General features: G+C 44.5%; 7 protein-coding genes across 13 annotated transcripts; 4 read left to right on the top strand and 3 right to left on the bottom strand.

Moving 5' to 3' along the window:
* Positions 1 to 4,523: 4,523 nt before the first annotated feature.
* LOC132765881 (protein FAM200C-like) lies at positions 4,524 to 26,314 on the top strand. 3 transcript variants are annotated; one of them, XM_060760144.2, is made up of 7 exons: positions 4,524 to 4,591; positions 10,469 to 11,376; positions 12,438 to 12,558; positions 12,891 to 12,973; positions 19,671 to 19,797; positions 20,728 to 20,874; positions 23,332 to 26,314. In XM_060760144.2, exons 2-7 carry the CDS (start codon positions 10,642 to 10,644, stop codon positions 25,149 to 25,151), a joined length of 3,033 nt encoding a protein of 1,010 aa, XP_060616127.2. In that variant the 5' UTR covers positions 4,524 to 4,591; positions 10,469 to 10,641; the 3' UTR covers positions 25,152 to 26,314. The 3 variants fall into 3 exon arrangements, with proteins under 3 accessions (XP_060616127.2, XP_067321239.1, XP_060616128.2); XM_067465138.1 differs by having other exon boundaries at positions 20,728 to 20,853; XM_060760145.2 differs by lacking the exons at positions 19,671 to 19,797; positions 20,728 to 20,874; positions 23,332 to 26,314 and adding an exon at positions 14,590 to 17,521.
* Positions 26,315 to 28,734: 2,420 nt separating this feature from the next.
* Positions 28,735 to 53,417, bottom strand: LOC132765951 (zinc finger and SCAN domain-containing protein 31-like). Of its 5 annotated transcripts, none has more exons than XM_067465247.1 (8): positions 53,167 to 53,415; positions 49,670 to 50,801; positions 48,335 to 48,455; positions 44,728 to 44,810; positions 43,067 to 43,181; positions 41,583 to 41,687; positions 37,959 to 38,084; positions 28,735 to 29,894 (listed from the first exon to the last, which is right to left on the bottom strand). In XM_067465247.1, exons 2-8 carry the CDS (start codon positions 50,429 to 50,431, stop codon positions 29,098 to 29,100), a joined length of 2,109 nt encoding a protein of 702 aa, XP_067321348.1. In that variant the 5' UTR covers positions 50,432 to 50,801; positions 53,167 to 53,415; the 3' UTR covers positions 28,735 to 29,097. The 5 variants fall into 5 exon arrangements, with proteins under 5 accessions (XP_067321348.1, XP_067321350.1, XP_067321349.1 ...); XM_067465246.1 differs by lacking the exon at positions 28,735 to 29,894 and adding an exon at positions 31,860 to 33,146 and having other exon boundaries at positions 49,670 to 50,611; positions 53,167 to 53,414; XM_060760260.2 differs by lacking the exon at positions 28,735 to 29,894 and adding an exon at positions 31,860 to 33,146 and having other exon boundaries at positions 53,167 to 53,414.
* A 5,198-nt stretch (positions 53,418 to 58,615) lies between these two features.
* Positions 58,616 to 70,645, bottom strand: LOC132765893 (zinc finger and SCAN domain-containing protein 22-like). Its single transcript, XM_067465232.1, has 6 exons — positions 70,541 to 70,645; positions 66,377 to 67,136; positions 64,947 to 65,052; positions 62,863 to 62,945; positions 62,265 to 62,391; positions 58,616 to 59,838 (listed from the first exon to the last, which is right to left on the bottom strand). Exons 2-6 carry the CDS (start codon positions 67,106 to 67,108, stop codon positions 58,709 to 58,711), a joined length of 2,178 nt encoding a protein of 725 aa, XP_067321333.1. The 5' UTR covers positions 67,109 to 67,136; positions 70,541 to 70,645; the 3' UTR covers positions 58,616 to 58,708.
* A 1,510-nt stretch (positions 70,646 to 72,155) lies between these two features.
* Positions 72,156 to 77,970, bottom strand: LOC132765738 (leucine-rich repeat-containing protein 52-like). Its single transcript, XM_067465461.1, has 2 exons — positions 77,331 to 77,970; positions 72,156 to 72,406 (listed from the first exon to the last, which is right to left on the bottom strand). Exons 1-2 carry the CDS (start codon positions 77,968 to 77,970, stop codon positions 72,156 to 72,158), a joined length of 891 nt encoding a protein of 296 aa, XP_067321562.1.
* A 3,966-nt stretch (positions 77,971 to 81,936) lies between these two features.
* On the top strand, positions 81,937 to 85,565 carry LOC132765737 (leucine-rich repeat-containing protein 52-like). The gene is made up of 2 exons (XM_060760012.2): positions 81,937 to 82,582; positions 85,224 to 85,565. The coding sequence occupies exons 1-2, from the start codon at positions 81,937 to 81,939 to the stop codon at positions 85,481 to 85,483; spliced, it is 906 nt and encodes a 301-aa protein (XP_060615995.2). The 3' UTR covers positions 85,484 to 85,565.
* A 6,035-nt stretch (positions 85,566 to 91,600) lies between these two features.
* Positions 91,601 to 124,199, top strand: LOC132765736 (uncharacterized). The gene is made up of 12 exons (XM_067464240.1): positions 91,601 to 91,744; positions 95,888 to 96,766; positions 97,983 to 98,133; positions 99,319 to 99,398; positions 100,175 to 100,304; positions 102,685 to 103,467; positions 108,598 to 108,686; positions 111,929 to 112,630; positions 115,154 to 115,274; positions 116,040 to 116,122; positions 118,041 to 118,167; positions 121,221 to 124,199. Exons 2-12 carry the CDS (start codon positions 96,116 to 96,118, stop codon positions 122,507 to 122,509), a joined length of 4,206 nt encoding a protein of 1,401 aa, XP_067320341.1. The 5' UTR covers positions 91,601 to 91,744; positions 95,888 to 96,115; the 3' UTR covers positions 122,510 to 124,199.
* A 1,504-nt stretch (positions 124,200 to 125,703) lies between these two features.
* LOC132765896 (zinc finger protein 397-like) lies at positions 125,704 to 134,287 on the top strand. The gene is made up of 4 exons (XM_067465266.1): positions 125,704 to 125,905; positions 128,182 to 128,937; positions 130,182 to 130,299; positions 132,704 to 134,287. The coding sequence occupies exons 2-4, from the start codon at positions 128,206 to 128,208 to the stop codon at positions 133,900 to 133,902; spliced, it is 2,049 nt and encodes a 682-aa protein (XP_067321367.1). The 5' UTR covers positions 125,704 to 125,905; positions 128,182 to 128,205; the 3' UTR covers positions 133,903 to 134,287.
* Positions 134,288 to 141,594: the final 7,307 nt, after the last annotated feature.

Consider the following 141,594-nt stretch of genomic DNA (forward strand, 5'->3'; position numbering starts at 1 on the left):
AGGCACTGCAGACTACTTCAACCAGAGAAATCAGCCATAGCAGAGCACCTGATGAACCAACCTGGACACAGCATTTTATTTGAGAACACAGAAATGCTGGACCACTCTTACAACCATTTTCAACAAAAAGGAGGAAAACATAAAATGAACAAAATCTGGCTACCAGTATTAAAAAACTCTAAAATTACAACAGCACAACAACAGAGAGAAAACAAGCAAGGACATCTAATCACCTTTCAACAAACGTTTGCTCCAGGAACTGTCAGGCCATGATATGCTAATCAAGGTGGTCAGTTGAAACATTCACACCTAGCTCCAGCAGACAAGAGTCCTTTGTCCCACCCTGGTCATTCCACAGATATATAAAACCTTTTTCCCAGTTCCAACAGACCTCACTACCTCTGAGGATGCTTGCCATAGATGCAGGCGAAACGTCAGGAGAGAATGCCTCTAGAACATGGCCAAATAGCCCAAAAAACCCTACAACAACCCAGTGATTCCAGCCATAAAAGCCTACGACAATATAAAAAAATCAACTTTTTATATACAATAGTGAACAACACACAGAATAGAAGTCGAACCATGTGTTTGTTGTTGTTATGTTTGGTGTTGTGCTACACAAAAATCTATCTGTATATTTTATAATTTTTAAAATATTTTTTCTCTTTCTTTTTTCCTTTCTCTTTGTGTTCCTTCCCTTCCAACACTGCCTCCCAACATCCTTCACTCCTCAACTGTCCCTCCCATAATCACTGTATTTGGAAATTTTCAATAAAAATATATTTTTTTAAGAAATCCCTCCTTTTGAGTCCCAGGTCTTTAATGTGAACTATTTTGTTTTACGGCAGCCTGCGACCTAATCCTAGTAAATCTGGTGTGTTGGCTGTGTTAGGTAATCTTTCTATATCTGTGTCAGTATAGGCAAGGGCACGCTAAAAGAGGGGATGTAGCTCTTAATGAGACATGCCACATTATCACAGGATGTCAATGCCCTACACCACTGGAGAAATTACACTGTTTAGCCAGTATTGCACCACCTGACATCCGCTGGGAAGCAGCAACCAATAGTGAAAGGACCAAGGCAGAAACATCTCCAGCACATCCCTTGTTTGGGCATCAGCCAGCACGTCAACGACTTAAATCAAGAAATAGTTTTGTAAGATCTACAGAGACACTCGCTGGAACATCTCAGCAAGCGAGAGCCCAAAAGTGGCAGGCTCAAACCCAGCCCAGCAATGGACCCTGGCCATATAAAGTTTTAAAAGCATTGCTATTGTGTGTTTTGTTTGCCGGGGGAGTCGTTTTGCCCATGAAGTGTAGCGTCTTTTGGCTTTTTTTTTTTGGCTTTTTAAATCCTTCACACTATGTTTTTCAATGTGATTAACTGTCCTGAATTGTTTCTTGTTGGAGCTCCCCTGTCTTTATTTACTCTTATGATTTTAGAGGGGTTTTTTTTAATACTGGTAGCCAGATTTTGTTCATTTTCATGCTTTCTTCCTTTCTGTTGACACAGCATATGATTTGAGAACACAGAAATAAATGCTGGATCATTCTGACAACAATTTATTTATTTATTTATTTATTTCGCAGTTTTGTATACCGGTCTTCTCACCTCCATCGAGGGACTCAGGCCGGTTTCCAACATCAATATTACAAACAATCATTCAAAACATCGTATTCCAAATTACACTAAGACATTAAAAACAAAATACAGTCATGTAATTGCAATGGTCAGTCGTCATCATAAAATCATTATTCGTCGACATCCACCCATATCACAGGAACTTGGCTCATTCTTCGAATGCCAGTTTCCAGAGCCAAGTTTTCACCTGTTTTCTGAACGTCAAGATAGAAGGGGCTGTTCTGATCTCCAGTGGAAGGGAGTTCCAGAGTCGAGGGGCCACCACCGAGAAGGCCCTGTCCCTCGTCCCCACCACACGCGCTTGTGAGGCCGGTGAGACTGAGAGCAGGGCCCCTCCAGACCATCTTAGCAATCTTGATGGTTTATTTATTTATTATTATTTATTTATTTATGTAAAAGTTTTATATAACAGCCTTCTCGCCTCTCTTGAGGGACTCAGACCGGTTTACAACCATAATAACACAGACAATCAATAAAACATCATAATTCATATTACAGTAAAACATTAAAACAGCAATTACAATCAATAACTGCAATGGTCAGGCGTCACACTAAAATCGTTGTTCATCCTCCTCCTTCCATATCTGGTTCATAGGGGAGAATACGTTCGGACAGGTAAACTGGGCCGGAGTCGTTTAGGGCTGTATAGGTTAACACCAGCACTTTGAATTGTGCTCGGAAGCTGACTGAGGAGTAGTATGCTCTTGTTAGTAGTCTGGCTGCCGCACGTTGGACTAGTTGAAGCTTCTGGGCAGTCTTCAGAGACAATCCCACGTAGAGAGCGTTGCAGTAATCTAAACGGGAACCATCATGTCAGCCTACACAGAGAAGACACTGAAGTGGTTTAGAGTTTGGGATTTTTATCGTTTTTGAAAACTTGTGTGTGCATAGGATTAATAAGAGATATTCATTACCAAAGATGAGGATTAGTAAACATTTTCTTTTATGCCGACTGGACAAAAAGGATAGGTAGGAATTTCCCTCCAATGGTTATAAGGACAGGATCAATATCTATCTGACTTATTGTATCATTCCCTTCTTGCCATGTGTGATGTCATGGGCTTCAATGGGAAGTGTGTTTTTTTCATGTAGGAGATTTCTTGGTCAGCTGGTCAGATGGGGAGAGAATGGAACGCTGGGAGGGTGATTGACAGCCCATCGGAAGGGAAGAGAAGACAGTTGGTGGTTGACCGTTAGTCAAGTGTAGCTGCCATTACAGAGCAAGGACACGGAGGAAGGAGTGAGCAAACGCAGGGTAATGGCAGAGAAGACCACTAGCTGGCCACCTGGAGTGCCTGTGGCATTGCTATAAGAAAGTCTTCTATTGTGCATGGGGCAGGGTTCAGACTGCATAGTAACACGTGGTCTGTGGTTTGCTCTTCTCCACACTCGGATGTCGTGGTCTCCACTTTGTGACCCCATTTCTTAAGGTTGGCTCTGCATCTCGTGGTGCCAGAGCGCAGTCTGTTCAGCACCTTCCAAGTCGCCCAGTCTTCTGTGTGCACAGGGGGGAGTCTCTCATCTGGTATCACCCACGGATTGAGGTTTGAGCCTGCCACTTTTGGACTCTCGCTTGCTGAGGTGTTCCAGCGAGTGTCTCTGTAGATGTTAGAAAACTATTTCTTGATTTAAGTCGTTGACGTGCTGGCTGATATCCAAACAAGGGATGAGCCGGAGATGTCACTGCCTTGGTCCTTTCACTATTGGTTGCTATTTCCCGGCGGATGTCAGGTGGTGCAATACCGGCTAAACCAGTGGTTCTCAACCTTCCTAATGCCATGACCCCTTAATACGCTTCCTCGTGTTATGGTGACCCGCAACCATAAAATTAGTTTAATTGCTACTTCATAACTGTCACTTTGCTGCTGTTATGAATCGTAACGTAAATATCTGATATATAGGATGTATTTGAGTTCACTGGACTAAATTTGACACAAATACTAAATACACCCAAATCTGAATACTGGTGGGATTGGGGGAGGGTATTGATTTTGTCCCATGGGAGTTGTAGTTGCTGGGATTTATAGTTCACCTACAATCAAAGCACATTCTGAACTCCACCAATGATGGAATTGAATCGAACTTGACACGCAGAACCATGACCAACAGAAAATACTGGAAAGGTTTGGTAAGCATTGACCTTGAGTTTGGGAGTTGTAGTTAACCTACATCAAGAGAGCACTATGGACTCAAACAACGATGGATCTGGACCAAACTTGGCAGGGATACTTAATATGCCCAAATGTGAACACTAGTGGAGTTTGGGGGAAATAGACCTTGACATTTGGGAGTTGTAGTTGCTGGGATTTATAGTTCACCTACAATCAAAGAGTATTCTGAACCCTACCAACGATTGAATTGGGCCAAACTTCCCACACAGAACCTCCATGACCAACAGAAAATTCTGTGTTTTCTGGTGGTCTTTGGTGACTCCTCTGACACCCTCTCGCGACCCCTCCAGGGGTCCCGACCCCCAGGTTGAGAAACACTGGGCTAGACAGTGTAATTTCTCCAGTGGTGTAGGGCGCAGACACCCCGTGATAATGCGGCATGTCTCATTAAGAGCCACATCCACAGTTTAGCGTGGTGAGACGTGTTCCACAATGGGCATGCGTACTCAGCAGAGTAGAAAAGCGCAAGGGCAGATGTCTTCACTGTGTCTGGTTGTGATCGCCAAGTTGTGCCAGTCAGCTTTCGTATGATATTGTTTCTGGAGCCCAGAAGCGACCAGATCATAGCAATGATAGCAATCAAAACAACACCCCCTTCTCTCTCTCTCTGGAAGGGAAAGGGCTGCAATGCCTGGGGCGGCCACCGGGGGCAGCAGCGCACTTGCGGCTCCGCCTGGCCAAGCTCCTCTTCCTCCTCCTTCCCGCCTTGTCTTTCCTTCCGGTGGAGTTCCTTCCCTCTTGCTGCTCAGCTGGGCATTGGAAGCTTCCTTCCTCGTGGGTGAGTCGCAGGCAGGCAGGAGGGGGAGAGGCCAGGGCAGGCAGGCAGGCAGGCGAGGCAGGCTGCAGCTGGCCCTCTTCGGCAGGGGAGGCTCAAGGCCTTGTGAAACTAGAACTCCCAAGGTCCCCTCGCCTGGAGCCAGGGCGCTGCACGTGGGGACAAAACAACCTTGGTGGGAGAGGGGGAAAGGCCCTTTTCCTGGCTTCCTCTTGAAAATTGTGCATGCATTTACAGCAGCGTTTCTCAACCTGGGGGTCGGAACCCCTGGGGAGGGGTCGCCAAAGACCATCAGGAAACACAGTATTTTCTGGGTTGTTGTAGGTTTTTCCGGGCTATAGGGCCATGTTCTGGAGGCAATTTTTCTCCTGACATTTCACCTGCATCTATGGCAAGCATCCTCAGAGGTAATGAGGTCTGTTGGAACTGGGAAAAATGGGTTTATATATCTGTGGAATGATCAGGGTGAGACAAAGGACTTTTGTTTGCTGGGGCTAGGTGTGAATGTTTCAACTGATTACCTTGATTAGCATATAATGGCCTGATAGTGCCTGGAGCAAACTTTTGTTGAGAGGTGATTAATGTCCTTGTTTGTTTCCCCTCTGTTGTTTTGCTGTTGTAATTTTAGAGTTTCTTAATACTGGTAGCCAGATTTTGTTCATTTTCATGGTCTCCTCCTTTCTGTTGAAATTGTCCACATGCTTGAAGCCATTGAAATCCACAAGCATGTGGACAATTTCAACAGAAAGGAGGAGACCATGAAAATGAACAAAATCTGGCTACCAGTATTAAAAAACTCTAAAATTACAACAACAAAAGAGCAGAGAGGAAACAACCAGGCACATCTTAATACCTCTCAACAGAACATTTTCCCAGGCTCAGCCAGGCCTTCAAATGCTAATGAAGGTGGTCAGCTGAAACATTCACACCTAGCTTCAGCAGAGAAGGGCTCTTTGCCCCACCCCAGTCATTCCACAGATATATAAACCCATTTTCCTAGTTCCAACAGACCTCACAACCTCTGAGGATGCTTGCCATAGATGCAGGCGAAACGTCAGGAGAAATGCCTCTAGAACATGGCCCTATAGCCCGAAAAAACCTACAAGAACCTGGTGATTCCAGCCATGAAAGCCTTCGACAATACAGTATTTTCTGTTGGTCTTGTGGGTTCTGTGTGGGAACTTTGGCCCAATTATATCGTTAGTGGAGTTCATAATGTTCTTTGATTGTAGGTGAACTATAAATCCCAGCAACTACAACTCCCAAATGTCAAGGTCTATTTTCTCCAAACTCCACTAGTGTTCACATTTGGGCATATTAAGTATTCCTGCCAAGTTTGGTCCAGATCCATCGTTGTTTGAGTCTAAAGTGCACTCTGGATGTAGGTGAACTACAACTCCAAAACTCAAGGTCAATGCCCACCAAAGCCTTCCAGTATTTTCTGGTGATCGTGGGAGTTCTGTATGCCAAGTTTGGTTCGATTCAAGCGTTGGTGGGGCTCAGAATGCTCTTTGGTTGTAGGTGAACTATAAATCCAAGAAACTACAACTCCCAAATCACAAAATTAATCCCCTTTCCCAGCCCCACCAGTATTCAAATTTGGGCGGATCGGGTATTTGTGCCCAATTTGGTCCAGTGAATGAAAATACATCCTGCATATCAGATATTTATATTATGATCCAGAGGAGGATGACTAAAATGATCAAGGGTCTGGAGAACAAGCCCTATGAGGAGCGGCTTAAAGAGCTGGGCATGTTTAGCCTGGAGAAGAGAAGGCTGAGAGGAGACATGATAGCCATGTATAAATATGTGAGAGGAAGTCACAGGGAGGAGGGAGCAAGCTTGTTTTCTGCTTCCCTGGAGACTAGGACGCGGAACAATGGCTTCAAACTACAAGAGAGGAGATTCCATCTGAACATGAGGAAGAACTTCCTGACTGAGAGCCGTTCAGCATTGGAACTCTCTGCCCCGGAGTGTGGTGGAGGCTCCTTCTTTGGAGGCTTTTAAACAGAGGCTGGATGGCCATCTGTCGGGGGTGCTTTGAATGCAATTTTCCTGCTTCTTGGCAGAATGGGGTTGGACTGGATGGTCCATGAGGCCTCTTCCAACTCTATGATTCTACAGTAATAGAAAAAACGAAAATAATTTTATGCTTGTGGGGTCACCACATCATGAGGGACTGTATTAAGGGGTCGCGGCATTAGGAATGTTGAGAAACATTGCTTTACAGGAAGATTGGTATCACCTTTCAATAGATTAGGGCAAAGTGTTTCAATGCTGTGGCCTCTTTCATTATATTTAACAACTAGCTTGGGGACCCGGCGCTGCCCGGATTATTAGAGAAAGTGGATAATGGCGGTTCTGTATGCCTAGTTTGGTCTTTATGGTCATTGGATGATGGTTGCATTGTTTTTAGGAAGTGAATGAAGGTACTTGAAGTCCCATCATCCATGGTCCATCCCTGGCCAAACCACACCAGGGCGTAAAGTGGGTCATGAGAGATCTATGTGCCAAGTTTGGTCCTGATCAGTCATTGGATGAGGTCAACAGCAGTCCCAGAGAGTGAGTGAAAGTACTGCAAGTCCCATCATCCATAGTCTGTTCTTCCCCCAAACTCCGCCAGAATGTTGAGTTGGCCAAGGGGACGATCTGTGCCAAGTTTGGTCTTTTTTGGTATTTGGATAAGTGTTGCTGTCATTTCAGGAAGTGAGTGAAGGTACTGCAAGTCCCATCATCCATGGTCCGTCCTCCTCCAAACTGCATCGGGAGGTAGAGTGGGTCATGGGGGCTCTGTGTGCCGAGTTTGGTCTTTATCGGTAATTGGATGAGGGTTGCAATGGTCTCAGGAATTGAGCAAAGGTACTGCAAGTCCCATAATCCATGGTCCATCCCTGGCCAAACCCCACCAGGACGTAAAGTGGGTCATGAGAGGTCTATGTGCCAAGTTTGGTCTTGATCAGTCATTGGATGAGATTCACAGCGGTCTCAGAAAGTGAGTGATAGGACTGCAAGTCCCATCATCCATGGTCCATACTCCTCCAAAGTGCAGTAGGATGTAGAGTGGGTCATGGGGGCTCTGTGTGCCAAGTTTGGTCTTTATTGGTAATTGGATTAATGTTGCTGTGGTCTCAGGAAGTGAGTGAAGGTACTGCAAATCCCATCATCCATGATCTATCCTCCTGCAAACAGCACCAGGATGTAGAGTGGGTCTTGCGGGCTCTGTGTGCCAAGTTTGGTCCTGATCAGTCATCAGATGAGGTTCACAGAGGTCTCAGAAAGTGTGCGATGGTACTGCTAGTCCCATCATCCATTGTCCATCTTCCTCCAAACGGCAGTAGGATGTAGAGTGGGTCATGGGGGCTCTGTGTGCCAAGTTTTTCTTGGTATTTGGCTAAGTGTCGCTGCGATTTCAGGAAGTGAGTGAAGGTACTGCAAGTCCCATCATCCATCTCCGTCCTCCTCCAAACAGCATTGGGATGTAGAGTGGGTCATGGGGGCTCTGTGTGCCAAATTTAGTCTTGATCGGACATTAGATGAGGCTTGCAGCAGTCTTGGGAAGGGAGGTAGTTGAAGTCCCATCATCCATGGTCTGTCCTCCTCGAAAGTACACCAGGATGTAGAGTGGGTCATGGGGACTCTGTGTGCCAAGTTTGGTCTTGATCAGTCATTGGAGAAGGTCTCAGTGGTCTCAGGAAGTGAGTGATGGGACTGCAAGTCCCATCATCCATCTCCAAATTCTTCCAATCAGCACCAGGATGTAGAGTGGGTCACAGGCCCGTAGCCAGGATTTCATTTCGGGGGGGGGGGGGGGGGGGGATAAAAAAATTTCAGGGGAGGGGTTCGGGGGGGGGCTGAGTCTGAGTGAAAAAGGGTCTAGCCTAGCAAACCTTTTGTATCATTACCGCAATACCCCCATGCATATGGGATATGTTGATTATGGTGATCAGATCATGATATGAATAAACATAACAGTTTAAATAATGCACCGGTAAGGCCTTTTCGCGAACCACCATGAGAATTTCGGGGAGGGGGGGGGCTGAAGCCCCTCAAGCCCCCCCCCCCCCCCGGCTACATGCCTGGTGGGTCATGCGGGTTCTTTGTGTGAATTGTGGTCCTAGAATCATAGAATCCTAGAGTTGGAAGAGACCTCATGGGCCATCCAGTCCAACCCCCTGCCAAGAAGCAGGAATATTGCATTCAAATCACCCCTGACAGATGGCCATCCAGCCCCTGTTTTAAAGCTTCCAAAGAAGGAGCCTCCACCACACTCCGGGGCAGAGAGTTCCACTGCTGAACGGCTCTCACAGTCAGGAAGTTCTTCCTCATGTTCAGATGGAATCTCCTCTCTTGTAGTTTGAAGCCATTGTTCTGCGTCCTAGTCTCCAAGGAAGCAGGAAACAAGCTTGCTCCCTCCTCCTCCCTGTGGCTTCCTCTCACATATTTATACATGGCTATCATATCTCCAAGCAATGCATGGAAGTGGAAGAAGACAACAGAATAGGAAGGACAAGAGACCTCTTCCAGAAAATTAGAAACATTGGAGGTAAATTTCAGGCAAAAATTGGTATGATAAGAAACAAAGATTGCAGGGACCTAACAGAAGCTGAAGAGATCAAGAGAAGGTGGCGAGACTATACAGAAGATCTGTATAGGAAGGATAATAATATCGAGGATAGCTTTGATGGTGTGGTGAATGAATTAGAACCAAACATCCTGAGGAGTGAGGTGGAATGGGCCGTAAGAAGCATTGCTAACAACAAGGCAGCAGGAGACGACGGGATCCCAGCTGAACTGTTTAAAATCTTAAAAGATGATGCTGTCAAGGTGATGCATGCCATATGCCAGCAAATATGGAAAACACAAGAATGGCCATCAGACTGGAAAAAATCAACTTATATCCCCATACCAAAAAAGGGAAATGCGAAAGACTGCTCAAACGTCATATTGCAATAAAACATTAAAAACATTAAAACAGCAAAACAGCAATTAGTAATGTAAATATCTGATATCCAGGATATATTTTCATTCACTGGACCAAATTTGGCACAAATACCAGATACGCTCAAACTTAAATACTGGTGGGTTTTGGGGAAAATAGACCTTGACATTTGGGAGTTGTAGTTGCTGGGATTTATAGTTCACCTGCAATCAAAGAGGAAAACTCAAAAAATGATGGATCTGGACCAAACTTGGCACGAATACTCAATATGCCCAAATGTGAACACTGGTGGAGTTTGGGGAAAATAGACCTTGACAATCAAAGAGCATTCTGAACCCCACCAACAATAGAATTGTAGTTCACCCTCATCCAAGGAGCACTGAACTTCCTGACTGTGAGAGCTGTTCAGCAGTGGAACTCTCAGTCCCGGAGTGTGGTGGAGGCTCCTTCTTTGGAAGCTTTAAAACAGAGGCTGGATGGCCATCTGTCAGGGGTGATTTGAATGCAATATTCCTGCTTCTTGGAAGGGGGTTGGACTGGATGGCCCATGAGGTCTCTTCCAACTCTTTGATTCTATGATTCTATGAAATTCCACCTAAACATTAGGAAGAACTTCCTGAAGTTAAGAGTTGTTTGACAATGGAACATGCTGCTGCCTTGGAGTGTGATGGAATCTCCACCTCTGGAGGTTTTTTTAAACAAAGGTTGGGTGACCATCTGTTCGGAGAGCTTGAATTGTGTCTTCCTGCTTGGTAAAATGGGACTGGCTGTCCTTTGGGGTTCTCTTGCAACTCAAGGATTCTGTGAGAGACAGACTTATTCCACTCTTACCGCCCTTTGAGAAGCCAAAGGAATAGATTTTTGGAGAGATTCCATCCAAAGTGAATTTTTATTCTATTTCCCCCTCTACATTTCATTATTTTGAATTCTGTTCCATTCAGGAATATGTCTCTTCACTGCCAGAATTGCCTGTATTGAGTCGTTTCATTGGATAAGGAAAGAACGGCAGCCCTTTGCTCCTGCACATTCAGAGCAAGGTCATCCGACTCTTACGTTGAAGGAGCACTAGTGACTTTTTGTTCTAGAACTGGATTGGTTTGAAGAGAGGAAGGGGATGGAGGAGCTGAATCCCGCAAGTCTGCAGCTGGAGCAAGGAATGCGAAGAGAAGGAGGGAAAGCTGGAAGCAGGATTCAGTCCAAATATGTGCCCAACGGACCAATGTGGAAAGCGGTGGAAGAACGTAACGAGCTTCCAGGTCAAAGGATGCAGCTCTGGGAAGCCCAATGGCAGGAGTTCCTGAAGACCCTCCAGTCGCCTTCCTCCACATGGGGAAAGCTTCCGCCAGCTGAGCAAACGCCGTGGGACGAGGCCAAGGCCTTCCTGGCCTCCTTCGAGCAAGTGGCCAAAGCCTGTCGGTGGCCAAAGGAAGAGTGGGCGGCCCGGCTGTTACCCGCATTAAGCGGAGAAGTAGAGCAGGCCTTTTGGAGCCTGGAAGCTGGAGACAGGAATGATTATGAGAAAGTGAAGGCAGCCATCTTGAGAGTGGAGGCCCTGAGAGCGGAGCTGCAACGCCAGCATTTTCGGCAGTTCTGCTGCCAAGAAGTAGAGGATCCGCGAAGGGTTTACAGCCAAGTCCAGGAGCTTTGCAGTCAGTGGCTGAAGCCGGAGAGACGCAGCAAGGAGCAGATCCTGGAGCTGCTGGTTCTAGAGCAATTCCTGGCCAGTCTTCCCCAAGACCTGCAAGGATGGGTCCGAGGCGCAGGGCCGGAGACCTGTTCCCAGGCTGTGGCCCTGGCAGAGGACTTCCTCCTCAAGAGACAGCAAGAGACCAATTCAACCCAGTGGCAGGTGAGGCTCTAAGTGCTAATGAAGCTGAGGCTGCATGGCCATCTGTTGGGAGTGCTTTAATTGTATTTTTTGCATGACAGAATGGGACTTGGATTAGACAGAGCTTAAAATTTTGCATGAGCAACCCCTTTCCACCTGACAAATTTCTGTATCACCTGGGTATATATGTATGTATACTATATCTTGGGTTTATAAAATATTTACTGATAAAAAATCAAGGAGCACCCGGTGGCGCAGTGGGTTAAACCTCTGTCCCAGCAGGACTGAAGACCGACAGGTCGCAGGTTCGAATCTGGGAAGAAGCGGATGAGCTCCCTCTATCAACTCCAGCTCCTCATGCGGGGACATGAGAGAAGCATCCCACAAGGATGATAAAAACATCAAAACATCCGGGCGTCCCCTGGGCAACGTCCTTGCAGATGGCCAATTCTCTCACACCAGAAGCGACTTGCAGTTTCTCAAGTCGCTCCTGACACGACAAAAAAAAAGCATTTGCAAGGCTTGCTAAACAGGCTTTCTTTCCTTTTTATGAAGTACATCTTCTGCAGAGTTCACGGTAAGCACTGCAAACAGATTTGGGTTCAAAACAGTCACTAGGTGGCATTCAGAAAACTTCCAGTGTCAAATTTTCTATGATCCCAACATTGAGCGAAAGGGATGCCATTTGGTGAGGCTCCAGGGGCTATTGAAGCAGAGGCTGGGTGGTCATCTGTTGGGAGTGCTTTGACTTTCTTTTTATGAAGTACAGGTGAACCATTTTTTTGCAGAGTCCACTGTAAACACTGCAAACAGATTCGGCTAAATGTCTAAAACACCCAGTAGGTGGCGGTCAGGAAACATCTATTGCCAAATTTTCCGTGACCCCGACACTGAGCTAAAGGGACCCCATTTGGGGGTCAGGACCCACAATTTACGAAACGGTGGACTAGATGAGCCTCTTCCAAGTCTACAGGGTTTTTTAAATCTATGTCAAACAAAACCAAATCTAAAACAAGAACACTAAACTGAGACAATTCCTTTTCCTTCTCTTCATTTCCAAAATCTCTCTTCCTGTTTCTCAGGGACCATCACTGGATGTGCGTGTTGGGTCCCTGGAGGCGGAAGGGAAGTCGCTACGTGCTGCTCAGGGACAGATCTATGAAGAAGCCAAGCCGGTGAAGGAGGCCGAGATCCCTTTGCTAGGTAAGGCTTCATGGATCTGTGAGAATGAATGTGCCACACATAGGCTACACGTATGCTGTAGAACTCATGTAGTCTTTAACGAATATGGCTCTATGATTCAGTACTATGGGATCATGGGGGCGGTAACTTAGGGAGGCATCAGCTCTCTTTGGCAGAGAAGGATAAATACCTTGTAGAACTACAAACATGACTCATGGGGTGAAAAGGTGTTTGAGTGATTTCTTTTTGAATAAATTGAGAGGAGGGTAGGTTACACTTGCCCAGCATCTGCCTTTTACTCTGTCCAACCCGTTTGCGTTCTAAGAGGAAGAATTCCCATTTATTCTTTGCAGGTGGTGGAATCAAAGGCCCAAGTCCTTCCATTTCAGTGTTTCCTCCTGAAGTACAAATTAAGACAGAAGATGGGCTGGATGAGGTATGTAATCTCATTTAGTTATGTCCAAATCTAAAGTATTAGCCTGCAATAACAATAATCACGGCTAATAATAACAATAAGGGATCATCTAGGTTTCTTATAGACCGCAAGCTGAACATGAACCAATTGTCTGATGTGGCAGCTAAAATGGCCAATGCAATTCTAGGTTGCACCTATAGGAGTTGAGTGTCTTGATCGAGGGAAGTCATAGTCTCACTCTAATCTACTTTGGTGAGACCCCACAAAAGTATGTCCTTGATATCTGCTAGTATTTGATTCCTTAACCCTCCATGGATACCACGGATAGCTTCACGGCTAACAGTTTATTTAATTGTTCTTCTGGATTCTGAATGCTACTTTCAAGAACCCAAATACAGACTGCGGAAAGTTCACTCTGTCAGCTCATTGCTGTAGATCAGGCTATAGAACTTGGGCCTTCCAGGTGTTTTGTGCTTCAACTCCCACAACTTCAACTCCTGGAGAACCATGCCTGTTTGCCCATGCCTGTGGCAAGTGTGGTATTTGCAAAAGACCCTCCTCATAAATGCACAGCAGAGTAACTTATTAGCAGCAACGTGACCCAGCACCAGTACCCCAAAGTGATAAAAAGAGCAAAAAACACACTGTTATCGCTTCCTTAGGAGGCTGTTCTTTGTAGCAAAATAATATGGTTGCACTTCAGTAGAGTCTCGGTTATTTAACCTTTGCTGATCTGACACTTCATATTATCCAACAATCCTACTCCCCCCCCCCCCCCCAAAAAAAAAAAATGGCATGCACAAACCGTCCCCGCTGCTCCAGGCAGCGAGGCACTGTGGCGCAAATATAGTACACACTGCGTCCACCGGGTGGGAACGACCAGCTTGCACCAGCCGTGTCCCACCCCTCCGGATGGATGCCACCACTGCCTTTGCCACCAGGACCTGGCCCGGTGAGTGAGGGAGAGCGGGTGAGTGAGCAAGTGAGGGAGGGAGGGCTTCAAAGGCAGCAGCAGTGGCAGAACTAGGAACCTGGCCTTCCCTTCTTGCTTCCTCTGGGCTCCCGCTCCCTACCTCACTCGTCCCGGCAGCAAAGGCGGCGGCTGGTGCTGTCATCTTTGCTGCTGGGATGAGCGTGGTAGGGAGTGGGGGCCCGAAGGAGACAGGAAGGGGAGGCCAAGCTCCTGGTTCACGCACCGCTGTCGCCCCCACCTTTGCTGCCGGTACCCATCCTAGTGTGTGAGTGAGTGAGGGAGAGAGTGAGGTAAGGAGCTGGGGCCTGGAGGAGGCAGGAAGGAGAGGTTAGGCTCCTAGTTTTGCCGCCACCTTTACCGCTGGGATGAGCGGGGTAGGGAGCTGTAGCCCGAAGGAAGCAGAAAGGGGAAGCCTCAGAAGAAATGGGGGCCCTGCTCCTTCCCTCCCAAACAGCAACATGCAGCAAACCCCCTCGCACACCAAGCGCCTGCTGAGAGGGACAGGACGTGATTGGTGCGGGCCAGATGCACGCACACTGGTGGATCTGTTGGGCTTGATCCCCACACCGTGGCACCTCACCGCCCCTCCCGATGGGCGCCCAGCACATGGAAGGGCCTGCTGAGTGCTACTCCTTTTCTGAACAGCGTGTTTTTTTTCAAACAGCAAGACGCAGCAAACCCCCCCGTGCATCAAGCGCCCGCCACAGTGCCACACCACCGGGAGCAACAAGAACAGGTGTGGCCACACTCCCAAAGAAGCAGCGGACCCCTCTCACCACAGGTGCACACATGGTCCTTTTCTTCCGCGAGTGTGGCAACGAAAAGAAAGAAGGTTGTTGTCTCAATGGAACAGAAACTTGAGGCAATCAAGAGACTGGACAAAGGAGAGATGATGCAGAAGGTAGCCAATGAGTATGGCGTGGCACGGGTCACTGTAGGAGAATGGAAAAAAAACAGATTGGAGATAGAAAAATGGTGTTCCTCCAGAGTTACTGATGGTGCACTAAAAGAGAGGAAAACAATGAAAAAGTGTCGCTATGAAAAAGTCAGTGAAGCTTTGTATGTTTGGTTCATACAATTCAGAGACATAGGCGTGCCTATTTCAGGACCTATTTTGCAGCAAAAGGCGTTGCATTTTCGAAAGGAATTTAATGAAGGGGACCTAGATTTTACAGCAAGCAGTGGTTGGCTCGACAGGTGGAAGAAACGTTATGGAATCCGTCAATTCAGTGTTTGTTGTGAGAAGCTGTCATCAAATGATCAAGAACTGGAGGCATTCAAGAAAAAATTTCAAGACTTTGTTGAAACTGAAAGCCTAACAAGTGATCAGATTTTTAATTGTGATGAGACCGGCCTCAGTTACAAAATGTTGCCCAGTTGGAGCCTTGCAGCCAGAACGGAAGCAGCATCCCCTGGCTATAAGCATAGTAAAGAAAGGCTGACCATTTTAGCATGCAGCAATGCTACAGCAAACCACAAAATGGACCTTGTAATGATTGGGAAGTCCAAATACCCAAGTGCCTTTGAAACAATTGTAAATAATGCGCTTCCTGTAAAATACTACAGCCAAAGAAGTGCGTCAATGACCAGTGAAATTTTCAAAGACTGGTTTTTAAAGGAATTTGTTCCTTCCACGGAGAAATTTTTGAAAGAAAAGGACCTCCCCAGAAAAGCAGTTTTGTTGCTAGACAACGCCCCGACGCACCCTGATGCAGAGGAGCTTCAAGATGGGGACATTAAGGCTATTTTTCTGCCACCAAATGTAACCGCCATATGCCAGCCGATGAAGCAGGGCATTTTGGTAACGCTCAAAAGGAACTATCGCAGGAATCTACTGTCAACAATGATAGACGAAATTAAAGGAGGGCAAGACATTATTGAAAAATTGAAACGCATCAGTGTAAAGGAAGTTGCTTATTGGGTTGCAAGGGCCTGGACGGACGTTAGGGCTCCAACAATTGCCAGAGCATGGAAGACATTATTAGGCGGAGATCAAGATGACATTATAAAAAGGGAAAGCACAGATGAATCCGAAGAAAGCATTCTACCCTTAGTACAGCGTATCCCCGGGTGTGAGAATGCGTCTTTGCAAGAAGTGGAAAGTTGGATGAACGATGACGATCAGTATGAAATAACTGATGAAGACATTGTCGCTCTTGTCAATAGTGATGGCGATGGTGACGAAATTGGTGACCAAGCTTGAACTGTCGAGCCGCTCAGAATCTAACACAAGGATGAGGTTAGGGCTCTAGAAACCGCAATGACATACATCGGGCAACAAGAAGCTACGGGGATCAACATAATGATGCTGCAAAGATGGCGAGACTTGGCAGCAAAGAAATAGCTATTGTTGGGAAAGCAGGCAAGGATCACAGATTTTTTTTAAGTTGCACTAGTCAGTCGTAAGGCCGAACAGGGGATAGGGTTACAGCCTGTGCTGGATGGGGTTACACTCCCCCTTAAGGTGCAGGGTTGCAGTTTGGGAGTGATCCTGGATAGATCGCTGAGCCTGGAACCACAAGTCTCAGCGGTGGCCAGGGGAACTTGTGCCCCAACTGCGCCCATACTTTGGGAGGTCGGACTTGGCCACTGCAGTCCACGCTCTGGTTACATCCCAAATAGATTACTGCAATGAACTCCACATAGGGTTGCCTCTGAAGACTGTTCGGAAGCTTCAGCTAGTCCAACGCTCAGCAGCCAGGTTGCTCACAGGAGCAGGATATCGAGAGGGCACAACACCTTTGCTACGTCATCTCCACTGGCTGCTTATTAGCTTCCAAGCACAATTCATAGCCCTTAGTGGTTCTGGCCTAGTTTACCTGTCCATCGCAATTACGGCTGGTGGGGCAAGAGACAGGGCCTTCTCTGTGGTGGCCCCTTGGTTATGGAATTCCCTCCCAAGTGAAATCAGATCCGCTCCTTCCCTTCCAGAAAAAGGTTAAATCCTGGCTGTGGGATCAGACGTTTGCGGACTAGATCGATGTGATGGTAGACCTGTGGTTTAATGCACTCTGATGGGCTTGAATGGACTGTGTGTAGGATGATGATTTAGTTCTGGCGATTGCTCGGTTTTACTGTTTTTATAATGTTTTATACTATTTTTACCTAAGATGTATATTTATACTTTTGTTGTCAACCACCCTGAGTCGTACTGTGGAGGTCGAGATAGGACGGGATATAAATATCCGAAATAAATAAATAGATAATTTTTTACGGAGTTAACTTCTGACAATTTTGTTACTGTAAATTCAATTTATACTGTTCTATCTTTTTTGTAGTCAATTTTTAACATTAACTTCAATGCATTTTCAATACATTGTGACATTTTGGTGCTAAATTTGTAGATACAGTAATTACTACATAACGTTACCGTGTATTGAACTGCTTTTTCTGTTGATTTATTGTAAAAAATGATGTCTTGGTGCTTAATTTGTAAAATCATAACATAATTTGACATTTAATAGGCTTTTTTTGATCCCTCCCTATTATCCAACATTTTCACTTATCCAATGTTCTGCTGGTCCATTTATGTCAGATAACCGAGACTGCTGTATTTACAAGGTTTCCATAACACAAATAAAGTTCTTTATACTTCCTTCTTTGCTTCCGCACTGGGCTTCTTTCTCATGCAGATAAAAAGCTTTGCTCTCACAAAGCTCTCACACTGAACTTACACAGGAGTTTCTCATTGTACCTTTTCACACACAGCAGATTTCACACTGTAGCTTCACACACAAGATCTTCAACCAGGGCTTCTCTCACCGAAGTTTTTCACCCCAGGCCTTCTAATTATCAGGCCTTTCACATACTGAGGCCTACTAACTCTGAGGCCTACCTGTTGCATACCAGAGCAGGAACATCTCTGTCCTTAAAATGCCACACCAGTAAAGTAAAATGAGCAAGCAGTTTATTGAAGGATATATAAAGGCAAAGCAATAAAAATGATAAAAAAATAGTATAGTCCAAAACAGTATTTTCCAAAGGGTACAGATAGTTCATGAATTTCAGAATACAAAGGTAAAAACACAAGATCCAAAGATCCAAAACCCAAAAGAATAAGATAGCATAGAGATCCAATGCCCAAAACAAACCTGGCAAAACTTGAAACATGAAATTAAAAATCCACTTGGAGACAAGACCATCATGAAACTCCAGTATTAACGAGACTGAGCTAAAATCCTATGCTCATATCATATAAAGCTTTTCCTGCCCCATGAACCGAAAGGAAAGCATTTTGTTTGCCCTTTCAGCCACATAAGGATTTCTTGTCTCTCTTTTCCAGCAGACGGATGGACTAAGATGATCTTGAGAACTTTGTCTTAGTTTACAAAAGTCTTGTTTTCTATATTCAAACTCATTAAATTCTGCACCTGATAAATCATCCTCAGAAGACAGTTTCTCAGCAAAAAAAAAAACTGCTGTGGGTCTCTCCCAGGAATTTGACCTTGGGAATCTCTAGGAAAAGTGCTCAGTTCATGAGAGACCTTGGACCTCTCAGCAAGGCCTGGGCTTGACTCAGGCTCAGAAAAATCCTCATCCCCATTGACATCAGACACAGGCCCAAGAAAACCATCATCCCCATTGACATCAGACACAATCACAAGCTGAACTACAATACTACCTCACACTGAGGCTACTAACACTGAGGTCTCTCTCAGACTGGGGCACCTCTCATAAAAGAACAAAAAACACACACACCAATGTTATCTCTTCCTTAAGAGGCTTTTCTTTATAGCAAAATAATACGATTGCACGCAATCTCTTAGACTGAGGGCAACTAACATACTATGCTACAGGCACACCAGCTTATATTGAACTGCACCTTTCAGCGCTTGACTCACATTTTTGTAATTAAAAATACCTAGTTAATTTTTAATATTTCTGACAAATGCAAGAGGAACGTCAGCACATTTAAGGATGCATCTACACCAGTGGTTCTCAACCTGGGGGTTGGGACCCCTGGAGGGGTTGCGAGAGGTTTTTAGAGGGGTTGCCAAAGACCATCAGAAAACACAACATTTTCTGTTGGTCATGGGGGTTCTGTGTGGGAAGTTTCGCCCAATTCTATCATTGGTGCGGTTCATAATTATCTGATTGTAGGTGAACTATAAATCCCAGCAACTACAACTCCTGAATGGCAAAGTCTATTTTCACCAAACTCCACCAGTGTTCATATTTGGGCATATTGAGTATTCATGCCAAGTTTGGTCCAGATCTATCATTGTTTGAGTCCACAGTGCACTCTGGATGTAGGTGAACTACAACGCCAAAGCTCAAGGTCAATGTCCACCAAACCCTTCCAGTATTTTCTGTTGGCCATGGGAGTTCTGTGTGCCAAGTTTGCTTCAATTCCATCGTTGGTGGAGTAAAGCGTGCTCTTTGATTGTAGGTGAACTATAAATCCCAGCAACTAGAACTCCCAAATGACAAAATTAATTCCCCCAACCCCACCAGTATTCAAATTTGGTCCAGTTATGAAAATACATCCTGCATATCAGATATTTACATAATAACAGTAGCAAAGTTGCAGATATGAAGTAGCAACAACAATATTTTTTTGCTTGGGGGTCACCACAACATGAGGAACTGTATTAAAGGGTCGTGACATTAAGAAGGTTGAGAACCACTGATCTACACTGTAGAGTTAATGCAGCGGAAGCACAAGCAGATCAGTTTCTATGTCAGTGCTGTTGCGCATGAGGAGGGCCTGACTGTTGTGTTGATGGACATGTCTTGCATTTCCAGGGTCTCCTGGACTGCAGGAACTCAGGCGTCTCTTTGCAGAGGGTTGAGCAGACACTGTCCCACCCGGACCAACAGACCATCAACTCGCAAGTCCTGCAGGAGAACGGCGGAAATGCCCAGCCGTTTGGTAAGGGCAGCTCAGATCCATGACCTGTCACTTTATGAAATTGAGGCCCCTTTTCCACACATCTGTATAAAGTTCACATTAAACTGGGTTATAAGGCAGTGTGGACTCAGATAACCCAGTTCAAAACAGATTATCTGCCTCGATATTCTGGGTCATATGGCTATGTGGAAAGGTACTGAGAGGAAAGGAAGCTGCAGAGATGGGTTCACGTACCATATATATATATATAGAGAGAGAGAGAGAGAGAGAGAGAGGTCCTCCACACTTACAGACTGTATAATGTATGGATTTAATTTAAATGTTCTCTTTAGGAATCTTTAGATCCCCAATACACCGGGACTGTGGCGCAGCTGGCTGAGTGTCAGCTGCATTAAGATCACTCTGACCAAAGGTCATGAGTGCGAAGCCAGCCCGGGTTGGAGTGGGTTTCCAACCAATTGTGTAGCCCGTTGTCGACCTTTGCAACCCGAAAGACAGTTGCATCTGTCAAGTAGGAAAATAAGCTACCACCTTAAAGTGTGGGGAGGCTAAATTAACTAATTTATGAGGCCATAAAAAAAGACTTCAGCAAAAGCATGCGGGGAATGCGGAAGTACTACATCAGTGTCGCAGATGGACGATGAAAGTGACAGCTCCCTTGGCGGCCAGAAAAAGTTAAATAACCTCTGTCTATGTCTGTATACATTGTATGTCAAAATTGGCATTGAATGTTTGCCATATATGTGTACACTGTAATCCGACCTGAGTCCCCTGCGGGGCGAGAAGGGCGGAATATAAAAGCTGTAAATAAATAAATACGATTCTGTGACCAGCTTCCAGCAGACCTTGACCATATAGTTGTGCTGCAGGACCTAGGCATTCTTAAGAAGGAGGCAGTTTGGAGCAAAGGTCTCCTGAGCATGGACAGAATTTCTCCCTCTTTGTCTACAGGTGAGGGGAAGGCAACTTCGCTTAGAGTGCAGGCGTCTCAACATGGAGGGGATGAGCCGGAGCAGAGGCCTGAGACAGTGCCACTCGTAAACCAAGAAGACGAACTGTTGACGTGTGAAGAAAGAAGTGAGACGTGTGAAGAAAGATGTGAGTCTAAGGGGGGAGAGGAAAGGGCTTCTGTGACCTCCAAAGGAGTCAAGAAGTCTAGGCATTTCTTGTGGCAGGAATAGGCTAAACAAAACCATGAGACATTAATTTGGGGAAGGTTTTAGTTCCCCAAATGTGGTTAAAGGGATTGTCACAGAGTCTCCTGGGGAAGATTGTCTCAAAAGCTTATTAATTTATCGTGTCAGGAGCAAAACAAACAGTTGTATTGTATTTAAAAACAAAAAAGAAAAACCACAAAGTTTGCAAACTTGGCATTCTATTAAATGTCCTTTGACCGGTAACTGGCCACATGGAGTGCCTCTGGTGTTGCTGTGAGAAGGTCCTCCGTTGTGCATGTGGCAGGGCTCAGGTTGCATTGTAGTAAGTGGGCTGTGTTTTGCTCTTCTCCGCACTCGCATGTCATCGACACCATTTTGTGACCCCATTTCTTAAGGTTGGCTCTGCATCTTGTGCCAGAGTGCAGTCTGTTCAGCGCCTTCCAAGTCGCCCATTTTTCTGTGTGCCCAGGAGGGAGTCTCATTTGGTATCAGACATAGATTGAGGTTCTGAGTTTTAGCCTGCCACTTTTGGATTCTCGCTTGCTGAGGTGTTCCAGCGAGTGTCTCTAGATCTTGGACCCTCATCGACATCATCAAAGGATGCATAAAAGAAATAAATGGTAGATACATGCAAGGAAAGCTGTATTCATGAAATAAATGCAGGAAAAGTGAAAAGATCATTCATAGACAATGGAGAATTCATATTGAAGGGAAACCTGGGTGTCCTAAATGTTGAGAAAACCTCTTTCTGAGATCAAATTTGTTAAACTATCAGAGACATTGTATTGAAGATAAATCTCATGAATACCCAGAACATGTGAGAGAAGCATCTTTTTTTTAAAGTGAATTATACCCACATCAGGAAGGAAAAGAACATCTGATTGTCCTGATTATAGAATAATTATGTCCAGCAAAACCCACTGAATAGCCCCTGGTGAAGGAAGCCAAGTTTGCCTTCTTTATCTTTAATTACTTTCCTTTTAGAGGCTGAAACAGAAATGGAAAAACACATTTTCTCAAAGCAAAAGTGAAAAGTACAGGGGTTGCCTAAGACCATCGTAAAACACATATTTCCAATGGTGTTAGGAAACAACACACCGCTCTCTATCCGTCTCCAGGCAGGTCTGCCCCACGTGCAGATATACCCACATAAGAGTACCCAACATGACTATAAATAAATAAATTTATAGTCATGTTGGGTAAATAAATAAATAAATAATCGAGCCAACCCCATCACATACACACCATGCAAATAAAGGTGTATGTGACATAGTTGGCACCATAATGTACTTATGCAGACCAATCACATGTGTATTTGTATTGTCGAAGGCTTTCATGGCCGGAATCATTGGGTTGTTGTAGATTTTTCAGGCTGTATGGCCATATTCTAGAAGCATTTTCTTCTGACGTTTCACCTGCATCTGTGGCAAGCATCCAACAGATAAGGTCTGTTGGAAACTAGAAATATTGTGTTTATATATCTGTGGAAAGTCCAGGGTCAGCTAACAATCTCTCGAAGGATCCCCCCAGGCAGGAAGCAGCCAGGCTTTGAAGCTGCAAGGCCATTCAATGGTAATCAAGCTGGCCAATTGCAACTTGCACACCTGCCTCAAGCAGACAAGAGTTCTTTCTCCCACCTTGGACATTTCACAGATATATAAACCCCACTTGCCTAGTTTCCAACAGACTTCACAACCTCCGAGGATGCTTGCCACTGATGCAGGGGAAACGTCAGGAGAAAATGCTTCTAGAACATGGCCATACAGCCCAAAAAACCTACTACAGCCTAGTTTTAGTTTTTCATGTCAGGAGCAACTTGAGAAACTGCAAGTCACTTCGGTGTTGAGAGCAGCAACATTGGAGGTAAAACGACAGTTCATGAATGATAATTACTGGGTAAAAGTAAAATCATGTACTGTGATATCAAATACTGCAAAAAGAATTCTGTACCATGGGAACTTAATCTGGGTGCTAATCGGTCTTTTTAAGTTCAGCTGTGGTTGATGTCAGTACTGCCCCCCCTGTGATAGTAACAGATGTAAAAAAAAAATAACACAGAGAATTTCATGTCAGAAGCGACTTGAGAAACTACAAATCGCTTCTGGTGTGAGAGAATTGGCCGTCTGCAAGGACGTTGCCCAGGGGACGCTTGGATGTTTTACCATCCTTGTGAGAGGCATCTCTCATGTCCCCACATGGGAAGCTGGAGCTGACAAATGGGAGCTCACCCCACTTCCAGGAATCAATCTGCCGACCTTTTGGTCAGCAGTACTGCCAGCACAAGGGCTACACAGAGAATAGTAAATCATAGGAAACTTTAGTGAACTGTACTGACTGAACTATGGCATGTATCATGTTTTGTACTAATAAAGCTATTGTTATATATTATTTTCTTTAGCAAACCATCCCATGACACTGGATCGTGTAGAGAAGAACGTTAAGAAAAGAAAATATCGTGAGGATTATTTACAGTATGGTTTCACCTCAGTAATTATAGCAGGAGTCGAGAAACCGCAATGTGTTATTTGTTGTGAAATTCTAGCAGCGGAATCGATGAAGCCGAACAAACTAAAACGCCATTTTGATTGCAAGCACCTCAGCTTTGCTGGCAAGGATGCCAGCTATTTCAGAAGCAAAGCTGATGGACTCAAGAAAGCCAGAGTTGACACTGGTGGCGAGCGCCGCAAACAAAACGTATCAGCCCTTGAAGCTTCATATTTGGTGGCGCTCAGAATCGCCAGATCTATGAAACCTGACACCATTGGCGAGGATTTGCTGTGGCCAGTGGCGAAAGACATTGTTCAAGTGATGATCGGAGAAGAATTTGTTACGAAACTGAGTGCAGTTTCCTTATCCAATGACACTGTCCGCAGAAGAATACATGACATGTCTGCTGATATTCTTGATCAGGTAGTCCAGGAAATTAAATCTGCCCCACTTCCAATATTTAGTATCCAGCTTGACGAATCTACAGATGTTGCAAACTGTTCACAGTTAATGGTTTATGTGAGATATATTCATGATGGCGACTTTAAAGACGAGTTTCTTTTTTGCAAAGCTCTCGAAACGACAACAACTGCGCGTGAGGTATTTGACACAGTTGATTCGTTTCTGACAGAGCAAAACATCTCTTGGGAAAAAGTTTGTGGTGTTTGCACAGATGGTGCTCCAGCTATGCTAGGATGTCGATCCGGATTTCAACGTTTGGTATGGAACAAATCACCAAAAGTCATCGGAACTCACTGTATGATTCACCGGCAAATATTAACAACGAAGACACTGCCGCAAGAGTTGCAAGAAGTAATGAAAAGCATCATAGGTTCTGTCAATTTCGTGAAGGCGAGCACGTTAAACAGTCAGTTGTTTTCGCAACTGTGCAGTGACTTGGATGCACCAAACAATGCTCTGCTATTTCACACTGAAGTGAGATGGATGTCAACAGGGAAAGTTTTAAAACGTATTTTTGAGCTTCACGACGAGCTCAAGATGTTTTTTCACCAGAAAGCAAAACCGCAGTACGAAGCAATTTTCAGCGATAAGAGCGAACTGCAGAAAATAGCTTACTTGGTTGACATCTTTGCCATCTTGAACGAGTTCAATTTATCGCTGCAAGGAGCAAATGTAACGTGCCTCAATTTGTCCGAAAAGGTCCAATCGTTCCAAAAGAAACTTCAGCTTTGGCAAAAAAAATTGGACGAAAACAAAATCTACATGTTCCCTACTTTATCTTCTTTCTTGGAGGAACACGACATTGAACCGGACAAAAGGATTGCAATGATAAATTCGGTGAAAGAACACTTGCGCATGCTTGCAGATGAAATTTCGTCATACTTTCCGAATTTATTTGATGCCCCATTTGCACTGGCCAGAAACCCATTCACAGTCAAAGTTGAAGATGTTCCTGAGGCAGCACAAAAGGAGTTCGTTGAACTTATTAACAGCACTGCAGCGAGAACTGATTTCTCTACGATGCCAGTTACAAAATTCTGGATCAACTGTTTGCAGTCATATCCTGTTTTGTCTGAGACTGTATTGCGCCTTCTTCTTCCATTTCCAACAACCTATCTTTGTGAAACTGGGTTTTCCAGCTTGTTGGTTATCAGGTCTAAGTTCAGAGGTAGACTTGTTGTGGAAGATTATCTTCGTTGCGCTCTTGCAAAGACTGCCCCGAGAATTTCTGATCTGGTGAAAAAGAAGCAGTCTCAACCTTCACACTGACATTGGCTTTTTACGCATACTGTTGCAAACCTTAGTAATGTAGATTACTGTTGTTATAATAAGACTATTATTACCCATGCTACACTATGCTTTAAAACAGTGTATTTTCAACCTGGGGGTCAGGACCCCTGGGAAGTCACAAGGAGGTGTCAGAGGGGTTGACAAAGACCATCAGAAAGCATAGTATTTTCTGTTGCTTATAGGGTTTGACCCAATTCTATTGCTGGTGGAGTTCAGAATGCTCTTTGATTGTAGGTGAACTATAAATCCCAGCAACTACAACTCCTAAATGTCAAGATCTAATTTCCACAAACTCCACCAGTGTGTACATTTGGGCATATTGAGTATCCACGCCAAGTTTGGTCCAAATCCATTATTGTTTAAGTCCACAGTGCTCTCTGGATGTAGGTGAACTACAACTCAAGGTCAATGCCCACCAAACCCCTTCCAGTATTTTCTGTTAGTCATGGGAGTTCTGTGTTCTATGTTTGGTTCAATTCCATCATTGGTGGAGTTCAGAATGCTTTTTGATTGTAGGTGAACTATAAATCCCAGCAACTACAACTCTCAAATGTCAAGGTCTTATTTACCCCAAACTCCATCTGTGTTCATATTTGGGCATATGGAATATTCATGCCAAGTTTGGTCCAGATCCATCATTATTTGAGTCCACAGTGCTCTCTGGATGTAGGTGAACTACAACTCCAAAACTCAAGGCCAATGCCCACCAAACCCTTCCAGTATTTTCTGTTGGTCATGGGAGTTTGTGTTCCATGTTTGGTTCAATTCCATTGTCGGTGGAGTTCAGAATGCTCTTTGATTTTGGGTTGACTATAAATCCCAACAACTATAACTCCCAAATGACAAAATCAACCCCCTCCACCAACAACACTAGTATTCAAATTTGGGCGTATTGGGTATTTGTGCCAAATTTGGTCCAGTGAATGAAAATACATCCTGCTTATCAGATATTTACACGACAGTTCATAACAGTAGCAAAATTACAGTTATAAAGTAGCGACGAAAATAATGTTATGGTTGGGAGTTACCACCACATGAGAACTGTATTAAGGGGTTGAGGCATTGGGAAGGTTGGGAATCACTGCTTTAAAACAAAAATTTCATTTATTTGTAATTAGAAATAAATATTTCACAACCTATAATTACATATTGTTTTTGTGATTTATCACTATGCTTTAATTATGTTCAATGAAAATACATTGAACTCCAGGCAGCAAACAACAAGTGCCAGTTAACTCTTCCCAAACTGAGCATGCCTTCAGGCAACAGAGGCCAGGATACCTCTATGCAGATACACTCACTGATTGACTTTGCAGCTTTATGGCTACTCAACGCTATTCAATCTTGCTAATTGCAACATTCACAGTTGCTTCAAACAGACAAGGGTTCTTCCTCCTACCCTGGACATTATTCCATAGATAGATAGATAGATAGATAGATAGAAAGATAGATAGATAGATAGATAGATAGATAGATAGATAGATAGATAGATAGATACACACACCCCACTTGCCTCACTGCCAACACAACTTCTGAAGATGCCAGCTACAGATGCAGGAGAAATGTCAGGAGAGAATGCTACTGGAACATGGCCATATAGCTAGAAAAACTCAGAGCAACCCAGTCTTGTTCAATAAAGTCCAAGATCTGACAATGACACAGCTTCTTGTCTTTGCTCCTGTTCCGTGGTTTCTTTGGCAGGGCTTGGATTAGATCAGTGGTTCCCAACCCTTTTTTGACCAGGGAACACTTTGATTTTTTTTGTTAGCAGGGACCATAAGGTTCAATAATAACAAAATATGTTAATCTAAAAATAAACTTTAATCAAAACATTTAACATATTGTTTAAACAATAGTAACATGAATTAAGAGTAGGCAAAGGTAAAGCTTTCCCCCTGACATGAAGTCCAGTCATGTCCGACTCTGGAGGTTGGTGCTCATCTCCATTTCTAAGTCAAAGAGCCGGCGTTGTCCGTAGACACCTCCAAGGTCATGGGGCTGGCATGACTGCATGGCTGTCAGGGGTGATTTGAATGCAATATTCCTGCTTCTTGGCAGGGGGTTGGACTGGATGGCCCATGAGGTCTCTTCCAACTCTTTGATTCTATGATTCTATGGAGCACCATTACCTTCCTGCCAAAGCGGTACCAATTGATCTACTCGCATTTTCATGTTTGTGGAAGACCATCTGTCGGGGATGCTTGGAAGGTGATTTTCCTGCTTCTTGGCAGAATGGGGTTGGACTGGATGGCCCACGAGGTCTCTTCCAACTCTTATGATTCTATGAACATTACATATTCAAAGGAAGGTCCTTTGTATACTTCACCTTACTTGCATCATCTCTTCTGATGTTTTTGTACCAACAAAAACTATGTAATGCCTTAAGAATGATTTGAGTGTAAGCCAAGAGTTTTGTGTGAATGGGTCACGGGTTCGCTGGGAATATGTGTTGGAGTGATCCACCTGGAGGCCCGGCCAATCAAAATAAACCTGCATTCTTCTTTTCCCATTTCCAAGTAAGGATTGGTACGTTTTCTAAGAACCTACTATCATACTACCAGATGTAGTTACGGAGCCCATTTAGAACTTTGCATTCAAATTGTCAAGTGCTAACATACACACAAAGCTTTAGATCTATGTATATGAAGGTGCTGCTGGTATGTTGAAGGGTATAAAGTACCAGTCAAATATCCCTTATCCAAAATGTTTGAGCCCAGAAATGTTCTAGATTTCAGATTTCGGAATATTTGCATATACATAAGAAACATTAAAGATGGGACCAAATTTAAACACGAAATTCTTCTGTTCCATATGTACCTTCTACATATTGCCTGATGATAATTTTATTCACAACTAGCCGTCCCCTGCCACACGTTGCTGTGAACCAGTCTGTGTATATGTGTTTTGTGTGTGTATATATGTGTTTATATTTGTGTATATAGGTGTTTGCATATATATGTGGGTGTATATATAAGCATATGTGTATATTTGTGTGTTTACATGTGTATATGGATATTGTGTATATGTGTGTGCTTTTCTATATGAATATTTGTGTGTATGTATGTGTATATGGATGTGTATGCATGTGTATATGTATATATGTGTATATATGTATATTTGTGTGTACATGTGAATATGTATATGTATATTTGTGTGTGCGTGTGTATATATGTACACAGTGTTCCCTCACTTATCGCTGGTGTTATGTTCTAGGACCACCCACGAAAAGTGAAAATCCACAAAGTAAGGACACTATATTTATTTTATTATTTATACACTACTTTAAGTCTTTATACCCTCCTTGAACATGTTGTTCATGTAATCCTCGGCTCCAGCTTTATCCACAGAGGCAACCTCTCCATACAGACAAACAAAACAGCGAGTCCGCAAAAAGTGAAGCATGAAGTAACGAGGGATCACTGTATATGTGTATATGTATATGTGTGTGTGTGTATTTATGTGTGCTTGTGCATATATGTGTGTGTGCGTGTATGAATGTGTGCATGTACATATGTATATGAGTGTGTGTGTATGTATATATGGTGTATTTGGGGGGGGGGGGGTTCAAGTCTGTTCTGCTGGGTTGTTGTTGTTTTTTGGTGTGTTTTTAGGGATGATGGACACTCGTTGGACTGTTAGGTGTATTGTGTCGAAATTTTGTCACAATTCGACCAGTGGTTTCTAAGTTATTTTTCTCCCACAAACAAACACTACATTTTTATATAAAGAGATATTTACACGTATAAAACAAAGTTTGAGAACAATGAAAGCAAAAGTGTTCCCATCACATCCACCCAGGCAAACATTTTTGGATTGTGGAGTATTTCAGAGTTTGGATTTCCAGGTAAGGGATGTTCAAGCTGGATATGATTTCTCAGTGTTCTTCGTCAACAGTTTGATGTTCAAGCAGTCTTGCTTTAAGATTCTAGCTCTTCCCACCACCTGGATGTGCCACAGGCCTTTGTCTCCTATGGACACTTTGGTGTCCGATCAGCTTATCTCTCCGAGAGAAATCCTTCCCACATTTGGGGCATTTAAAGGGCTTCTCTCCCGTGTGGACTCTCAGGTGACACATCAGATGGACCTTCTGCCGAAACCACTTGCCGCACTGGGAACACTGGTATGGCTTCTCTCCTGTGTGGATGCGCTGATGCATCAATAACGATTCCTTAGAAGCAAAGCCTTTTCCACAGGTGGAGCATTTGTACTGTTTCTCTCCCGTGTGAATTTTCTGGTGCTTAGTCAACGTTGTCCGGTGTCCGAAGGACTTCCCACACTGACTGCACTGGTATGGCTTAGCTTTTGTCCGAATGCTTTCATCTTGACTTAATGCCTGTATGTCAAGACGGCTTTTTCTGCTCGTGGACGGTTCACAAGTAGTAGACGGAAAGGCGTTTCCTTTGTTGTGCATCACAATAAGCCTCGCATTGTAGTGGTATCTTCTGTTGTGTTTGGAGGACAAGAACTTTCCGCCTTCTGTTTGCATGGCACAGCTTTTGTTGACCTCAGGAAGGCGTCCTTCTGCGAACTCGCTGCATTTATTTTCTCCTTCCAATGCCAGTTTCTTCTTTTGTTCCTTGGAGTCCCATCTCGGCTTGTGGATTTCATTTGTCACCTGGAGACTCCATGGAGACATGTCTTCCAATCCCTTAGGTGTTTCCATAGGCAAAGGTTCCCCCGGTGGAGGATCTTCCATCTTGACCCAACTTCTCTTTCCATCACCTAAAGAGACAAGAAAGAGGAATTTGGTCTAAGTTCTGGTCACTTCTTGTTCAGAGTCCTGTCATTTTCTTCTTCCAGGTCTTCCTAAGTCATGATTTCACTATTTTTCACTTTTGACTCTAGAATAAGGGCCGGGAAGCTTTGTTAGCGTAAGGGCTGAATTAAATTTTGAAGAAGTTCTGAGACAGAAAAGATGTTGCAGTGGTGGTCAGTATACCAAAGGGAGACAACTGGATCAGTGTATTTCCTCTTAAGGCTAAAGGCAGCAATGTATTAAATCATTTGGATAGACAAAAATCATGTGAAAAAGTGGGGAACTACTAAAGAGTGTCACACAAACAGAGATATGGTACCAAAGAAAATTTCAGAGGATTGGATTTTGAACTAGAGTCTGAAGTTCACACATCAGGATAACAATAATAATAATAATCATCATCATCATCAGACATCACGATTGTGGAAAAGAAAAAAATCTGGATAATTGATGTCGCCATACCTGGTGACAGTCGTTTTGAGGAAAAACAACAGGAAAAACTCAGACGCTATCAAGATCTCACAATTGAACTGCAAAGGCTCTGGCATAAACCAGTACAGGTGGTCCCAGTGGTCATCGGCGCACTGGGTGCCATGCCAAAAGATCTCAGCTGACATGTGGAAACAATAAACATCGACAAAATCACAATCTGTCAACTGCAAAAGGCCACCTTACTTGGATCTGCGCGCATCTTTCGAAAATACATCACACAGTCCTAGACGCTTGGGAAGTGTTCGACTTGTGATTTTTTTATACGAAATCCAGCATCTAGATCTCGTTTGCTGTGACATACTGTGTTTTTGTGTCAGTAAAATAATAATAATAATAATAATTTTATTTTTGTACCCTGCCTCCATCTCCCCAAAGGGACTCTGGGCGGCTCACATGGGGACAAGCCCAATCAATACTGTTCTACATTATTACATGTCAAATAATCATTTATTTATTTATTTATTTATTTGCTGTATTTGTATACCGCCTTTCTCAGCCCGTAGTGACTCAAGGCAGTTAACAGGGTAAAAGTCAATGCTCACAATACAATTAAAATCATAACATATAATAGATATTAAACATATCAATAAAATATAAATTCATAGTGTCGCCTTGTTAAAAACGTCACCCGATCTCATTGTCATCCTTCCATTTTCCTATGTCAGTTATTATAGAATCCTAGAGTTGGAAGAGACCTCATGGGCCATCCAGTCCAACCCCCTGCCAAGAAGCAGAAAAACCGCATTCAAAGCACTCCCGACAGATGGCCATCCAGCCTCTTTTCAAAAGCATCCAAAGAAGGAGCCTCCACCATGCTTCAGGGCGGAGAGTTCCACTGCTGAACAGCTCTCACAGTTATGAAGATCTTCCTAATGTTCAGGTGGAATCTCATTTCCTGTAGTTTGAAGCCATTGTTCCATTGCGTCCTAGTCTCCAGGGCAGCAGAAAACAAGCTTTCTCCCTCTTCCCTATGACTTCCCATCATCTTGATCCATGGCCCTCGTCATGCTTCCTCTCAGCCTTCTCTTCTTCAGGCTAAACATGCCCAGCAATTTAAGTTGCTCTTTGTAGGGCTTGTTCTCCAGACCCTTGATTATTTTAGTCACCCTCCTCTGGACACATTCCATCTTAGAGTCAACATCTCCCTTCAATTGTGGTGGACACAGTATTCCAGGTGTGGTCTGACCAAGGCAGAGAGGGGTAGCACGACTTCCCTGGATCTAGACACTAGACTCCTATTTAAATAATTCCTTACTCAGCTTCTTACATATATTAATCACTAAATATAAATTAATTTATTTTGAAAAATGATTTTAATCTGGATTGTTGTCGGTTTTTCGGGCTATGTGGCCATGTTCTATAAACATTCTCTCCTGACGTTTCGCCTGCATCTATGGCAAGTATCCTCAGAGGATACTTGCCATAGATGCTGGCGAAACGTCAGGAGAGAATGCTTCTAGAACATGGCCACATAGCCCGAAAAACCTGTAACAACCCAGTGATTTCAGTCATGAAAGTCTTTGATGATTTTAATCTGCTTCATAACCACCAAGAGGGCAGAAGGCCACATTTGCCATCTTCCATCCGACCAATTGCACATCTTGGAGACAAAACATAACAGAAACAGTAGTTTGGAACTATTTATAACCCTACCCTACACATATTCATTCATAGGACTCATCTTTCTCTCTCTGTTTACTTGTTTAATATCCAACATGGATTCATCTGTGTCCCTTTGGAACCAAAGTTTTCCACATACTTAAAATGTTTCAGGTAGTGATCAATTCTCCAAGCTCAGGGTGAATGACATTTTCAATGGTGTTTCTTCCTTACGCAGAAGTTTAATAAATCTCTCCTATTTCGATTCTTAGATGTTCATCCCAGGCTCATCTTTTCTGACACTTGGGGACTGAGTTAGGTTTTCTGACCACAGTGAATTCTCTGATGCCCCATCAGTTTATCTTTCCTAGAGAAGTGTCTCCCACAATCCGTACATTCAAAAGGTTTCTCGCCCGTGTGGATCCTCAGGTGCCTCTTCAGATGCGTGCTCTGCATGAAGCTTTTCCCGCATTCGGTGCATTTGTAAGGTTTCACTCCAGCATGAATCTTCTGATGTCGCATTAGACTAATCTTTTGGATGAAGCAGTTCCCGCACTCGAGGCATCTGTAAGGTTTTTCTCCTGCATGGATCTGCAGGTGGGCCATCAAATGCAACCGCTGAGAGAAGCTTATCCCACATTCAAAGCAACTGAAAGAATTCTCTCCTATTGGACTACTCTGGTGTCTTCCAAGTGGACGTTCTCTCTGATCAAGGGCAGGAAAGGTTTCTGTGTGTTTATACATTTTTTCTCCAGGATTTTCCTGGAAGATTTCCATCTCTGTTGGATATCCAAGCTGGTCCTCTTCAACATGTTTTATAATGATTCCTGAATTGGGATGGGATCTTCCACCCGGCTCGGCGGACAAAGGCAGTTCATCCTTCACGTACATAATGTGTCTCTCATTGCATTCAGGACCAAAACCTTCTGAGAACATGCTGTATTCGTTGTCAGATTTCATCAGGTCTCTACTTTGTCTTCTATTGGACGCCCATCTTTTCTTGTCCATTTTGGTTGCTGCAGGGATATTTCCTTCCTCTGTACATGGCACCGTTGTGGGTGTTTTGTCCATCGCATTTCCTCCATAATGAAAAGTCTCCACCATGATCCAACTTCTCTTCTTGTCACCTGAAGAGACAAGAGAGAGGAATTTGGTCCAGGTTCTGGTCAGAGTCAGGAAAGCTTCCCTTTCAGATGGCCAATCCTTGGATCCTCCAGTTAGGAAGGACACTTGTCCTATTAACTGAAAGTTTTTTAGACATCGTAGCCCACAAAAGAAATAAAACTTTTCCAAGCTCTGATTCTGATCCCCTCTTGCTTAAAGCTCATCTGACTTCTCATTAGTCTTCCTTCCTAATACAGTGTTCCCTCACTTTTCGCGGGTGTTACGTTCCAGGACCACCCGCGAAAAGTGAAAATCCGCGAAGTAGGGATGCTATATATGTATATCACATTCCGAGGGTGAGACAGAAGCGAGGAGAGATTGAAAGGCACCACACACTTTTTTTTTCTTTTTCTTTTTGCTATCTATCTCTTCTTTGCTTTGCAATCTCTCTTGATTGGCTGCCTCTCTCCTGAGGGGGAAAGTAAAAACCCCTTCCACACCTCATTGTTGCCAGGAGGCAATATTGAAATGCCACTCTGGGCAACGGCAACCATTCATAAACTGGGAGGCAAAAATCCGCGAAACTGCGACTCTGCGAAAAGCGAACCGCGCAGTAGCGAGGGAACACTGTATGTGCTGTTGTTACTGAAGTCATCTTTTTACTCCTTTTGTCTCCAGAATCACCCCTTCCTTTAAAAAAAACACACACACTCAACCCTCCTGCAAAAGTGAAAAATTACAACTCATAAAATTGGTATTTTTTTAATTTGATAGAACTACTATCCAAGAATATCTAGCTTCTCCAGGATGGCTTTATGGTCAACTTCCACTGGGTCAAACCAGAGGATCTAGAAATTTCAAGAGAAATATTATCTCTAGGAAACTTGCAGTCTCTAGCATGAATTTATGATCAGAGACTGGCATAAGTTGACCACAGAGTTGCATTTGAGAACCAATGTAGCTAGAGTCTGTGTGTCTATGTTCTTTCTCTGTGACATGCCTAATATACTCTGTGTCATTGAAAACAGAATAAAATAACATTTTGAAGGTTCAAAAAGTATTCATGACATGCAGGAGGAGGGAATTGGAGAAAAAGCACACACTGATAAGATCTGGCGCCTGAAGGGCCAGCAAAGGAAACAAAGGAAGAGATAGGTATGAGGCATGATGTGAAGAAAATGGTCTGTGCACATGCTCAAAGTATGCTCAAAGCTAAGCTATATCCCATTTTTTGGTGTGGCCCTTTTTCCCCTTGTTCACCCGGCAGGATGATTTGGCCAAATAAACCTGTTGAATGATCGCTTTGCTTCTAATGTCTGATTGAATAGAGACCTTGGAGGTTTTGGGCCATAAAGAAGGACACAACAGCGCACCCCAACATAACACCATCGAGAAAAGACAGTAACTCTTAAGACGAATGAAAGAGTAGTTCTGCCACCTTCTGTTCTAGAAGCTACACATCACAACATCATTTCATTATCACAGAAAAAGATGCAACTCAGCATTAAAATACTGTCCTTTGGGAGCCAACCACATTGCTTTAGACATGCAAGTTATTTCAACATCGTCACAAAAATGTGTATGTGTGTGTGTGTGTGGGGGGGGGTTGTTTGCAGATTATGAGAACGACGACAATCGCCACCACTGGACTCCATATTTACTTGGCATCTCTATCAGCATTATTCTGCAAACATCGGATACAGGCTACATGAATTTTGATGGAATACCAAAACAGTCAATAATAACAATAGGTCCCTGAGTCAGTTCTGTCCCTGTGAGGAATAGCCCCCCAATATTGGCATCTCATCAAGGGGAGAAGGTCACGTTCAGAGTAGCTTTCTGAGAAAAAACTGTTCCACCATCTTCTTTCCTTGGGGTCTTCTGGACTTACATGTTTGTCTGTGGACTTTTTTTTAAAACATAATTTTTATTGATAAAATATAAGAAATAGGAAGGGGTACAGGAATAAATATAGAGTACAAAGTTTTTAAAATACGCCTTTTTCCATTGGTTTTCTGTGGACTTTTATGGCTCTCACAAACACATTCCATGTTTTTCAAAAGAAAATCTGGGTTGCTGTGAGTTTTTCAGGCTGTATGGCCATGTTCCAGAAGCATTCTCTCCTGACGTTTCACCCACATCTATGGCAGGCATCCTCAAAGGTTGTGAGGCTTGTTGGAAACTAGGCAAGTGAGGTTTATATATCTGTGGTGAGAGAAAAGAACTCTTGTCTGCCTGAGGCAAGTGTGAATGTTGAAACTGGCCAACTTGATTAGCATTGAATGGCATTGCAGCTTCAAAGACTGGCTGCTTCCTGCCTGGGGAAATCCTTTGTTGGTAGGTGTTAGTTGGCCCTGATTGATTCTTGTCTGGAATTCCCCTGTTTTCAGAGTGTTGCTCTTTTTTAATATTGGTAGTCAGTTTTTGTTCATTTTCATGGTTTCCTCCTTTCTGTTGAAGTTGTCCACATGCTTCTGGATTTCAGTGGCTTCCCTGTGTAGTCTGATATAGTGGTTGTTAGAGTGGTCCAGCATTTCTGTGTTCTCAAATAATCTGCTGTGTCCAAATAATATGCTGTGAACCATATTATGTGGGTGAGAGGTCAGGAGAGAATGTTTCTGGAACATGGCCCATACAGCTTGGAAAACTCACAGCAACCCAGTGATTCTGGCCATGAAAGCCTTCGAAAACAAGCTGTGGGAATCCTTTGGAGGTTAAGAGTCAATCCACTCACATACAAAAACAAATAGAAGGAACCGATAACCAACTAAGACCTTGCAGAGCCGCTGTCTATCAGAACAATAACAGTCTTGAAAAACCACCTCTGTACAAAGCCATATCTTGAGGTCCCAATCGTCTCTTTGGGAAGAAATGAGACCTGCAATGAAATACTCCAGCAGTGATTGTCTTGTTCCCTGCTCAAGATAGTCAACCATGCCCTTTTCCATAGCACTCCTTTCCATTCCCTCTATCCATTTTTCCTCTACTCCACCTCCTTCCCCAACACTTGAGTATTAGTTACTGAACATACTGCAGTTCTCACTCAGATGTTCCCTGCATGGGGAGCTGGAGCTGACACATGGAGCTCATCCGTGCTCTCCCTGGACTCGAACCTTTGACCTGTTGGTCTTCAGTCCTGCTGGCACATGCAGGGACATGAGAGAAGCCTCCCACAAGGATGGTAAAACATCAAAACATCCGGACATCCCCTGGGCAACGTCCTTGCAGACGACAACTCTCTCACACCAGAAGCGACTTGCAGTTTCTCAAGTTGCTCCTGACACGAAGTTGGGAACCGCTGACCTGCACATAGTGAAGCAGGATCTATCTACGCTTTGGAATTAGTTGAGTTTCATACCACTTGAGCTGCCATGGCTCAGTGTTATGGAATCCTGGGATCTGAAGTTTGGTCAGACACTAGGGCCCTGTCTGCACTGCCGTATAATCCAGTTTTCTGAATGCAGATTATCTGCTTTAAACTAGATTATATGTGGAGCCCCCAGTGGTGCAGTGGGTTAAACTCTTGTGCTGGCAGGACTGCTGACCAAAAGCTCATCAGTTCAAATCTGGGGTGCGGGCTGAGCTCCCATCTGTCAGCTCCAGCTTCTTGTGCTGGGACATGAGAGAAGCCTCCCACAGGATGATAAAACATCCAGGTGTCCCCTGGGCAAAGTCCTAGCAGACCGCCAATTCTCTCACACCGGAAGCGACTTGCAGTTTCTCAAGGTGGGGTGAGCTCCCGACCGTCAGCTCCAGCTTCTTGTGCTGGGATATGAGAGAAGCCTCCCACAGGATGGTAAAACATCCAGGTGTCCCCTGGGCAAAGTCCTTGCAGACCGTCAATTTTCTCACACCGGAAGCGACTTGCAGTTTCTCAAGGTGGGGTGAGCTCCTGACCGTCAGCACCAGCTTCTTGTGCTGGAATATGAGAGAAGCCTCCCACAGGATGGTAAAACATCCAGGCATCCCCTGGGCAAAGTCCTTGCAGACCACCAATTCTCTCACACCGGAAGCGACTTGCAGTTTCTCAAGTTGCTCCTGACATGAAAAAAAAATTAAAAATCAGATGTTTGGGGGATCCTTCTCTTCTTATGTTTGTTTTGTACCCTGCAAGTATCACGGTGTGGACAGTACTGTTTGGATTACAGATGCAATGGCACTCACACATGGATATGGGAATTCGTTGGTGTAAGTCCATCACCCACTCTCTGATAACCCTTTGCACGCTTCTCATCCAGACACAGGCCATCCTCAGCTCCTCTGCCCTTTGTGAGTTTTCTGATGCCGGCTAAGCTGATCCTTGCGAGAGAAGCTGCGTCCGCACTGGGGGCACTTGTGCGGCTTCTCCCCCGTGTGAACCAGGATGTGCCTGATCAAATTGATCCTCTGGACGAAGCAGCTCCCGCACACGAGGCACTTGTGCGGCTTCTCTCCCGTGTGGATCTGCACGTGGGTCTTCAAATGCGACAGGCTAGAAAAGTGCCTCTGACACTCGGGGCAGCCGTAAGACTTTTCCGTACTTCTGTTCTTGTGTCCAAGCAGATTTCCTCTTGAGCTTTTCCTGCCCTCGGGATTTTTGTGCAATCTCTCTTCTGCGTGTTTTCTCCGATAGTTGGGATTGCGCTGCCTGTTTCTCCCCAGAGTGGGGTTTATGTATTGGTTCTCTCCAGTAAGCTTCACAAGTCCTGATTTGTGGCAGGTTGGGAAGAAAGGCTGCCCCCCATTGTTATGCCCTGTGTATTTGTCACTACAAGCAGCTCCAAGGCCTCCCAGGAGGTTGCTGGGTTCATGCTGAGCCTTCAGAGGCTCCTTCCCTTTCCCCTGGTTGGACTCACATCTTTCCTTGAGCATCTCGTCGGTCACTGGCACGTTCCCCTGGCTCGTCTCTGGCTGTGTCCTGGGCATTTCCTCCAGCTCGTACGGAGAACCCTCTGTCTTGAACTTGTTTCCTTTTTTGTCACCTGTAGACAGAGAACAGGTCTGTAGCGGCATTTGTCAGCAGTGAGAATGAGAATCATAGAATTGCAAGATACTAACCGACTCAAAAAAAGGGGAGGGCTATCCTTACCGGACCTACAAATTTACTTTGAAGCATGTGCACTGACATGGGTGAAGGACTAGGCCACGCTAACCAAAAGGAAAATTTTAAGTTTGGAAGGGTTTGATTTACGTCGAGAGTGGCACACGTCCCTTTGGTACCAAAAGGCAAAGGTGGAAAAGAATTTTACCAACCATTTTGTCAAGGCAGCCCTATTAAAGGTACAGTGTTTCCTCGTCGCCTAGCGGTTCGCCTTACGCGGACTTGCTGTTTTGCGGTTTTTTTAAAAAATGTATTTTTTTTATAAATATGAATTTATTGGCGCTGGTGGGTCACTGCCTTTGATGACCTCTCTATAGCCACCTTCTCTTCTCCCATCTGTGCCAGGGCCAGCTTCCCCACCTTGCCCGGCAGTCTTTGCAGGGCTGCCCTGGGCCTCTGTAGTCTCCGCAGGGCACCGGAAGCCGGCCCTGGCCAATCTTGTCCAACTCCCTTCATCAAGGCAAGAAAACATAATCTAAGTCCTCCTGACAAAGAGCCATCCAGTCATAGATATAGATAGATATGATTCACACACAATATATATTTGTATAACCCCTCCCTCCTGACCTTCCGAAAACAAGTTAAAATCTGGCTCTTTGAGCAAGCGTTTGGAGCTGCAGCGTGACCAATTAACACAAACTTGTAATACGAACATGGAATAGCTAAGGCTATGTAAATGGATGAGGAATTTGGATTGGTAGACATTATTTTTGTATTGATTTTTATAGTTTTATAGTTTTTTATGGATTTTATATGTATTTATAATGTGTTTTTATTTATATATGTATTTCTATATGGCATCTAATTGTTGCCAATCTGTACGCCACCCTGAGTCGCCTTCGGGCTGAAATGGGCAGGATAAAAATGTTGTATGTAAATAAATAAATAAATAAATAAATATGACAGATGTATTATTATAGATTTGAAAGAGATCCCTAAAGAAGGACGATTCTATGTTGCATGTTCCAGAGTAGGCAAACCAGACAATCTCCACATCAACACTGACAAAGAAACAACAAGAAATATGTTTACCCACAAGCAGAAAGAAATTACAAATATTAGAAACCAACACTTTCTCATTAGTATATTTTTAAGATCACCAGACTGGGCAGGGGATGGCTAGTTAATTTTGTACGAACAAAGTAGTATTGGTAAGAGGTTTGACAATAAAAAGCAAGAGAAAAATTAAGTAGAGAAAACAGAATAGGTGAAAGCTGGAAGAAGGAGAAGGAGAGGGAAAAGAAGGAGAAGGAAAAGAAGAAAAAGAAAGGAAAGGAAAGGAAAGGAAAGGAAAGGAAAGGAAAGGAAAGGAAAGGAAAGGAAAGGAAAGGAAAGGGGGGAAACAAAACAAACTCCCTGTGGAATGGACCAGAAGACAAACCCCCAACCCCTCAATCCTTAATCATATTTTTCTCCCTTTTCTCTTTTCACTCTTCCCTATCCCTACCACAACCAATCCTAAACCTTTTTAACGTATAATCATTTAAAAATCTTGCAATAAAGATGATTATTTTTTAAAAAGAATTGCAAGAGACCCCAAAGGACCATCCAGTCCCAACCCCATTCTGCAAGGCAGGAAGTCACCAATGAAGTTCTCCTGACAGACAGCCATCCAGCCTGTCCTTCATCGTTTCTCAACCTGGGGATCGGGACCGCTGGGAGGGGTTGCGAGGGGGTTTCAGAAGGGTCTAGTTTCCAACAGACCTCACAACCTCTAAGGATGCCTGCCACAGATGTAGGCAAAATGTCAGAAGAGAATGCTTCTGGAACACGGCCATACAGCTCGGAAAACTCACAGCTATCCAGTAATTCCGGCCACGAAAGCCTTCGACAACAAATTTCTTTCATTGCTTGCATATGGTTTGGACTGGCTTCGCTCACCTATAACTACAACTCCCTATTGCGGTCTTCCTCTCTTGGCACTTGTAACCCTGATTTCAATGAAGGAAGCTCAATGCCATCTTCTAAAAGTCTTCAACACTTTTTAATGAAAATACAGAATTTATATTATCTTCTTGTGCTAATGATATCAAAAAATGGGTGCTTCTTGTAGAGAAAAGGGAGAGGTGTATTTGTCGAATTTGACATCAGAAGAATATCTCTAGTCCATGGTTCCTAACCTATGCTCCCCCGGGTCTTTGGGCCTTCAAAGACCCTGACAGATCGGTCAAGTATCAGGACTTTTGGGAGCTAAGGTACAAAATACCTAGAGGACCAAAATTTGGGAGCCATGGCATTCTACTGTGGCCAAGTCTGACTTGGTCACGGTAGTCCATACTCTGGTTACATCCCGTATAGACTACTGCAAGGTGCTCTAAGTGGGGTTGCCTTTGAAGACTGTTTGGAAGCTTCAAATGGTCCAGCTCCACTGGCTGCCAGTTTGCTACTGGGCACAATTCAAAGTGCTAGCTTTAGCCTATAAAGCCAAAACAGTTCCAGCCCAGCTTACTTGTCCAAATGTATCTCTCCTTATGAACCATCTAGGAATTTAAGATTGTCTGGGGAGGCCCTGCTCTCGATCCCGCCTTCTTCGCAGGCACGCCTGGCTAGGATGAGAGAACAGGGCCTTCTCAGTGGTGGCCCCTCAGCTGTGGAACTCCTTCCCCAGGGATATTAGATCTGCCCCTCCCTCCTGACTTTCCAGAAAAAAGTAAAAACCTGGTTCTTCAAACAAGCTTTTGGAACTGCAGCGTAATAAATCAACATGGTACTATGAAAGAGTGAACATGGAACAACTTAGATGATGCTACTGGAAAATGAGTTTAATAGGAAGACATAGTTTTAATGGTTTTCTATAAGGATCTTTCTTATGTTATGCTAAAAGTTTTAATGGTATTTACAACTGTTGTGGCATCAAATTGCTGCCAATTTGTAAGCCGCCTTGAGTTGCCTTTGGGCTGAAAAGGCAGGATAGAAATAGTGAAAATAATAATAATAATAATAATAATAATAATAATAATGTATTGTCGAAAGCTTTCATGGCCGGAATCACTGGGTTGTTGTAGGCTTTTTCGGGCTATATGGCCATGGTCTAGAGGCATTCTCTCCTGACGTTTCGCCTGCATCTATGGCAAGTATCCTCACAACCTCTGAGGATGCTTGCCATAGATGCAGGCAAAATGTCAGGAGAGAATGCCTCTAGACCATGGCCATATAGCCCGAAAAAACCTACAACAACCCAATAATAATAATCCCAAACTGGCCAACAAAACACTTCTAGGAAATCCACAAGTAGGACAGAAATACAATCACATGTTCTGGTTCATGTTCCTTAACAAGTGGCATTCAGAAGCATCCTGTCTGATCACAAAATAATCCATAGATATATATTTTTTTCCTCCATTAAGAAATTGTCAAGATAAATGCTCAGTCTTATCACCTGAATTGCGTCCTGGGTGCCTCTCACATCCCACTGGGAACTGGTGGAACGTCTCTTCTTTTGGAGGGTGGGGAGATCGATCAGGTTTGGGTGCCAAAATTCCCTCTTGATTCCGGAAGCAAGGAAACAGAAGAGAGAGGGAATATTTATAATTCAGTTAACATGGCAAAGTAGTTTGAGTGATGGACTATGACTCTGAAGATAAACAATCAGGTTCTCGGATCCCCTTTTCCTTTCTCCACCTCCCATTGTTCACAGACTCCATTTCTCCAGGATGTTCATGCAATTTGTTTCATGAACATAATTATTAAAATACTGTATAAAATGTTATGAAACATAAACAAATTTCATGTTTAGACTAGGTCTCATCTCCAGGATACAGTGTTCCCTCACTTATCGTAGGTGTTCCGTTTCAGGACCACCCGCGAAAAGTGAAAATCCGCGAAGTAGGGACGCTATATATGTATATCGAGTTCCAAGGGTGAGGCAGAAGCGAGGAGAGATTTAAAGGCACTGCACACCTTTTTTTTTTGCTAGCTATCTCTGCTTTGTTTTGCAGTTTCTCTTGACTGGCTGCCTCTCTCCCGAGCGGGAGGGTGAAACCCCCTTCCACTCTCCATTGTAGCCAGGAGGCGATGCTCTGGGCAATGGCAACCATTCATAAAATGGGAGGCAAAAGAGCATGGGGAGCATGGCTTATCTGGATCTAGGCACCATATTCCTATTTATGGAGGCCAAAATACCATTAGCTTTTTTTAGTCGCCGCATCACATTGTTGGCTCATGTTTAACTTGTTGTCCACGAGGACTCCCAAGATGTTTTTCACACGTCCTGCTCGAGCCACGCATCCCCCATTCTGTATCTTTGCATTTCATTTTTTTCTGCCTAACTGGAGTATCTTGCATTTGTCCCTGTTGAACTTCATTTTGCTAGTTTTGGCCATTCATCTCTCTAATCTGTTAATTCTGCTCCTATTTTCTGGGATATTAGCTCTTCCTCCCAATTTGGTGTCATCTGCAAACTTGATGATCAGGCCTTTTAACCCTTCATCTAAGTCGTTAATAAAGATGTTGAACAGAACTGGGCCCAGGACAGAAACCTGCTTATGGCACTCCATAGACTCATAAGAGTTGGAAGATACCTCATGGGCCATCTAGTCCAACCCCCTGCCAAGAAGCAGGATTATTGCATTCAAAGCACCCCTGACAGATGGCCATCCAGCCTCTGTTTAAAAGCTTCCAAAGAAGGAGCCTCCACCACACTCCGGGACAGAGAGTTCCACTGCTGAACAGCTCTCACAGTCAGGAAGTTCTTCCTAATGTTCAGATGGAATCTCCTTTCTTGTAGTTTGAAGCCATTGTTCGTGTCCTCCACTCGTCACTTCTTTCCAGGATGTCTTGCTTGTACGCTCACAAGATCCCAAGGATGGCAGCTCAACTCCAGAGCAGTCTACTAATTATATTATGGGCTGGAGCAGAACTTACCCAAGGAGTTTGCATTTCCACCTTCCTCCTGCAGGACTTGCCAAAACATGGTCCGTTGGACAGGTTGCATCGGAGACGGCTCAACCACGGCGGCCTTGTTGAGGCTCACCAATCCCTGAAACAGAAAGACATCCCTGCAATTTCCTACTCAAATCTAGGTAAAGGTGAACAAAGAATATCTATTCTCATCAATCCTTTTACAAATGCATAAGGAACAATGGGAGAAATGGGTCTTCTTTTAGCCTTAATGAAGGGGATAGGAGGACCTGTTGGACTGTAACTCTTAGCTTCCTAAGATGGCTAGGGATGCCGGGAGTTATAATCGAATGCTGTCTAATTTGCATCCATGATTTGCAAGGAAACTCTACATACGTTTACGGAAAAGTATGTGCCATTCATTTCAGAGGGATTTCACCTTGAGTAATACGATAACAACCTTAATGCTGCAGTCTCATGGAAAGCGGAATCCCATTACCGCAATAACTGTAATGTATGCAGTATCCTGACAAATGGGGAGCAAGTCTGGTTTAATTCACAGAATTGTAGAGTTGGAAAATATCCCAAAGGCTGTCCAGTCCGGACCCATTCTGTCACGCAGGAACACACAATCAAAGCACCCCCAACAGATGGCTTTATTGTGTTACCTATAAAAATAGAATGCTTTTAATATTCACCAGTCATGACAATAACCATGATATAGGACTGGGCTGTGGCGCAGCTAGTTAGTAGCCAGCCACATTAAATCACTACTGACCAAGAGGTCATGAGCTTGAAGCCAGCCTGGGTTGGAGTAGGCTCCCGACTATTAAAAGTCTAGCTTGCTGTTGACCTATTCAGCTCGAAAGACAGTTGCATCTGTCAAGTAGGAAATGTAGGTATTACTTTATGTGGGGAGGCTAATTTAACTAATTTAGAATGCCATAAAACCTTCCAGCAGCATGCAGAAGAATGAGGAAGTACTCCATCAATTTTATTTTATTTATTTTTTGTCATGTCAGGAGCGACTTGAGAAACTGCAAGTCGCTTCTGGTATGAGAGAATTGGCCGTCTGCAAGGATGTTGCCCAGGGGACGCTCAGATGATTTTTGATGTTTTTGTCATCCTAGTGGGAGGCTTCTCTTATGTCCCCACATGAGGAGCTGGAGCTGATAGAGGGAGCTCATCCACCTCTCCCCGGATTTGAGCCTGCGACCTGTCAGTCTTCAGTCCTGCCGGCACAGGGGTTTAACCCACTGTGCCACCGGAGGCTTCATCAAATAACCTGGCAGCATGGCCGGCAGCTCCCCTTGTGGCCGGAACCGAGCGTATCCTCATGGAGTCAGAAAAAGCTGGAATGTTAAATTGCCTCTGTGTCTGTCTATATATGTTGAATGTCTAAAAATGGCATTGAATGTTTGCCATGTATATGTGCATTGCAATCCGCCCTGAGTCCCCTGTGGAGTGAGAAGGGTGGAATATAAACACTGTAAATAATAAATAAATAGTTTGCTTGCCTTAATAAGCTCAAGTAAGCTTGTTTCCTAAACTAAATCCGCCTGCATTTGACAGGCTTTGTGCTACAATTTCTTCTTCTCATTTGAACAAAGGGGGTCGTCATATTCCCTTTTCTCTCCAGATCGTATAAAGAGCAGTTTTGGCCTTAACAAATTGATGCCACCTACCTCACTTGGACCAGCTTCAGCCATTCCCTGACCTTCTGCAGGAAGCAAAGAACTCGGGTGACTTGGACCTTTGATCCCACTGCCTACAAGGTCGAAAGAAAAAGGAAGGAAGATACAAAAGGAAGAAATTCAATGTATTTCTGGAGTGGACAGAAGGAAAGCTGTTTTCCTTTCCCTTCAAAACCTGTACACAAGAGGAGCATGTGGTCAGACAAAGCTACATCACATGGGATAGACTGAAAAGGGTCTAGGCAGTGGTTCTGAACCTATGGGTCCCCAGATGTTTTGGCCTTCAACTCCCAGAAATCCTAACAGTAGGTAAACTGGCTGGGATTTCTGGGAGTTGTAGGCCAAAACACTTGGGAACCCACAGGTTGAGAACCACTACTCTAGAGGAAGAGGCCAGGACAATGAAAGGTCTGGAAACTAATGAGGAACTCTGTGCTTCTAAGAAGATGAAGACTTGCAAAGACCACAACATTATGGTGCGATTGGCTTTGCTTGGCCAGTAGGGTTGGATAGGTTCCTTCGGAAAAGCCTGAAAGTTGGAAGGAAACATATGAATTTGGACTTCCGATGCAGTTTTGAACCATGCAGGAAAGGTTGGGGGGAGGGGGAATCCGAATTTGAACCACTTACTTTTTCCCCGGAAATATTATGTAATGTTCGGATGTCTCCCAAGGTTATTTTAATTTTTACAACCATTAAGCAACTTTGGTAAAGCCTAAAAACTTTTAACATCTCATTCTTTCCGCTGGCAATGCAACGAGGGATGAGGTGGGCATAGCCAATCACAGCCATCTTTAACTGTAGTTTGTGAAGGCCAGGCCCCCAATGGTAGAGATTGCAAAAGGCCCTGATGTTAAAGTACATTTCCCACACTGCCCCACTGCTCATTAGCGAAAATGGCTGAAGGACCCAAAAATAGCTGTCTGTAGCGGTCTTCGGAACTATAAAATAAACCGATTGAATCTACAAAGGTGTCTAAAGAAGGCAATAAAGCAATAAGCAACTTTGGCAAAGCCAAAAGAACATAAACTGCTTTAAAAAACAAATCACTTTGGCCTGATTACCATGAACAATAATAAAATAAGAAAACTCTATCTCCCCGAGGGGAACTCAGGGCAGTTTCTAAGTAACATCACTAAAACATACAGAGTAAACAGCATGACATAAAACAACATAAGCATAAAATTATCACAATAACACACATATATTAAAAATAATCCTGCCTGGGGTAGCCAGCCACAGTTAGCCAGCCCTTTACATCAGTAAGTAATGATAAAATAAAATCATTGATTGCATCTTCAAAAAAGAATAAACGGATGTGTTTTGAGTGTCCCCTCAGTAGAGGAAGCAAACTGATTTCAGGAGACTTTGGATGGTGCTTTTCTGCCTAAAAAAAGGGGGGGGGGTCAGTCTAGATGTCCCTTGATGGGGTCTGTACTGTGATTTCTGTTCTCCACCAATTTAACATAGTTTGTGCCACACAAACAAAGTTTCTGGAGTAGAACAACTACTTTCAAAGTAAAGACCACCCAATGAAAAAGGAAATAACACTTACAAACCAGGAACAGATTTTCTTTATTATTAAAAAAAAATTCTATAAAAACTTTGAAAATTTGCTAAAAATCCATGGATAAAAATTTGCTAAAATTCCATGTTATGAAATTTGGTGAGCTAACAGTGGTCCATCTGTTCTACCACTGTAGCAAGTTTTGTCAGGATTGGTCTAAAAATGAGGGAGGGGAATTCCCTGAAGTTTCCCCAGTGTCAGTGCTATTTTTTTCTTACGGCGCATGCGTGTCCGCATTAACATATTGATTCGGAAGTTTCTGATAGTTTTGAATTTTTTTAAAAAAAAATTCGGAAGTGACTTTAGAATCAAAGCACCAGCATCCGCTACATTCAAGTATTTATTTATTTATTTATTTATTTATTTTGAATCAACCAAGCCTGTTGAGAAACTGCAAGTCGCTTCTGGTGTGAGAGAATTGGCCGTCTGCAAGGACGTTGCTCAGGGGACGCCCAGATGTTTTTTGATGTTTTATCATCTTTGTGGGAGGCTTCTCTCATGTCCCCACATGGAGAGCTGGAGCTGACAGAGAGAGCTCATCCATGCTCTCCCCGGATTCGAACCTGCAACCTGTCGGTCTTCAGTCCTGCCAGCATAGGGGTTTAACCCACTGCACCACTGGGGGTTCCTGTCATGCTAGTAAGTCCAGGGAAAGAAAACTCGGATTGCAGCCACCAATAAAATTATTAGAAGACTAGAACCTGGTGGAGGATCATGGACTTCAAGCCGCAAAGGGAAGGAATGTTCTCCTGCCAGGAGAGGACATCTCACTGCACTATCACAGCTTTTTCATACTTTAAAATAAACAATCTATCACTCTATATTTGCAGTTTTGACTTTTGCGGATTTAGTATCCATGGATTTAATTAAAAATGCTCTCTCTAGAAATCTCTAGGTCCTCCAATGTGATTCCATGTTCAGCATCCAGCAGAGCTTGGCCACAGTTGTGCTGGGATACGTAGACATTTCTAGAGAGATGTTCTCTTAAGTTTTAAGAAAAGGCACCAATATTTTATTTGTATTTTCCCATTTTCACAGCAATCCGTGCCCCTAACCTCGGGTGTAGTACATCTCTTTATTTTACTACTGGCAATAAACAATACCTGGTGCAAAAAGTAAGAAGTGGGAAATGGTACTCTGCATTTTCAGTACTTTTTTTTCATGTCAGGAGCAACTTGAGAAACTGCAAGTCGCTTCTGGTGTGAGAGGATTGGCCGTCTGCAAGGATGTTGCCCAGGGGACACCTGGATGTTGTGACGTTTTATCGTCCTCGTGGGGTAGCTGGAGCTGACAGAGGGAGCTCATCCACACTCTCCCCAGATTCGAACATCCGATCTGTCGGTCTTCAGTCCTGCCAGCACAAGGGTTTAACTCATTGCGCCACTGATGCAATGCAGTGCCGATGCTGGTGTTTAAAGACAAAAATTGAACTGGGACAGTGCCTCCAATTCCCTGGGTGTCAATACTGTTTTTATGTGGCGCAGCCAGTTAGTAGCCAGCTGCATTAAATCACTACTGACTGAGACGTCATGAGTTCGAAGCCAGCCCGGGTCGGAGTAAGTCTAGCTTGCTGCTGACCTATTCAGCCTGAAAGACAGTTGTATCTGTCAAGTAGGAAATTTGATAGATGCAAATTTGACATTTATGCAGGGAGGCTGATTTAACAAATTTACGACACCATAAAACTTTCCAGCAGCGTGCGTAAGAATGAGGGAGTACTCCATCAAGGACTCGGTGTCACAAGTGGACGGTGAAGCGGTAGCTCCCCCTGTGGCTGGAATCAAGCATGCCCTCATGAAGCCGGAAAGCTGGAATGTTAAATTGCCTCTGTATCTGTCTATATATGTTGTATGTATAAATGGCATTGAATGTTTGACATGTATATGTACATTGTAATCCGCCCTGAGTCTCCTGAGCGGTGAGAAGGATGGAATATAAATACTGCAAATAAATAAATAAATAAATAAATGTCACATTTCCCACTTCCACTTTGTATTTTTAGGAGTTCCACCTCAATTAAGGACTTCTTACCCAGCAAATTGATCTCTCCAACACTGTTGTGCTTGGTTTCTTTGTAGACCTGATCCTGCAGGTCCCTTAAAGGATCCTCTTCTCCTTCCTGGGAGTTTAGGCGCACCTCTTGCAATGGACCCTGAAAGGAAATGACAAAGGTCCCGACACAGAGAAGAGGTAAAAGACCAGTACTGTTCATTATGAATCCACACCCTTCTTGCCTAGTCTTCTTTGCTTCCCAAGTATCATTTCTTTAAAAAACCTTTTTGAAAGTTCCATGCCAATGTATCAAGATCTTATCAAAATTCAATGTACCTCTGTTTTAAAAAACAAAATTTGAATCTGTTTATTTCCAAACCAACTGCATTATACAAAACACCCAGATAATAATAATAATAATAATAATAATAATTATTATTATTATTATTATTATTATTATTATTATTATTGAACATGTCAATCTACTCTGGGACTTCCAAATTCAGACAGAGGTTTGGAGCACAATACTCCTGACCTCACGATCGTCTTAAAAAGCACAGTATGAATTGTCGATGTTGCAACCCCAGGTGACGGCAGGATTGAAGAGAAACAACTGGAAAAGCTGACACTATATGAGGATTTAAGGATCACACTGCAAAGACTCTGGCACAAGCCAGTCAAGGAAGTCCCAGTGGTGATTGGCACACTGGGTGCAGTGCCTAAAGACCTTGGCCTGCACTTAAACACTATCGGCGCTGACAAAATTACCATCTGCCAGCTGCAAAAGGCCACCTTACTGGGATCTGCACGCATTATTTGCCGATACATCACACAGTCCCAGACACTTGGGAAGTGTCCGACGTGTGATCTAAAACAACAGCCAGCAGAGTGCTGTGGACTCATCTTATTGTTTTTCAAATAATAATAATAATTCTTATTTATTTACATCCCGCCGCCACCTCCCATGGAGCCCCAGTGGCACAGTGGGTGAAATCACTGAGCTGCTGAACTTGTTGACCGAAAGGTCACAGGTTCAAATCTGGAGAGCGGTGTGAGCTCCCGCTGTTAGCCCCAGCTTCTGCCAACCTAGCAGTTCGAAAACAAGCAAATGTGAGTAGATCAATACGTACCGCTCCAGTGGGAAGGTAACAGCGCTCCATGCAGTCATGCCGGCCACATGACCTTGGAGGTGTCTATGGACAATGCCGCCTCTTCAGCCTAGAAATGGAGCACCACCCCCCAGAGTCGGACACAACTAAATGTCAGGGGAAACATTTACTTTTTCCTATCCATGCAAAATCCTTGGGGGATACCAGGGTTGTACTGTACATTCATTGGCAGCTGAGACGGGCACGCAAAGAGAGGAAAACCCACCTGCCATTTGCCTACTTCGGCCTCTCGTTGGCTTGTTAGGAAGTCTTCCACCAGGACTACCGCTTGTGCGCAGGTCTCCGGCCCTCCTTCCCGGATCCAGTTCTGGATCTCAAGTGGCAAAACGGCCAGGAATTGCTCCAGGATCAGCAGCTCCAAGATCTGCTCCTTGCTGCGCCTCTCCGGCTTCAGCCACCGACAGCAAAGCTCCTGAAGCTGGCTGTAGACTCTCCGCGGATCCTCAAACTCCGAGCAGAAGAATTGCCGAAAGTGCTGCCGCTGTGCCTCCATCCTCAGGCCATCCCTGCGCAAGAGGGCCGCCTTCACTTTCCCGTAATCCTCCCGGTCTCCAGCTTCCAGGATACCGTAGGCTTGTTCCGCTTCTCCGCTCAGAGCCGGCTGGAGACGGGTCACCCATTCTTCCTTTGGCCACCGACAGGCTTTGGCCACTTGCTCAAAGGAGGCCAGGAAGGCCTTGGCATCATCCCACGGGGAGGATTCCAGCACCATCGGGTCTTCCTCGCTCGTGTGAATGGGCTGCAGGGTCTTCAGGAACTCCTGCCATTGGGCTTCCCAGCGTTGTTGCATCCCCTCTTTACCTTCCTGTGATGTTCCCCATCCCGTGTGTTTGGGTGGAACAACGATGGAGGATTTGTGTGCTCTGTTCGGTCCTTTTCCTCGTTCTGTTCCCACCATTTTTTGCTCGCTGGGAGCAGACGGATCAAAACCTTCTTCTGGATGGTGGGTTCCGGACCAATTTCTCATCTAGTTTTCAATCTCCTCAACACACAGAGAACAAAAGGGTGGATTCTCTTCTTTCAGGCTGGGCCTCTAGTGCTTCAGGCTCAACGTAGTTTCCAGCCGGCTTTCAATCCCCTCGGATCCTCCTAAGAGCACCAAAAGATGGTTTTTCTGTGTTCTAGGTTACTCTTCTAGCACTCCAGGCTGATAAAACACCAAAATGTGGCAATTATTAGTGGTCCTGCAGCCTCCTGAGCCTATTCCCCCAAAATATGTGAAACTGGAGTGTCTTTCTTCCTAGAGCTGTGGTCCTCAACCCATGGGTCCCCAGGTTTACCAGATGTTTACCAGCTGTTAGGATTTCTGGGAGTTGAAGGCCATGGGTTGGGAATCACTGCAGAGAAAGAAGGGATAGAAAATAATAATAATAATAATAATAATAATAATACTTTATCTATACCCTGCCACCATCTCCCCAAGGCTTACATGAGGCCAAGCCCAACAACACACCAAAAACAACAAGCAATAAACAAGATAAACAATACAATTAATACAACTCACAAGTAGACAATAACACACAAGAATTTAAAAAAGGACAGAATGATCCAAAATTAAAGGGTGGGGAGCCGAGGCAAAAAGTAGGAAATCAATCAGTCTTAGCCCCCCTCTACACTGCCATATAAAATCCAGATTATCTGCTTTGAACTGGATTATATGGCAGTGTAGACTCATATAATCCAGTTCAAATCATATAATGTGGATTTTCGGCTTTGATAATATGGATTATATGACAGTGTAGGAAGAGCCTTAAATTCAAATCCTTTTTCAGCCATGAAAATCCTTGGGCAAGTCACACACTCTCGGCCTCAGGACCCCCCCCCCCCTTGGTGATTGGTTTCCTGTAGGGTCGCAGCAACATATATAGCCATACTGCAGTTAAATTATTATTATTATTATTATTATTATTATTATTATTATTATGCGTTGTCAAAGGCTTTCATGGCTCAAATAACTGCTGCCAGGCTTTGAAGCTGCAAGGCCATTCAATGCTAATCAAGGTGGAATTCTTTGTTGGGAGGTGTTAGCTGGCCTGCATTGATTCTCCTCTAGAATTCCCCTGTTGTTTGACATGAAAAAATTAGGGCTAGCTAACACCTCCCAACAAAGGATTCCCTCAGGCAGAAAGCAGCCAGGTTTTGAAGCTGGAAGGCCATTCAATGCTAATCAAGGTGGAATTCTTTGTTGGGAGGTGTTAGCTAGCCTGGATTGATTCTTCTCTGGAATTCCCCTGTTGTTTGACATAAAACAATTCGGGCTAGCTCACACCTCCCAACAAAGGATTCCCCCAAGCAGAAAGCAGCCAGGCTTTGAAGCTACAAGGCCATTCAAAGATAATCAAGGTGGAATTATTTGTTGGGTGGTTTTAGCTGGCCCTGATTGATTCTTTTCTGGAATTCCCCTGTTGTTTGACATGAAACAATCAGGGTCGGCTAACACCTCCAAACAAATAATTTCACCTTGATTACCATTGAATGGCCTTGCAGCTTCAAAGCCTGGCTGCTTTCTGCCTGAGGGAATCCGTTGTTGGGAGGTGTTAGTTGGCTCTGAGCGTTTCATGTCAAACAACAGGGGAAAGAAAGCAGCCAGGCTTTGAAACTACGAGGCCATTCAATGGTAATCAAGATGGAATTATTTGTTGGGAGGTTTTAGCTGGCCTTGATTGATTCTTTTCTGGAATTCCCCTGTTGTTTGACATGGGGAAACAACAGGGGAAAGAAAGCAGCCAGACTTTGAAGCTGCAAGGCTATTCAATGCTAATCAAGCCGGCCAATTGCAACATTCACACTTGCCTCAAGTAGTCTTTCTCCCACCATGGGCATTATTCCAGAGATATACAAACCTCACTTTCCTAGTTTCCAACAGACCTCACAACCTCTCAGGATGCCTGCCATAGATGTGGGTGAGACGTCAGGAGAGAATGCTTCTGGAACATGGCCAGATAGCCTGGAAATCTCACTGCAACCTAATATTATTATTACTATTATGAATAAAGGTTTTCAATGAAGATGTCCCTTTTTTCGAAGGCTACGGCCCAATGGAAAATGTAGTTTCACAAGGTTTTCAGCCCTCTCTGCCAACTGAGCTCTGGTGCCTCACCAAACTATAACTCCCATGATTGCCTAGCCTTGAGCCATGGCAGTCAATGTGAATTAGTTGTAGGAACTAGAGGTATGGCTGCTTCCCTGGCTGTAGAGCAGGCATAGGCAAACTTTGGACCCTCCAGGTGTTTTGGACTTCAACTCCCACAATTCCTGACAGCCTACCGGCTGTCAGGAATTGTGGGAGTTGAAGTCCAAAACACCTGGAGGGTCCAAAGTTTGCCCATGCCTACTGTAGAGCATTATGTCAACACTTGCTGAAATTCCCTGTTGTTGTTGTTGTTGTTGTTGTTGTGTGCCTTCAAGGAGTTTCCGGCTCAAGGCATTTCCTTGGCCTGATTTGCTTGCCTTTGCCCTCCTCTGAGTTGTAGTTTCCCAAGGTCTTTAATCTTTTCTGCCCAAAGGAGTGCTGGGACCTCACCAAACTACAACTCCCAGGATTCCATCGCATGGAGCCAGGGCAGCTAAAGCGGTGTCGAGCTGCATTCGCTCCATAGTGTGGATGATACACACACACACCCCACGCCCCAAATCCGAAGACTTAAGCAAGTCTGTCCTGCCCTCTTCCTACACCAAAAGCAACCCAAAAAGCCTGCCTACCAGGAACCGGGAGGAAGTAGGAGTGAAACTCCTTCCAGATTGAATGCTTCCTGGGTGGGAACGGGGGGCAGAAGGGGCCAGGAAGAGACTGCAAGTCCCAGCCTTTCCTCTCCCCCTCCAACCGCAGCATTCACACGTCCGCCCACTCGACACGCAACTTCCGAGGAAGGAGAAGGCGAGGAGGAGGAGCAGGAAGAGGGAAATCGGCTGCCCAGCTGCCTTCGCTCCATGTCCCTTCCTTCCTTTCTCCTTCCCTTCTTTCCTTCCCTACCTTCCTTTGCTCCTTTCCTTCTTTCTGCTTCCTTCCTTCCTTTTCTCCCTTCACTCCTCCCACCTTCCCTTCCTTTTCTCCTTACTTCCTTCTCTTCCTTCCCTCCTTTACTTCCCTTCCTTCTTTTTTTCTCCTTTCTTCCCTTCCCTTCCTTCTTTCCCTCCTTTTTTCCTCCCTTCCTTCTTTCCCTCCTCCCCTCCTTTGCTTTCCTTCCCTCCTCCCTCCTTTCCTTCTCTTTCCCTTCTTTCTCCTTCCTTTTCTTCCTTCACTCCTCCCTCCTTCCCTTCCTTCTTTCTCCTTACTTCCTTCTCCTCCTTTACTTCCTTTTCTTCTTTCTTTCTCCTTCCTTCCCTTCCCATCCTTATTTCCCTCCTTTCTTTCCTCCCTCCCTTCTTTCCCTCCTTTGCTTTCCTTTCCTCTTTTCCTTCTTTCCCTTCTTTTTCCTTCCTTCCTACACTCCTCCTTCCTTCTTTCTCCTTCCTTCTCCTCCTTCCCTCCTTTACTTCCCTTTTTTCTTTCTTTCTCCTTCCTTCCCTTCCCATCCTTCTTTCCCTTTCTTTCTTTCCTCCCTTCCTTCTTTCCCTCCTTTGCTTTCCTTCCCTCCTCCCTCCTTTCCTTCTCTTTCCCTTCTTTTTCCTTCCTTCCTTTTCTTCCTTTTCTCCTTTACTTCCCTTTCTTCTTTCCTTCCTCCCTTCCTTCCCTTCCTTCCTCTTTCCCTTCTCTCCTTCCTTCCTTTTCTTCCTTCACTCCTCCCTCCTTCCCTTACTTCTTTCTCCTTACTTCCTTCTCCTCCTTCACTTTCCTTCCTTTTTTCTCCTTCCCTTTTCTTTTCCTTCCTTCTTTCCTCCCTCCCCTCCCTCCTTTGCTTTCCTTCCCTCCTCCCTCCCTCCTTTTCCCCTTCTTTCTCCTTCCTTTTCTTCCTTCACTCCTCCCTCCTTCCCTTCTTTTTTTCTCCTTACTTCCTTCTCTTCCTTCCCTCATTTACTTCCCTTCCTTCATTCTTTCTTTCTCCTTCCTTCCCTTTTCTTTTCCTTCCCTTCCTTCTTTCCCTCCTTTCCTTCCTTTCCAAGTGGGGTTTATATAACTGTGGAATAATGTCCAGGGTGAGAGAAATAACTCTTGTCAGCTTGAGGGAAGTGTGAATGTTGACATTGACCAGCTTGATTAGCATTGAATGGCCTTGCAGCTTCAAAGCCTGGTTGTTTCCTGCCTGGGGAAATCCTTTGTTGGGAGGTATTAGCTGGCCCTGATTGATTGTTTTCTGGAATTAACCTGCTCCTCTTTATTTACTGTCCTGATTTAAAGATTTTAAAATACTGGTAGCCAAATTCCCCCAGGCAGGAATCAGACAGTCTTTGAAGCTGCAAGGCCAGTCAATGCTAATCAAGGTGGTCAATTGCAACATTCGCACTTGCTTCATCCACACTAGAGTTCTTTCTCCCACCCTGGACACTATTCCATAGATATATAAACCCCATTTTCCTAGTTTCCAACAGACCTCACAACCTCTGAGGATGCCTGCCATAGATGTGGGCGAAACATCAGGAGAGAATGCTTCTGGAACATGGCCGTACAGCCCCGAAAACTCACAGCAACTCAGTGATTCCATCCATGAACGCCTTCGACAAGACATCACAAGCAATATTTACTGAAAAACTATATGAAATTGGGAGAAGTGCTTGAATTAGCATAAAATGCTCTAGTATGGATTGGAGTCTGATGGAGTCTCCCTCTCTGGAGGTGTTTCAGCAGAGACTGGATGGCTATCTGTTGGGAATGCTTTTCATAGAATCATAGAATCAAAGAGTTGGAAGAGACCCCATGGGCCATCCAGTCCAACCCCCTGCCAAGAAGCAGGAATATTGCATTCAAATTACCCCTGACAGATGGCCATCCAGACTCTGTTTAAAAGCTTCCAAAGAAGGAGCCTCCACCACACTCCGGGGCAGAGAGTTCCACTGCTGAATGGCTCTCACAGTCAGGAAGTTCTTCCTAATGTTCAGATGGAATCTCTTGTAATTTGAAGCCATTGTTCCATGTCCTAATCTCCATGGAAGCAGTAAACAAGCTTGCTCCCTCCCCCCTGTGGCTTCCTCTCACATATACATGGCTATCATATCTCCTCTCATCCTTCTCTTTTTCAGGCTAAACATGCCCAGCTCCTTAAGCCGCTCCTCATAGGGCTTGTTCTCTAGACCCTTTTATTGTGTCTTCCTGAATGGGACTAGTTCCTGTGATGTTTTGACTAAACAAATCAGGGATAAAGTTAGGGTTCTGAAGTTTTAAAGAAAGGGGAATTAAAAAGCAAACAAACCATTGTATAAGCCAAGCAAACAGAAAATAGACGTGTGTGTGTGTCAAATTATATGTGTATATATGTTTGCCTGTCTGTTTGTACCACAAAATACGTTGCTAATGGATGTGGCCCTCTGTGCCACTGGATCGGTTGTTGATAGGGCCATTTGTGTTGTTACTGGGACAGCAAGGTGACATATGTATGAGGGAAAGGGAGGAAGAAAGGGAAGGAAGGAGAAAAATAAGGGAAAGAAAGGAAAGGGGGGAAAAGTAAAAAGAAGGGAAAGGAAAGGAGAAGAAAGCAAAAGGAGGAAGAGAGGAAAGTGGGAGGAGGAAGGATGTAAGAAAGGAAAAGGAGGGAAAAGAAGGAAAGGGGAAGGGAGGGATGTTGTTGTTCATTCGTTCAGTCGTCTCCGACTCTTCGTGACCTCATGGACCAGCCCACGCCAGAGCTCCCTGTCGGCCGTCACTACCCCCAGCTCCTTCAAGGTCAGTCCAGTCACTTCAAGGATGCCATCCATCCATCTTGCCCTTGGTCGGCCCCTCTTCCTTTTGCCTTCCACCTTCCCCAGCATAATTGTCTTCTCTAGGCTTTGCTGTCTCCTCATGATGTGGCCAAAGTACTTCAACTTTGTCTCTAGTATCCTTCCCTCCAATGAGCAGCCGGGCTTTATTTCCTGGAGGATGGACTGGTTGGATCTTCTCGCAGTCCAAGGCACTCTTAGCACTTTCCTCCAACACCACAGCTCAAAAGCATCGATCTTCTTTCGCTCAGCCTTCCCTAAGGTCCAGCTCTCACATCCGTAGGTGACTACAGGGAATACCATGGCTTTGACTAGGCGGATCTTTGTTGCCAGTCTGATGTCTCTACTCTTTACTATTTTATCGAGACTGGACATTGCTCTCCTCCCAAGAAGGAAGCGTCTTCTGATTTCCTGGCCACAGTCTGCATCTGCAGTAATCTTTGCGCCTAGAAATACAAAGTCTGTCACGGCCTCCACATTTTCTCCCTCTATTTTCCAGTTGTCAATCATTCTTGTTGCCATAATCTTGGAGGGATAGAGGGGAATGAAAGCAAAAGGAGGGAAAGAAAGTGAAAGGAGGGAGGGCTGGCTTTAGCACAGCGGATTAATCACTAGCTGCAGCTGCGCTAAATCTTGCCAACCGAAAGGTTGACAGTTCGAAGCCAGGACAGGGTGAGTTCCTGACCTTCAACCCAGCTCCCCCGCCCACCTAGCAGATTGAAAACAGCAATATGAGTAGATGAATAGGAACCACATTAAGCAGGGAGGTATCTTAGGCACAGCATTGAGGAGGAAAGTTTATGAACAATTTGGTAAGGAGATGGAACAGCACCTCCCTGTGGCTGGAACCGAGCACAGCCTCCAAAAATGCTGAATGATGAGAAAATGTCTATATATATCTCTATCTGTTGTCTATCTTGTCATTGTACAATTGGCATTGTATGTTTGCCATATATGTGTTCTGTGATCCGCCCTGAGTTCCCTTTGAGGCGAGAAGGGCGGAAAAAGTACTGTAGATAAATGATAAATAAATAGGATGTAAGAAAGCAAAAGGACGTAAAGAAAGGCAAGGAGCAGGAAGAAGAAATCAAAAGACGGGAAAGGCAAGAAAGGAGAAGGGAGGTAGGAAGAAAAAAGGAGGAAAGGAAAGGGAGGAATGAAGGGGGGGGGGAAGAAATCAAATAGAGGGAAAGAAAGGGAAAGAGAAGGGAGGGATGGGGGGAGGGAGAAAGTTAAAGGACGAAAAGAAAGGAAAAGGGAAGGATAGAGGGGGAAGAAAGCCAAAGAAGGGAAAGAAAGGAGAAGGGAGGGATGGAAGGGGAAGAAAGCAAAAGGAGAAAAAGAAAGGAAAGGAGAATGGAGAGATGGAGGGGGAAGAAAGCAAAAGGAGAGAATGGTAAGGAGAAGGGAGAGATGGAGGGGTGAAGGAAATAAAAGAAGGGAAACAAGAAAAGAGAAGAGAAGGAAGGTGAGAAGAAAGCAAAATGTGGGAAAGAAAGGAAATGAGAAGGGAGAGATCAAGAGGTGAAGAAAGCAAAAGAAGGGAAACAGGAAAGGAGAAGAGAGGTAGGGAGGGGAGAAGAAAAAGGGAAGGAAAAGAAATGAGAAGGGAGAGATAGAGGGGAGAAGAAAGTAAAAGTAAACAAAGGAAAGGAGAAGAAGGGAAGGAAGGGGAGAAGAAAGCAAAAGGAGGGAAAGAAAGGAGAAGGGAGGGATGGAAGAAAGCAAAAGGAGGAAAAGAAAGGAAAGGAGAAGAGATGAACTGAGGGGGAGAGAAAGAAAGGTGGAAAAGAAAGGAAAAAAGAAAGGAGAGGTTGAAGGGTGAAGAAAATAAAAGGAAACAAAGAAAAGGAGAAGAGAGGAAGGATGGGGAGAAGAAAGCAAAAGGAGGGAAAGAAAGGAAAGGAGAAGGGAGGGACGGAGGGGAAGAAAGCCAAAGGAGGAAAACAAAGGAAAGGCGAAGGGAGAGATGGAGGGGTGAAGAAAGTAAAAGTAAAGGAAAGGAGATGAGGGGAAGGAAGGGGAGAAGAAAGCAAAAGAAGGGGAAGAAAGGAAAGGAGAAGAGATGAACTGAGGGGGAAGAAAGCAAAAGGTGGAAAAGAAAGGAAAGGAGAAGGGAGAGATGGAGGGGTGAAGAAAAGTAAAAGTAAATACAGGAAAGGAGAAGAGAGGAAGGAAGAAGAAAGCAAAAGCAGAGAAAAAGGAAAGGAGAAGGGAGGGATAGAGGGGAAGAAAGCAAAAGGAGGAAAAGAAAGGAAAAGAGAAGAGATGAACTGAGGGAGGAAGAAAGCAAAAGGAGGGAAAGGGAGTGGTCCCAATGACACCCAGGCAAGCTGGGTGGGTATATAAGATATTATACTGTAAATGTATAAGGATACTTTATTATGAAGGCAGGAAACTCTGAGTCCTTTACAGCTCGTATGACACTCAACATAAATTCTGGACTGGAACCTTAATCCACACTCAGGGCATCGGTATGGTTCCTCTCCAGGTGTGTTCTCTGATGCCTCTTCACCTGCTGGCTCCGGCTGAAGCTTTTGCCACAGTCCAAACATTTGTACGGCTTCTCTCCCGTGTGAATCCTCCGGTGGTTCCTCAGGTCGCTTCCCTGAATGAAACATTTCCCACACTCGGGACACTTGTACGGCTTTTCCCCCGTGTGGATGCGCTGGTGTTTCTTCAATATGCCTTCCTCGTTGAAGCACTTCCCACACTCGGAGCACTTGAACGGCTTCTCTCCGGTGTGGATCCTGTGGTGCCTCTTCAGATTCCTGGCCCCCGTGAAGCTCTTCCCGCACTCGGGGCATTTGTACGGTTTCTCCCCGGCGTGCATCAGTTCGTGACTCTTCAGGTATTTTCTCTGGCTGAAGCACTTGCCACACTGAGAACATTCGTACGGTTTGATTTCCGCGTGCATCTCCTGGTGCCTCAACAACGCCGGTCTCGAAGTGAAGACTTTGCCACACTCCGGACAGTCATGGACTCTCTCTCCGGGATACGAATGGGTCAATAAGTGTTCTCTTTCACTACGGCACTGACCACAAGGAGAAGATTCATGTAGCCTTCCTTCGCTAAAAAGTCCTGGATGTCTCTTTAGTGGCTTTGTGTAATTGAGAGTCCTTCCCCAGTCAGGGGGATATTTTGGTTCAACGTGATTGAGCTTGTCTTTTGTGTGGTGACTTGGATGTCTGTTCAAATAAACTCCCCTCTCGGATAATTTAGATTTGCACTCCCCTGATATCATTCTCTGGGGGATATCGCAATATGAATTCTGCTGGAAGTCCTCATTGATATGCATCATGTCAAGCTCTAGCTGATCCAAGGATGTTCTGTCACCCTTGGCCATTAATGGCAGGCCACCTCTTCCGGGAACTTTCAAAGTCTGGCAAACCAGAGATGTAAACGGTGTTGTGAGATCGTTGCATCGACTTCTCTGTTCCTCTTTGAATTTATACTCCTCTTGCATACCACCTTCCTGCCCTCTGCCTTGAATTATATGTGGGGTCATCTCAAATGTGTCTTCCGACTCATTTCTTCCATCCTCACAGTTCTCTGTCTTGACCATACTCCTTTCTCTGCCATCTGTAGAGACAGAGCATGGAATTTGGCTCATTCTAGGTTGACTGTTTTTCAAAATGTCTGCAAACTTGGTTATTCATTTCGTAAACTAGTGTATATACCTGGCTTCATGCTTTCTCCCTTCTCCTGCTCTGTAAAGGCCTACCTCACAATGTCTCTGCTATGCACTCTGACAACGATGGCCAGGCTGCCTGTGTGGCTATTTCTATCCTCGCCCCATTTCCCTCATACACCATCCTCCCTCTTCTTTCTTTCGTTCTTTCCTTTCTCTTCCTGAACTTTCTTTGTCCCTTCCCTTTCCTCATACCTTTTCCCTTTCCTTTCTCTTCCTTTCCCCCTTATTTTTCTTTCTTCCCCTTTTCTACCTGTCAGAAATATTAAAAATTAACTGGGCATTTTTGATTACAAAAGTGTGAGTCAAGCACTGAAAGAGTTGGTAGGTAGAAGCCTGCTAGAGTCAGTGGGCCAAAGCTACTGTTGTCCTGAGGAGAGTTAGTAGGTCGAAGCCTGTAAAAGTTAGTGGGCCACAGCACATGTCATCCTGAGGAGAATGAGTAGGCCAAAGCCTGTTAAGAGTTAGTGGCCCAAGCTAGTGTCGTCCTGAGGAGAGTGAGTAGGCCGAAGCCTGTTAAGAGTCAGTGGACGAAAGCTAGTGTCATCCTGAGGAGAGTGAGTAGGCCGAAGCCTGTATGAGTCAGTGGGCCACAGTGAGTGTCGTCCTGAGGAGAGTGAGTAGGCCAAAGCCTGTTAAGAGTCAGTGGGCCAAAGCTAGTATCATCCTGAGGAGTGTGAGGTAAACCTCTGTCTGAGAGAATGCCTCAGTGGGAGAATAGGCCTCACTGTTAACAGGCCTCGTAGTGTGAGGCACACCTCGTTATGAGAAGGCTTTGTGTTTCCCCTTGATATTAATTCTAGTTGTGTTTGAGTCTAGGTGGTGGTGCTCATCTCCATTTCTAAGCTGAAGAGCCAGCATTGTCTGTAGACACCTCCAAGGTCATGTGGCCAGTATGACTGCATGGAGCGCCATTACCTTCCTGCCGGAGCAGTACCTACTGATCTACTCACATTTGCATGTTTTTGAACTAGGTTGGCAGAAGTTGGGGCTAACAGGAGAAGCTCACCCTGCTCTCCAGATTCAAACTGATGATCTTTCAGTCAGCAAGTTCAGTAGCTCAGTAGTTTAACCAGCTGCGCCGTCGGCTCCATACACACTGTGTGTGTGTATATGTGTGTGTGTGTGTGTGTGTGTGTGTGTGTGTATACACACACACATACATATTGCTCTGCGAGTGCAGCATTTTTCCAAATGAAGCAGAGAGTGTTTGAGGACCGGGGCATCCGTAGGGATACCAAGGTGCTTGTTTATAAATTTATTGTCCTCCCAACCCTGCTATACGCCTGCCAGAAGTGGACTGTCTACAGACATCACATGCAACTCCTGGAACGATTCCATCAGCACTGTCTCCGAAAAATCCTGCAAATCTCTTGGGAAGACAAGCGGACAAACGTCAGCGTGCTGGAAGAAGCAAAGACCACCAGCATTGAAGCGATGGTCCTCCGCCATCAACTCCGCTGGACCGGCCACGTTGTCCGGATGCCCGACCACCGTCTCCCAAAGCAGTTGCTCTACTCTGAACTCAAGAATGGAAAACGGAATGTTGGTGGGCAGGAAAAGAGATTTAAAGATGGGCTCAAAGCCAACCGTAAAAACTCTGGCATAGACACTGAGAACTGGGAAGCCCTGGCCCTTGACCGCTCCAGCTGGAGGTCAGCTGTGACCAGCCGTGATGTAGAATTTGAAGAGGTACGAATGGAGGGTGAAAGAAAGAAACGTGCCAAGAGGAAGGCGCGTCAAGCCAACCCCGACCGAGACCGTCTTCCACCTGGAAACCAATGCCCTCACTGTGGGAGAAGATGCAGATCAAGAATAGGGCTCCACAGTCATCTACGGACCCACCGCCAGAACACTGAACTTGGAGGACCATCATCCTCGGACTACGAGGGATCACCTAAGTAAGTAAGTATATTGCTTTGTGTTGCTTTATGACTCCATAATGAGTATGTCTTATAATATAAATCTTCCTCTTTTATCCAAGACCCTTTTTTTGCAAAATCTCTTGGGAAGGCAAATACAGTATTAAGTATATTTTAGATTAACTAAATATTTGCAAGCAGCACTTGTGGAAGACTGTTTGTTCACACTCCCACTCAGAGACTGCCTGAGTTCACACTTTTCACCCAGCATTTGGTACAGAATTTCATGTAAAAATACTGGAAATGGAATACGATTCATTTTTGCCTAGCATGTCTTTCAGATCATATTTTTGTCTTTTGTCTTGGCCCTTTTTGACTCTCTGAACTTTCCTGTTCTAACAAGAGTGAGCAATATGGCCACCGGGGTACCAGAACTGAACAGAGGACATCCTTACCCAAAGTATCTACCTTCCTGCCGTTCTCTTGCAGGACTTCCCAGACAACTGTCTGTTGACCTGGATGGGTGAGGCCCCGCTGGACTATTTGCAAAGACAAACTGGTTTCATTGGGATCCATTGGCTCCTGTGAAAAAGGAAAAAATAAAACAAAGATGAATGCAAAACTTCATAAACTTATCCAGAAATGCTATCCTCCAGAAGATGAGGAAGGTGCCTTCACAACACAGCGCAGTCAAACTAAATGATGGACTATAGTGGAGGCCCCTTCTTTGGAAGCTTTTAGACAGAGGCTGGATGGCCATCTGTCAGGGGTGATTTGAATGCAATATTCCTGCTTCTTGGCAGGGGGTTGGACTGGATGGCCCATGAGGTCTCTCCCAACTCTTTGATTCTATGATTCTAGGAGGCAAACAGGAAGGGAAAGGTCCTAATCCCTCTCCATCTATCCAACTCACACTTAGAGATCAAGAGAGCAGCAATAATAAGTACAGAAGCTGCAGTGTCTTCTAACAAAGCTGTTGATATACAGAAACACTGTGTGAGCAGCCCATAGCAGCCCAAACGTACGTCAACAACTCCTCAGAACACCACATACCTCCTTGACACCAGCGTGGATCACTTCCTGCCCTTTATGAGGAAGGGATGAATCTGCATGACTGAGGCATTTGATTCCACTGCCTGTGAAAGAGAGAATGCAGATGCCAGAAAAGAAGTGATTCCATCCCTTCATCTTTAGGTCCCAGCCAGAGTTATGATCTCAAAGGAATTTGAGATTATAACCTTTTGGAAAACCAGAATCTTCAAAGTGCTTTGGAAGCGTGACCTTTGGGAGATTAATTGGCATTCACTACCATTTGGAGAATCATAACCTTTTTTGGAAAGTATGATCTTCCTGAGAAGAGTTAAAAACTCGCTTGAGTGACCTTCTCCTTAGTGAGAAATATCAACTAATATACATGCAAGGCAAATTAGGCTTCTCAGTTGTTAAACTGATATACCTAGCTATCTTTTTGAACTGTTAGAAAGAAAGAATACGCCAATGCACAAAATGTATAGCTGATCTTCAGAAGTGTTATTTCAGTTGCCCAAAAACATCTACTTTCCCATAAAATATTGATTTTAAATCATGCTCTCAAGAGACAAAAAGAAGTAGTCTTTGTTAAAAATGACATAGTTGGTTTACTTACAAACTTCATGTATTCAGCATACAGGTACATTGCTTGTTAATTGAAAGTTTAAACAGTAAGTTCTCTAAGGCATTCTGTTGTAGTCTCTACTTTGTCTTATGTTTAATACATACTCTCTTAATGCAAACTGAACAATACTTATTATTTATTTATAAATAAATATATTATTTATTTAGTATATTTATATATCACCTTTCTCATCCCTGGGGGGGACTCAAGGCAGTTTATAACATAGTCATGGCAAGAATTCAGTGCTAACATACATATCATAAAATAAAATCACAATAACTTGTCATGACCTTATTTCCTGGTTTTGTGTGAGCCAAGAAATTAGGCCATGGCTTTGACCTGTCCTGTGGTCCTGTGTATATTTGAAATCTAGGAGAGGGTTGCCATGGAAACTGGAGCAATGCAGAAGAGCGGCCAGGGTGAGACATGAGGGAAATAAACTGTCAGTTGGAACTTTGTTGCGTTCCCTAATGCATGCTTCTGAATTAAAGCCTTCCAACTTTGTGAGCCAATTTCTTCGCCAGAAAGTTACAGATCCGGACATAAAAACTGACATATAACTATAAATTTAAATTAAATTAAAACCATTAAACATAGGCACATATAACATGTAGACACTAAGACAAAGCATTAAAAACATCCTAATATAAATATTAAAATCACATGATCCAAAAATCATCCGCCGTGGCCTAAACACAACTGACTACAAAAATTGGCTGAACACAACACTGACTTCTAAAATGGAATTGAAGTCTGAATGATCCCAGATCTGATCACATGGTTTGCAGTCCTTCCCACAGCCTCAAACAACATAGAGTTAAGGGAAAACTGCATACCAATACACACATATACAATATAATAAGCAATGTATTGTCGAAGGCTTTCATGGCCGGAATCACTGGGTTGTTGTAGGTTTTTTTCGAGCTATATGGCCATGTTCTAGAGGTATTTTCTCCTGACGTTTTCGCCTGCATCTATGGCAAGAATTCTCAGAGGTAGTGGATGCTCTGAGGATGCTTGCCATAGATGCAGGCGAAACGTCAGGAGAAAATGCCTCTAGAACATGGCCATATAGCCCGAAAAAAAACCTACAACAACCCAATATAATAAGCAATCTGAATTATATACATAACAAATCACTAGTATAGGAGGCTTGTAGAAGGTTGATATTTCCAACAGTATGAAGGTTTTATTGACATTCAGTGCACCTCTGCTTTAAAAAAAAAGTTTGAATCTATGCAATGATTCAATGCAATCTATGCAATGATTTTTGGGTGGGATTGACAGGTATATAGCTGTCAGTAGCCGGAAAGGCTATCTGAGCAATGCTCCCCTTCATGTCCACCTATTAATGCGAATCGGACTTTCTAACTTAGCTGCATCTGCCTAAATCTTCTTTTCTGTAAGGCCGCCATAGATGCAGAGCCTTTCATTAGCCCAAGCATCCCAAAAATACAAGGATAAACATGGGGAAAACCCTTACCAGGCACACTGATTTCTGTGTCACCGTTTTGAGTGACTTCTTTATAGGGCTCTGAAGGCTCTTCCTCTTTACCTGGAGAGTCCAGGCACTCCTCCATCAGTGGTCCCTGAAACATAAAAGAGAAATGATCACTTTTTGGCTAGAGCAACCCCCTCTGTTTTGTAGGTAAAGATGGATTGAAGAAGGAGATCCACAGATATTAGCCAAGCAACAAAAAATACAACACAGGGTTCGTATTATTGGGAGAAGTATTTGTGGTTTCATTGATCTGCAATCTATGACTGTCCTTCCCAGTGGATACAGACGTCCTACTGTATGGCAAAACAGCCCCTCCCAAAAAAAAAAAAAACACGTTAGTGATATCTTTTTATTAGGTCAATCCAAAGGCACATAATATTGTAAACACTCTCAAAGCCCACAGGCTTCTTTATGAGGAATGTATGTTTAAAGCTGGGGAAAGTGGAAGGCAAAAGGAAGAGGGGCTGACCAAGGGCAAGATGGATGGATGGCATCCTTGAAGTAACTGGACTGACCTTGAAGGAGCTGGGGGTGGTGACAGCCGACAGGGAGCTCTGGCGTGGGCTGGTCCATGAGGTCACGAAGAGTCGGAGACGACTGAACGAATGAACAACAACATGTTTAAAGCCTTTTTTGGGGAGAATTTGGTAACAAGAGGCTCCATCTTTCTTGAGATGTTAAAGCTGTATTTAAAATAGTGGCACTGGATTTTTGATGAAGGTAAATATCCTTGCTGGCCACAAGGCATTCAAGACACAAAAATGTACTGCTTTGCTTTAATTTTGTTTCTTGAGCTTTAGGATTTCAAGAAAGATGGGTGTCTGTAACTGTAATTAAAATACTAATAATATTTTTCTATGGTCACACTTTTAACATATATGCCTGATAAAGAAGCTTGTGGGGTGTGTAAGTACCTGAAATAAGCAATAAATCATATTTTTTGAAATATAAATGGAAGGGTTTCATGGGATGTTGTGTCCCTTTACATTTTGTTATTACAATTTATATCTTAAAAGGGGTTGGTTTAATAATAATAATAATAATAATAATAATAATAATAATAATACAGGGTTAGTCAAAATGCATAGGCCAATAAGCCATTCAATTGAATGGCTTATTGGCCTATGCATTTTGACTAACCCTGTACTTTATTTGTGGACCACTCTATGTCCTGGAAAATTCTGGTTTGTTATTAAAAATGAACTATTGCGTTCCCTAATAATACAGTGTCTATACAATAGTGCAACTAATGTGAAATGTTTGAAAGGCTCTGCTCTAGGTTTTCTTTTGTATATATTTTTATTGAGGGCTTTTACACATAAACAATAAAAAATAGGTATTAGTACTTTTGGGGAGGGTGAAGGAAAGAAAAGTGGGGAAGAAAAAAAGGGGGTTCAATAATAAAACCTTACCTGCCACTTTCGCCGCTCGGCCTCTTGCTGGCACATCATGAAATCCTCCACCAGTGCCACAGCCTGAGAGCAACTATTAGGTCCTCCAGCTCGGATCCAGCCTTGAAGATCTGGAGGGAGGCTGGCCAGGAATTGTTCCAGAATTAGCAGCTCCAGGATCTGCTCCTTGCTGCGTCTCTCTGGCTTCAGCCACCTACAGCAAAGCTCCTGGACTTGGCTGTAAACCCTTCGCGGATCCCCAACCTCTTGGCAGCAGAACTGCCGGAAGTGTTGACGCTGTGCCTCTATTTTCAAGGCATCTGCTCTCAAGATAGCAGCCTTCACTTTTCCATAATCCTCCCTGTCTTCGGCTCCCAGCCTCCGAAAGGCTTGCTCTGTTTCCCCGCTCAATGCTGGCAACAGCCGGGCCGCCCACTCTTCCTTTGGCCACCGACAGGCTTTGGCCACTTGCTCGAAGGAGGCCAGGAAGGCTTTGGCGTCTTCCCACGGGACAGTTTCTGTTGTCACTTGCTTCTTCCACCCATTGTGGAGAGGCTGCAGTGTTTCCAAGAACTCCTGCCACTGGGCTTCCCAGCGCTCGTGCATCCCTTTGAATGGCTCTTCTTTGCTCTCGAAGGATGTTACTAATCCTGGTTGCTCTGTGAGACACTCAGACAGAACGTCAGTGGTGGCTTTCCTGAGTCCAGCTCGTCCGCCTTCTGGTTCCTGAGCTGCAGACATTCCCTCTTTCATGGCTTGCGGTTCTAGAACTAGGAGTATTCTGAAATCAAAGCAGGCATGAGAGAATATTTTAGAGATTAAGATTGAGGTAGAAAAGCCCTTAGACATGGGGCAACTTTGGCCCTCCCTCCAGATGTTTTGGACTTCAACTCCCACAATACTGGCTGTTAGGACTTCTGGGAGTTGGAAGTCCAAAACACCTGGAGGGAGGGCCAAAGTTGGCCCATGCTCTGAGCAGCACAAACTGATATAACCCAGTTCAAGGGAGACAACCTGAAGTCTGAAACTTCCTTCTATGGCAGCATTTCTCAAACTGGGGGTTGGGACCCCTGAGGGGGTCGCAAGGAGGTTTCAGAGGGGTCGCCAAAGACCATTAGAAAGCGTATATTTCTGATGGTTTAGGAACCCCTTCAGCAGAGAAGGCTGAAGACCTCTCCACCTGTCTTCTCTTCCTTTTTGGAAACAAAGGCATATCCTTCCACCACTCACATCAACACAATCCCCATAAATAGCTTGCATTCTCTGATGAATCTCCTTTGAGGTAACACCTTCTGCTGTCAAGAATTCAATGGCTGCACGTTGCTTAAGCCACATTGACCAACCATCTGTGGTCGATCAATGCGAACCCACATGATGCTTAAGATCTTCCGGGGAAGCTCTTCTCTTGCTCCCGCCCCCATCTCAGGCACAGTTGGTGGGGATGAGAGAAAGGGCATTCTCGGTGGTGGCCCCCCGTCTCTGGAACTCCCTCCCCAGGAAGATTAGGCTGGCACCCTCCCTAGCCACATTCTGCAAGGAATTAAAGATGTGGATGGTTCGTCGTGCTTTTGACTGACAACTCCTATGACCTGTATCGTGACCTGAATCATCATTTAATCTGAATTCCTATATTACATTATTATTCATATTTTGTAAGTTAAACTGAATTGATTCTGATCCTGTTAAATTGCTCTGTCTTCATATTTCCTATACTATTATACATTTCTATCCATCTTATCGAACCACTTACCCTTTAATCAGCTTGCATATCGGCCTCCTCCAAAATTAGTCTGTTGTTGCTTGATGCTTGTTTATTATTGTTATGCTGTTTTATGCTATATTAAATTGTAATTTGTTATTGTTCTGCTTTTGATTGTATGTTGCCTTGGCTTGTATGCCGCCCCTAGTCTCCTCAGGGAGATGGAGGTGGGATAGAAAAATAAAGTTCTTCGCATTTTAACAACACAACTGTTTAATGCTAAGGCTTTCCGCCAAAATGGAACTGTAGAGGAGAGTCTACTGAACAAGCCAGTACCTGCCACATACTAGTACTGCCATCTGTTGAGGAGTTACGAAGGTGGAGGCATTACTTTTCATTCAATCCTCGTATATTATTTCTATACATTGTCTGTCTATATAAACATACAGAAAGCCAAGTATTTGGAATCTGTACAATGAGGCAACATCTTGACATCTCAGAGATATTACTATTAGTATTATAGTGGCAGAAGCCCCTGTGGTCTTTGCCCATTCTCATACTCCTAGGGATCTTGAATATCTGGACTTCCTCCATTTCCCCACCTTTTGGCTGACAGAACTTTTGGTCCCAACTGATTCTAGAGCAATGTTTCTAAACCTTGGTGTTGGGATCCCAGGAGGGCAGGTTGCAAGGAGGGTTTCATGGGGGTTGCCAGAGACTATAAGAAAAAACGTATTTCTGATGGTCTTAGGAACCCCTTTGGAAGTGACTGTAACTCCCAAATGGCAAAATCAATCCCCCCACCAGTATTCAAATCTGGGTGTATCAGGTATTTGTGCAAAATCTGTTCCAGATCCATAGTCGTTTGAGTTCACAGTGCTCTCCAGGGGTAGGAGAACTACATCTCATCTAAATCACTGTCAATTCCTCCCAAATCCTTCCAGTATTTTCTGTTGGTCATGAGGGTTCTGTGTGGGAAGTTTGGCTCAATTCTATCGTTGGTGGGGTTCAAGGGGATCTTCGATTGTAGGTGAACTATTAATCCCAGCATCTACAACTCCTAAATGTCAAGGTCTATTTCCCCCAAACTCCACCAGTGTCCACATTTGGGCATATTGAGTATTTGTTCCAAGTTTGGTCCTGATCCATTATTATTATTATTATTATTATTATTATTATTATTATTATTATTAAACGTTGTATTGTCGAAGGCTTTCATGGCTGGAATCACTCAGTTCTTGTGGTTTTTTTCAGGCTATATGGCCATGTTCTAGAGGCATTTCTCCTGACGTTTCGCCTGCAACTCCCTGTAACTCCCAAATAGGTCACCTCTGAGGTCACCTCTGAGGATGCTTGCCATAGATGCAGGCGAAACGTCAGGAGAAATGCCTCTAGAACATGGCCATATAGCCCGAAAAAACCCACAAGAACTGAGGATTATTAAACTTTATTTGTACCCCGCTAACATCTCCCGCAGGACTCGATGTGGCTTTTAAAGGCCAAGGTCTCAACACAACAACAACAAAACAATAGCAATACAATTTAAAGCAAATTAAAACATAAGCAATACAAAACATTACATCATTACGCAATAAAAACCAGAGCCGGGCCAGTGATGGGTACAGGTTAAAAATGCTGGGTGTGGCAGGAGGTATGTTGGATTTCCGGGCAAGTGCAATGTGCAGAGAGTCTTAAACTCTAATAAAGTGCTTCTGGGACGTAGTGCTGGAGATTATCCTATTCCGGAAAGGCACATTGGAATAGCCAGGTCTTCAGATTCTTCCTGAACACTGCCAATGTGAGTGCTAGTTTAATGTCTTTGGGGAGGGTGTTCCAGAGTTGGGGGGCAACCACAGAGAAGGCCCTATCCCTCGTCCCCACCAAACGCACCTGTGACGCAGGTGGGATCGCGAGCAGGGCCTCTCCGGATGAATGAAGGGAGCGCCTGGGTTCGTACACGGAGAACTCATTGTTTGAGTTCACAGTGCTCTCTGGATGTAGATGAACTACAACTCCAAAACTCAAGGTCGATGCCCACCAAACCCTTCCAGTATTTTCTGTTGGTCATGGTTCTGCGTGCCAAGTTTGGTACAATTCCATCGTTGGCAGAGTTCAGAATGCTCTTTGATTGTAGGTGAACTATACATCCCAGCAACTACAACTCCCAAGTGGCAAAATCAATCTTCCCACAACCCCACCAGTATTCCAACTTGGGCGTATCGGGTATTTGTGCCAAATGAATGAAAATACATCCTGTATATCAGATATTTTGCATTACCATTCATAACAGTAGCAAAATTACAGTTGTGAAGTAGCAATGAAAACAATGTTATGGTTGGGGGTCAGCACAACATGAGGAACTGCATTAGGAAGGTTGAGAAACACTGTTCTATGGCAAGGCAGAACTCCCCCCTTTCTCTCCCTCCTTCTCCCTCTCCTCCAATCTCCCTTTCCCTCTTCCTCTCTCCTTTTCCCCTTCCTTTCACCTGCAAAACTCTCAGCTGTTGGGTATCTCCACTTGAGAAGCATCTCCCAGGAAGGCCGGAATTATAGAGTCTGCAGCCCATTCCTCCAAAAGTGGCCAGACCGTCTCCCAGAAGGCTCTCTGGCAGCAGAACTCTATTGTTCCGGTTGCTGCTCCCTCCTGTCCCCACTGTTTGGGAAGTAGACTGCATCTCTATTGAGTGGAATGAAATCAGTGCAGTTTGCTGAGACACCAGCACTCTTGGGCAGAGGAGGCTAAAGGCCTTGGGAAACTACAACTCCAACTAGATTCTCAGGCCCCTTCCGCAGTGAGGGCATTGGTTTCCAGGTGGAAGGCGGTCTTGGTCGGGGTTGGCTTGGCGCGCCTTCCTCTTGGCATGTTTCTCTCTTTCACCCTCCATTCGTGCGTCTCTAAATTCTGCAGCACTGCTGGTCACAGCTGACCTCCAGCTGGAGTGCTTAAGAGCAAGGGCTTCCCAGTTCTCAGTGTCTATGCCAGAGTTTTAAGGTTGGCTTTGAGCCCATCTTTAAATCTCTTTTCCGGTCCACCAACATTCCGTTTTCTGTTCTTGAGTTCGGAGTAGAGCAACTGCTTTGGGAGACGGTGGTCGGGCATCTGGACAACGTGGCCGGTCCAGCAGAGTTGATGGCAGAGGATCATCGTTTCAATGCTGGTGGCCTTTGCTTCTTCCAGCACGCTGACGTTTGTCCGCTTGTCTTCCCAAGGCAGCGCTGATGGAATTGTTCCAGGAGTTGCATGTGACGCCTGTAGACAGTCCACATCTTGCAGGTATATAGCAGGGTTGGGAGGACAATCCAATCCATGACCACCAGGACTGAAGCGATGGTCCTCCACCATCAACTCTGCTGGACCAGCCACATTGTCTGGATGCCCAACTACTCTGAACTAAAGAACGGGAAACAGGAATATTGGAGGATAGGAAAAGAGATTTAAAGATGGGCTCAAATCCAACCTTAAAAACTCTGGCATAGACATAAAGAATTGGGAAGCCCTGGCCCTTGAGTTCTTTAGCTGGAGGTCAGCTGTGACTAGCAGTGCTGTAGAATTTGAAGAGGCACAAATAGAGGGCGAAAGAGAGAAACATACCAAGAGGAAGGTGCGGCAAGCCAACCCTGACCGGGACTGCCTTCCACCTGGAAACCAATGCCCTCACTGCAGGAGAACATGCAGGTCAAGACTAGGGCTCCACAGTCACCTATGGACGCACTGCCAGAACACCGAACTTATAAGTAAGTATATTGCTTTGTGTTTCTTTATGACTCTACAGCCACCTATGAACCCACTGCCAGTACAACGAACCTGGAAGACAATCTTACTCGATCAACAAGGGATTGCCTAAGTAAGAAGCTCCAGCAGGACCCCCTAAATCTGTGTACTGCTTCACTCTGTCCCCCCACAAAACCCCCATTTCACCATATCCTCTGCCACACAATCCACCAGATTCACCCCAATTGCAGACAGACTGAGTTGGTTTAAAATTTGTTTTTATTTTTGGCTGCTATGGTCTTCCTCGAAAATGGGCAAAACCTCAGCTCGAGGGTTTTGCCATGAACCCGGCATCCTCCTTTTGCATTCTGTGCCGCCGGTGGGAGCCATTATTTAATCCCTCTGTACTCTCCCTCCTCTTCCGTCCTAAATATTGTGCGGTTATACAGCACCGAAACTACGCCCAGCAGCCAAGCGGCTATGACTCCAGCCAAAAAGACTGCGCAGGACATCAGACCTGCAAAGATCAGAACTCTGATGCTGAAGTGTAAAATGCAGGCTTGGTCCAGTTGTGCTTCGGCCTCCATGATTGGTTTGCCAGTTAAATTTTTTGGTAGGTGGCAAATGGTCTCCTCTGGATCTGTAAGTGGTGGGGGAAACACAAGTGAGAACAGACACACAATCTCTCCACCAGTGGCTGCTATTTCTCTAACTTCTCGCCCTTCAAACCTCTTGATTTGGCTGGGACAAACCCAATTGGGTGGTTGTACGTTTTTGGGGCTGTCTGGCCATGTTCATCCTCTCCTGACGTTTCACTTGCATCCATGGCAGGCATCCTCAGAGGTTGTGAGGTCTGTTGGAAACTAGGAAAATTGGGTTTATATATCTGTGGAAAGTCCAGGGTGGGAGAAAGAACTCTTGTCTGTTGGAGCTAGGTGTGAATATTTGAATTGGTCACATTGATTAGCATTTGATGGCCTGACAGTTTTTAGGTGTACCTTGTTACTGCCTGGGGGAATTCTTTGTTGAGAGGTGATGAGCTGTTCCTGATTGTTTCTTCTCTGGAGTTCCCCCATGTTTGAGTTTTGTTCTTTATTTACTGTTATAATTTTAGTTCTTTCTCCCACCCTGGATTTTCCACAGATATATAAACCAATTTTCCTAGTTTCCAACAGACCTCACTATTATTATTATTATTTATTGCTAGCTGTACCCGCCACACATTGCTGTGGCCAACCTCCCCTCCCTCTTTCTCTCCTTCTTTCTCTCCTTCCTTCCTTCCTTCCTTCCTTCCTTCCTTCCTTCCTTCCTTCCTTCTCTCCTTCCTTCCCTCCTTTTTCTTTCTCTTCTTCTTTCTCTCCTTTCTTCCTTCTCTATCTCTTTCTTTCCTTTCTTCACTTTTGCTTCCATCCTTCCTTCTCGCTTTCCTTCCCTCCCTTTCCTGTTTTTGCTCCCTCTTTCCTTCCCTCCCTTTTTTCTTTCCTTCTCTCCTTCCTTCCTTTGCTACCTCTTTCCTTCCTTCCCCCTTTTTCTTTTCCTTCCTCTTTGTCTCCTTTCTTCCTTCTCTACCTCTTTCCTTCCTTCTTTTGCTCTTTGCTTCCATCTTTCTTTCTTTCTCCCCTTCCTTCCTTCCCTCCCTCTTCCCTTTTTCTGTATTGTCATTTAGCCTTTTGTCATTTAGCTTTTGGGGTTTTTAAAGTCCTTTCCACTGTTTTATTTTGGGGGGGGGGGGTTATGAGTGATGGTCACTCGTTGGTCTGTTAGGGGTATAGTGACCAAATTTTGTGTCAATTCATCCAATGGTTTTTGAGTTATGTTAATCCGACAAACAAACATTACATTTTTATTTATATAGATTTACAATATTTATAGCCCAACTTTCTCACCCATACGGCGACTCAAGGCGGGTTACAGATTGGCACAATTCGATGCCAGGCATTCATAAAAGTGCAATTAAAAACAATCAACAGGACAATATAAAACATATATAAAAACCATTAAAGCATATAATCATCGGTGTCATCCTGTTAAAAACGATATCCAGTAACATCGTCTGGCCATTCCAAGTTCATCATTCATAGTTCCATGTTATCTATTCTGCTGCATTCCCAAAAGCTTGCTCAAAGAACCAGGTCTTTACTTTTTTCCGGAAAGTCAGGAGGGAGGGGACCGATCTAATAACCCTGGGGAGGGAGTTCCATAGTCAGGGGGGGCACTACTGAGGAACCCCCCCCCCCCCCCCGCTTATCACAAACCCATCAAAAGACAATAGACTTGGCATCTTTCGCAGGCCGGTTTCTCGGACTCAAGACCCCCAAGGTATGAAATCCTATAATCCACTCATAAATCCATTGTTTCTTCTTCATCCCGCCTCCCCTTTTCCTGATTCGCCAGAGCGCTGAGGCGGTAGGAGGTTTCTGATTGGCTCCTGCGCAGCGGAGGAGCTCTGTGATTGGCTGTGGTGCAGAGAGGGCAACCACGCCTCCTCCCAGCTGTTATCGCGTCAGCCAATCCCCTTCGAGCCGGGAGGAAGGCGGAGGGTGGTAATTTTGAAACCTCTAAGCCTGTATTTCCTATAAAAATGCCTCTGATCTCTGTAACCACATGCTTTGTAGGCGAATGATTGCTACATTGCATCCTTTTCAGCTGAATCGCTAATAAAAACACCTCGGTGCCGCTTCTTCAGCTTTGGGTGAGATTTCTTTTGGATTTTTCAAGAAAATAAAATTGCTGAAATCAGGCTTCTCTAAACTCGCCAAAGTAGCAATCCCTCTTTGGTGGGGTCCCAGGGTCTCTCCTCCTGGGGCAGACTCTCCTAAAGTTCCTATCGACTTCATCACCACCGTACAACATCCTCCATACAGTCCAGATTTAGCACCGTCTGACTTCCATCTAGTCCCAATAATGAAAGAAGGTCTGCAGGGACATCGTTATGCTTTCTTTCTTGTTTGGATGCTGCAAGTCGTCTCTGGTTGCTTCTGGATCGAGAGAATCGGCCGTCTACGAAGACGTTGCCCAGGGGACGCCCGAATGTCTTGCAATCCTGCGAGGAGGAAAACTATTAAAGGCTCCACAACGAAGACCCATTTAGTGAGCAAACCCTTCAGGCAGCGCAGAGCATTGTGTCCTCCATCTCTGAAGCCAAGAAAGAACAATGGATCAAGTTGATCACAGAGGTCGACATGGGCAGGAGCAGCCAGAAGGCGTGGAGGCTGCTGAGACGGCTGAGCAACGACCCCTCACAAACTAATACCCATGCCAACATAAAGGCAGATCAGATAGCACACCAACCCCTGAAGAATGGGAAACCCAACTTTGCCACCAAAGTAGGAAAGAAACCAATAGCCAGACAACCAGAGATTGAGAACAACAACCTCCATGAACCTTTTACATCTACTGAATTGGACATGGCTCTCAACAAATGTAAGAATGGCAAAGCAGCTGGCCTGGATGATCTACGGATGGAACAAATCAAGAACTTTGGTCCAAAAGCAAGGCACTGGCTGCTGGAGCTGATGAACAACTGCACTGCATCTTGTCAGATCCCCAAAATCTGGAGGAAAGCAAAAGTCATCGCCATCTCGAAGCCAGGCAAAGACCGTAGCGACCCAAAAAGCTACAGACCAATCTCCCTGTTGTGCCACCTCTACAAAGTTCTGGAGAGACTTTTGCATAGAATTATGGAAAATATAGATCCCTCTCTGATCCCACAGCAAGCTGGCTTCAGAAAAGGCAAAAGCTGCACATTGCAAGTGCTGAACCTGACTCAGCACATAGAAGATGGCTTTGAAAGGCAGCAGACCACAGGAGCTGTCTTCATAGACCTGTCAGCAGCCTATGATACTGTCAACCACCGCCTCCTCCTGAGAAAAATGTCACAAAGGACTACCACCTCACCCGCCTCATAGGAAACCTGCTACAAAACAGGAGCTTCTTTGTTGAGTTCCAGGGCCAGAGAAGCAGATGGCGGAAACAGAAGAACGGCCTGCCTCAGGGGAGCGTGCTTGCTCCATCCATGTTCAACATCTGCACAAATGACCAGCCACTGCCAGAAGGGACAGAGAGTTTCATCTATGCTGATGATCGTGCCATTACCACTCAAGCAGGGAGCTTTGAGATGGTTGAACAGAAGCTCTCCGAAGCTCTAGGTGCTCTAACTGCCTATTACAGGGAAAACCAACTGATCCCTAATCCATCTAAAACACAGACATGCGCCTTTCACCTTAAGAACAGACAAGCATCCCGAGCTCTGAGGATTACCTGGGAAGGGATCCCACTGGAGCATTGCAACACACCCAAATACCTGGGAGTCACTTTGGACCGTGCTCTGACCTACAAGAAGCACTGCCTGAACATCAAGCAAAAAGCGGGCACTAGAAACAACATCATACGAAAGTTGACTGGCACAACCTGGGGATCACAACCAGACACAGTGAAGACATCTGCCCTTGCGCTATGCTACTCTGCTGCTGAGTATGCATGCCCAGTGTGGAACACATCTCACCACACTAAAACAGTAGATGTGGCTCTTAATGAGACATGCCGCATTATCACAGGGTGTCTGCGCCCCACACCACTGGAGAAATTACACTGCTTAGCCGGTATTGCACCACCTGACATCCGCCGGGAAGTAGCAGCCAACAGTGAAAGGACCAAGGCAGAGACATCTCCAACTCATCCCCTGTTTGGGTATCAGCCAGCACGTCAACAACTTAAATCAAGACATAGTTTTCTTAGATCTACAGAGACACTCGCTGGAACACCCCAGCAAGCGAGAGTCCAAAAGTGGCAGGCCCAAACCCAGCACCTCAATCCATGGGTGATACCAGATGAGAGACTCCCCCCTGGGCACACAGAAGACTGGGCGACTTGGAAGGCGCTGAACAGACTGCGCTCTGGCACCACGAGATGCAGAGCCAATCTTAAGAAATGGGGCTACAGGGTGGAATCCTCGGCATGCGAGTGCGGAGAAGAACAAACCGCAGACCACCTGCTGCAATGCAACCTGAGCCCTGCTACATGCACGATGGAGGACCTTCTTGCGGCAACACCAGAGGCACTCCAAGTGGCCAGATACTGGTCAAAGGACATTTAACCAACTACCAAGTTTGCAAAATCTGTGGGTTTTTTTTTCTTTTTGCTTTTAATCTGTGTGTTTGTTTTGCTCTGTTAGAATTGTAACACAGTAGTATGGTTGCTGATGACACAATAAATAAATAAATCATTATGCTTCTGATGAAGACGTTGAGAAAACTGTGAGACGCTGGTTGCAAAAACAGAGTGCCGACTTCTTCCATGATGGCTTCAGAAAACTTGTTCATCGTTGGCAGAAATGTATCCAATTGTCTGGTTATTATGTGGAAAAGTGAATAGTGGTAGTTTAAGAGCACATTCTAAGGATTATTTCTGTGTTTTATTTATTCAAATATTCCCATCCAAACCCAAGTAATGAAGGTGGAGGCATTACTTTTCATTCAACCCTCGTATATCCTTAGCTAGTTCTGGAATAATACCTTACTCCAGAATTATAGCACTATGATTCCACTTCAACACAAAGCTCTTACCTAGTAATTCCCGCCCAAGCAGTGGCATCTTCATCCAGTTGATAAAATCCAGCAAGGCGCAATCGCAATACCAGGAATTATCCATCATTCTCAAAACGCGAAGAGTGGGCACTTTTTCAAAGACTGAGATGTCAATCATTTCCAAGCTGCAGGTACTGATATCCAAAAAAGTCAACAAGCTATTACTAACGAAGGAGTTCGGATCGATTTGCTTAATGGTGGGATTTCTGGAGAGATTCAGAAATACCAACCGGTTCAGTTCCGAGAAAGTGTGGGGAGAGATGGCGTTGAGTTTGTTCCCACTGAGGTCCAAGTAGGCCAGCTTGCTGATACCCGGGAAGATGAATTCGTAGTCCATTTCCAATTCGTTGTCGCTCCAATCCAAGTAGAGCAGTTCGTTGAGAAAGGTGATTTCTAAGGGCTGGATGTTGGCAAAATGGTTTTCAGCCAAAATCATGTACCTGGCTGTTGGGGGAATGTTGTCTGGGATTTCATACAAGTTCTTTCTCCTGCAATTCACTGTCCACTTTTCACAGATGCAGAGAGCTGGACAAGGAGTGGTTGGGGGTTGCGCTTCAATGGGACCGTTGGACCATAAAGCTGCAAAGCAACAAACAGAAAACAAAAAGAGAGGTCCCATTCTGCCTGCTCCTTCCTTCCTTCCTTCCTTCCTTCCTTCCTTCCTTCCTTCCTTCCTTCCTTCCTTCCTTCCTTCCCAGCCTTTCAAATGCTCCTACTGGACCCATCCCAAAGGCTGAGCTCAGTGACTCTCCCTTCCTTTTATGACATCGCCCCATTGGGTCACTATCCCAAAAGTGACCCAATCAACCGAGTGTCTTCAGTGGACAAGAGTATTTATTTATTATTTACTAGCAGTCCCCTGCCACACATTGCTGTGACCCAGTCTGTGTATATGTGTTTTGTGTGCTTATCATAGAATCATAGAATCAAAGACTTGGAAGAGACCTCATGGGCCATCCAGTCCAACCCCCTGCCAAGAAGCAGGAATATTGCATTCAAATCACCCCTGACAGATGGCCATCCAGCCTCTGTTTAAAAGCTTCCAAAGAAGGAGCCTCCACCACAATCCAGCGCAGAGAGTTCCACTGCTGAACGGCTCTCACAGTCAGAAAGTTCTTCCTCATGTTCAGATGTAATCTCCTCTCTTGTAGTTTGAAGCCATTGTTTCACGTCCTAGTCTCCAGGGCAGCAGAAAACAAGCTTGCTCCCTCCTCCCTGTGGCTTCCTCTCACATATTTATACATGGCTATCATAGCTCCTCTCAGCCTTCTCTTCTTCAGGCTAAACATGCCCAACTCCTTAAGCCGCTCCTCATAGGGCTTGTTCTCCAGACCTTTTATCATTTTAGTCGCTCTCCTCTGGACACATTCCAGCTTGTCAATATCTCTCTTGAATTGTGGTGCCCAGAATTGGACACAATATTCCAGGTGTGGTCTAACCAAGGCAGAAGAGAGGGGTGGCATGACTTCCCTGGATCTAGACACTAGGCTCCTATTGATGCAGGCCAAAATCCCATTGGCTTTTTTTGCCGCCACATCACATTGTTGGCTCATGTTTAACTTGTTGTCCACGAGGACTCCAAGATCTTTTTCACACGTACTGCTCTCGAGCCAGGCATCGTCCCCCATTCTGTATCTTTGCATTTCATTTTTTCTGCCTAAGTGGAGTATCTTGCACTTGTCACTGTTGAACTTCATTTTGTTAGTTTTGGCCCTTCTCTCTAATCTGTCAATGTGTATACATGTGGTTTTGCGCATGTGTTGTCATTTTTTAAATTTTTTTGGCTTTTTAAGTCTCTTTTTAAGTCACTTTTTCCCCAGTGTTTTTATGAGTTTTTTTATCATGTCAGGGGCAGCCAGACAATTGTATTACATTTCTAACAGAACAGAACAAACAAGCAAACAAACAAACAAACAAACAGACAAAACACAAAGTTTGCAAGCTTGGTAGTTGATTAAATGTCCTTTGACCAGTATCTGGCCACTTGGAGTGCCTCTTGTGTTGCCGCAAGGAGGTCCTCCATTGTGCATGTAGCAGGGCTCAGGTTACATTGCAACAGGTGGTCAGTGGTTTGCTCTTCTCCGCACTCGCATGTTGTGGATTCCACTTTGTAGCCCCATTTCATAAGGTTGGCTCTGCATCTTGTGGTGCCAGAGCGTAGTGTGTTCAGCGCCTTCCAAGTCGCCCTGTCTTCTGTGTGCCCAGGAGGGAGTCTCTCATTTGGTATCAGCCATTGATTGAGGTTCTGGGTTTGAGCCTGCCACTTTTGGACTCTCGCTTGCTGGGGTGTTGCAGCGAGTGTCTCTGTAGATCTTAGAAAACTATTTCTTGATTTAAGTCGTTGACGTGCTGGCTGGTACCCAAATAAGGGATGAGCTGGAGATGTCTCTGCCTTGGTCCTTTCACTATTAGCTGCTATGTCAGGTGGTGCAATACCGGCTAAACACCGCTGTGAGTCGTCCCTGGGCTGAGAACAGCGGTCTATAAGCACAGTAAGTAAATAAATAATAAATAAATAAACAGTGGTGTAGGGCGCAGACACCCCGTGATAATGCGGCATGTCTCATTAAGAGCCACATCTACTGTTTTAGCGTGGTGAGATGTGTTCCACATTGGGCATGCGTACTCTGCAGCAGAGTAGCATAGTGCAAGGGCAGATGTCTTCACTGTGTCTGGTTGTGATCCCCAGGTTGTGCCAGTCAGCTTTCGTATGATATTGTTTCTAGCACCCACTTTTTGCTTGTTTTTATGAGTGATGTTCACTCATTGGCCTGATAGGTACTGCATATACTTGAGTATAAGCCGACCTGAATATAAGCCGAGGCATCTAATTTTATCCCAAAAAACAGGGAAAACATATTGACTCAAGTATAAGCTGAGGGTAGGAAATGCAGCAGGTACTGGTCAGTTTCAAAATGAAAATAGATACCAATAAAATTACATTAATTGAGGCATTGGTAGGTTCAATGTTTTTGAATATTTACATAAAACTGCAATTTAAGATAAGACTGTCCAACTCTGATGAAACCATTATTTTCAACTTCTTCCATGTGTTTATGTATCTTTTCAATAATAATAAAGAGAATAAGATAATACATGTAATAGTTTATTAATAAAAACAAATTATTACATTTATTATTATTATTATTATTATTATTATTGATTAAAATAATGGAAATGTAGTAATAAGAGTTATAATAAAGTAAAATAATAAATGTAAATAATAAATGTAATAATACTAATAGAGTAAAATTATAAATGTAATAACAACAACAACAACAACAACAACAACAACAGAGTAAAATAATAAATAACCCTGACGGGAGTATAAACCAAGGGACTTTTTCAGCCTAAAAAAAGAGCTGAAAAACTAGGCTTATACTCGAGTATATACAGTATATTGTGTCCAAATTTCATGTCAATTCATCCAGTGGTTTTTGAGTTATGTTAATCCCACAAACAAACATTACATTTTTATTTATATAGATTTCCAATATTTGTACCCAGTCCTTCTCAACCCCTGAGGCGGGACTCAGGGCAGCTTACAACGGCAACAATTTGATGCCAAGACATGCAAAAACACAATACAACATCACATAACAGAGTAGATAACAACATTAGGTTAAAATCCATTTAAAACATTGTTATCAACCATATTGCCATATCCGAGTCCGATTCAGCGACCAGCGACCCAGTCCAAAGCCTGTCCATGGTTCGTTCTAAAACATTGCGATTGTTGTCAAGTCTGTTACCTAAATGCCTGGTCCCAAAACCATGTTTTGAGCTTCTTCCTAAAGGAAAGGAGGGCTGGAGCTGATCTAATTTCGCTGGGGAGGGTATTCCACAGGCGGGAGGCCACCACCAAGAAGACCCTGTCTCTCATCCCCGCCAAACGTGTTTGCAAAGAAGGCGGGATCGAGAGCAGGGCCTCCCCGGACAATCTTAAACTCCGAGGTGCGATGTAGAGGGAGATACGTTCGGACAAGTAAACTGGGTGACACCGCACCCTGAAACTCCGGATAATCTCCCCCAGCAGTTTCATGTAGATGTTAAACAATATGGGAGGGTGTTCCACAGGCGGGAGGCCACCACCAAGAAGGCCCTGTCTCTCGTCTCTGCCAAATGTGTTTGCCAAGAAGGCGGGATCGAGAGCAGAGCCTCCCTGGATGATCTTAAACTCCAAGGCGGGACGTAGAGGGAGATACGTTTGGACAAGTAAACTAGGTGACACCGCACCCCAAAACTCCGGATGATCTCCCCCAGTGGTTTCATGTAGATGTTAAACAACATGGGACACAGTATTTAACCCCGAGGAACCCCACAAAACAATGGTTATGGGATTGAACAGGTGTCTCCCAGACTTTAGGATGCTCCCGCTGTCCACACTACAGAAGGTTTTGTGGCAGACCTGGCAGCCCAGTGCCTGCTTACAGCACTAAGAGGCAACCTGTTGTGATAGCCTAGAGGCGCATCATTGCTCCTGGTGGATGATTTCACAAAGAGACTGGCTCCTGAGGTCACTCAGGGTTGGTCCCAGCAGTGAGCCCATTTGAAGACCAGTTCATGCAGAAACAGGGTGTACAGGATGGGGCCACCCATTCTGCCAACGTTTTCCTGTTCTCCAGTTTTGTGGCTCGTTTTCCTCCTGGCGATGCAGTGGGCAGGAACAGCCTATGGCTGTCCCAAGAACTGCACCTGTGAAACGTGGTCGATGAACTGCACCAACCAGGGCTTGAGGGATTTGCCAGAAGGCATCCCCCCTGTGACCCGGCACCTCATTCTGCGCAAAAACCACATCACAACACTGCCGATATTGGAGATGACCTATCTTAACGAACTGGTCTACCTGGACTGCAGCCACAACTGGATCACCATGAACGAGATGTACCAGTTCCCTTTTGTGGAAAAGCTGTCTTACTTGGACCTGAGTTACAACCGAATTGCCCACCTCAACATCAAGACGTTCTCCAGGGTGACCATGCTGCTGCTGCTCAATCTCTCCAACAACCCGACGATGCAGGTGATCAACCCCCACTCCTTTGATCACAACCGCTTGCTGCGATACGTGGACATCAGCAGCTGCAACCTGACCCAACTCAGTGCCGAACTGTTCCGGGATCAGTACAACCTTCACTCCTTGGGGCTGAGGAACAACCCCTTTAACTGCGACTGCAATTTACTGGAATTCATCAACTGGCTGCTCAAGCCCAAAGTGAATTGGGAGGTCATCGGTGAGGCCTTTCTGTATGACTCTTCTTTGCATCAGAAACCTATGTAGGCAGTCCCTGAGTTACAAACATCCAGTTTACCCCATTAAGAACAGGGATGAGACAATAGGAAGTGAGAGGAATCATGAACTTGATGATCATGCCTTCTAACCCTTCATTAATGACTTAGATGAAGGGTTAGAACAGTGGTTCTCAACCTGTGGGTCCCCAGGTCTTTTGAACTACAACTACCAGAAATCCCAGCCACTTTACCAGCTGGGTAAAGTTGAAGGCCAAAACATTTGGTCAAGAACCACTGGGTTAGAAGGAATGATCGTCAATGGTTTGTAGGTTTTTCAGGCTGTATGGCCATGTTCTAGAAGCATTCTCTCCAGACGTTTTGCCTGCATCTATGGCAAGCATCCTCAAAGGTTATGAGGTACTTGCCATAGATGCAGGCAAAATGTCAGGAGAGAATGCTTCTAGAACATGGCCATATAGCCCAAAAAACCTACAACCCAGTGATTCCAGCCATGAAAGCCTTCGACAATACAATGATCATCACGTCTGCAGACGACACCAAATTGGGAGGGAGAGCCAATACCCCAGAAGACAGGAGCAGAATTCAAAACGATCTTCACAGATTAGAGAGATGATTGGTCAAAACTCACAAAATGAAGTTCAACAGGGAGAAATGCAGGATACTCCACTTAGGCAGAAAAAAGGAAATGCAAAAGTACAGAATGGGGAACGCATGGCTTGAGAGCAGGATGTGTGAAAAAGATCTTGGAGTCCTCGTGGACAACAAGTTAAACATGAGCCAACAATGTGATGCAGTGGCAAAAAAAGCCAACGGGATTTTGGTCTGCATCAATAGGAGTCTAGTGTCTAGATCTAGGGAAGTCATGCTCCCCCTCTATTCTGTCTTGGTCAGACCTCATTTGGAATACTGTGTCCAATTCTGGGCACCACAACTGGATGGAAATGCTGACAAGTTGGAATGTGTCCAGCGGAGGGCGACTCAAATGATCGAAGGGTCTGGAGAACAAACCCTATGAGGAGAGGCTTAAAGAGCTGAGCATGTTCAGCCTGAAAAAGAGAAGGCCTGCATAAAAAGGAGTCTAGTTTATAGATCCATGGAAGTCATGCTACCCCTCTATTCTGCCTTGATCAGAACTCATCTGGAATACTGTATCCAATTCTGGGCACCACAATTGAAGGGAGATGTTGACAAGCTGGAGTGTGTCCAGAGGAGGGCGACTAAAATGATCAAGTGTCTGGAGAACAAACCCTTTGAGGAGCGGTTTAAAGAGCTAGGCATATTTAGGTTTCAGAAGAATCATAAAATCATAGAATTGTAAGAAACTCCATGGGCCTTCCAGTCCAACCCCATTCTGCCAAAAAGCAGGACAATCGCATTCAAAGCACCCCCAACTGATGGCCATCCAGCCTCTGTTTAAAAGCCCCCAAGAGAAGGCTGAGAGATAACCATGTATAAAGATGTGTGAGAGGAAGTCATAGGAAGGAGGGAGCAAGCTTGTTTTCTGATGCCCTGGAGACTAGGATGCAGAACAATGGCTTCAAACTACAAGAGAGGGAATTCCACCTGAACATTAGGGAGAACTTCCTGACTGTGAGAGCTGTTCAGCAGTGGAACTCTCTGCCCCGGAGTGTGGTGGAGGCTCCTTTGGAGGCTTTTAAACAGAGGCTGCCGTAAAGTAGGGACACTCCACCCACTCGAGTGGGTGGAGCGTTCCTACTTCATGGATTTTCACTTATTGCGGGTAGTCCTGGAACGGAACATCTGCGATAAGTGAGGGAACACTGTGTACTTTAAATATGTACTTGTTCCAACTTACATACAAATTCTGGTGTCTCAAATATTAGACCCGTTTCTGGGTATATTTGACCTGCTGGTGCCAAAAATGACCCCTGTTTACCCCATCAGCTCTGGTTCTTGAGATAAAGAACATGTGCCATATACCAGTTGCCATCTGCTTGCCCATAAAAAAAACCCAGAATATTTTAATGTAATGAAGGAAATATATTAAAAATTTAAAGACAAGTGTATTATATGAAAATCATACCAAAAACACACATTTATGGTACAAACGTTATGATACACATCTAAGACATTGGAGTTGATGAAGTCTATCCAGTGCAATTTTCTGAATCAGGCACAAATGTGAAAACAAAGACACTAGGAATTTTTTTGTTGTTGGGCTGTGTAGTAGTAGTAGTTGTTGTTGTTGTTGTGCCCTACTTTTCTTTCTTTATTGAGGTCTTCATTGCATGTATTGTCGAAGGCTTTCATGGCTGGAATCACTAGGTTCTTGTGGGTTTTTTCGGGCTATAGGGCCATGTTCTAGAGGCATTTCTCCTGACATTTCGCCTGCATCTATGGCAAGCATCCTCAGAGGCAGTGAGGTCTGTTGGAATTAGGACAATGGGTTTATATATCTGTGGAATGGCTGGGGTGGGGCAAAGAGCTCTTCTCTGCTGGAGCTAGGTGTGAATGTTTCAGCTGACCACCTTCATTAGCATTTGAAGGCCTGGCTGAGCCTGGGAAAATCTTATGTTGAGAGGTGTTAAGATGTGCCTGGTTGTTTCCTCTCTGCTGTTTTGCTGTTGTTTTGCTTCATTACATGCTTGTTTACCCCTGCAGATCCGGAAAATACTGCTTGTAATGAGCCTGGACTACTGAAATTTGTGCCGATCCTACAAACTGAAGAATACCTCCATGAACAATGTCTGCAAGAGACTATTTTAGTGGATCACGGGAGGACAGCTTTGTACACCTTTGGCTTCTTCGTGGGAGGAACTCTAGCCGCCTGGATCTTGGGGGTTGTATCTGTGATATTTTACCACCCGATATTCAAACGAGAGGACGATCTGGATGAAGAGCGCGAGTACATAGGGATTTAGAAAGGCTCTCTGGGGAATTGACATGTTATGCGAAAGGACCCTCATTTCAACCTTTGGTCTCAATTGCAACATGTCATTGCGAAATCACTAAATCTCGTCCTTTTGTGCTTTCTTTCTTTACTTGATTTATATTTCACTTTTTAGGTGTGGGGTTAGTAATTTCCATATTTTCCCTTTTTAGAGTCAACAAAGAATGGCAAAGGATCACCTCGAGGTGTCCAGAACAGATATGATAATATTGACTGTGAGAGCCGTTCAGCAGTGGAACACTCTGCCCTGGAGTGTGGTAGAGGCTCCTTCTTTGGAAGCTTTTAAACAGAGGCTGGATGGCCATCTGTCAGGGGTGCTTTGAATGCAATATTCCTGCTTCTTGGCAGGGGGTTGGACTGGATGGCCCATGAGGTCTCTTCCAACTCTAGGATTCTATGATTCTATGGCCTTAGAGCCCCCTTCCATCCCTAAGTGTTGTCATGTCAAATGAGTGGTGAAGGGTAAAGGTGAGCCAAGTGACCCATTTAAGGTGGAATCAGGTTCGAACCAGAAATGTGTTACTGCCCCAACCTCATTCTCCATCTTCATTGCTATGATACTGCAACTTGTTGATGGGAAGCTACCCACTGGTGTAGAAATAATCTATTAGACAGATGGAAAGCTATTTAATCTCAGCAGACCGAAAGCCAAACCCAGTGTGACAATAACATCTGATATAGAACTCCAATATGCTGATGATAATGTAGCTTGTGCTCATTCAGAAGACTTACAAGACACTCTAAACAGCTTTGCAGAATCATACGAGAAGCCTCTCACTGAACATCAAGAAAGCCAAAGTACTCTTTCAGTAGTCACTAACCAATCCCTCTGTTGTTTATTCATTCAGTCGCTTCTGACTCTTCGTGACCTCATGGACCAGCCCACGCCAGAGCTCCCTGTCAGCCGTCACCGCCCCCAGCTCCTTCAGAGTCAAGCCAGTCACTCCAAGGGTACCATCCATCCATCTTGCCCTTGGTCGGCCCCTCTTCCTTTTTCCTTCCTTTCCCCCCAGCATCATTGTCTTTTCCAAGCTTTCTTGTCTCATGATGTGGCCAAAGGACTTCATCTTTGCCTCTAATATTCTTCCCTCCAGCGAGCAGTCGAGCTTTATTTCCTGAAGTATGGACTGGTTGGATCTTCTTGTGGTCCAAGGCACTCTCAGAATTTTCCTCCAACACCACAGTTCAAAACCGTCTATTTTCCTTTGCTCAGCCTTCCTTATGGTCCAACTCTCGCATCCGTAGATGACTACGGGGAATACCATTGCTCTAACTATGCGGAGCTTCGTTGCCAGTGTGATGTCTCTGCTCTTCACTATTTTATCGAGAATGGTTGTTGTTCTCCTCCCAAGAAGTAAACATCTTCTGATTTCCTGGCTGCAGTCTGCGTCTACAGTCATCTTTGCGCCTAGAAATACAAAGTCTGTCACTGCCTCCACGTTTTCTCCCTCTATTTACCAGTTATCAATCAGTCCGGTTGCCAGAATCTTGGTTTTTCTTTTAATGTTTAACTGCAACCCAGCTTTTGCACTTTTTTCTTTCACCTTGGTTAGAAGGCTCCTCAGCTCCTCCTTGCTTTCGGCCATCAAAGTGGTATCATCTGCATATTTAAGGTTGTTAATGTTTCTTTCTTAAATTTAACCCCAATCCCTCTGCAATGCAAGAAATGCAGCTTAATGGTGTAACATTAGAAAATGTTGACCATTTCTGTTCCCTTGGCAGCCACCTCTCCATAAAAGTCAACTGAAATTCAACACCGCCTGAGCTCTGCGAGTGCAGCATTTTTCCAAATGAAACACAGAGTGTTTGAGGATCGGGACATCTGTAGGGATACCAAGGTGCTTGTTTATAAAGCTATTGTCCTCCCAACCCTACTATAATTCTGCAAAATGTGGACCGTTTACAGATGTCACTCTCAACTCCTGGAACGATTACAGCAGCGTTTCCTCTGAAAAATCCTGCAAATCTCTAGTGGGAAGGTGCCCAGAAATGGGTGACTAAATATTTTTATTTATTTTATCATAGTTCAATACATTTGTTGTACATCATTGTTTTACAGCAGATACATACAATCTGCCATACTTTAACTTTTGGTATCTACTGAGGCAGAGGCTGGGTGACCATCTGTTGTGATTGTGTCTTTTTGCATCTGCGTACAGTTCACCTACAATCAAAGAGCATTCTGAACCCCACCAACGATAGAATTGGGTCAAACTTTCCACGCAGAATGCCCATAACCCACAGAAAATACTGTGTTTTCTGATGGTCTTTGGTGATTCCTCTGACACCTGCTCATGACCCCCTCCCCAGGTCCCGACCCCTAGGTTGAGAAACACTGCTGTACATGATCCCAAACTGCATTCATTCGACATAGCAGATGCACATTATGTGCAGTATTGATAAGTATTAAATCATTCACATACCTGTCTTTGGCTTTCATATGTGCATCTGTACACAAGGTGGCTTACAACATGTAACACAGTCCAAAAGTTAAAATATAGATACAAGAGTCAAAACATAGTTAAAATATAGATACAAGGGTCAAAAACATAGTATTTATTTATCATGTCAGGGGCAGCCAGACAATTGTATTACATTTCTAACAGAACAAAACAAACAAACAAACAAACAGACAAAACATAAAATTTGCAAGCTTGGTAGTTGATTAAATGTCCTTTGACCAGTATCTGGCCACTTGGAGTGCCTCTGGTGTTGCTGCAAGAAGGTCCTCCCTTGTGCATGTGGCAGGGCTCAGGTTGCATTGTAGCAGGTGGTCAGTGGTTTGCTCTTCTCCACACTCGCATGTCGTGGATTCCACTTTGTAGCCCCATTTCTTAAGATTGGCTCTGCACCTCGTGGTGCCAGAGCACAGTCTGTTCAGCGCCTTCCATGTCGCCCAGTCTTCTGTGTGTCCAGGAGGGAGTCTCTCATTTGGTATCAGCCATTGGTTGAGGTTGGTTGAGGTTCACATGGTGAAAGCATATATTCAATTAAATCAAATCCAATAAGTAATAGTAATGATCTCACACTTGGTCTACACTGCCCTATATTCCAGGATCCAATCCCAAGATTATCTGCTTTGAACTGAATTATATGAGCCCAGGTCCCCTTGTCTGTCTCCTGAGGAACCTGTACAACGACCAAGTAGCAATAGTAAGGACAGACCATGGAACAACAGACTGGTTCAAGATTGGGAAAGGCGTACGGCAGGGCTGTCTACTCTCACTCTCCCTACTCAACTTGTATGCAGAACACATCAAGTGACGTGCGGGGCCTGACGAATCCAAGGCTGGAGTTAAAATGGCTGGAAGAAACATTAACAACCTTAGATATGCAGATGACACCACTTTGATGGCTGAAAGCGAGGAGGACCTGAGGAGCCTTCTAACCAAGGTGGAAGAAGAAAGAGCAAAAGATGGGTTGCAGTTAAACATCAAAAAACAAAGATTATTGCAACCAGATTGATTGAGAACTGGCAAATAGAGGGAGAAAATGTGGAGACTGTGACAGACTTTGTATTTCTAGGCGCAAAGATGACTGCAGATGCAGACTGAGCCAGAAAATCAGAAGATGTTTCCTTCTTGGGAGGAGAGCAACAACCAATCTTGATAAAATAGTGAGGAGCACGGACATCACACTGACAACGAAGATCTGCATAGTTAAAGCCATGGTATTCCCTGTAGTAACCTACGGATGTGAGAGTTGGACCATAAGGAAGGCTGAGCAAAGGAAGAGAGGCACTTTTGATCTGTGGTGCTGGAGGAACCACAGAAGATCACACCAGTCCATACTTCAAGAAATAAAGGCCGACTGTTCATTGGAGGGAAGGATAGTAGAGGCACAGATGAAGTACTTTGGCCACATCATGAGAAGACAGGAATGCTTGGAGATGAGAATGATGCTAGGGGAAAAGGAAGGGAAAAGGAAGAGGGGCTGACTCAGGGCAACATGGATGGATGGTATCCTTGAAGTGACCGGCTTGACACTGAAGGAGCTGGGTGTGGTGATGGCTGACAGGGAGCTCGGGCGTGGGCTGGTCCAGGAGGTTACGAAGAGTCGGAAGTGAGTGAACGAATAAACAACGGTGACAGTATGATAGCCGGGTCCAGAAGCTCCCAGCATTAGGGAGATGCTGCAAAGGCGGCTGTGAATAAGGGAAGAGAGGGGGCGGAGTGAGAGCGGGGAGAACGAAGGAAGGATAGAAAGGAGGGGACGCTTAGGGTAAGGGTTAGGGCAAGGTTTAGCGTTTGGGTTAGGGTTATGGTAAGGGTTAGGGGTTATAGTTAGGGTACGGTTTAGGGTTAGGGTAAGGGTTAGAATTTGTGTTTGAGTTAGCATAAGGGTAAGGGTTAGGGTTAGGATTAGGGTAATGGTTTGGGTAAGAGGTTAGGCTTAGGTTTACAGTATGGTTCAGGGTTAGGGTAAGGGTTAGGGTTTGAGTTAGGGTTAGGGTTAGGGCTTGGGTTTGAGTTAGTGTAAGGGTTAGAGTTAGGGTAAGGGGTTAGGCTTAGGCTTACGGTATGGTTCAGGGTTAGGGTACTTGTTCTGTCGCCACTGGGCTCAAAATGAATTGCTGTTAAATGAGGACATGCAACTTTAGCCCAACGGGAAGCCAGGGGGCCCGAAGAGAATCTTTAGAGATCCCCCCACCCCTATAAACAGTCTTTAGAGGGCTTGAGCTTAAATACAACAACATCTTTATTGATGAACAATCAAACAGAAACTTCTTTTGTCTTCAAAGGTTAGACAAATGCTTCCAGACTTCAAGCAACTGGTGGCTTCTAACTGTTTCTTTGCTTTACTTTAAAGGAAAATCCCTTTCCAAACTTCTCCCAGGCTAACTGTGAACCTAAACCTAACTGGTGTGGATCCACTACTGGGCTGAATTGCGTCTCAAAACCGAGTGGACCTACCAGTAGGCCTGTAGTCACTTAGCTGGAGTTCTTGATGTTTAAAGCTGTTATTCCCTCCGAAATTCCTCAGGGCTGTAAGGCTGTTTACCTGGAACCTTTGGGAATCTTTAGATGCTCTTAAGACTGTTCTCCCCCGGGAAGTCTTAAGGATTGAAGCCTTTGTACAGGAGAAAGTCTGTACACATCCTGTACATTAGCTATTCTTGCAGAGACTAATTAAAAATGGCTCCCTTCCCTTCTCTAAACCCAAAAAGGGGGCAGGACTAGAGAACCTAATGATGATGAACAGGTGGCCTGCCCTATGACTGCAAACTTTAACAGGAAGCCACCCTGCTGCAGAATCCCAAGCCTAGGATTGCAAGCAAACATTTAATACAAAGAAAATAAAGTGGGAGTTTCTGGTACAGCTGTACCAGCACAGTACGGGTTAGGGTAAGCGTTAGGGTTTGAGTTAGCGTAAGGGTTAGGGTAAGGTTAGGGATTGGGTTAGGGTAACGGTTAGGGTAAGGGTTAGGGTTTGGGATTGGGTTAGGGTAGGGGTTAGGGTAAGGGGTTAGGCTTAGGCTTACAGAATGGTTCAGGGTTAGGGTAAGGGTTCACCATTAAAGAACTCTTACATTTCTTATATATTATCTGCCTCTGGCCTGGCTTACATTAGCTATGTCTCTCTTGCTCAAACAGCGCTCCCTAAGCAGCGATGCAGCATCTCCATAATGCTTGGAGCCTCCGAACCCAGCTATCATATTATTACCTTAACAACAACAACAACAACAATAACAACAACAACAACAACATGAGTCTACACTGCCTGGGATCAAATCCTGGGATGGAGGGCAGTGTAGATCCAGCCTCAGACTCCAAAAGATAAAATAAAATATTGTAGCAAAAATATAATAAAATATTGTAGCAAAAATTAAAATAAAATATTGTAGCAAAAATTAAAACAAAATATTGTAGCAATAAAATAAAATATTGTAGCCAAAAATAAAACAAAATATTGTAGCAAAAATATAATAAAATATTGTAGCCAAAAATAAAATAAAATATTGTAGCAAAAAATACAATAAAATATTGTAGCAATAAAATAAAATAAAATGGAAAGAAGATGGGGGGGGGGAGCCAAATTAGGAGCATGGCTGGGCTGCAGGCTGGGAAGGGTTAACTTCCCTGAAGGTGGGAGGAATGGGAGAAGGAGGCGGAGAAGTCCAGAGAGAAGGAAGGAAGGAAGGAAAGAAGAGGGGAGGAAAAAAGGAAGGTCCTCTCTTTCCTTTGAGGCTTGGAGGAAATTTCGCTTGGCAGGAAAAGGGCTGAGCCACGAGGTGAGCCACAAAAGGGGTTGAAGAAAGGGGAAGAGGCAATGGGGAGGGGATTTAGGACAAAGGAAGGAAGGAAGGGGGCCCTCTTGGGATCTCCCCCCAAGTAAAGGACAGAGGCTTGCCCTTGGAAAGAGAGTTTCTGTGGGCTCCTATTTGCACAATTTCCCAGGCAAAGGGACTCTGGGCGTTGCAAGAAAACCCTCCTGGGAATTGCATTCCTCCCCAAAAGTTGTGCCTCCCTTTTAGCTGGGGGATTTTGGGAGTTGTTTAGGGTCCATCCAGATAAATGTGGTCCAGCAAGCAAAATATCATTCATGTGTGTGTATATATTCCTGCAAGTATATATATATATACACACACACACTATATATATATATATATATATATATATATATATATATATATAGTGTGTGTATATATATACACACACACACACACACACACACAAAATAATATACAGAAATAATAACATTGTAATGTATTAACACTATATTATATATAACATTAATGATCTTGTAATATATATATACTACAGCTTATCATAGGTAATGGTAAAGTCCAGTCGTGTCCAACTCTGGGGTGTATGGTCATCTCCATTTCTAAGCCGAAGAGCCGGCGTTGTCCGTAGACACCTCCAAGGTCATGTGGCCAGCATGACTGCATGGAGCGCCGTTATCATATAGTGCACTATATTGTATAATATGTACTACTATAATATATAGGTAGTGTGTGATATAATTTGCTGTACAACAATATATTACAACATAATAATATAATAACTGTATATTACATATTACATGTAGTATTACTAATAAAACTGCAGTAAGGTGATATAGTACAATATAATATATTGTATATACATATTAGTAAATTCTATATATTGTAGAATGAATGCAGTTTGGCACTGCTTTACTTGCCATGGCTCAAGGCTGTGGGGTCCTGGGATTTGAAGTCTGGTGAGGCCGGAAAGGCTAAAGGCCTTGCCAAACTGCAGCTCCCAGGATCCCCATAGCCTTGACTCAAGCTGCATTCATTCTACAGTGTAGAATAGGTGCAGCATTGGCAGAAGGAGAAGTTCCACCTCTGTATTGAATTCCAAGAGTCCCAATTCTGAAAACATGAAGATTAAAATACATATAAAGAGGAGAGATGTTGTAGACTCCACTTTGTAGCTCCATTTCTCAAGGTTGGCCCTGCATCTCGTGGTGCTAGAGCGCAGTCCTGTTCAGTGCCTTCCAAGTCGTCCAGGCTTCTGTGTGCCCAGGAGGGAGTCTCTCATCTGGTCTCAGCCACTGATTGAAGTTCCGGGTTTTAGCCTGCCACTTTTGGACTCTTGCTTGCTGAGGTGTTCCTGCAAGTATCTCTGTAGCTCATAGGAACCTATTTCTTGATTTAAGGCATTGACTTGCTGGCTGATATCCAAACAGAGGATGGGCCATAGATGTCAATGCCTTGGTCCTTGCATTATTAGCTATTACTTCCCAACGGATGTCAGGTGGTGCAATACTGGCTAAACTGTGTAATTTCTCTAGTGATGTGGGGCGTAGACATCCTGTGATAATGTAGCATGTCTCATTAAGAGCCACATCCATTGTTTTAACATGGTGAAATGTGTTCCACACTCAGAAGCAGAGTAGCAAAGTGCAAGGGCAGATGTCTTCACTGTGTCTGGTTGTGATCCCCAGGTTGTGCCATTCACTTGCAACATGCAACCGCAGTTAGATAGGAAATAACACTTTCAAACCAGTAACAGAATGTATTTTTTTCAATTTTTGTTACATAGTGTAATATAATAATTATAATTTTATTATGAAACATTATTATTTGATACACAACAAGATTGGTACACAGCAAACAAGATCACAATGCTGGCTTTTGTATTTGATCGCTCATCAGACATTTCCCAAGTGTCTAGAACTGTGTGATGTGTTGGCGAATAATGCATGCAGATCCGAGTAGGGTTGCCTTTTGTAGCTGACAGATAGTAATTTTGTCAGCTCCAATTGTTTTTAAGTGCAGGACAAGGTCTTTAGGCACTGCACCCAGTGTGCTGATCACCACCACCACTATTATTATTATTATTCTGACACAAAAACACAGTATGAGACAGCAAATTTCAGTATATGCTGGATTTCATATCAGAAAATCACAAGTCAAACACTTCCCAAGTGTTTAAGACTGTGTGATTTATTATTATTATTATTACTACTACTACTACTACTACTAGCTGTCCCCTACTATGCGTTGCTGTGGCCCAGTCTGTGTATATGTTTCTTGTGTGTGTATATATTTGTGTATATGTGTATATATGTGGTTATGCGCATGCGTCATAATGATTTTTTTTTTTGCTTTTTCAGTGTTTTTATGAGTGATGGTCACTCATTGCCCTCATAGGTGTATTGTGTCCAAATTTGGTGTCAATTCATCGAGTTGTTTTTGAGTTATCTTAATCCCACAAACTAACATTGCATTTTTATTTATATAGATAACTAGCCGTCCCCTGCCACGCATTGCTGTGGCCCATTCTGTGTATATGTGTTTTGTGTGTGTGTATATGTGTGTGTGTGTGTATTTGTGTATATATGTGTGTTTGTGTATATATGTGGTTTTGCACATGCGTTGTAATGTATTTTTTAATTTTTTGTGGCTTTTTAAGCCTCTTCTGCTGTGTTTTTCCGTGTTTTTGTGAGTGATGGTCACTCGTTGGCCTGACAGGTGTATTGTGTCCAAATTTGGTGTCACTTTGTCCAGTGGTTTTGGAGTGATGTTAATCCCACAAATGAACATTACATTTTTATTTATATAGATTATTGTTATTTGATACATAATATTACTACACAGCAAACAAGATCACTATGCTTGCTTTTGTATTTGATTACTCGTCGAGCACTTCCCTATTATTATTATTATTATTATTAGTGGTATCAAATGGCATTGATATACCAAATCGGTGGTATCCGGGAGGGCCTTTGCGCAATTGAGACTTGTGTGCCAGCTGCGACCGTACCTCGCAAAGGCTGATCTGGCCGGGGTGGTCCATGCCTTGGTCACCTCTAGACTGGACTACTGTAATGCGCTCTACGTAGGGCTGCCCTTGAAAACGGCTCGGAAATTCCAACTAGTCCAACGGGCGGCGGCCAGGATGTTAACTGGGACCCCTTACAGAGAGAGGTCAACCCTCCTGTTTAAGGAGCTCCACTGGCTGCCATTTATTTTCCGAGCCCAATTCAAGGTGCAGGTGCTTACCTACAAAGCCCTAAATGGTTTGGAACCTGCCTATCTGCGTGACCGTATCTCCGTTTATAAACCCACTCGCTCTCTTCGTTCATCCGGAGAGGCCCTGCTCACGATCCCACCTGCATCGCAGGCGCGTTTAGTGGGGATGAGGGACAGGGCCTTCTCTGTGGTGGCCCCTGACTTTGGAACACCCTCTCCAAAGACATCAGACAGGCCCCCACGTTGGCAGTCTTTAGGAAGAATTTGAAGACCTGGCTGTTCCGATGTGCCTTTCCAGAATAGGAAACTCCAGTAAGCACTTTATTAGAGTCCCAGAAGCACTTTATCAGAATTTTAAGATTCTCTGCACATTGCACTTCCTTGAAATCCGATAGACCACCTGTCACACCCAGCACTTTTAATCTGTACCCGTTACTTTGGCCCGGCCCTGTTTTAAGGTGTCATGGTGTATTGTTTTGTTGTTTTACTGTTACTGCTTCAATGTTTTTGATTTGCTTTGAATTGTATTTGTTATGCTATTAATGTATTGTCGAAGGCTTTCATGGCTGGAATCACTCAGTTCTTGTGGGTTTTTTCGGGCTATATGGCCATGTTCTAGAGGCATTTCTCCTGACGTTTCGCCTGCATCTATGGCAAGCATCCTCAGAGGACCTCACCTCTGAGGATGCTTGCCATAGATGCAGTCGAAACGTCAGGAGAAATGCCTCTAGAACATGGCCATATAGCCCGAAAAAAACCACAAGAACAGAATGTTATGTTATTGTTTTGTTTGAGGCCTTGGCCTTTGTAAGCCACATCGAGTCCTTCGGGAAATGCTAGAGGGTTACAAATAAAGATAATAATAATAATAATAATAATAATAATAATAATAATAGATGCACCCTCTCTCTCTTTCTTTTTCCTTTACAGAGGAGCACATTCTTTCTCTCCTGGATGTAGACCTGATCTGGTGGCAGGGCCTTTCTCGATTTCCAAAGGAAACCACCAACTCCAATTTGTCCCACGAAAGGGGCCATTGCCCCACTTCTTCCACGTTTCTACCAAAACAAAGAAACCTATTTTGCCAGGAAACTCAGGAACCTAGAGGACCATCGCTTTCTGCCTGCTTTTGTTTGCAAAGAAGCCCATGTTGGAACAATGAAGGAGCCAGAACCTTCAACCCCAGAAGCAGAAGTTTGCAATATCCTCGAGGTGGAAAATGTGGCCAAACTATCCAAGGAAGGGATATTGCAAAGTGGCAAATGGGAACCTTTCAGAACCGGGGAACGACACTGGAAAAGCCGTGAGCTTTTGGGGACCCAGCAACCAATTCTCCCAGCGATAGGAGAGATGCCCCCCTGGGATGACACCAAGGCTTTCCTGGCCTCCTTCGAGCAAGTGGCCCAAAGCTGCCAATGGCCAAAGGAAGTGTGGGCAGGCCGGCTTTTGCCCGCATTGAGCGGGGAAGCAAAGCAGGCCTTTCAGAGCCTGAATGGCAGCGACAGGCAGGATTACGGGAAAGTGAAGGCGGCGATCTTGAGAGCGGAGGCCCAAAGAGTGGAAGCACAGCGCCAACACTTCCGGCACTTCCGCTGCCAGAGGGTTGAAGACCCTCAAACAATTTACAGCCAAGTCCAGGAGCTTTGCTGTCGGTGGCTGAAGCCGGAGAGGCGCAGCAAGGAGCAGATTGTGGAGCTGCTCATCCTGGAGCAATTCCTGGCCAGTCTTCCTCAAGATCTGCAAGGATGCATCCGAGATGGAGGACCGGAGACCTGCTCCCAGGCTGTGGCCTTAGTGGAGGACTTCTTGGTGAGCCTGAGAAAAGCGGGTTTTGTGTGTGATGTTAGTATATTGAATTTCTAGTATGTTGACAAGGGTTCCAGAGGAGCCAGGAAGCAGTCAGCCAAAACAGTTCGACTGTCCATCCCAACTCCTTAATCTGGTTCAGGGAATTCCAATAGACACAATGTCCCTTTCTTCACTACATTGACCTACACCAGTGCTTCCCAATCTTTGGGAGGCAGAGACAGCGACACGGCAGGTGAGATTTCTGCAGATCTCTTAAAGACCCAAAAACATGAACCGTACTGTTGCAAACACCCACTATTGTTCGTAGAATCATAGAATTGGAAAAGACCCCAAGGGCCATCCAGTCCACCCTCCTTCTGGTACGCAGGAACACACAGCCAAAGCCCTCCTGGCAGATGCCCATCTAGGCTCTGATTAAAACCCTCTAGAGCAGTGGTTCTCAACCTGTGGGTCCCCAGGTGTTTTGGACTTCAACTCCCAGAAATCCCAGCCAGTTTACCAGATGTTAGGAATAAACAGTCCTTTTAAACAATCTTCAAGCCTTCAGAGAGTTGGCAGCCATTTCCTTCCTGGCTGTTTCCAGTCAGTGCTCTCTTCACTCTCCTGGGTGAAAGTGGCAGTTAAAACCGTTTGTCTCAGCAGCAAGCCAGAGACAGTAGCCAATCAGAATTATAGCTCCTGGCATGCTCGGCCAATCAGCTGCCGACACATGCCTTTCCAGTCAACCCATTACATCATGGTGCCTTTTTACAAATCCCCACACAAAACACTTGGAGGGCCAAAGTTTGATCATGCCTGGTATAAACTGATATTCTGGCAGACCAGCGATAGTATTGCCCAATTCTGCTTTTTTGTTTCAGTGGTGGTTAAAGCCTCCCTCATATAAACTTCGTTGTTTGTTGTTCATTCGTTCAGTCGTTTCCGACTCTTCGTGACCTCATGGACCAACCCACGCCAGAGCTCCCTGTCGGCCGTCACCACCCCCAGCTCCTTCAAGGTCAATCCAGTCACTTCAAGGATGCCATCCATCCATCTTGCCCTTGGTCGGCCCCTCTTCCTTTTTCCTTCCATTTTCCCCAGCATCATTGTCTTCTCTAAGCTTTCCTTTCTTCTCATGATGTGGCCAAAGTACTTCATCTTGGCTTCTATGAACCTCACTAAAAAGGAAAATATTGCAGATAATAGATGGTATTTGCTTGCTCTGTCACATTTCCAGACATCAGAGGGAACATTTCCTCTGTTTCAGAGACCTTTGAAGGAGGAGGACACAGAGACGCTGGATTCAGACGAGCAACCATTGAGTGAGGCAGAGGAGGAGATCACAGAAGAAACCCCGAAAAACTGTGACATGGAAGAGGAGCTGCTTGGTAAGGATACCATCAGCCAGGTGTTGTAGTTTTACAAGGTCTTTAGCCTTCTCTTTCAAAGTGTGCTGGTGCGGCACCAAACTCCAACAGCTGTAGAATCTCCTTCTTTGGAGTCTGGATGAGTTGTGAGTTTTCCAGGCTGTATGGCCATGTTCCAGAAGCATTCTCTCCTGACGTTTTGCCCACATCTGTGGCAGGCATCCTCAGAGGCTGTGAGGTTGTGAAAACTCACAGCAACTCAGTGAATCTAGTCATGAAAGCTTTCGACAACACAGAAATGTAATTGTTTGAGGTTTGGACTAGGACTCTGGGCGCCCTGCTACACTGCCAAATAATCCAAATTATCAATTTATTCTTCTACTCTTTTTTCCTCCCTCTTCCCCTTCCTTCCTCCTCCTCCTCCTCCTCCTCCTCCTCTTCTTCTTCTTCTTCTTCTTCTTCTTCTTCTTCCTCCTCCTCCTCCTCCTCTTCCGCCTCCATTTTCTCTTCTTTTTCTTCTTCCTTGTCTCTTCTGCTTCTTTCTCTTCCTCCTGTTCTTTTTCTTCTCCCCTTCTTCTTCTTCTTCCTCCTCCTCCTCCTCCTCCTCCTCCTCCTCCTTCTCTTCCTCTTCTGCTTCTTCCTCTTCCTCCTGTTCTTCTTCTCTTTCTCCTCCTCCTCCTTCTCCTCTTCTTCCTCCTCTTCCTCTTCTGCTTCTTCCTCTTCCTCCTGTTCTTCTTCCTCTCCTCCTCTTCTTCCTCTTCCTTCTCTTCCTCTTCTGCTTCTTCCTCCTCCTCCTGTTCTTCTTCCTCTCCCCCTCTTCTTCCTCTTCCTTCTCTTCCTCTTCTGCTTCTTCCTCTTCCTCCTGTTCTTCCTCTCCTCCTCCTCTTCTTCCTCTTCCTTCTCTTCCTCTTCTGCTTCTTCCTCTGCCTCCTGTTCATCTTCTTCCTCTTAAAAAAGTTTTAAAAATAATATTTAAAAATAAAAAAATATTTTAGGCATAATATAAGTTAAGTTAGTTTGTCTTAATTGGATTTTAATTATGGTATTTTGATATTAATATCAAGTCAGTGCAAAGTTTATGGTATGGAGTATAGTATGAGTTAGGCCTGCATTTATCTGGCATTTACCAGCCTGTTGTAGTTCTGTTTTTGAAAGCACACAGCTGAAAGAGTTCCTTTTCTGACATCTCCTTTCCACCCTTTGCAGGCAGTGCAAACAAGCAGCCAGGTCTCCCAGGTTCAACACTTATCGAAGGACAGGGAGTGATGGAAACGGGGCCAAAAGAGGTATGTGCTATTCCTGCTGGGATCAGATCACTGGGTATAATAAGGCCAGGACTATACTGAGGCCAGGGTCACCAACAGAGCCTCCCATGAGCCTTCTTTATATAGTTTAGTTCCTTTTAAATAAGGATCCCTTTCACCATATACAGTTGCAATATTATCCTAGTCTCCAGGGCAGCAGAAAACAAGTTTGCTCCCTCCTCCCTATGACTTCCCCTCACATATTTATAGATGGCTATCATGTCTCCTCTCATCCTTCTCTTCTTCAAGCTAAACATGCCTAGGTCTTTAAGCCGCTCCTCATAGGGCTTGTTCTCCAGACCCTTGATCATTTTAGTCACCCTCCTCTGGACACATTCCAGCTTGTCAACATCCCTCTTCAATTGTGGTGCCCAGAATTGGACACAATGTGATTCCAAGTGTGGGCTAACCAAAACAGAATAGAGGGATAGCATGACTTCCCTGGATCTAGACACTATGCTCCTATTGATGTAGGCCAAAATCCCATTGGCTTTTTTTGCCGCCATATCACATTGTTGGCTCATGTTTAAGTTGTTGTCCATGAAGACTCCAAGATCTTTCAAAAGTTACTTTTGGAATACAACACTTGCAAACTTCTTTCTGGGAGAAGCCACTTTTATTTATTTATGTATTTATTTACATTATTTCTATCCCACCCATATCAGCCCAAAGGCAACTTTTCCCAAGCTTGGGACAGCGGAGATGCAAAAGAACCTGGTGGATGAGGAGATGTGGTTGTATTTCTCCCCCCTTTGTAGAGCTCTGGGATCCCCAACAAAGCAAGAGGTGTGACGTCGCATGCCGTGTTGCCGGCTGTGGCTCGGCCCAAGCCACTGATCACTTTCTGGCAAGTCCAGCAGGAGAACTGGGGGAATGTCATTGGTTTAGGTAAGTGTCCCTTTCATCCACGTAAAGGTCTCCAAGGGCTCGTCTACCTGAGCCACAAAATCTGGAGACAGTCTGGAGGCACAGGACTGTCAACAAAGGAGCCCAGCAATAGCCAGGATGGGTTGTTGTGAGTTTTCCAGGTTGCATGGCCATGTTTCAGAAGCATTCTCTCCTGACATTTCGCCTGCATCTATAGCAGGCATCCTTAGAGATTGTGAGGTCTGTTGGAAACTAGGAAAATTATCAAAGCATCTAATCCGCAATATCTGTTTTGAACTGGATTACTGGTTTATAAGTCAACACTGCCATATAATCCAGTTCAAAGCAGATAATCTGGATTTTATATGGCAGTGTAGAAGGGGCCTAGGATACCAGGGCTCAAATCCATGCTTGGCCACAGAAGCCTAGTGGATATGTCACACTCCTAGAGTTTGTGAGGTCTGTTGGAAACTAGATAAGTGAGGTTTATATATATAGAATGATCTTAAATTGCAAGGTGGGACGTACGGGCATATACGAGGGGTATTTTTTCAAGGAAGGTCCGTTTTGTTGTAGACACTAGTAGTTTGTGCGCATACCACAACGAGCACGTGTGTCGTGTACCGGCATGCCTTGGGAACAACTGTGCTCAGTTTCCGCTCTGTAGCTAACCTGTACAGTTCTGTTCTGTGCTTTAAAAACGTTTAAGACTTATCAACTCACGCGCGGCATGTGAGGTTCGCTCAGTGATACGATTTTTGTCAGCAAGGAACCTGCCTGCTGCAGAAATTCATCGACAGATTTGTGAAGTGTATGGTGATACTCTTATGAGCGAAAGCAAAGTGCGTAAGTGGGTACGACAATTCAAAGATGGCCGTGACAACGTCCATGATGAGGACCGCTCCGGTCGCCCTTCTTTGGTTACAGACGATTTGGTGGCTTCAGTTGAAGCGAGGATTCTTGAGAACAGGCGCTTCACAATAACAATAATAAAAATCTTTGAATTGTCGTACCCACTTACGCACTTTGCTTTCACTCATAACATTATCACCGTACACTTCACAAATCTGTTGATGAATTTCTGCAGCAGGCAGGTTCCTTACTGACAAAAACCGTATCACTGAGCAAACCTCACATGCGGAGGGTGAGTTGATAGTCTTAAACATTTTTAAAGCACAGAACAGAAATCGTACAAGTTAGCTACAGAGTGGAAACTGAGCACAGTTGTTCCCGAGGCATGCCGGTACACGATGCATGCACTCATTGTGGTATGCGCGCAAACTACTAGTGTCTATAACAGTGTTTCTCAACCTGGGGGTCGGGACCCCTGGGGGGGGGGTCGTGAGGGGTTGTCAGAGGGGTCACCAAAGACCATCAGAAAACACAGTATTTTTTGTTGGTCATGGGGGTTTTGTGTGTGAAGTTTGGCCCAATTTTATCATTGGTGGGGTTCAGAATGCACTTTGATTGGAGGTGAACTATAAATCCCAGGAATTACAACTCCCAAATGTCAAGTCTCTTTTCCCCAAACTCCACTAGTGTTCACATTATTGAGCATTCATGCCAATTTTGATCCAGATCCATCATTGCTTGAGTCCACAGTGTTCTTTGGATGTAGGTGTACTACAACTCCAAAACTCAAGGTTAATGTCCACCAAACCCTTCCAGTATTTTCTTTTGGTCTTGGGAGCTCTGTATGCCAAGTTTGGTTCAACTCTATCATTTGCAGAGTTCAGAATGCTCTTTGATTTTAGGTGAACTATAAATCCCAGCAACTACAACTCCCAAATGACAAAATAGCCCACCCACCCACCTACCCCCAATATTCAAATTTGGGCGTATCGGGTATTCATGTCAAATTTGGCCCTGGGAATGAAAATACATTCTGCTTATATTACGATTCATAACAGTAGCAAAAATTACAGTTATGATGTAGCAACAAAAATGTTATAGTTGGGGGTCACCACAACATGAGGAACTGTATTATGGGGTCGCGGCATAAGGAAGGTTGAGAACCACTGGTCTATAACAAAACGGACCTTACTTAAAAAATACCCCTCGTATATATATGTGTGTGTGTGTGTGTATATAGACACATACATACATACACACACACACACACACACACACACACACACACACACACAGACGTAGGGATGTATATATGTTGTGTGTCTATGGCATTGAATGTTTGCCATGTATATGTATATTGTAATCGGCCCTGAGTCCCCTGCGGGGTGAGAAGGGCAGAAAATAAATACTATAAATAAATAAAATATAGTTGGGAGAGACTGCAAGGGGGGAATCTACTCCAAACCCCTACCATGCAGGGACACACAGGTAAAGCACTCCCGAAAGATGCTCATGCAACCTCTGCTTTAATTTTCCTTCCTCTTTGCAGGCGATGGGAAGGAAACTCGGGACAAGACAGTGAATCCCCGGCTGGAAAGAAACAAACCAGGGGAGGCTCTGAGAGCAGCCCTGCTAGAAAACCTAGGGAATGTGACGGTGAAGAAGGAGGGCGAAGAAGAAAGATGTGAACTGGAGCAACAAAGCAAGCAGTCTTTGGAGATTAAGACTGAATGGATGGAGCTCTCCGAAATGCATACAGCCACCTCATCTCCAGACAAGGAGCAATTGCCCTTGTTCTCCAAATACGGTCGAAAGTATCGCTATGTGCCGGAATTCGATGGGATCCTTGCTGACGAAGCCCGCCACAGCCCTCCTGCGTCAGAGGGAATCGTCCAACGAAATGAAGCTCATCCAACCTTAAGAGGAGAGAGAAGGCCCAGCCTCACTGAATATGAGGGGAGTGACAGCGTGCAAACACAGTTTTGGACTCAAGCTGAAGAGATGGGTACTAGATCCGATGGGTTTGGGGTGAACTTCGGTTTCTCGGAACCGCTCCAGCACGACCCAGGAATCCAGAGCAAAGTGAAGCCGTTCCAGTGTTGGCAGTGCGGGAAGCACTTCAAAAACAGGGACTCTGCGAACCGGCACGGGATTGTTCACACCGAAGACAAGCCGTTTGGGTGTCCGCACTGCGACAAATTCTTCCGCTTCAAAAGAGATTTCAACCGGCATCAAGTCACCCATACGCGGGTGAAGCCTTACAGGTGCCCCGAATGTGGCAAATGGTATTCCCGAAAGGATTCCTTGGCTATCCATCGGAGGTCTCACCAAAGTTAGACAAACGCCTTTCGATCGGGAAGGTAAATTCCATCGGAATCAGAGCAAGCCGTCTTCTCGTTTTGTCCACGGCTGGATCCGCATTACAGAATGGTAGCTGTTTGACACCACAGTAATTGTTGTGGAGTTTTGGGATTTGTAATCTTGTGAAATGTTTACCTTTCTCTGGCCCTTTCTGCACTGTTCAAAGCAGATACTCTACATTATCTGCTTTGAACTGGATTATATGTCCAGTTTGAACTGGATTATGAGTCCAGTTTGAACTGGATTATATGAGGAGCTCCCGGTGGTGCAGTGGGTTAAAGCACTGAGCTGCTGAACTTGCCGACTGAAAGGTCGCAGGTCCAAATCTGGGGACCGAGGTGAGCTCCTGCTGTTAGCCCCAGCTTCAGCCAACCTAGCATTTCGAAATGTGAGTAAATCAGTAGGTACCACTCTTGCAGGAAGGTAACGGCGCTCCATGCAGTCATGCCAGCCAAATGACCTTGGAGACCTCTATGGACAATGCTGGCTCTGTGGCTTAGAAATGGAGATGAGCACCACCACCTGGACACGACTGGACTTAATTTCAGAGGAGACCTTTACCTATATGAGTCTATAAGGTAAAGGTAAAGGTAGTCCTCTGACATTAAGTCCAGTCATGTCTGACTCTGGGGTGTGGTGCTCATCTCCATTTCTAAGCCGAAGAGCCAGCGTTGTCCGTAGACACCTCCAAGGTCATGTGGCCGGCATGACTGCATGGAGCGCCGTTACCTTCCCGCCGGAGCGGTACCTATTGATCTACTCACATTTGCATGTTTTTGAACTGCTAGGTTGGCAGAAGCTAGGGCTGACAGCGGAAGCTCACACCGCTCCCCGGAATCGAACCTGCAACCTTTCGATCAACAAGCTCAGCAGCTCAGTGCTTTAACCCACTGCACCACCGGGGGCTGAGTCTATACTGCCATATAATCTAGTTCAAAGCCGATAATTTGGATTTTATAGGGTAGTCTAGAAGGGCCTCTGGCTGAGAGCCCTAGTGCCACAACAGACTACAAATCCCAGGATTCTAGGATATGGAACCACAGCAGTTAAAGTGGCGCCAAACTGCTATAATCCTGCAATGTGGGTTGTCTCCAACAGACCTCTCTGTATGTAATGAAAGCTTATCTATATTTGTTGTAATGTAGAGATCTATTCTAGACTGGAGCTACATTGCTATATAAAATCCAGATTATCTGCTTTGAACTGGAGTATATCGCAGTGTGGGCTCCATATAATCCAGTTCAAAGCAGATAATGTGGATTATTTGATTTGATCATCTGGATTGTATGGCATTGTAAATCCATCCCTAGATTGTTCCGTTACTAAAATAAAATAAATTCATAGAGCCATATATCCAGCTCAGGGAATAGATAGCAAACCACTTATCTTTTGTCTCTTTTAGAGTAGCCTTTATACTACCTCAATCTCCTCCTGTTTGTTATTCTCTGCCTATCTCTGCCCATGTTATACAAAACTGATACAGTAGAGTCTCACTTATCCGACCTTCGCTTATCTGACCTTCGCCTTGTCGGACGGGTAACAGTAGGAGACTCCGTATTATCCGACATTTCGTTTATCCGACGTTCTGCCGGCTTGTTTGTGTCGGATAAGCGAGACTCTACTGTAACACCATTACCCCAAATCCCTCGGCAGACATGGCCAGTAGTTAGAGAATTAATGTTTCTGTATTTTTAAAGATTGTATTATATTAACTACTAAACAAACACTATAATAAAAAGAACAAAAGAAACATGCAGAAAAAATACTGCAAACAAGACAATCCTCCATCTAAACTTTTTAATACTTCACTTTCCAAGACAACGCATATAAAACAAACTTCTCATTGCTATTTCAGTAAATTTAAACTTCGGCTAAAAATCAGCCCAGACTTTGAATCTTGCAAAGGGAGGTCCCTTATTTCTTCCCTCTTCTTTTTTGAAGGTAGCAATAGTTCCCAACGTCTCCCCGAAGGGAGTCGGGGCGACTCACAAAAGCACTCAATGGTGCAACAAGCACAAAGTACAACACGTACATAGCAATAAGGCGTTTAACATAATCAGTTAAATATGTTAAAATCAGTTAACATAATCCTTCCTTCCTTCCCTCTCTCCCTCTTTCTCCTTCCTTTCTTCCCTTTCATCCTTCCTTCCTTCTCTCTTTCCTCCTTCCCTTCCTTCCCTCTTTCTCCCTGTATTCCCTTCCTTCCTTCTTTCTCTCTTTCCTCCCTCCCTTCCCTCTCTATCTCCCACCATTCCCTTTCTTCTCTCTTCCTCCTTCCCTTTCATCCTTCCCTCCCTTTTGTCTTTCCTTCCTTCTCTCTTTCCTTACTCCCTACCTCCTCTCCCTCTTTCTCCTTCCAGCCTTTTCTTCCATGCTTTTTTCCTTCCTACCTTCCCTCTTTCCTCCCTCTCTCCCTTTCTCCTTCTTTCCTTCCCTTGCATTATTTCCTTCTTTCGCTTTCCTTTATCCTTCCCTCTCTTTCTTTCTTTCTTTCTTTCTTTCTTTCTTTCTTTCTTTCTTTCTTTCTTCAATCCTTCCTCCCTCCCTTCTCTTTTTCCTTCCTTTTTCCTCCTTTCTTTCCGTCCTTCCCCTCCACCCTTCCTCCCTTTTATCCTTCCTTGTCTCTTTTCTCCCTCCCTTCCTTGTCTCTTTCTCCCTCCATTCCCTTTCATCATTCAATCCTTTTCATTCCTTCCTTTTTTCCTTCCCTTCCACCTTTTCATTCTTCCTTCCTTCCATCCTCTTTCCTCCCTCTCTCCCTCTTTCTCCTTCCTTCCTTCTGTTTTTCCTTCCTTCTTCCCTTCCTTCCTTCTTTCCGTCCTTCCCTTCCACTCTTTCATCCTTCCTGCCATCCTTCCCTTCCTCTCTTTCGTCCTTCCTTCCTTCTCTCTTTTCTTCTTCCCTCCCTTCTTTTCTTACGTTACCGAGAAGCCAGTCCTCCTAGCAGGAAGTGCTAGCATGTGACCCCCAGGTTAGAAAGTTTACCCATGCCTGATAAAAAAGTCATACTAATTAAAACTGAGTAAAATGCAGTAATGACTGTGAATATAAAGTACCCTAATACGTATCAGCCCTATAAAGTTCAGGGATAAACAAATAGTACCGGACATGGTTGAAGGCCTGTTTAAAAAGCCATGTTTTCAGATGTGTTAGGAAAACTTGGAGAATGGGGGCTATTCTAATCTCTCTAGGAATGGCATTCCAAAGCCAGGGGGCCACCATTGAGAAGGCCCTCTCTCTCATCCCCACTAACTGCGTTTGAGGCGGAGGTGGGACTGAGAGGAGGGCCTCCTTAGCAGAGCTTAGAGCCTGTGCTGGTTCATAAAAAATTATCTGCAGATTTTTCCTTAAATCAAAATAGACCATTTGCCCATCCTTGCCATTTCAGAAGTGTTTGAAACCCACTCGGCCTTCTTCCATTCTTGAGCATAGATCAGTCTCGCTGCAACGCCTTAAAATTCATCTCTAGTTTTTTAGTTTGGAAGACCCAATTAAAAATAGTTTAAGAAACCCTTACATTAAGAAAAGGATTTGTCGTCCAGTTGAACTATTGTTACTGGTTTATGATGGCCATTATCAATCTACTAGACTAAAAAAGTAATATCTTTAGGTTGCCTTGGATGTTAACTGTGAATAAACTTATTTTGTATTAAACCTTTGTTCCTGCCTTTGTTTTGGAAGCGAAGATGGAGTGGGGTTAATACCGCTTGGATGGCTCTAATTTCTTCCCTCCCTAGAAAAGATCCAAATTTTGGGTCTTCATCTTCAAAAATAAATCAGTCTATCCCAGTGTTTCTCAACCTGGAGGTCGGGATCCCCGGGGGGGGGGGGGGGGGGTTGTGAGATTTCAGGGGGGTCCTCAAAGACCATCATGAAACATATATTTCTGATGGTCTTAGGAACCCCTTTGGCAGAGAAGGCTGAAGATCTCTCTGCCTGTCCTCTTCCTTTTGAGAAACAGACGACGAATCCTCCCACCAAAAGCCCTCCTCCGCTGTGATTGTCTGGCCTCTCATCCAAGGGGAGGGCTGTTTCTGACTTCAAGTGGGGAGGGGAGAGCAGGCATGCTCGGCACATTGCAATGTGGTGCACACATGCAGGCAAGGGAGAGTGTGCAAGGCTGAAGGGAGGCTCACTCCAGTGGGCCCTTCAAGTCATGGCGGTTCTGTGTGGGAAGTTTGGCCCAATTCTATTGTTGGTGGGATTCAGAATGCTTTTTGCAGAATGCAACTACAACTTCCAAATGTCAAGGTCTATTTCCCCCAAACTCCACCAGTGTTCACATTTGGGCATATTGAGTATTCGTGCCCAGTTTGATCCAGATCCATCATTGTCTTGAGTCCATAGCACTCTCTGGATGTTGGTGAACTACAACTCCCAAACTCAAGGTCAGTGCCCTCCAAACCCTTCCAGTATTTTCTGTCGGTCCTGGGAGTTCTGTGGGCCAAGTTTGGTTCAATCCAGTTGGTGGAGTTCAGAATGCTCTTTGATTGTAGGTGAACTATAAATCCCAGCAACTACAACTCCCAAATGACAAAATCAACCCCCTCAACCCTACCAGTATTCAAATTTAGATGTATCAGGCATTAGTGTCAAATTTGATCCTGTGAATAAAAATACATCCTGCATATCGGATGTTTACATCACAATTCATAACAGTAGCAAAATAACAGTTATGAAGTAGCAACTAAAATAATTATGGTTGGGGGTCACCACAACATGAGGAACTCTATTAAGGGGTCGTGGCATTGGGGAGGTTGAGAAACATTGGTCTATCCTAAGGAGATCATAGAACTTGATTTCAGTAAGGCCTTCGACAAAATTGTGATCAATGTATTGTCGAAGGCTTTCATGGCCGGAACCACTGGGTTGTTGTAGGTTTTTTCGGGCTGTATGGCCATGGTCAACCTTACTACCTCTGAGGTTGCTTGCCATAGATGCAGGCGAAATGTCAGGAGAGAATGCCTCTAGACCAAGGGTCCCCAAACTATGGCCCACGGGCCACTTCCAACCCGCCAAGGGCACTTATCTGGCCCACGGAGGAGGAGCGCCCCCCCTCCACACAGTGCCCCTCCCTTGGCTGGCTCATGCTATCCGTCAGGCCTGATGGGCAGCGTGACCCAGCCAAGGGCAGCTGCTCCGGGTGGCCTACTCATGCGTAAAGCACCTAGCGAGGTGCTTTACTCGCAAGTAGGCCGCACGGGGCTGCTCCTCCCTTGGCAGGCTCATGCTATCCGTCAGGCCCGATGGGCAGCATGAGCTAGCCATGGGAGGCTGCCCCGGGCTCCATGCAGTCATGCCGGCCACATGACCTTGGAGGTGTCTACGGACAACGCCGGCTCTTCAACTTAGAAATGCCGATGAGCACCACACCCCAGAGTCAGACACGACTGGACTTCATGTCAGAGGAAAACCTTTAACTAGGAAAACTGTGGAAGATCCAGGGTGGGAGAAAGAACTCTTGTCTGTTGGAGGTAGGTATGAATGTTTCAGTTGGCCACTTTGATTACCATTTCATAGCCTGACAGTTTTTAGGGAGAATCCTTTGTTGAGAGGTGATTAGCTGTCCCTGATTGTTTCTTGTCTGGAGTTCCCCTGTGTTTGAGTGTTGTTCTTTGTTTACAGTTATAATTTTAGAGTTTTTTAAATACTGGTAGCCAGATTTTGTTCAGACTAGAAATAGGAAGATTTCCCATTCTCTGCTCCTGGAATTACTGCCTAAAGAGGGCTAGAAAGAACCCCCTCTAAGGGCCCTTCCACACAGCAAAATAAGATATGTGCAATGTGCACAGGAATTTTTTATTGATTTTTTTTTAAAAAAAAAACTATAGTCCGGCCCTCCAACGGTCTGAGGACAGTGAACTGGCCCCTGGTTTAAAAAGTTTGAGGACCCCTGGTCTAGACCATGGCCATACAGCCCGAAAAAACCTACAACAACCCAAAATTGTGATCTTCAGACAAGCTGTAATGCTTGGCATGACCACTAGGGGGAGATAGAGTAGCGCTCTAACCCCAAAAGGAGGAGGAGGAACAAGGAGAGAGAGAAAGGAGACAAGTGAGAAAGCAGAAAGGATCTGCTGCCCAGTGCCATCCAGACGAATAGGGAGGATGTTCCGAGATCAACCCGGATCAGGGACTCGGCCTGGAGGACTAAGCGCCGCGAGGCCCCACTATCGGATCTGAAGAGGCCGTGGAAGGACCATCCACCCGCTTCAAGGTGGGGTTTTACTTAGGGATTTATAGTGCAAGCATGTCCCTATAGGTGGTTAGGGATTTATAGTGCAACCTTGCCCTCCTTAAAGTACTCCCTCGCTGGAGGGATCATGCAATTCGGCACCCCTTCTAACCACCATAGTTCAGTGCTAAGGGATAATGGGATCTGTAGTGCAGAGAAGGCTAAAAACCTTGTAAAACTACAACTCCCAGCATCCCATAGCATTGAGCCATGGCATTTCAAGGGAATGTCAAACTACATTACTTCAGTTTGGTGGGGAAATAGCTCTTTTTGGCAGAGAGAGAGAGCAAAAGACCTTGTAAAACTACAACTCCCAGCATCCCATAGCATTCAGCCATGGCATATCAAGGGAATGTCATACATTACTTCAGTTTGGTGGGGAAACAACTCTCTTTGGCAGAGAGAGAGCAAAAGACCTTGTAAAACTACAACTCCCAGCATCCCATAGCATTGAGCCTTAACATTTCAAGGGAATGTCAAACTACATTACTTCAGTTTGGTGAGGAAACAGCTCTCTTTGGCAGAGATGGTTAAATACATTATTATTATTATTATTATTATTATTATTAATATTATTGCTAGCCGCCTCCTGCCAGGCGTTACTGTGGCCCAGTCTGTGTATATGTATTTTGTGTGTGTATATATGTGTTTATGTGTATGTATATATTTGTGTATATATGTGTGTTTGCATATGTGTGTGTGTGTGTATGTGTGTGTGTATGTTTGTGTATGTGTGTGCTTGTCTATATGCATATTTGTGTGTATATATGTGTATTTGTATATGTGTGTGTGCATGGATGTGTGCATGTGTGTATATATGTATATTTGGGTGTGTATGTGTATATGTATATATGTGTGTATGTATATGCATGTATGCCTAGGGAACACCCGAATGTTTTGGTGTTTTACCATCCTTGTGAGAGGCTTCTCTCATGTCCCGGCATGGGGAGCTGGAGCTGACAGAGGGAGCTCATCCACGCTCTCCCCGGATTCAACCCTGTAACCTGTCAGTCTTCAGTCCTGCCGGCACAAGGGTTTAACCCACTGCGCCACCGGAGGCTCCTCTAGCTATGCTGAATGGGTCTGATGCTGATAGAGTAAAATATGTGTTGGACACAAGATTGACCAAACATACTCTCAGTGTCAGAAACACACAGATAAAGCCTCACTTATTTAGTTTCCAACAGACCCCTCAACCTGTGAGGATGCCCGGCATAGATGTGGGCGAAACATCAGGAGAGAATGCTTCTGGAACACAGCCAGACAGCGCGTGATACTCACAGCAACCCAAAACACAATAACATTAAAATGCATATGTTAAAACATACTAGCCATCCCCTGCCATGTGTTGCTGTGGCCCAGTCTGTGTATATGTATTTTGTGTGTGTGTATATGTGTGTGTATATTAGTGTATATCTGTGTGTTTGTGTATATATGTGGTTTTGTGCATGTGTTGTAATATATGGGGTTTTTTTTGCTTTTTTAGTCCCTTCCACTGTGTTTTTCCATGTTTTTATGAGTGATGGTCACTCATTGGCTTGATAGGTGTCTTGTGTCCAAATTTGGTACCAATTCGTCCAGTGGTTTTTGAGTTATGTTAATCCCACAAACTAACATTACATTTTTATTTATATAGACTAGCCATTCCCTGCCATGCATTGCTGTGGCCCAGTCTGTGTATATGTTTTATGTGTATATGTATTTGTGTATATGTGTATATATGTGTGTTTGTGTATATATGTGGTTTTGTGCATGCGTTGTAATGTAATTTTTATTTTTTGGCTTTTAAAGTCGATAATGTGGTGTTTCTCAGTTTTTTTTATGAGTGATGGTCAATTGTTGGCTTGATAGGTGTCTTGTGTCCAAATTTGGTACCAATTCGTCCAGTGGTTTTTGAGTTATGTTAATCCCACAAACTAACATTACATTTTTATTTATATACATTGGACAAAAATTACAACACCAAGACTAAGAAAATGTAAAGTTGGAAACATCCACTCTCTGTCTGTTTCTCTTTCTTTCAGGGATTGGAAAAATAAATTAAATTTCACCGAGGAAGGGACTCGGAGGGTTTGAGGCGTTTGGCCCATCCCATTGGAGTGAAACAGAAAAATCAACCCAGAGAACCGAAGCTGTGCAAAAAGAGTCCACAAGAATTCTGCTCTTCAAGGTCAATCTTTGCTAGTTGACGGCTTAGTCAAGAGAGTTGGTCATGAAGGAAGGAAATCTGTTGTCGGCCGGAAAAACTTCCCATGACTATATGGTGGAAAAACCAGATTCAGGGGCATTACAGGGGGATACGTGGAAACCGTCGAAGGGGATCCAGCAACATTGGGAAGGCCAATGGCAGGAGTTCATGAAGACGCCGCAACCCATTCCAACAACATGGGAGACCCCAGAAAGCACCCACTGGGAGGACGCCAAGGTCTTCCTGACCTCCTACGAACAAGTGGCCAAAGCCTGTCGGTGGCCAAAGGAAGACTGGGCGGCCCGACTTTTGCCCGCATTGAGCGGAGAAGCCGAGCAAGCCTTTCAGAGCCTGGAATCCGCTGATAAGGAGAATTATGGGAAAGTGAAGGCAGCCATCTTGAGAGCGGATGCCCTGAAAACAGAGGCACAGCGGCAACACTTCCGGCGGTTCTGCTGCCAGGAGGTTGAGGATCCGCAAAGGGTTTACGCCCAGCTCCAGGAGCTTTGCAGTCGGTGGCTGAAGCCGGAGAGACGCAGCAAGGAGCAGATCCTGGAGCTGCTCGTTCTGGAGCAATTCCTGGCCAGTCTTCCCCAAGACCTCCAAGTCTGGATCCGAGACAGAGGACCTGATACCTGTTCCCAAGCTATGATCCTGGCAGAGGACTTCCTTGTGAGGCAGGAAATGGAGGCAGAGATAGTGACACGGCAGGTAAGATTTCTGCAGATCTCTTAAAGAGGATCCAAAAACATGAACTGTACTGTTGCAAACACCCACTATTGTTCGTAGAATCATAGAATTGGAAAAGACCCCAAGGGCCATCCAGTCCAACCTCCTTCTGGCACGCAGGAACACACAGCCAAAGCCCTCCTGGCAGATGCCCATCTAGGCTCTGATTAAAACCCTCTAGAGCAGTGGTTCTCAACCTGTAGGTCCCCAGGTGTTTTGGCCTACAACTCCCAGAAATCCCAGCCCCAGCCAGTTTAGCAGCTGTTAGGATTTCTGGGAGTTGGAGGCCAAAACACCTGGGGACCCACAGGTTGAGAACTGCTCTAGAGAAGGAGACTCTACTGAACACAGAGGCAGCACGTTAAAGTGAGATACTACAGTGATAGGATAAATAAACAAATTGTAAGGTTATGTACTGCATTTCTTAAATTCTAAGGTGCCATCGATTGTAAGAGGTACACTAATTCTTTTCTACCACCAATAGATACACACATACACATACATTTTTATTTATCATGTCAAAAGTGAATTGAAGGTACAGTTATCATGTATTTCAAAACACAAACCAAGTTTTAAAACTTGGCATTTTACTTAATGTCCTGTATACTGTATTTACTCAAATCAAATGTATATACTATATTGTGTGTGTCTGTCTCTGTGTGTATGTATATGTATGTGTGTGTATATATACATATATATACACATACACACATATTCATACATACAGTAGATTCTCGCTTATCCAACCTTCATTCATCCAATGTTCTGTGTTATCCAACACAGTCTACTTCCTGCCTGGATCCACAGCTGTTTCAATACATTGCAATATTTTGGTGCTACATTCGTAAATACAGTAATTACGATGAGGGTTGAATGTAAAGTAATGCCTCCACCTTCATAATCCCTTAACAGATGACAGTACTGGTATGCAGCAGGTACTGGCTTATTCAGTAGACTCTCCTCTACAGTTCCATTTTGGCAGGAAGCCTTAGCATTGAATGGTTGTGTTGTTAAAGTGCGAAGTATGGAACCCTGCACAGACAGTCGGTCAATGCGACTTAAGCAACGTGCAGTCATTGAATTCTTGACAGCAGAAGGTGTCACCTCAAAGGAGATTCATCGGAGAATGCAAGCTGTTTATGGTGATTGTGTTGATGTGAGTACTGTGTGTCATTGGGCGAGTAAGTTTAAAGATGTTGAGGTGGGAACATCTGACTTGCATGACAAACAAAGAGCTGGACGTCCTGTGACAGCAACCAGCGAGTTGCACAAGCAAAAGGTTGACAGATTGATTCAGGACGATTGTCGTATCACTCAGAGAGAAAGTTCAAGCATAATCAGCATTTCACAAGAACATGTGGGTCACATTATTGCTTTGCTTGGCTATCGAAAGATCTGTGCATGATGGGTACCCAGGATGAGAGAACTGTGAGACGATGGTTGCAGAAACAGAGTGTCGACTTCTTCCATGACGGCTTCAGAAAACTAGTTCATTGTTGGCAGAAATGTATCCAATTGTCTGGTGAGTATGTGGAAAAGTGAATAGTGGTAGTTAAAGAGCACGTTCTAAGGATTATTTCTGTGTTTGATTTATTAAAATATTCCCATCCAAACCCAAGTAACGAAGGTGGAGGCATTACTTTTCATTCAACCCTCGTACATAATGTTACTGTGTATTGAATTGCTTTTTCTGTCGATTTGTTGTAACATAGTATTTTGGTGCTTAATTTATAAAATCATAACATAGTTTGATGTTTAATAGGCTTTTCCTTAAACCCTCCTTATTATCCAACATTTTCGCTTATCCAACGTTCTTCTGGCCCATTTCTTGATAAGTGAGACTCTACTGTGTGCATGTGTGTGTGTAAATCAGGACAGTAAATAAAGTGTGACACTAAAAAAACAGGGACATTCCAGACAAGAATCATTCAGGGCCAGCTAACACCTCCCAACAAAGGACCCCCAGGCAGCAATCAGCCATACTTTGAAGCTGCAAGGCTATTCAATGCTAATCAAGATGGCCAGTTGCAACATTCACACTTGCCTCAAACAGACAAGCATTCTTTCTCTCACCCTGGACCTTCCATAGATATATAAACCCCACTTGCTTAGTCCTTACAACCTCTAAGGATACCTGCCATAGATGTGGGCAAAACGTCAGGAAAAATGCTTTTGGAATATAGCCATACAGCTCAGAAAGCTCACAGCAACACAGTATATGCTATACTGTATTTACTCAAATCTAATGCTCACCTTTTTTGGCTAAATTATCTCTCCAAAATTGGAGTGCGCACTAGATTCACACTATACGGCCATCTTTGTGCTGAGCCAAAGCCAAAGGGGAAGCTGCTAAGGGGGAAAGGGAAGGGGCCTGAAGCTGTGAGGAATTGTGGGAGTTGAAGTCCAAAACACCTGGAGGGATCAAGTTGGCCCATGCCTGGTGCAGATGCACCCTTTTAATCTATGATTCCCCCATAACTGCTATGGTTAATATCCCTTTTTCAGGGTCCGATGAAGGAGGAACGTTTGTGTTTCCTGGATCCAGAGGAGGAACCCTCGGACTCCGCAGAGGGACAGATCTGTGAAGAAACCCAGAAAGGTGATGACGTGGAGGTCAACCTGATGCGTAAGGAGCTGGGAAGCATTGACTCAAGAGGGATTTTGCTTTGTTTCTGTTTCTGGGTTGAATGAAGGCTTGTGTTTTCCTATCAGTATTGGAGAGGGAAAAGAAGCTACAACTCCCAGGACTCCATAGTATGAGCCTTGGCAGTTTAAGTGGTGTCAAACCGCATGGGTTTTATAGCATTGATACATCCAAGGATTTCGAGTCGGGTTGTTGTAGGTTTTTCAGGCTATATGGCCATGTTCTAGCAGCATTCTCTCCTGACATTTTGCCTGCATCTGTGGCATCCTTAGAGGTTGTGAGGTCACAATGGCATCTATGGCAAGATGACCTCACAACCTCTGGGGATGCTTGCCATAGATGCAGGTGAAATGTCAGGAGAGAATGCTGTTAGAACATGGCCATAACCCGAAAAAACTACTACAACCCAGTGATTCCAGCCATGAAAGCCTTCAGCAATACAGAACATAGTCATACTACACCAGTATATAAAATTGGAGATTTCCATGTTTGAACAGGGATTTGAACCCTGTTTGCTGGAGTTGCAGTTCAAAAGTCAAACCAGTACACCTTGCTGTCTCCCAGATATGTCTGAAATTATTTTTAAAAGATAAGAAACCTATTTAATAACTTTGTCTTTTGCCTTTTCCCCAAGAGTGGAAGTCGAGGCATTTTTTGGCCTTGTTCTGTTTACTTTTGATTTTGATTTCTCTAGGAATATAAACATGGATTTTTTTCTTCTAAAATCTCTTCTTCTGTGCCTTGCAGGCTGTGGAACCAAATGCCCAAGTCAATGTAATTCAGCATTTCTGGCTGAAGAGCAACAGATGGGTCAAACCGGCCTAAGAGAGGTAAGTGACTACCTGGAGAGTTGTATATACTATATTTCTTGGATTCTAAGATGCCATTGATTGTAAGTTACACGATAATTTCAGTACCACCCACAGAATATATGTTGTGACTGGGCACCAAGGATTGTCTCACACAGCAGTTTAAGGGTTAACAAAAGTCTTTAATGAGTCTCTGGTAGACTAACAGCACTTGAGCAGCAGTGCTGGTTAACAAAACAAAAGGCCTTCAGGCAAGTAAACAAAGGAGGGAGAAAAGCCGGATTATCCCAGGACTCAAACTCAGGGAAAAAGGAAGGCAGGAGCAAACGCTGGCGTTGATAAACACGGAGTCAAACGGTCCTTGGTCATACACAGGCAAGAGCAGTAAACAAAGTCCAGAAAGCAGTTGCGTGGTCCAGGAACATTTCCAAAGTCAGGGGCAAGGAGAAGTCACTTACGTAGTCCAATCCGAAGTCAAGGCACAAGAAGACACAATAACTGGAAACCCAGGATCCAAACAGAGGTTAGGCAGCACAAAGACCGGATACAACGCTTTGTCCTCTGCAAAGCTACATATCCCAGAGCTCCCATTTTTATTAGCAGTCACTATCGCTTGATTGGCTATCATCGCTATCATCTGGGTCATCTCCCCCAGCTGCTAGCTCGTTACCTCGCCAACGCTGCCATCATTGATCTAATTCAAGATCCTGCCAAGATGTACCTTCCTGCCATGTATTTTGGAATCCCTCGAACTCGTCACTGGACGTGGGCTGATTACATATGTCCTGAATTTCCCTAACCCGAGTCCAGTCCAATTCCTCCTCCATCTCCTCATTACTGGCTTCCAGTTCATCTGCACTGGAATTGTCAGCTGTATCTTTAAGCCGTTTACTCAAAGTTTCCTCATCACTATCAGACTCATTGGCAGCCCGCTTTACTCCCCGGTAATCTCCTTCTTCCATATCCTCGGGTCCAAACCCTGTAAAATCTTCCGTGTCGCTAGGCGCTAAGAATATATCTCGAATAGGCTCCAGCTGACGTTGATCCAGCTCTGACTCAGCATTACTCCTCCTTTTCTTACAAGACGCTGAGCCACAACAGTATATATATATATATATATATATATATATATATATATATACACACACACACATACATATACCATATATACTCGAGCATAAATCCATCCAAATATAAACCACGGCACCTAATTTTGCCACAAAAAACTAGGAAAACGTATTGATTCCAGTATAAGCCGAGGGTGGGAAATGCAGCAGCTACTAACACATTTCAAAATAAAAATGGATAGCAATAAAATTACATTAATTGAGGCATTGAGGCATCCGTAGGTTAAACGTTTTTGAATATTTACATAAAACTGTAATTTAAGATAAGACTGTCCAACTCCGATTAAACCATTATTCTAACCTTCTTCAATGTCAGTGTGCTTACGTATCCTTCCAATAATAATAAATAGAGTAAAATAATAAATGTAATAATAATAGAGTAAAATAATAAATATAATAATAACTAGAGTAAAAAAATAAATGTAATAATAATAACAACAACAGAGTAAAATAATAAATAACTTTGACTCAAGTATAAGCCAAGAGTGGCTTTTTCAGCCTTAAAAAAGGGCTGAAAACTTGGCTTATACTCGGGTATATACGGTATATATTTGTGTGTGTATAAGCAATTATACAACACATCCATTTTTAAGAGATGTATATATGGGGGGAAATGTGTCTTAGAATTGAAGAAATACAGTATTATGCTCCTCTTTTCAGTAGCTCAAACATCTCCCCAATGTGACAAGGTGCTTGTATGGCTTCACAAAAGATCTATCCATCTGGAGTGAAAACAGGATGTTTTGCTTGGATGCCCCTCCTTCCAGAAGAACATCTGATAAGAGAGAGTTGCTGTCTTTTTCTCTTTGCAGGGACCGGGAAACCTCCGGGAAACCAGCCTGTCTTTGCAAGTAGTCAAACGGAGCCTGATGCAGCCAGGCCAAGAGACCATGGTCTGGCGAGTCTTGCAAGAGGAAGGCGCAGAAATAAACGCTTTGGGTGAGGAGGCTCTTTGCATTCTGTGGATTCTGTGAATGTTAACTGATCCAATATTCTCATTGTAGAATTGGAAGATATTGATAGGCAGTGTGTTTGTGTGCGTGCATGCCTTCGAGTGTCACTATCTCAACCACCCACTTGGATAATTTTGGATTTGGGAATACTTGGATTAAATAATAATAATAATAATAATAATAATAATAATAATAACAACAACAACAACAACAACAATAACAACAACACAGCTCTTCTTTTGAAAATGATATATATAAGAATAGTTGAGATTTTTTTTCCCCTGAGTGTTTTTGAATTTCAACATTACGGGCTCAGGTAAAAGGGAAGATTCCCAATATTGTAGAGAATGTTGTCATATGGAGTTACCCAAGTCTTGTGATCTTCAGGTGAGGGTTTGCCTCTCAGTTTTGCTGCTATCACAGCCCATTTACAGACAAGGAAGTGCCTTGTTGGAGACTATGAAACTATGTATTTTCGAAGGCTTTCATGGCCGGAATCACTGGTTTGTTGTAGGTTTTTTTCGGGCTATATGGCCATGTTCTAGAGGCATTTTCTCCTGACGTTTCGCCTGCATCTATGGCAAGCATGCTCAGAGGTAGAGAGGTGACTATGAAGCTCTTAGATTAGGCTGGCACCCTGCTCATTAGTCCCAACTAGGCTTATTCAGCCAATCACTGGGAGAGAACATATATTTTATTCAACAAATAAAAACTGGGTCAACTTATCCATGGGTGAACATAATAATAATAATAATAATAATAATAATAATAATAATAATAATACAATTTATTGATATGATATATTTATAGGCAAACATTCAATGCCTTACAATCACATACAGTGATACAAATACACAGACAAAGGCAAAGACTTCTTTCGTTTCCGTCTCTGGAGGTGGTGCTCATCTCTGGCTCTGAGGGAGATGCTCTTTCTCCATTTCCAAGCTGAGGAGCCTGCGTCCATAGATACCTCCTAGTGATGTGGCTGGCATGACTGCTTAGAGTGTCTTTAGCCCTTTCCTGCTAAAGCAGTATCTATTGATCTACTCACATTTGCATGTTTTTGAACTGCTAGATTGGCAGGAGCTAAGGCTAACGCAGGAGCTCACCCCGTCCCACAGATTTGAACTGCCAACAATCAGACCAACAGTTCAGTACTGTATTTTACTTTTCTTGAAATAGGAACCATGTTTTTCTCAGAGCAGAAGGCCAAACGGAAAAAAACTTGGTCTGTTCTGGAAGAAATAAGAAGAAGCACTAACCCCATTGGTTCTCACCTCTGTAGCACCTTTTCTGGCTTTTTTAATGCTTCGCCTGGGAATTAGGTGGCAGCACACAGAGACAACTTTCCCTCCAGAGATTGTGCTGGCATGTTTCACTCTCTGTGAAATGACTTTTGACTTGTCCCCAGATCATAACTAAATCCATAATGGGTTGTTGTGGGCTTTTCAGGCTGTATGACCATGTTCTAGAAGCATTCTCTCCTGACGTTTTGCCTGCATCTATGGCAGGCATCCTAGGCAAGCGAGGAATATATACCTGTGGAATGTCCAGGGTGGGAAAAAGAAAACTTGTCTGTTTGAGGCAAGTGTGAGTGTTGCAATCGAGCATTGAATGGCCTTGCAGCTTCAAAGCCTGGCTGCTTCCTGCCTGGGGGAATCCTTTGTTGGGAGGTGTTAGCTACCTCTGATTGATTCTTGTCTGGAATTCCCTGCTTTTTAAGTGTTGTTCTTTATTTATTAAAAATACTAAAATCAGGATAGTAAATAAAGAGCAACACTCATAAAAGCAGGGGAATTCCAGATGAATCATAGAATCAAAGAGTTGGAAGAGACCTCATGGTCCAACCCCCTGCCAAGAAGCAGGAATATTGCATTCAAATCTCCCCCGACAGATGGCCACCCAGCCTCTGTTTAAAAGCTTCCAAAGAAGGAGCCTCCACCACACTCCGGGGCAGAGAGTTCCACTGCTGAACGGCTCTCACAGTCAGGAAGTTTTTCCTCATGTTCAGATGGAATCTCCTTTCCTGCAGTTTGAAACCATTGTTCCGCATCCTAGTCACGGAACAATGAGATAAATCAGGACCAGCTAATCACCTCCCAACAAAGGATACCCGCAGATTGCAACCAGTCAGGCTTTGAAGCTGCAAGGTCATTAAATGCTAATCAAGGTGACCAATGGCAACATTCACACTTGCCTCAAGCAGACAAGAGTTCTTTCTCCCACCCTTCACATTATTCCACAGATATATAAACCCCACTTGCCTAGTTTCCAACAGACCTCACAACCTCTGAGGATGCCTGCCATAAATGTGGGCGAAACATCAGGAGAGAATGCTTCTGGAACAGGGCCAGACAACCCAGAAAACTCACAGCAACCCACTTATCTGGGACAGCTTAGAAAAAGGTAGAAGCTTAAGTAAATAAATCAAATGGCTGTAAGAGGGAAAGAATAAGAAGCCAGGCAAATAGAGGGTATATAGGCAATGTGGAAAGAGGTCACCAAAACATAGATGACTTGTCCGAACGTATCTCGCTCTGTGCTCCACCTCGTAGTTTAAGATCCACCAGGGAGGCCCTGCTCTCGGTCCCACCGGCCTTGCAAAAGCATCTGGTGGGGACGAGGGACAGGGCTTTCTCGGTGGTGACCCCCCCCCCCCACACACACACACACTTGTGGAATTCACTCCCAGCGAGATTAGATCAGCGTCCTCCCTCCTTTCCTTTAGGACAAAACTGAAATCGTGGTTTTGGAACCAGGCTTTTGGCTAGCAGGCACAACGGCACTTTGGACATTGAATTGGACCATATGATGATTGTTATGATAATGGAAAAGGCTACTATGACTGTATAATTAATGTTATTGTTTTAATCTACTGTGTATTTATGGTTTTTGTATTATTGTATATTGTGATATTTTGGCATCGAATTGCTGCCGTGTTAGCCACTCTGAGTCCCCCCTCGGGGGTCGAGAAGGGCAGGGTAGAAATGTTGTAAATAAATAAATAAGTAAATAAATTCCTTTTCTTTGTCTTTACAGGGAAAAGAGGTTGCGTCAAGATGGAGGATGTTCTAACTGAGGAAAATGAGCCAGTAGATAATGCCACAACAGTTTCGAAGGAAAGCCAAGGGAATGTGACCGAGACAACAGAGATAGGCCAAGAAGGATTCGGAACTGATGAGGAACTGGGGACTGACGGATGCCGTGAGCTGACTCCAGATCTTATAGCTGCAGCTAGTCATCCTTCCAAAGTTTACAGATGGGATAAAATCCCCTCCCAGAGGAGAAACTATAGCTATACATCAAAATTTAACGTGCTTTCTACCAAGCAGGACCATGAGGAACATCCCAGGTCAGAAGAGAGCTTCCCACAAAATTCATGGTTTGGGAAACATCAGAGAAAGTTAGCAGAACAACATCGACCTGAATTGTCGGAGCATGGAAAAGGAGATTATTCGAACACATATCGGAGTAACCGTCTAGAAATGGAACCGAGTAACTATCCAGAAACGGAACCGAGTAACTATAGAGAAACGGAACCGAGTAACTATAGAGAAACGGAACCGAGTAACTATCCAGAAACGGAACCGAGTAATCATACAGAAATGGAACCGAGTAACTATATAGAAATGGAACCGAGTAACCATACAGAAATGGAACTGAATTACTTTCCTGTGTTTGGGGGGAGTGTTCGTTATACAAAGCAAAACGAAGGGATTTTCGGTCAAAGGAGAATATACGATTGTTCTCGATGTGGGAAGAGCTTTAGTAAGAAAGACCGTTGGATAAATCACCAACAGCTTCACACTGGCGAGAAACGCTACGCGTGCTTTGAGTGTGGGAAACGCTTCGCTTCTAAAGAAGTCTTAACCCGGCATCGAAGAGTTCACACCGGAGAGAAACCCCACAAATGCTCCCAGTGTGAGAAGTGTTTCAGCCAGAGGGGAGACCTCAAAAGACACCAGAGGACTCATACTGCCGAGAAACCGTTCCAGTGTGCTCAGTGTGAGAAATGCTTTAGTCGGAAGGAACTCCTGCAGAAGCATCTGCGGATCCATTCGGGCGAGCGGCCGTACCAATGCCCCCATTGCCAGAAACGCTTCCATCAGTGCGGGGATTTGAAGAGGCACAGAAGAATCCACACCGGAGAGAAACCTTTCGAATGCCCCGACTGCGGGAAAAGCTTTGGCCGGAGAGAACACTTAAAGGGGCACCAAAGGATCCATACGGGAGAGAAACCGTACCCGTGCCTCGACTGTGGGAAAACCTTTTCTCAGAGAGCGGTGTTGCTCAAACACCAGGCAACCCATTGGAGAAATACCCCGTGAAAGTCAAATACGCTCTCCTGCAGTGAGAACATTGGTTTCCAGATGGTCAAGGTTGACTTGACACACCTTCCTCTTGGCATGCTTCTCCCTTTCCTCCTCAATTCGTGCCTCTTCGAATTCTGCAGCACTGCTGGTCACAGCTGACCTCCAGTTAGAGCACTCAAGGGCCAGAGCTTCCCAGTTCTTGGTGTCTATGCCACAATGTTTAAGGTTAGTGTCTTGGCGGTGGGTCTGTAGGTGGCTGCGGAGCCCTATTCTTGATCCGTGTGTTCTCCTGCAGTGAGAACATCGGTTTCCAGGGGGAAGGTGATCCTGGTCAAGGTTGGCTTGACACTCCTTCCTTTTGGCATGCTTCTCCCTTTCCCCCTCAATTCATGCCTCTTCGAATTCTGCAGCACTGCTGGTCACAGCTGACCTCCAGTTAGAGCGCTCAAGGGCCAGAGCTTCCCAGTTCTTGCTGTCTATGCCACAATGTTTAAGGTTAGTGTCTTGGCGGTGGGTCTGTAGGTGGCTGCGGAGCCCTATTCTTGATCCGTGTGTTCTCCTGCAGTGAGAACATCGGTTTCCAGGGGGAAGGTGATCCTGGTCAAGGTTGGCTTGACACTCCTTCCTTTTGGCATGCTTCTCCCTTTCCCCCTCAATTCATGCCTCTTCGAATTCTGCAGCACTGCTGGTCACAGCTGACCTCCAGTTAGAGCGCTCAAGGGCCAGAGCTTCCCAGTTCTTGCTGTCTATGCCACAATGTTTAAGGTTAGTGTCTTGGCGGTGGGTCTGTAGGTGGCTGCGGAGCCCTATTCTTGATCCGTGTGTTCTCCTGCAGTGAGAACATCGGTTTCTAGGTGGAAGGTGGTCCTGGTCAGGGTTGGCTTAATGCACCTTTCTCTTGGCATGCTTCTCCCTTTCCCCCTCAATTGGTGTGTCTTTGAATTCTGCAGCACTGCTGGTCACAGCTGACCTCCAGTTAGAGTGCTCAAGGGCCAGGGCTTCCCAGTTCTTGGTGTCTATGCCACAGTGTTTAAGGTTGGCTTTGGAGCTCTGAGGCCACACCAAACTACAAATGCAAAGATGTCAAGAGGTACAACCATGGCAGCAGAAATAGTATCAGGCTGCTATAATTCTGCAGTTTGGCTAAACCTGGAGATATAATGCAGTTGTAGATATAATGCAGTTTGATACTACACTCCCTGTTGTGGCTATAGTTTAGCCTTCTCTGCCGAGGATTCCATAGCCTTGAGCCATGACAATTCAAGCAGTGTGTAGATCAGGCATGGGCAAACTTTGGCCCTCCAGGTGTTTTGGACTCCAACTCCCACAATTCCTAACAGCCTCAGGCCCTTTCCTTTTAAGCAGCTGAGGAGGGGAAGAGGAAGGCCTGAGGCTGTTGGGAATTGTGGGAACCGAAATCCAAAACACCTGGAGGGCCCAAGTTTGCCCATGCCTTGTCTAGGGATTCCTAGAGAGCTGTTCTCTCACTTAAAAAAAACATATAGTTTTGTTATTCACTGTGTTCTTCCCACGTTCACTGACGTGCTTCATTTCTACATCCTGAGAAAGTGAGGTGCTTACTGTAATATTTCTGTTGGATATTTGGGGTGTTTATTGTTCCCTTCCCAGTGAAGGATTATTTTTGCAGAGATTTATAATCTTATTTGCCTGTTTTAAATAAAAATAAAATAAATGTTTTTGCACACTTGTTTCTCCCTTTTGTGTTTGCATGTTCTAACGCAGGACAACAGTCTTATAATCAAGTCTAAAGCAATTCCCCTTTCTGAGAGTCTAATAGAGGGGCCTCTAAAGCAGGGGTCAGGAACCTTCGGCCCTCCAGGTGTGGTGGACTTCAACTCCCACAATTCCTTGAGGCTCGGCATTCGCCCCAAAGGCTTACCTTGGCCTCAAGGAATTGTGGGAGTTGAAGTCCACCACACCTGGAGGGCCGAAGGTTCCCCATGCCTGCTCTAAAGCATTCTGTTTCTCCTGGCGTCTGTAAAGCAGACTGTTTCTAAAGAGACCTGAGATCTGAACAGTCCCAGATCTGGTCACATGGTCTGCAGTCCTTCCCATAACATAGAGTTAAGGAAAACTGCATACCAACACACACATATACAACATAACTACTAATGGAGACTTGAAGAAGGTTGCTATTTCCAACAAAGCCAAACTCTTATAAGAGATATGGACATATATGATAAATTGTAATAATAATAATAATAATAAGGAAGCAGATGAAACAATAGATCACATCCTCAGCTGCTGCAAGAAGATCGCGCAAACAGACTACAAGCAGAGGCATAACACCGTTGATTCATTGGAACTTGTGCCACAAATACCATTTGCCTGCGACAAAGAACTGATAGGATAGAATCAAAGAATCAAAGAGTTGGAAGAGACCTCATGGGCCATCCAGTCCAACCCCCTGCCAAGAAGCAGGAATATTGCATTCAAATCACCCCTGACAGATGGCCATCCAGCCTCTGTTTAAAAGCTTCCAAAGAAGGAGCCTCCACCACACTCTGGGGCAGAGAGTTCCACTGCTGAATGGCTCTCACAATCAGGAAGTTCTTCCTCGTGTTCAGATGGAATCTCCTTTGTTGTAGTTTGAAGCCATTGTTTCGTGTCCTAGTCTCCAGGGAAGCAGAAAACAAGCTTGCTCCCTCCTCCCTGTGGCTTTCTCTCATATATTTATACATGGCTATCATATCTCCACTCAGCCTCCTCCTCTGAAGGTTAAACATGCCCAGCTCCTTAAGCCGCTCCTCATAGGGCTTGTTCTCCAGACCCTTGTTTGCACAACACCTACATACACACTGTAGCTGACACGCTAACATGTTACGACACATAATTTGGAAAGTTGTGCTGTAGTCTGACAGATGTACTCGAACTCCCATTAGGAAACATGCCTGGGAATGTGGCAGAATCTCCTCCACTGGAGGTTTTTAAGCAGTTGCTGGATGGCCATCTGTCAGGAGTGCTTTGATTGTGTTCCTGCATGTCAGAAAGGGGCTGTATTGGATGGACACAATGATTCTAATGAGATTTTGGTATCCACTGTGGTGGGTGGTGGATCCTGGAACCAAACCCCAGCAGATACAAAGCGGATATTATAACATACATAAAGGATTGATTTGCCTCTTGCCTTAACTTTCAGTGGAGGTGCTATAGCGGCGGCGCCCTGCAGAGGGCGCGCGTGGGAAACCTCTCTGCTGCTTCTGCAGCTCTGCTGAACTTCCCAAGAGAAGGAAGTAGAAACAAGGAGAGAAGGGGAACCTGCAGGAGAGAAAAGGGCTTCCTCCATCTCCCACCCACCCATTCATCCATCCAGGATTTGGGAGAGCCCAGCAATGCTGGCTCGCTCCCTTCTTGATTGAAGCCCAATAACAGCCGCTTCTTCCTCTGCAGGTATGCTTTGGAGCTGTGTTGTTTTCTATGGATGCATCTACACTGCAGAGTTAATGCAGTTTAGCACCACTTTGTCTCATTGCTATGGAACCCTGGGGGTTGTCCTTTGGTGGGATATTCACCCTGCTCTGAGTGCGTCCACACTGTAGATTTAACGCAGTTTGATACCACTTTAGTTGCCATGCCTCAATGCAGTGGAATCCTGGGAGCTGTAGTTTTACAAGGTCTTTTTACCCTTCTCTACCAGACTTACCAAATTGCAACATTGCACTGAGCCTTGGTAGTTAAAGTAATACCAAAATAATTTAATTCTGGAATGTAGATGTGCGTAAAGACTAGAAAATATGGTATACTGAGATTAATGCTACAGTGTACAATTTCAGCCTTAGTGTGCAGTCTTCTGTTTCATAATAATAATAATAATAATAATAATAATTAGGTTCTTGTGGGTTTTTTCGGGCTATAGGGCCATGTTCTAGAGGCATTTCAAATGCCTCTAGAACATGGCCCTATAGCCCGAAAAAAACCCACAAGAACCTAGTGATTCCAGCCATGAAAGCCTTCGACAATACAATAATAATAATAATCGAACTGCAAAGACTCTGGCACAAGCCATTCAAGGTGGTCCCAGTGGTGATCGGCACACTGGGTGCAGTGCCTCAAGACCTTGGCCTGCACTTAAAAACAATTGGTGCTGACAAAATTATCATCTTCCAGCTGCAGAAGGCCACCTTACTGGGATCTGCACGCATTATTCACTGATACATCACACAGTCCTAGACACTTGGGAAGTGTCCGACGTGTGATCCAATACAACAGCCAGCAGGGTGTCTGCTGTGAACTCATCTTGTTGTGTTTCAAATAATAATAATAATAATAATAATAATAATAATAATTTTATTTCTTACCAGTGTCTCCTTGTGGCTCGACACAGGTTACTGAACAATAAAAACACATAAACACCGCAGAAACACCATGAATACACTCTATAAAAGCTATATACCAAAATGTATCTCTATAAAATACATATTAAAATACACAAAACAAAGATTAAACACAGGACACACATTTAAAATTCATGATTTAAGTCTGCCTCGGTAGGTCTCATGGCCCTATGAGATTGGAGAAAAGAACCAGTTATCTGATGAAAGCTGCTTTGAGTCTCCTTTGTGGAGACAAAAAGTCAACAACAACAATAATGCTATATGTGTGCCTTAATCTTGTCTTTAAACTTGGTGCAGGAACATGTGGAATGAACAGGATTCTATTCTGTTTCTCCAACTTTAATTTCCGAAAAGAGAAACAAAGGTAAGACAGAGCCAGCTAACAACCTCCCAAGAATGGATTCTCCCAGTCAGGAAGCAGTCAGGCTTTGAAGCTGTAAGGCCATTCAGTGCTAATCAAGGTGGCCAATTGCAACATTCACACTTGTCTCAAGCAGACAAGTTTGCTTATTCCTGGTTTAGAAGATTCATATAATGCAGTTTGATGCATTTCAAACTGGATTATTTGGCAGTGCAGATCCAACCTGTTGGAACAGACCTCACTACCTCTGAGGATGCTTGCCATAGATGCAGGCGAAACGTCAGGAGAGAATGCCTCTAGACTATGGCCATATAGCCCGAAAAAAAAAACAACAACCCAGTGATTCCGACCATGAAAGCCTTCGACAATACATCCTTCTCAATATTAATGTATAGCTGTTGACGAATAACACAATCTCCTGTAAATCTAATTACAAAAATAAAATTCCACACTCTTGGAAATATATTGTAATGTTTACTATGTATTGTTGAAGGCTTCCATGGCTGGTATCACTGGGTTGTTGTAGGTTTTTCGGGCATCCTCAGTTGTGAGGACCTCACAACCTCTGAGGATGCTTGCCATAGATGTAGGCGAAATGTCAGGAGAGAATGCTTCTAGAATCATAGAATCATAGAGTTGGAAGAGACCTCATGAGTCATCCAGTCCAACCCCCTGTCAAGAAGCAGGAATATTGCATTCAAAGCACCCTCAACAAATGGCCATCCAGCCTCTTTTTAAAAGCCTCCAAAGAAGGAGCCTCCACCACACTTCAGGCAGAGAGTTCCTCTGCTGAACAGCTTTCACAGTCAGGAAGTTCTTCCTAATGTTCAGATGGAATCTCCTTTCTTGTAGTTTGAAGCTATTGTTCCGTGACATAGTCTCCATGTCCATATACTCCAAACATGTCCATATACCCCAAAAACTTACAACAACCCATTTTTTTACTATATTTTCCCCTTGAATCCTGTTAGATTTGTGGGAGTCTAGAGAAAGGGATGAAGGTGCAACAGTCTCCAAAGTCTGAACCTGAAGTTGGACAAGAAGATAATTACGGAAGCGCCAGCAGTGCGATTCACAGGGGATATAGGATGGGACAACTCCAAGGGGAAGTATCGCAGGAGGACCAACCCCCTCGAGGAATACAACAACACTGGGAAACCCAGGAGCAGGAGTTTCTAAAGAAAATGTGGCCCCATCATGCAGAAAGGGGAGATCCAGAGACATCAGAGGAGGTCGTTCCGTGGGAAGACGCCAAGGCCTTCCTGGCCTCCTTTGAACAAGTGGCCAAAGCCTGTCGGTGGCCAAAGGAAGAGTGGGTGGCCCGGCTGTTGCCCGCATTGAGTGGAGAAGCAGAGCAGACCTTTCAGAGCCTGGAAGCCAGAGACAGGGAGGATTACAGGAAAGTAAAGGTGGCCATTTTGCGAGCGGATGCCCTGAAAACAGAGGCCCAGCGCCAGCATTTTCGGCAGTTCTGCTGCCAAGAGGTGGAGGATCCACAAAGGGTTTACAGCCAAGTCCAGGAGCTTTGCAGTCGGTGGCTGAAGCCGGAGAGACGCAGCAAGGAGCAGATCCTGGAGCTGCTGGTCCTGGAACAATTCCTGGCCAGTCTTCCCCAAGACCTGCAAGGATGGCTCCGAGGCGCAGGACCAGAGACCTGTTCCCAGGCTGTGGCCCTTGTGGAGGATTTCATGGTGAGCCGACAAGAGGATGAAATACGGAAACAACAGGTGAGGACTTCATCCCAGTCTCAAGGACAGTGTTCGTCAACCTGGAGGTTGAGACCCCTGGGGGGTCACGAGGGCATTGTCAGAGAGGTCACCAAAGAAAATAAGAAAACACAGTATTTTTTGGGTTGTTGTAGGTTTTTTCAGGCTATATGGCCAGAGGTATGCTTGCCATAGATGCAGGCAAAACGTCAGGAGAGAATGCCTCTAGACCATGGCCATATAGCCCGAAAAAACCTACACCACAGTATTTTCTGTTGGTCATGTGGGTTCTGTGTGGGAAGTTTGGCCCAATTCTATTGTTGGTGGGGTTCCGAATGCTCTTTGATTGTAGGTGAACTATAAATCCCAGTGACTACAACTCCCAAATGTCAAGGTCTATTTTCCCCAACTCCACCAGTGTTCACAATTGGGCATTTTGAGTATTCGTGCCAAGTTTGGTCCTGATCCATCATTGTTTGAGTTCACAGTGCTCTCTGGATTTAGGTGAACTACAACTCCCAAACTCACGGTCAATGCCCACCAGACCCTTCCGGTATTTTATGTCAGTCATGGGAGTTCTGTGTGCCAAGTTTGTTTCAATTCCATCATTGGTGGAGTTCAGAATGCGCTTTGATTGTAGGTGAACTATAAATCCCAGCAACTACAACTCCCAAATGACATAATCAATCCCCCCCAACCCCACCAGTATTCAAATTTAGGTGTATTGGATCTTTGTGCCCAATTTGGTCCAGTGAATGAAAATACTTCCTGTATATCAGATATTTACATTACGATTCATAACAGTAGCAAAATTACAGTTTTGACATAGCAACGGAAATAATGTTACGGTTGGGGTCACCACAGTGGCTGAAGGGGGAAAGGAAAGGGTCTGAGGCTGTGAGGAATTGTGGGAGTTGAAGTCCAAAACACCTGGAGGGCCAAAGTTTGCCCATGCCTGTATTATAGTAATGGGAGGAGTTATGTTGTCACCAAACAATACATCCACTACCGTATCTTCTTCCAGTATCATCTCACAATCTTCTAGTCTCTTCTTCCAGTTCCTTATTCGGAGTTTATCTTCATTAGTATTATAAAAATTCCAGATCATGGGGCCACCACCAAGAAAACCCTCTTTTTTATGCCAGCAAACAGTGTTTCTGCTGATATTTCTCAATATTTTGGAATTACTGTGTTTTTTTCTGAGTGCACCACTTTTTCCAAGAAAATCTAACAGGGGGTTTCTGTCTTTTCCCATATGATTACAGGAATCGATGAACATCAAGGAAACTTGGCCCATCTTCAGCCGACCTCTGACCCATCCACGCCAAGAGATCGTAGTCTGGAAGGTTCTGCAAGACGATCCTAGGGATGCGGATTCTTTGGGTGAGATAGCATAGTCAATTATTGTTATTGTTGTTGTTATATATTATATTATTATAACAATCCCAGGTGACAGCAGGATTGAAGAGAAAAAACTGGAAAAGCTGGCACGATATGAGGATTTAAAGATCGAACTTCAAAGACTCTGGCACAAGGCAGTCAAGGTGGTCCCAGTGGTGATCAGCACACTGGGTGCATTGTCTAAAGACCTTGGCCTGCACTTAAACACAATCGGCGTTGACAAAATTACCATCGGCCAGCTGCAAAAGGACACCCTACTGGAATCTGCATGCATTATTCGTCAATACACAACACAGTCCTAGACACTTGGGAAATGTGATCCAATACAACAGCCAGCAGAATGACCTTGTCTGCTGTGGACTCATCTTGTTGTGTTTCAAATAATAATGATAATAATAATAATAATAATAATAATAATAATAATATAATAATAATAATCTTTATTTATATTCCAGGAGCCCCCGGTAGCGTAGTGGGTTAAACCGCTGAGCTGCTGAACTTGTTGACCAAAAGGTTGGTGGTTTGAATCTGGGGAGCGACATGAGCTACCGCTGTTAGCCCAGCTTCTGCCAACCTAGCAGTTCGTAAACATACAAATGTGAGTAGATCATTAGGTTCCGCTCCAGTGGAAGGTAATGGCGCTTCATGCAGTCATGCCAGCTACATGACCATGGAGATGTCTACAGACAATGCCGGCTCTTCGGCTTAGAAATGGAGATGAGCACCCTCCCCCCAGAGCCAGGCACGACTGGACTTAATGTCCACACAGAGTTAAAAACTAGGACTGTGTGATGTATCGGCGAATAATGTCTGCAGATCCCAGTAAGGTGGCCTTTTGCAGCTGGCAGATTGTAATTTTGTTAGGCCCGATTGTGTTTAAGTGCAGGCCAAGGTCTTTAGGCACTGCACCCATTGTGCAGATCACCACTGGGACCACCTTGACTGGCTTGTGCCAGAGTCTTTGCAGTTCGATCTTTAAATCCTCATATCGTGTCAGCTTTTCCAGTTGTTTCCAGTTGTTTCTCTTCAATCCTGCTGTCACCTGGGATTGCAACATAGACAATCCATACTTTATTTTTTAACACAATCGTGAGGTCAGGAGTATTGTGCTCCAGAACTCTGTCTGAATTCAGAAGTCCCAGAGTAGCTTGACGTGTTCATAGAATCATAGAATCATAGAATCAAAGAGCTGGAAGAGACCTCATGGGCCATCCAGTCCAACCCCCGCCAAGAAGCAGGAATATTGCATTCAAATCACCCCTGACAGATGGCCATCCAGCCTCTGCTTAAAAGTGTACAAAGAAGGAGCCTCCACCACACTCTGGGGCAGAAAGTTCCAGTGCTTCCTCATGTTCATTTTCTGTAACTTTTTCTGGCTTGTGATCCCACCAGTTTTTTGTCGCAGGCAGATGGTATTTGTGGCAACAAGTTCCAATGAATCATCTGAGCAACTGTGTTGTGCCTCTGCTTGTAGTCTGTCTGTGCGATCTTCTTGCATCATCTGAGGATGTGATCTATTGTTTCATCTGCTTCCTTGCAGAGTCTACATTTGGGATCTGTTGCCGACTTTTCAATTCTGGCTTTGATGGCATTTGTTCTAATGGCTTGTTCTTGGGCTGCCATTATTATTATTATTATTATTATTATTATTATTATTATTATTATTACTAGCCGTCCCCTGCCACTCGTTGCTGTGGCCCACATGGGCATTCTGTGTGGGAGGTTTGGCCCAATTCTATCGTTGGTGGGGTTCAGAATGCTCTGTGATTGTAGGTGAACTACAAATCCCAGCAACTACAGCTCCTAAATGTCAAGATTCTATTTCCCCCAAACTCCACCAGTGTTCACATTTGGGCATATTGAGTATTCTTGTAGAGTTCGGTCCAGATCCATCATTGTTTGAGTCCACAGTCATCTTTGGATGTGGGTGAACTACAACTCCAAAACCAAAGGACACTGCCCACCAAACCCTTCCAGTATTTTCTGTTGGTCATGGGAGTTCTTTGTGCCAAGTTTGGTTCAATTCCATCGTTGGTGGGGTTCAGAATGCTCTTTGATTGTAGGTGAACTATAAATCCCAGCAACTACAACTCCCAAGTGACAAAATCATTTTTTTTAAGTGAAAGACATATATTGGGTTGTTAGGTGTCTTGTGTCCAAATTTGGTGTCAATTCCCCCAGTGGTTTTCGAGTTCTGTGAATACTACAAACGAACATTACATTTTTATTTATATAGATGATGATGATGATGATGATGATGATGATGGCAGAGAACTGAAGCAGCCAGACCCAGGCTGATACGTTGATCCTGACACTAAGCTTCAGCAGAACACAGTTTGGGAACCGCTTCATTAGGAATCCTCTTTCTTTCTTTCTTTCCCTGCAGGTGATGAAAGTGGAAGCCAGATCAAGATGGAGAATTCCCCCTTGGGAGGAAACGAGCCAGAGGACATCCCCAAGAAAGTGCAACAGACCAGCCCAGGAGATGTGCTGGGAAGACTGGTAATGCACAATGAAGGATGTGAATTCAAAGAAGAACAGTGGGAGCAGCCCACGGGGACAGAGAATACATGGAAAGAGTGCAGTGGGCATCTTAACCTTAAACCTGCCCTTGAATATCTTGTCAAAGAGCATACAAGGAATAAAATGCCCGTGTTCTCGAACTGTGGTAGAAGACTTGATATGGCCCATATTTTGGAGGATTGCAAAGAAGACCCCTGCCAAGAAAATTCATACTCTAGTGAGCATCAAATAACTTCTGGGAATAAATCTGAATTTGGCCATATAGCCCGGAAAAACCTACAACAAACCAGTAAATCTGAATTCTTTGAGGAACAGGAAGGAAATAATTTGGACACAGATCAGAATAATTATATAGAAGAAACATCCGACAACTCTCCTGAGCGTGGGAAGAATGTGGGCTTTGCCTCCTCGCTGAAGACAAATCCAGGAATACAGAGCGAAGGGAGAAGGTATGGTTGCCCTCAGTGTGGAAAATGTTTTCTGCAGAGAAGAAATCTGATGACCCATCAGCGCTCTCACATTGGAGTTCTACCTTGCAAATGTTTCCAGTGCGGGAAATGCTTTGGTCAGCGAAGGAGTTTGACCATTCACCAGAGAACGCACACAGGGGGTAAACCACACAAATGTTTTCAGTGTGGGAAAAGTTTCAGCCTGGGGAAGTATTTGAAGAGACACGAAGGCATTCACTCTGGAGTGAAGGTGAAACCTTATAAATGTTCCCAGTGCGAAAAATGCTTCAACCAAGAGAAAGAGCTGAAGATCCACCAGAGGATTCATACTGGAGAGAAACCCTACCAGTGCTCTCAGTGTGGGAAACGTTTCAACCAGCAAGGAAACCTCATGAACCACTGGCGGATTCACACCGGAGAGAAACCCCACAAATGCTCTGTGTGTGGAAAGAGCTTTGGCCGGAGTAACCAGCTCAAGACCCACCAGGGAATCCACACCAGGGAGAAACCGTACAAGTGTTCTCAATGTGGGAAATGCTTCAGGGTGGGGAAATACTTGAAGAGACATGAAAGAATTCATGCCGACCCGATGAAAACACTTGATGTGTCATGACTTTACTTTCTCGTTTTGTGTGAAACCTTAGACCTGGCCTGTGTATATTTGAAACAAGGGAGAGGGTTCCCATGGAAACTGGAGCAATGAAGGGGAGGGGCCAGGGCGAGGGATAGGAGGCGTGAGGGAAATAAACTGTCAGTTGGAATTTTGTTTTGCACCCCCAAAGTATGCTTTTAGAAATAAAACCATGGAAAATGGAGCAAAGAAGGGGAGAGGCCATGGTGCGGGATAGGACGCATGAGGGAAATAAACTGTCAGTTGGAATTTTGTTTCATACCCCTAAGTATGCTTTTAGAAATAAAACCATAGAAAATGGAGAAAAGAAGGGGAGGGGCCACAGTGAGGGATAGGAGGCATGAGGGAAATAAACTGTCAGTTGGAATTTTTTTCGTACCTCAAAGTATGCTTTTAGAAATAAAACCATGGTAAATTGAGCAAAGAAGGGGAGGGGGCCACGGTGAGGGATAGGAGGTGTGAGGGAAATAAACTGTCAGTTGGAATTTTGTTTCATACCCAAAAAGTATGCTTTTAGAAATAAAACCATGGAAACTGGAGTAAAGAAGGGGAGGGGCCATGGTGAGGAATAGGAGGCATGAGGGAAATAAACTGCCAGTTGGAATTTTTTTCGTACCTCAAAGTATGCTTTTAGAAATAAAGCCTTCCCATATTGTTTGTGAGGTAATATATTTGCCAGAATGCTACAGACCTGAACATGATGGGATAAATGTTGAAGTCAGAAAACTCGCCTGAACAATGGTTAAAGTGCAAAAACTACTCTAATGTGGGAATCATGTGGCTCTTCAGGGGTTTTTAGACTGCAATATCATAGAATCATAGAATCAAAGAGTTGGAAGAGACCTCATGGGCCATCCAGTCCAACCCCCTGCCAAGAAGAAGGAATATTGCATTCAAATCACCCCTGACAGATGGCCATCTAGCCTCTGCTTAAAAGCTTCCAAAGAAGGAGCCTCCACCACACTCCGGGGCAGAGAGTTCCACTGCTGAACGGCTCTCACAGTCAGGAAGTTCTTCCTCATGTTCAGATGGAATCTCCTCTCTTGTAGTTTGAAGCCATTGTTCCGCGTCCTAGTCTCCAAGGAAGCAGAAAACAAGCTTGCTCCCTCCTCCCTGTGGCTTCCTCTCACATATTTATACATGGCTATCATATCTCCTCTCAGCCTTCTCTTCTTCAGGCTAAACATGCCCAGCTCCTTAAGCCGCTCCTCATAGGGCTTGTTCTCCAGACCTTTTATCATTTTAGTCGCTCTCTTCTGGACACATTCCAGCTTGTCAATATCTCTCTTGAATTGTGGTGCCCAGAATTGGAAACAATATTCCAGGTGTGGTCTAACCAAAGCAGAACAGAGCCTACCTGGTGGAGGCCCTGCTCCTCTTCCTCCTGGCCCAGCGCCTCCCCAGCAGCATCCCTCCCCATTAGCACTACCTGTCAAGTCCTGAGAGGAGCCTTCAAGGCAAGGCCTCAGCTTCAAAGCCCCGCAGACGTCAAGACCTGTGTCCAGGAGACATTCCTCTCTCTCTCCTCCCAGAAAAGGAGGGCCACTAGTCGCCCTCCTCTGGACACATTCCAGCTTGTCAATATCTCTCTTGAATTGTGGTGCCCAGAACTGGACACAATATTCCAGATGTGGTCTAACCAAAGCAGAATAGAGGGGTAGCATTACTTCCTTAGATCTAGACACTATGTTCCTATTGATGCAGGCCAAAATCCCATTGGCTTTTTTTGCCGCCGCATCACATTGTTGGCTCATGTTTAACTTGTTGTCCACGAGGACTCCAAGATCTTTTTCACACGTACTGCTCTCGAGCCAGGCGTCACCCATTCTGTATCTTTGCATTTCATTTTTTCTGCCAAAGTGGAGTATCTTGCATTTGTCACTGTTGAACTTCATTTTGTTAGTTTTGGCCCATCTCTCTAATCTGTCAAGATCGTTTTGAATTCTGCTCCTGTCCTCTGGACTATTGGCTATCTCTCCCAATTTGGTGTCGTCTGCAAACTTGATGATCCTGCCTTCTAGCCCTTCATCTAAGTCGTTAATAAAGATGTTGAACAGGACCGGGCCCAGGACGGAACCCTGCGGCACTCCGCCCGTCACTTCTTTCCAAGATGAAGAGGAAGCATTAGTGAGCACTCTCTGTGTTCGTCCACTTAACCAATTACAGATCCACCTCACCGTAGTTTTGCCTAGCCCACATTGGACTAGTTTCCTTGCCAGAAGGTCATGGGGGACCCTCAGCTCCATCCACTATATGGCCTAGAAATACCAAGTCTGTCACTGCCTCCATGTTTTCTCCCTCCATTTGCCAGTTATCAATCAGTCTGGTTGCCATCATCTTGGTTTTTTTTTTTTTAACTGCAACCCAGCTTTTGCACTTTCTCTTTTCACCTTGGTTAGAAGGTTCCTCAGCTCCTCTGCAATTTTGGTCATCAAAGTGGTATCATCTGCATATCTAAGGTTGTTAATGTTTCTTCCAGCAATTTTAACTCCAGCCTTGGATTCGTCAAGCCCATCGCATGATGTGTTCTGCATACAAGTTGAATAGGTCGGGGAGAGTGTATAGCCCTGCCATACTCCTTTCCCAAACTTGAACCAGTCTGTTGTTTCGTGGTCTGTTCACTGCTGCTACTTAGCTGACAGGGAGCTCTGGCGTGGGCTAGTCCATGAGGTCACGAAGAGTCAGAAATGACTGTACAAATGAACAACAAAATTGCTATTCCACCATAGCCTCCTTTAGAGTAGCTTCTCCATGCTGCTCCCCGTAGCAAAGCCTTTGAGCATAGATCTCCTCAGAGAAAAAACTCTCCACCATTCACATCCACTCTAAAAAAAATCCATACAGATATACACCATTGAGTGTGGTCCAATCTTGCTGGTTGACCTACATTACCAGCTGTACAAGATAATTAATACCATAAGGTTTTTCTTCAACAGACACACACTTGGTCCTGCTATGACTTAGCGCAACATAAACCACAGACCACAGTCCTGCAACATGCACAAGAAGGACCTTTTTCAAGCAACAACAGAGGCACTCTAAGCTTCTGGTCAAACGACATTTAGCATAATGCCAATTTGTTTTTAAAAAATTGTGTTTTTTAAATACGTTACAACTACCCCCTCGGTTTGCTTCTGATATGCTAAATACTTACTTACTTACTAAGGGGATCTGTCATTGGCTGAGTAGGATAGTCTTCCAGGATCAGTATTCTTGTGGGTCCATAGGTGACTGTAGAGCCCTGTTCTTGATCTGCATCTTCTCCCGCAGTGAGGGCATTGGTTTCCAGGTGGAAGGTGGTCTCGGTCAGGGTTGGCTTGACGCAACTTCCTCTTGGCACGTTTCTCTCTTTCACCCTCCATTCATGCCTCTTCAAATTCTGCAGCACTGCTGGTCACAGCTGACCTCCAACTGGAGTGCTCAAGGGCCAGGGCTTCCCAGTTCTCAGTGTCTATGCCAGAGTTTTTAAGGTTGGCTTTGAGCCCATCTTTAAATATCTTTTCATGTCCTCCAACATTCTGTTTTCTGTTCTTGAGTTTGGAATAGAGCAACTGTTTTGGGAGACTGTGGTCGGGCACTTGGACAACGTGGCTGGTCCAGCGGAGTTGATGGTGGAGGACCATTGCTTCAATGCTGGTGGTCTTTGCTTCTTCCAGCATGCTGATGTTTGTCTGCTTATCTTCCCAGGAGATTTGGAGGATTTTCCGGAGGCAGCGCTGATGGAATCGTTCCAGGAGTTGCATGTGACGTCTGTAGACAGTCCATGTTTCGCAGGCATATAGCAGGGTTGGGAGGACAATAGCTTTATAGACAAGCACCTTGGTATCCCTAAGGATGTCCCGGTCCTCAAACACTCTCTGCTTCATTCGGAAAAATGCTGCACTCACAGAGCTCAGGCGATGTTGTATATCAGTGTCGATGTTGACTTTGGTGGAGAGGTGGCTGCCTAAATAAATATGCAAGAAAAAGAAAGAAAAATGTTTCTGCTTTAAACTGGATTATATGAGTCCACACTGCCCAATAATCTGGGTTAAACAGAAAACATGGGATGAGATCCTGGGATATAGGGCCTGCTTGGAAGGGCCCTTAGTCTTAATATGGAAATGACACTTAGGCTGAGCCATAGAGCTCTCTGGCACTGGCTGCCTGATCATGTCCTAATCTAAGGAGGCGCTCTGGCGCATATGTGCGGCTCAATGCTTCCTGCTCATTGAGTGCTGTTGCTAGAGCGGCCTCCTGGAAGTGAGAAGAGGCTTTGCAAAGGGAAGAAGCTTTGGAGCTGGAAGGCAGCAGAGAGGTGAGTTGCTGGGGAAGGGATGCAGTTTAGCACCAGTTTGAACCAATGCTATGGGGTCATGAGAGCTGTGGTTCAATCGATAAGGCCTTGAGCAACCTCCCCAAATTGCAACTCCCAGCTTCCCATGTAAACAGTGAGCCACGGCAGTGAAAGTGTGTTCGAGTGTAGACTGTTGCTATAGTTTTATGGCAAATCAACAAACGCCTGGGTGCTTTGATGGGCGTGGGAAACAGCCATGGAAAACTTGATACTAATGTTTACAAACTTGCAAACAGTATGGTGTTGAAGGCTTTCATGGCTGGAATCGCTGGATTGCTGTGAGATCTCCGGCCATGTTCAAGAAGCATTCTCTCCTGACGTTTCACCCACATCTATGGCAGGCATCCTCAAAGGTTGTGAGGCCAGTTGGAAACTAGGCAAGTGGGGTTTATATACCTGTGGAATAATGTCCAGGGTGGGAGAAAGAACTCTTGTCTGCTTGAGGCAAGTGTGAATGTTGCCGTGGCCAGCTTGATTTGCACTGAATGGCCTTGCAGCTTCAAAGCCTGGCTGTTTCCTGCCTGGGGGGATCCTTTGTTGAGAGGTGTTAGCTGTCTCTGATTGTTTCCTAGAATCATAGAATTGAAAGAGACTTAATGGGGCATCCAGTCCAACCCCCTGCCAAGCAGGAGGAAAATTGCATTCAAAGCACCCCTGACAGATGGCCATCCAGCCTCTGTTTAAAAGCCTTCAAAGAAGGATGCCTGTATAAATACTCCTTAGCTTGGTCCTGTCTGGAAACAGTAGTTTGGATCTAGAAATCTGGGAAATTTCATAAGGAAATTGCAGTATGGCAGTCTCAGCTTAGCCATCTCGACCTCTAAGGATTTGGGTTGTTGTAGGGTTTTTCGGGCTATATGGCTATGGTCTAGAGGCATTCTCTCCTGACGTTTCGCCTGCATCTATGGCAAGCATCTCTAAGGATTTGTTTTATGACCCATTTATTTATCATTGTGTTGGTCTATCCACATAAGTATAGTGGTGAAAAGGGATCTCTAAAGGTCATCCAGTCCAGACTAATTTCTGCCCTGCAGGAATACACAATCAATTTACCCCTGACAGATGGCCATCCAGCCTCTGCTTAAAAGCCTCCAAGAAAGGAGACTCCACCACACTCCCAGGCAGTGTATTCCACGACTGAACAGTTTTATACCATCAGGACAGTGATTCTCAACCTTCCTAATGCCGCAACCCCTTAATACAGTTCCTCATGTTGTGGTGACTCTCAACCATAACATTATTTTCGTTGCGACTTCGTAACTATAATTTTGCTACTGTTATGAATCACAATGGAAATATCTGATATGCAGGATGTATTTTCATTCACTGGACCAAATAGGACACAAATACCTGATACGTCCAAATTTTAATACTGGTGGGGTTTGGGCGGGGGTCATTTTGTCATTTGGGAGTTGTAGTTGCTGGGATTCACCTACAATCAAGGAGCAGTCTGAACTCCACCAATGATGGAATTGAACCAAACTTGGCACTCAGAACTCCCACAACCAACAGAAAATACTGGAAGGGTTTGATGGGCATTGACCTTGAGTTTTGGAGTTGTAGTTCACCTACATCCAGAGAACACTGTGGACTCAAACAATGATGGATTTGGACCAAACTTGGCACGAATATTTAATATGCCCAAATGTGAACATTGGTGGAGTTTGGGGAAAACAGACCCTGACATTTGGGGATTGTAGTTGCTGGGATTTATAGTTCATCTACAATCAAACCCGTCCAACGATAGAATTGGGCCAAACTTCCCACACAGAACCCCTATGACCAAGAGAAAATACTGTGTTTACTGATGGTCTTTGGTGAACCCTCTGACATGCTCTCGCGACCCCCAAGTTGAGAAACATTGCGTCTGGAGGTCCTTCCTAATGTTTGCATGGAATCACTTTTGCCTGTAGTTTGTATCCATGGCTGCGTTGTGTCCTAGTCTCCAGGGCAGCAGAAAACAAGACAACTCCCTTCTCAGTCTGACATCTTTTCAAATATTTACAACATGGCTATTGTGTTCCCTCTTAACCTTCTTTCCTCTAGCACTTTTCTAATGAGTTGCATCCTATCAGCTTTCTCCGCGGTCAAGCTTTGACAACAGTACATAGCAATGACCTGGATGATGGCAACATTAGTATGTCTTTCGATATGAGGTTCTACAATAGGCTTGGGCAAACTTGGACCTTCCTCCAGGTGTTTTGGTCTTCAACTCCCACCATTCCTAACAGCCTCAGTCCCCTTCCTTTTCGCCCTCAGCTGCTTAAGGGGCTGAGGAGGGGAAAGGAAAGGACCTGAGTGTCATGACCTTATTTTCTGGTTTTGTGTAAAGCCAGGAAATTAGGCCATGCCTTAGACTTGGCCTGTGTATATTTGAAACAAGGACGAGGGTTGTCATGAAAGAGGTAGTAGGGACATAAACTGGCAGTTGGAATTTTGTTTCATACCCAGCGTATGCTTCTGTTTGTGAGGTAATTTAAAGTTACAGATCCAAACACTGAGGCTGTTAGGAATGATGGGAGTTAAAGTCTAAAACACCTAGAGGGCCCAAGTTGACCCATGCCTGCTATTTGGGCTGGGAGGAGGCCCCAAAAGGTCATCTAGTCCAACCCCTGCCACTGCATTTGCAATGAAGGTCCTCTTTGGGTGCATCTACTACACCAGGAGTCCTCAAATTAAGGCCCGGGGGCCGGATATGGCCCTCCAAAGTCATTTATTCAGCCCCTGCTCAGGGTCAACCTAAGTCTGAAATTATTTGAAAGAACACAACAACAACAACACTCCTATCTCATCAGGTAAACACAGGCCCACACTTCCCAGTGAAATACTAATAAGTTTATATTTGTTAAAATTGTTATTCATTTTAATTATTGTATTGTTTTTAAGTGGGTTTTTTTTTTTGCACTACAAATAAGATATGTGCAGTGTGCATAGGAATTCATTCATGTTTTTTCAAATTATAATTCGGGACTGTGACCTGGCCCTCTGTTTAAAATGTTTGAGGACCCCTGTACTACACTATAGAACGGATTTATTTGTCGTGTCAGGGCAACCAGTCAATTGTATTGCATTTCTAACAGAACAAAACAAACAAACAGACAAAACACAACATTTGCAAGTTTGGTAGTTGATTAAATGTCCTTTGACCAGTATCTGGCCACCTGGAGTGCCTCTGGTGTTGCTGCAAGAAGGTCCTCCATTGTGCATGTGGCGGGGCTTAGGGTGCATTGCAGCAGGTGGTCAGTGGTTTGCTCTTCTCCGCACTCGCATGTCGAGGATTCCACTTTGTAGCCCCATTTCTTGAGGTTGGCTCTGCATCTCGTGGTGCCAGAACGCAG

This window comes from Anolis sagrei, chromosome 2 (genome assembly GCF_037176765.1).
Source record: "Anolis sagrei isolate rAnoSag1 chromosome 2, rAnoSag1.mat, whole genome shotgun sequence".
NCBI lineage: Eukaryota > Metazoa > Chordata > Lepidosauria > Squamata > Dactyloidae > Anolis > Anolis sagrei.

What these genes read in the sequence shown, in the direction of transcription:
- LOC132765736 (XM_067464240.1), top strand. Translation starts at nt 96,116, where the DNA reads ATGAAGGAGCCAGAACCTTCAACCCCAGAAGCAGAAGTTTGCAATATC. An exon ending in GCGAGGTGCTTTACTCGCAA is followed by an intron (nt 108,687 to 111,928) that starts GTAGGCCGCACG and finishes TTGACGGCTTAG; the next exon opens with TCAAGAGAGTTGGTCATGAA. An exon ending in CGTGGAGGTCAACCTGATGC is followed by an intron (nt 115,275 to 116,039) that starts GTAAGGAGCTGG and finishes TGTGCCTTGCAG; the next exon opens with GCTGTGGAACCAAATGCCCA.
- LOC132765738 (XM_067465461.1), bottom strand. Translation starts at nt 77,970, where the DNA reads ATGGGACCTCTCTTTTTGTTTTCTGTTTGTTGCTTTGCAGCTTTATGG. An exon ending in GCTTGGGCGGGAATTACTAG is followed by an intron (nt 72,407 to 77,330) that starts GTAAGAGCTTTG and finishes CACCACTTACAG; the next exon opens with ATCCAGAGGAGACCATTTGC.
- LOC132765737 (XM_060760012.2), top strand. Translation starts at nt 81,937, where the DNA reads ATGGGGCCACCCATTCTGCCAACGTTTTCCTGTTCTCCAGTTTTGTGG. An exon ending in AGTGAATTGGGAGGTCATCG is followed by an intron (nt 82,583 to 85,223) that starts GTGAGGCCTTTC and finishes TTACCCCTGCAG; the next exon opens with ATCCGGAAAATACTGCTTGT.
- LOC132765951 (XM_067465246.1), bottom strand. Translation starts at nt 50,431, where the DNA reads ATGAGAAATTGGTCCGGAACCCACCATCCAGAAGAAGGTTTTGATCCG. An exon ending in CCGAAGTAGGCAAATGGCAG is followed by an intron (nt 48,456 to 49,669) that starts GTGGGTTTTCCT and finishes ATTTCCTTTCAG; the next exon opens with GGTCCATTGCAAGAGGTGCG. An exon ending in CGAGATGCTCAAGGAAAGAT is followed by an intron (nt 33,147 to 37,958) that starts GTGAGTCCAACC and finishes TTGTCTCTTCAG; the next exon opens with GTGACAAGAAGAGAAGTTGG.
- LOC132765881 (XM_060760144.2), top strand. Translation starts at nt 10,642, where the DNA reads ATGGAGGAGCTGAATCCCGCAAGTCTGCAGCTGGAGCAAGGAATGCGA. An exon ending in CCAATTCAACCCAGTGGCAG is followed by an intron (nt 11,377 to 12,437) that starts GTGAGGCTCTAA and finishes CCTGTTTCTCAG; the next exon opens with GGACCATCACTGGATGTGCG. An exon ending in GGCCGAGATCCCTTTGCTAG is followed by an intron (nt 12,559 to 12,890) that starts GTAAGGCTTCAT and finishes TATTCTTTGCAG; the next exon opens with GTGGTGGAATCAAAGGCCCA.
- LOC132765893 (XM_067465232.1), bottom strand. Translation starts at nt 67,108, where the DNA reads ATGAAAGAGGGAATGTCTGCAGCTCAGGAACCAGAAGGCGGACGAGCT. An exon ending in CCGAGCGGCGAAAGTGGCAG is followed by an intron (nt 65,053 to 66,376) that starts GTAAGGTTTTAT and finishes TTTATGTTTCAG; the next exon opens with GGACCACTGATGGAGGAGTG. An exon ending in CAGGAAGGTAGATACTTTGG is followed by an intron (nt 59,839 to 62,264) that starts GTAAGGATGTCC and finishes CTGTCTCTACAG; the next exon opens with ATGGCAGAGAAAGGAGTATG.
- LOC132765896 (XM_067465266.1), top strand. Translation starts at nt 128,206, where the DNA reads ATGAAGGTGCAACAGTCTCCAAAGTCTGAACCTGAAGTTGGACAAGAA. An exon ending in ATGAAATACGGAAACAACAG is followed by an intron (nt 128,938 to 130,181) that starts GTGAGGACTTCA and finishes ATATGATTACAG; the next exon opens with GAATCGATGAACATCAAGGA. An exon ending in TAGGGATGCGGATTCTTTGG is followed by an intron (nt 130,300 to 132,703) that starts GTGAGATAGCAT and finishes CTTTCCCTGCAG; the next exon opens with GTGATGAAAGTGGAAGCCAG.